Source organism: Hemiscyllium ocellatum, chromosome 8 (assembly GCF_020745735.1).
Source record: "Hemiscyllium ocellatum isolate sHemOce1 chromosome 8, sHemOce1.pat.X.cur, whole genome shotgun sequence".
Taxonomy (NCBI): domain Eukaryota; kingdom Metazoa; phylum Chordata; class Chondrichthyes; order Orectolobiformes; family Hemiscylliidae; genus Hemiscyllium; species Hemiscyllium ocellatum.
This window is the reverse complement of record NC_083408.1, coordinates 51685273-51829451: the sequence shown is the minus strand read 5'-3', so window position 1 is coordinate 51829451 and position 144179 is coordinate 51685273.

The following is a 144179-nucleotide window of genomic DNA, read 5'->3' as shown; positions in this document are numbered from 1 at the left end:
CTGAGACTGATAGTACAGCATTACAGTATTTGGTCGTCTATGTTCCTATAACTATTGCCCTCACTTCATTTTTAAATGAGTGTTCTCATGGTGAGCATGTTGAACATCTAAAAATAAGGTGCACTTTGATCCCAATTTAGTTTGTAATTTAAATTGCAAATAACTGCTTTACTGTAAATCACAGCAACTTCCTGTGTCTGTACAAGCTAATTGTTTTCCTATTGTGAAAATGTTATTTAACTGACAAATCTATTTTCTGCAGTCAGCTGGAAACAGCTCCCTAACCAGGTAACCTAGTCCTTAAATGTTTTAAAGGAATGAATAAGGTGGAGTCTGCCAATCCTACTTGAGTCAGTTCTGATGATATCTTGGTGTTCATGGTTCACACAAAGGCTTCTGTTAGGAATATTCGAGGCAAGGTGGATTTTCAAGAAAAGCATGCCCCTATCATTTACCTAAGTTTCAAAATATTGTCAGAAGAAACAGTATACTCAGCAATTGAGCAAGAATGTATCAGCATTACATAGATACTACAGAGGCCAATTATATTTGTATAATGTTCAAATTTAGCTAGAATAGAGTTTTGTAAAAAATGTAGAGTTGCTAAATTGGAGCTTTGTCCAGTGTATAATGTATGAATCACACTCTGGAGACAGATGATAATGTTGTAAATAGATTACCCCAACAACAATGATAGTATTGGCTCATACAGTAATACTTGTTAGTCGAATTTTGTTTTTCTGGAAAGTCAGTGGGAAGTTGCAGAAATTTCAGTTTGTAATTCAAGAGTCCAAAAAATTTGAAATAGACTTAAATGTGGTTGTAAATTTCAAAGGTCTGTTCCAATTTAAAATTCCGTGACTTCCAGTATCTTTGTTGAACTCTTAAGATAATCAAACATGCAACTAACTTGCTTGGATATCAGCAGCAAAAATACCACAAGGCAATGTTTGAAGGAGCATAAGAAAAGAACTGGGAAATAGAACTAATTGAATAGTTCTTTCAAAGATCCAAGACAGACAGAGGGCCTTTTGCGCTACATGATTCTATGACTATGCTGTACCAATGGTTCATTTTGCTCATTTGTCATATTGCATGCAATTTGACTCCAAAATGCCTTTCGCTATTTGATGTCTTTGAACTTTTAGAAATACTTGATTACCTTAACTTTATATTGTCAGCATATAAAATCAAAAGACACAAATTGCAAAGAATGTTGCACTTGTATTTAGAAGCATTTTGCAAGTGCATTCTTAATGTTAGCCAGGTCAAAATATTACAAAGCAACAGTTCATCGAATGCAGTTACAACCCTGCACATGGAAGAGTTCCAAGATCAACAGTAATTTTTCAGCAGGCTTTCCTTTCTTCAACTGCTATTCAATGTTGTCAATATACCAATTTGTGAACAGTGGGCTTCATTCCATTTTTGAGCAGTTTGTCTATCATTAGATCCAGCGCTTGAATAAAATCTATATACAAAGGAGGAACACAATTCATTCCCTTTGAAGAAACCAGAGAACATTTCTGGTACTGTACAGTCCTAAAAGGTGTAGTACGAAGATAATGGTGAGTTCCTATGGTACAGCTTTTCATAGTTTGATCATATCAATGTCACATAATGACAGACGTAGACCATTCAGCCCAAATCATCTACACCAATGGTATTCTCCATATGAGCTACTGATTCTCACAGTCACTGACTTCATATGAACCTTTTAAGGAAGAAGCAGGGAGAATATAATTACTATTTTGTATAATTAGATTTCCTCCTATGGTATGGGAGTAGAACATTGTCTTCTGTAAAGACAACATCAAAACCCATATGTGCAGTTCTTTCATAAGCCCAATTGCACAATATAATATTAATCAATTTGCTGAAATCTAGAATTTGGTTGAGCTGAGGGGATGAATTTCCCAAAGTCCAGCTCAGTGTCAATCAAGGGTAACCTCATGGAAGGTTCTGCTCAGTGAGCTCTAACAAGTTTTAACACAGTTCTCTGCTGCTCATCTCATTATGTATGCATACACACCTACTCTGTTCTCATATAAAAACCAAAATAACCGCAGATGTTGTAAATCAGAAACAAAAACAGAAGTTGCTGAAAAAGCTCAGCAGGTCTGGCAGCACCTGTGAAGAAAAATCAGAGCTAACATTTCAGGTTTGGTGACCCTTCCTCAGAACTGGAGTTGTCTTCACAGATGCTGCCAGGCCTGCTGAGTATACACTGTTCCCATGCTGTCTTGTGCAAACCAGCAAAGGGCGTACTCACCATTGCTGAGACTTGCTTTGTTTCCCACTACCAACACCAGGTCAGTCACTGCCAACCAGGAATAGCCTGGCACAGCAAGTATAGTACAAACAAAAAATGAAAAGCCTTACAAGCGCACATTAGTGGTATGGGTAACATGCCACCATAAACAGAATATCACACGTTGGGGAAGGCCAAGTCATCAATTGTCTGATCAACTGTCCTTGTAGCTGCAGCTACAGGAGTGAATTGACTGAGGCTGCTCATTCTTTGAACCATTGCTCTTTCCTCAAAGCCCTTTGTATCATAACATCACATCATTATTCAATGTGGGTGTCTTAAATGATGGAAGCCTTCAACCAGTTGTTAACATTAACCTTCATCAAACAAGTGAAAACTGAAGAAAGAGCAAATAAGCAGGCTGCCCTTGCTAAACATATTACACAGAGGCTACTTGCATTTGGAGTAACAACAAAAAAAATCCACAGTCACTGAATGCTGACTCCACCCAACTCAGATTGATTAGAGACGAATGTTAATTAAAGTGCTGTCTGGTATGTTGCACCCAATGCTGCATTGCTGTATTATGCTGGAGGTGATGTTCCTCCTACTCAATGTGAGGCTGTTGCTGTTCTACCCACTCTCCAACATCCATCAGATCCTCTCTCTGCCAGCTCCAGTTGTAGAAGACACAGTGCAAGGATTTTGCAGCACATTCTGACTGGAGTGATCTGCAAGAACACTCAGAACAATCCAAATATTGGAACCCCCTCCTGAGGAGGCCTATCATCTGCTCCATGATGGCCCTGATAGAAGAATGGGCAACACTCAGGAACTGTGTAATGGAGTCTTCAGCTATAGTTGTAGAGCATAGCTCTGGTCTCCCAGTAACCATTCATGTGCAATATGCAGGCCCTGAAATGAATCAGCAACATGAGAGTTCTTAGGGTACCTGCCAGTGAACTTTAAGTAGTACCAATGATCACAAATGACTTGGACGTTGAGTGAATGGAAACCATTTCTGTTGATGAAACCAGCTGCATTATAATATGGCCCTCTCCATGCAACGTGAGCACTGTCTGTAGCAAGTGGCAAGTCTATAGCCTGCCCCTGTGGCAAGACAGCCATGTTAGTAAAACCGACTGTCCAGGCTGCAGCACTGACCATGTCACAGGGGAAATGAGATGAAATGGTGTGATCTGGCACAGACTGCAACGGTAACAGACTTGATATATTTGTGTGTTGGGGACTGAGAGAGATCCCACACTGGGATGGGATGGGATGGTCATCCAACCCTGCAGGTCACAACTCCATTTCCAGCAGATGTCACAGTTCAGTGTAAGTGACCGAGGTTAGTCTTGGTCTGCAGTGTGACCGTGCCTCACTCATTGGAGGAAATGCTATTGAAGGAAATAGACTCTGGGCCTTCTGTACCTCCTCAGTATCCTGTGGTAAACTTCAGTTACAACTTTGTCATATAGATGCTGCTCGAACAGCCGCTGGGCAGGTTGGTTCTTTATTGTGCAGTGTCTGTAGTAACAATAGCACCTGCTGTGGATGAATCCATCACCAATGCATCCAATGAGCAAAACTGCTCTGAAATAATGTGAGCAGTCAGCAGTCACATCACACACAAACCACAATCACCATACAAAAAAAACAGGGTCACTGGATTCAAAATGTTAACTCTTGTTTCTCTCCCCACAGATGCTGCCAAACCTGCTGCGTCTCTGCTTTTGCTTCAGGTCTCCATCATCCACAGTTCGTTATTTTTACTTTACTATAGTCTTCAATACGGTAGAACATGGAGGACTCTGACAAGGAATGCTGTGGATTGCTTGTACACAAGCGTCTGACATAGGAGACCTTTTTCAGATCCAGGTAGCACAAGTTATGTCATGTGAACCTTGTCGGATCACTGACACCTAACTCCGGATGAAGGATGGAAAGCAACCCAGCCAGCATTTCACACAGCGAGCTGCAGGCGCAGTCTGTCAATCCAAGTGACCCGAAACATTCATGTTCCTTTCCGCTTTGCACTTCCTGTCAACTCCACTGGGTTTGAGAACCCCTCCACATTGCCAACCAGCTGACTTAATTAAGTCAGCTCTCCAATTTGTCCCATGCTTAGTTATGCAAAACATTATTGTGTGCTGTACACCCATCAAAACCAGGACGGTGGTGACTGTTGATTAACATCAAAGTACTCACAAAAGCTCAGAGCTGGTATCATTATTATTTCACCATTCCTTCCTTCTTTACTCAGCAAAGAACTGAAATGTTGTGTGCCTCCACACAACATACACCAGTCTTCATCTCCACATCTTCATCCTCAGCTTTCCTTGTGCTGTGTCTTGCCACGTGTCAGCATGTGTTCAACATTTCACCTGATGCTTCATTTCATTGACTTTGATATAACTAACTGTTGGGTGGAGAGTATAATGGGTGACCCATGTTATACGTCCCACTTTGCATTCATGATTTCTATCCCGCATTATTGAGCAGCTGCTGATCCACCCAGGTCGTGCCCTTATAATCCATCAGAATTCATAAAATAGATGGTAGTAATGAGAGTGTAATGAGATCGAGGAGCTAGAATAGGAAATTACAGAGTGGTAGATGCATTACACAATGTGAGATATTGACAAGAGAGCTGTAAAATGCCTTTGCTCAGAGAACAAGGTGTGTGGTGCTGATATCTGATACCACATTAAAATATTGCTTGCTTGTTACTCCAGGAGATATCTATTTGCTTCTCTGTAATTTTGTTATCCAACCTGTTAATCAGCTGAAAGAACTCACACCTTTGTTGACCTGGTGAGGTCACTGAAGTTTTGAGTGCAGCAAGAAGATCCATGGGCTGGATTTTGTTCCAGTGGCATTGGTTTCCTCCAACAGTTGGATAAACAGCAAGACATTATCACTTCTATGGGGAAGGTCCATCACAATTTATTGCCTAACAGGCATTTAACTGGCCAAGAAGGAGCCTCCCCTGTGGTTGAGAACTCCAATGGGTGGAAATACCAAAAGCCAGAGAGGTCAGGAGTTGTCTACTGCTGCAGTGTCACAGGGAGCAGTGGTTGCTGTCAGTAATGCACTTGATGCAGCTGCAGGATCAACACTAGAACGCAGGGCACAGGCAAACAAGGCCAGGCTGGGAGTCACAAAGAGAGCAAGGGGGCTAAGAGGAAAAGACTAAGGATTCACTTGTAAGTCTTTCCCCATCCCCTTTGCCATTTGGAATCAATTAGACACAAAGTGCCTTTGAGTCAGCAACAAGCCCCTACAGTGTCGGAGACAACCCTGAAGGATTTTCTCACTGACCTTTGGGAGGCTCAGGAAAGCTGCATTGGTTTTGGGAAAATCCCTGAACCACCAGTAAATCCTGGTGGGCTCAAGGATAGTTGTTCTCAAATGGCCCACTAATGAAACAAGAATGACTTCCTGCCACAAAAGCATGGGATACCACCTCAAGCCCTTCCTGGCTCCAACCTAATTGGGTCAGTTTTCCCCAAAGTCAGAAATCTGATTGAGGTCATCCTACCTGATTATCTTGCACCCAAATTCCACCAGCGTCCACCCCCACACTCACTTTGGTGCTCCACTAAATCCAGCCCACAGAGGTATTGAAGCACCACTAACAGCCTCAGCCATGCCTTTGATTATGTCTTCTGCCCCTCAGCAATAAACCTCTTTTCTCTCATTTGTTAGTTTCCCATTTTTTCCATTTTGTTGCTGCAGTCATTTCATCCTTTCAGCCAAAATTCAGAATAGACATTTAGAGTCATAGAGATGTACAACACAAAACAGACCTTTCAGTCCAACCTGTCCATGCCAACCAGACATTCTTCATTAGATTCAGATCTCCTACTTGCCAGCATTTGGCCCATATTCCTCTGAACTCTTCCTATTCATTGACCCATCCAAATGTCTTTTAAATGTTATAATTGTATCAACCTCCACCACCTCCTTTGGCAGCTCATTTCATACCTGTACCACCCTCAGCATGAAAATGTTACTCCTTAGGTCCCTTTTAAATCTTGACCCTCTCACCTTAAACCCGTGTCTTCTAGGAGTGGATTCCCTACCCCACAGTAAAGACTTTGACTATTCACCCTATCCATGCCCCTCATGATTTATAACTGAACACAGCCCTATAAACACAGGAAGATGACATTATTTTCTTCCTTAAAGTGACTTTGCTTATGTTCATTTTGATTCAATATTAGTTTTCCTATGACGTTTGACATACTGATCTCTTTCTTTCCTGTAACAACTCTTGAAAAATCATTAAATTAACATTTCCTTATTTTCATTTAAATTATCTTTATTTCCAGTTTTCAAGGAGTTCAATATTTTTCATCGTCACACTCTAATATAATAATTAGTATTGTGTTATTGTCATATCACTTAAGTTTTTTTCTGTTGCTCTATCACTTTTGTCACAATAAGGTTTGCATTGCATCAGAAACAATCCATGTTCATTTTCAGATCTCATCTATTTTCATGGCCTTGTAGTGGATTTACTTCTTAGAAAGCAAATATTATCTTAAAGCACAACGGATCAACATGAAGACTGCAAAATTAGTCTTGTGCCCCAGCCATTTCAACAGCTCAATCACAAAGTAAATTTGCATAATTTTTGTTTTCCAGCAGCACGTCACTTATGAAGTCCAAAGATAAAATTTATTGTGATCCATCTAGCTTATCACAAAATCCAAGAATGACCATAAAATAATTTATTTTAATTTTCAATCTTCAACTATTTTAAACAGAAATGTAATCTCTACGTGATCAAGCTTTGAGCAAACAAAATATTTTGTTTTACTTCATTTTGCTCCGGTGATTAACAAATAAGTTTAATAAACTGGGTTCAGTTGTTTGACTAATCTTATCATCATTTACAGATTTTGGTTCACACTTCTGCTTCAAGCCATTTTAGAACATTTGTATATTTGTGCAGTACAAAACATGCCACATTGTCAGTTTTCAAACTGGATTAATGAGATTTTAAGTTTATCCTGTGTTTTGCTATCTTGATGATAAAGCCATGATTGATGAGAACACCATCATAACCAACTTGCCCAACAGACATATCAGAAGGATAATAAGCAGAGCTTCCCTGACATTTACCATTGTGGAATTTGTTTCATCTTATATGTTTTTTGGCTGCAAAACTAATACCAGAAGACCTTCCCAAGGTGATTTTCATTCAACTGAAACTAACACTCATTAAGTAATGCAATGCAGAACCAAAACACTTTGGAGTCAAGTAGAACCTGAAATGATTGTTCTATTTAGAGTAACTGTGCTCTTCAGTTACAATTTCTAGCCTCAGGCTTTAAAAGTACCATGGAGGAGTGACCTTATTGTGAAAGTGCTGTCCATCTTCTAAATGTCTAAAGTCATTATCCCAGCTTATTTACTAAACTATCTTCAAGAAAAAGGTTGACATTTGACCAGGCCATTTCCTCAATCGTATAAAATGTGGTTGTCACTATTTTAAAAGCCACAGTAAAACGTATACAAACTTTGTAGCAGAAGTATAGTCATATATTTTTAAGGAGTTTGAATAAATATGTCCTGTTCAAGGCTCAAATGTGTTTTGCTTACTTGCCTCTTGATCTGAGCATCCTGCATACTTGCCATTTTTTTTTCAAAAGTCAGTGGTTCTGCTCTGTCAATAAGAACCATTATAGTAATGGTGATCACAGGTTGTTAATGCTAAATAACAATAGGGCAGTAATGGTGTACAATTTATGTTGCTGAAATAGCTTTGTTTATGAGGCAATACTTATTATAACTGAAATCAAAATTTTGATTTGGTTTTACATATGATTACCTCCAGGAAACATTGAATTTATTAGGTCACAAGTTTGCAAGATTCCACAGTAAATCTATTGAACTGGCTCTATATTCATGAGGTTTTCAAATGAATTACTGGCATTTGGAAGGTACTTGACAGAGCACTTCATTTTAATGCTAGCCTAGCCAGTGACACCCAGATCCCACGAGTGAATAAGAAGAAATCTTTCACACAATTTAAGAAAGAAATGGTGCTTTCCTTTAGTTAGTAAGCTATATTCCTAATTATCAAAAGTAAACCTAACATTTGATACACACTTGATATTAGTAGGCTGATTAATCTTCAATTTATCTTTGTAGAATTTATTTTTAGATTAGAGCGCGACTTACAAAGACTTATATATTCTCATCTCTATGTGCCCTGAATAAATAATGATGGATTTTTGATTATTGGTTGCAGTGCTAAAATCCAGACAGCGTGGAAACTGGCCATTCAGCCCATCGAGTCCACACTGACCTTCTGAAGCATGTCACACCCAGAACCCCCTCCTCTATCCTATCCTTGTAATCCTGCATTTACCATGGTTAACCCACCTGACCTGCACATCTTTGGACTGAGGGAGGAAACCAAAGCACCTGGAGGAAACCAACGCAGACACAGGGACAATGTGCAAACTCTGCACAGTCAGTTGCTCAAGTGGGGGGGGGGGAGCTAAGCCCAGGTACCTTGTACTACAACGCAGCAGTGCTAACCACTGCCCCTTGCTGCCCCTTTTAAAAATGGTACTAATTAATTGACTTGAAGTCAGAATATTCCAGAATTCCAGTGATGATGGAATATAAAGGCTGGAATTTACACTCCACCACTGGCAGGTGTTGAGGGCAAGCAAAGTCCAACAAGGGTCTTCCTGCCATCTGCCCTCAATTTGCCTGAAATATTACTGAGGATGGGAAAAGCATTCGGCAGCCCACTCTGTCTGCAGCCCTACTGAAGCCCCTAAGAAAAAAGTAATAATTATTTAAAAAGGTGACATTCCATTGCTGATACTTTACTCACTGGAGGGAGAAACCCACATCCGGACAGTTTGGAAGCCTTATCTGTGTGGGCGAGCAGAAGGAACTTTTGGGACTATTGGAATCACTTCCCAAAGGTGTTTCTGATGTGGAGATGCTGGGATGGACAAAGTTAAAAATCACACAGCACCAGGTTATCATCCAAAAGGTTTATTTGGAAGCTCTGGTATTCAGAATGCTACTGCATCGTGAAGGAGCAGCGCTTCAAAAGCTAGTGCTTCCAAATATAACCTGGTGTTGTGTGATTTTTAACAAGGACATTTAGGCATTTAATCCCCACCTCCCTGAGCCTTCTAATCATTGGTTTAAAATCCTGGAATACCTTCACAATAACACTGTCCAGTATTTTTACCACAAGGATTGCAGCAGTTGACAAGTTAGCTCCCCATCACCTTGCCAGTAATGCCAATGACTAACAATAAACAGAGATACCATTATCTGATAGCTATGCATTAAAGGACTCCAACTCCATCACCCGTTTGTACATTGCTGAAGAATTTGTACATTGCTGCAATGCATCCTATTGCTTGTGCATACTGCAGTCATGGTGCACTGGGGTGGATGGGGTGGATATCGAACCTGGTGATAAAGCAATTTAATGAACTGCTGTGTCCTGGTTGCCATATTGAGCTATCAGGTGAGTGCTCCATTCCTACTTCCACACCATAACGCCCTCCTGCTCACCTCACAAAATTAAATCTTACAGATGATTGTTCGGCTTCAAGATGTCAGGATGATCACCTCACACAGAAAGTCAGTCTTTGTGCTACTCTTGTACCGGCCCTGATATAGTTGGTGCAGTTACGCCTCGCGTCAATGGTGACCCCAAAGATATTCATAGCAGGAATTTGTTATTGCTGTGGGCTGGAATGGGCTGGAGGTATGACTGAAATCGAACATTGTGATATTGTCAGTAAATATCGCCATTACTGACCTTTTGAGAACTTGAAAGATTTTTGAAGAACCTAAGGATATCTGGACCAAGGACATCCATCTGAGGAACACACATGATGTCATATCCTGGATATGCTAATTGGTGTCAGAGGAAATAATCTTCCTTTGTGTCAAGCATCATCCCAGGTATTGGAGGGTGTCATGCTTACTCCCATTGACATCAGAATTTTAAATATCTCCTTTGTGACATACAGTTGTTGAATGTTGCATTTACTATAAATTATCCTCTGACATTCATCTTTAACGTCTCAATTTGGAACCAGGCTGGTATGAATTCTGGAACTATTTGGCATAACTGGAACCGCATGCTTATGACTAGTCCTTTAATGCATAGCTATCAGATAATGGTATTTCTGTTTATTGTTAGTCATTGCCATTACTGGCAAGGTGATGGGGAGTTAACTTGTAAACTGCTGCAATCCTTGTGGAGAAAATACTGTAGTGTTATTGTGAAGGTATTCCAGGATTTTAAACCAGTGATGAAGAAGAAAGAAAGATATACCTCTGAGTCAAGATGGTGTTGTGTACAGAGGGGAACTTGCAGGTAATGGTGGCTCCCAAGTGCTTACTGTAATTCTTTAGGTGGTGGAGGCTGTCAGTTTACTAGGTTTGGAGGAAGACTTGGTAAGTTATTGCATTGCATCTTGTGGTTTAAATACATTGGAGCCATAGTATCCAGCTAGTGTAAGTTTAATGTGGGCATCATTTAAGTGGACTGTTATTTCTTGTACGGCATTGAACATATTGTATGTTATTGGAGCTACACTCATTACTCAAATGCAATGAGCGAGCAACCTTCTGCCACACTATTTACATGACTGAGTTAATTAAGCTAGTTAGTATTTAGGTTAATCGTGATCCTCGTGAGGATAATGCTAATACTATTGATTTCTAAGGAAAGGTGGTTATACTTTTTCTTTTGGAAATGGTCATTGTCAGGCACTTGTGTGGCATGAACATTACAGGTAGGCAACCCTTTATCCAAAATCCCGGAATCCGAAAAGCTCCGAAATCTGAAGCCTTTTTCTTGTAAAGTGTTTTTCTCATTAACAAGGTTGATGATGTGCAAAGAGTGAACCCAACTCCACATCCACTCGATGTGTGTCATTCAGATACGATATGGGGAGTGCATGGTCCAGCACTGGCAGGCCTCAATTCTGTTTCAGGCCCGTTTTACTCACAATGAGTCTGCTGTTATGTAAGATTTTTAAAAATTTCGCCATTAAACTTTCACTTATTCTGAAATTTGAAAAATTTTGAATTCCGAAAACCAGCTGGTCCCGAGCTGGATTATTACTTGTCAGCCTAAGCCAGGACACTGTCTGGGTCTTGCTGTGTTAATGTTGATTGCTTCATTGTCTCAGAAGTTGGAACTGTAATGTAATACTCTGAATTTAGCATCTTCAATTGCTTCATCAATTGCTTTGTGATGGCAGTAAAATCTTTGGTGAATCACTTGAAGAAGTTTGGACATAGGACACTACCCTAAGAAACTTCTACAGTAACATTCTAGGACTGGTGTGATTGGTCTCCAGGACTAACAACCATCTTTCTTTAGACTAGGCATTATTCCAACCAGCCAAGAAATTTTTCCCAGATTCCCATGATTTCAATTTTACCAAGACTCCATGTTGCAGAAGATGATTTCAAGTTATAACTTCTGGGTTAATAGCCTAATATCATAATCCATAGCTACTGTATCTCAGATTGGTTTACTCAACCATGGCATGAGTGCATCATTAACTCGGCCAATACTTATTGTCCATCCCTAACTGCCCTTGACAAGATGGTGGTGATAAGCCATTGTGTTGAACCACTGCACACCACGATGATAGATGCACCCATAGCACTGTCACCATCTAATTACAGTGAACACACAGTGATATAGTTTCAAGTCAGTATGGTGTGTGACTTGGAGATGATGGTGTTCCACTTACCCTTCTTGTTAGAGGTTGTGGGTTTAGAAGGTGATGTTGTCGGTAAATAGTCCATTTTTTGGACAGTATAGACTGCTAACTGTGTATGTCAGTGAATTAGGGAATGAATATTGAAGATGGTGGATGGGGTGCCGATCAAGCAGGCTGCTCTGTAATAATATTGATTATGTTGAGCTTCTTGAGTGTTATTGGAGATGCACAGAGTAAGGTACGTGGAGACTATTCCATTAATCTTCTGACTTGTATTTTATAAATGGTGGTCAGGCTTTAAAGAGTCAGGGGATCACTCATCATATCCCTACTAGCCTACTTTTGTTGACACTGTACTTATATAAAATGTCTAGTTCAGTTTCTGGTCAATGGTAACACCCAGGATATGGATTGAGATGAAGGTGGTCATAATGTTGCTATTGAATGACAAGGAGAGATGCTTAGATTCTCCCTCGCTGCAGATGGCCATTGCTTGACATGTGTGTGGCATGAATGATTTCCAAACTACTCAGAGTAAAAGACTCCAACAGATGTTGGGCATTGCAAATTTTGACAAATATCCAAATAATCCTTATCCTGAGATGAAAAGAATTATTTGTTATCTTTAGTCAAATAGTGCCATCATGATTAGCAGGTGATTTCTCTATATTTATTAACCTAAATTTGATCGCCTACTGTTATAGAGCTATAACTATATCTACAACACTAGCATCTACTCACCAATACGGAAAAAATGTCTAGATATGACCAGTTCACAAAAGCCAATAACTCACATATAGTCCAGACCAGGTGAGGATGGCAGTTTCCTTCCCTAAAAGACATTAGTAAAGCAGATGGGGTTGTTTTTGCCAACAACCAGCAAGACTTTTAATTTCAGAATTTTATTGATTTCAAATTCCACCATCTACTGTGGCAGGATTCATACCCAGCTCTCCAGAACATTACCTGGCTCTTGGATTAATACTACAGTGATAATACCACTAGGCTGTTGCCTCCCCTGTGGTTATTATCTGCCTCTGCACATTTTCTGAAAGTGACATACTTTCTTACAATAAAAGCAGCTAAGTTTTAAAGCCGGGGCACTGTTTATGCCTTTTAGGTATCACAGCATTAGCAAGAACTTTCAATGTCTGGTGGCTGTCCCATTCACTGCATTGTTTTCCCTGGTATGTCGTTTTTGTTTTGTATCATTAATACATGAATAAATGCTTTGGATCTCCTGTACCAAGTTTTGCCTTCTCTTAGGATTGATTTGTTTTACTTCAGGGCCTCTGCTTCACTTACTATTAAATGGCTTTCTCTAGTGTTAGCTTTCTACTAAGCCTGTCTCCTGCACCAATTCTGTCAGGTGTGAATCACTTTGTGACACCATCCGAAGTATTCTTTTGTATCAAGTGTCATCACAACTTTTGTAGGTTTGCTGCCATCAGCCATATCTGTGCAGACAGAATTCTCGCAATTTCAGTTCGTGTTTTACAGAGTGACCTTCGTGGCACTCAGATTGCCAGGGCTTGCAGTCATATTCTCGCACAATCTTTCATTCTTCACCCAATTAATTATGTGACTACATGACTGGGCTCTTGTGTGGCTTTCTCACACAGAGAGGTGGAAGTGCTTGGCCTGCCGGGATCTCTGACACAGACAGTACTGGCACTACATCTAAAGGCCAGCTGCACACCACTGCTGTAAAGCAGGAACTGTGGTGCCTGACTGTATTAAGCAAGGGCATGGCCCAAACCTTCCCCACTTTGCAGACAGGGACCTGGAGCTGCTGCAATAGTGGAAGGTTGGGCGGTCCTTTTTCCTGCTATCCACAGGAGGAGGCCAGATACCAGACCAAACTAGCTTGGACACAAATTGAAACCTGGGTCAAGTGCTGTGTTCTGGCTGAAATGGGATACCAGCAATGTAGGAAGCCTTTTAATAATTTTCTCCACTCTGCATGGATAAATATCACAATCTTATGTCTGCTCCCTCTCTCTGACAGGACCACCACTCACTTTAACTCTGTCACTGCACATATCTCACCAAGCTGCACGGGCTACAATTCCGCCCATTGTATACAGCAGATTGTCCAATCAATACTGCTCATCCACCTTCCAAATGACGGACACTGCCTACACACTCCCTGGCGAAACCTCACCATCTCTCCTCTTCTGACATCCCCACTACCAGCTCTTCTATCCACTTCCATCATTCTCAATCCACTCATTTGTCTCGAGAAAGCATTTACCAGTCATACTGGAGCTCTATTACAAACCACACAAGATGAGTCAGACCAGTACACCTCATCCACCAGTTTTATTAGTTCTGTTCTCTCTCCAGACTGATGTCTGCACAGCATCATGACTGACCTACCCATAAGCCCCGGACTGATTACACTGATTGTGGCTCGATCCTGGGTCTGCAAGGGTATGGATCCTTGGACTTTTTTTTTTAGAATCAAGCCATTGACTGACCATAGCCAATCCCATGAACTGGATTTGAACAAGACCCTCGACAGAGTGTGGCAGGTCCCTCTGGATATTTGTAACCATTGCTCACCTCATTAAGGACTGCTCCCCTTTGCTTGAAGTACATACAATGAGGTTACTGAGTAAACAGCTGGCACATGCTATAGATTTGATGTTGATGTGGTGTAGAGCGTCAGTGCCAGCTGGCAGCTCACCGCTGTGGCAAACTGCCTACCTCACCCTCTGTGCTAAAAAAAATCAGAAGCCAGAGAGACTGGAAGTATGTAGCTGGGCACTGAAACCCCTGCACAGTAAGAAAGTAGTATGATTCAGACAGTAGCCGCAGCCTGAAAGTCAGTCCTGACATCAGTGAGTGCATACTAAGGAAGCAATGTGATGTGGACAGCAGCTAGCAGCCTCCAATTCAGCACAAAGTGAGTGAGTGATCAGAAAACACACTGTAAGTCTAATCTAATCTAATCTAATCTGACAGTCATGAAGTGCATCCTATGCAGGTGCACACACTGCACGTTTGTCTCTGTGCATAAAGCAACCTGGCAGAAGCATGCAGGTTGATGACGTCCCTGAAGTAAAATCCTAAAGAGCTGAAATGGTGAGAGAGTTGGTCCCAGGGCAGGCCTGGTAATGTGTTGAAGCTGGTAGTTAGCTGAAGTCTTGAGGAGGATGCTGGCGATGTTGGGCGGGGTTGGTGCAACACTCAGTGAACTTGGAGAATCAGAATTCTTCACTAAGTGAACCTGAATTTCACCACTGAGTGGCAACCAGCTTATTTCCATGTATTTGCATCTCATTAACTCACCTTATTTATACACCATTTCCAACTCTCATCTCCTTCCCCAAGAAACTAGGTGATGCAAAATCTCAATAGGTATATCAACGTGGGTACCCATTGATTGTAACTTGCTGTGTGCTTGTCCTGGCAATTATTCAACTGCCACTTCCTAACATCCCTGAATGACCTTCAGGCCAACAAACAACACCGCATGCTTGTACAAAGTTGCTCAAGCCATTTTCAATCTCTGTGTAGTTTCAGTTAAATATTTTTGCTGAAGTGCCAACTCTAGTATGCCACACTTGCAAATATTTCTACCCTGGGCATTCTCCTGGTTCACTTAACATTGCAACAGATATGGTCACCAACATCAGGGCTTGCCACTGAAGACAAACTGAACTTGAGCCCCATGCAGATACCTTGACTACAAGAGGAGGTCAGGGCTTGGGAACTCCATGTTGAGTCACTTGCCTTTTGGATCCTCAAAGCCTATTCACCATCTGCAAGGCAGAATTTATGAGTTTGATGAAATACTATGGAAGAGGACAGCTCTCACAACACTCAACACCATTCTGTAAAAAGCAGGCTGCTCGATTTGCATTGTATCCACCACCTTAAACAATCAGCACATGTACCATAGGCACTCAGTGGCAGTGTGTACCATCTACAACATTGACAGCAAGCAATGGGCCCAGACCTCTTTGTCAGCACCTTCAAACCTGATAGTATATGGATGGACAGACTACCCATCCAAGTTAAACACCAAATTGACTCAAATATATTGTTGTGTCTCACTGAAACTAGATCAAAATCCAGGAATTCAATCACTGTATATGCACCGCATGGACGATAACAGCTCAAGAAGGTGTCTCACCACCTACACAAAGGTAACTGGAACAGGCAATCACTGCTGGCTTTGCCGTCTTAATCACATCCTAGGAACGAACACAAAAATAACTGGGCACCAAGTGTAAAAATCAAAGTTTGAAAATTAAGCATGACAGTTTAAGTGATTGGAGCTAGGAAGCGTAAAGATTGGAAGCCCTTGTGGTTTGCTGAAAACAGAGGGATTGTTCTTGGTCATAGATTCTGCAAAAAATAAAGTTATAAAAAGGATGAGGGCTATGAAAAATATTTTTCTCCGTATGGGTTCAGAACCAACTGCATCATATCTCCCAGTCATTCAGTCAAACACAATATTCAAAACATCACCTGTGAAAGAACAACCCATTAACAGATTATGCAATAAAAAAGTAAAGACTTTATCTGTGCACATCACCAGCAATTCCATCATGAATGGTGATAATATCTTGTACATGCTGCAACTTATTTATTATCAATATAGACTACATGCTTCTTATATTCACTCCTTATTCCCACAAGATTTGAACATACATTTATGTAAATCATTAACATAGAAGAAAAGGAATTCAATATTTATAGTACATTCTTGCCAAGTTATATGACAATTATAGGTTCAGATCATAAGATGGATCTGAGGCTTATGTCTATGAACTACATTTTCTACTCTGCTTGCCTTCTTTATCTAGGGTAAGAATGTGTTGCAACTTGATATTTTTAAAAAATATTTTATCCCTTGTGAAATATATTTTTCCATTTCAAATAATTGCCTGGTCACTTCTCCTGTCTCTTCTTTTTTTTTAAATGGTGTCCATCTGGCCCTGATTTCAAAGCTCAGAAACAACTGCTGGCCCAGAATAATACCTTTAACAAAATAGCATCTTGTACACTTTGCATGTACAGCTAGAGTGCCCATGCTTTATGCATATGTATTTCTGGACTTGAATGAGCAACCATAATGCTGAGGACATGGGCTTTATGTACCCAAGTTTTACACCATTAGTCATCTCTCCTCACATCTATATAGCCTTGCACTCATCTCCAAGGAGGGAGAAGGTGAGGTACAGCTTCAAGAAAGAGGATTTTTAGCAGTATTGTTTCTGTGACTAAGAAGAAGGAAATGTGTAGCAGGTTTGGGAGAGAGGGAAAGACATATTGAGACAGTAAGAGTAATAAGTCCAAAACCTGGAAATGGTATACAATTTCATCCGAGTTTCCAAATTCCTTCCTGAACTTACCACCTTTCCATTTCTATAACTTCTTCCAATCGTACAAAGCTGCAAGAGCACTGCATTGCTCTATTTCCAGTATCTTGAGGATCCTTGATATTATTCACTGTTATTGAAGATCATTCCCTCAGTTGACTGGAACCTAATCTCAGGAACTCTATCGATAAACCTCTCTCATCTTTACTACTTTCTTTCTTATGACACTCCTTAAAACCTACCTCTTTAACCATCTGCCCTGACAGCGCTTCAAGTAAGTCGGTGTCAAATTTTGTTTGATAATCACTTCTTTGAAACATCTCGGGATATCTTACTGGTTTAAAGGTGTCTACCAAGTAAAGGTTTGTAACTGTTATTCTGGCTAAAATTCTGCATTAAATCAAGTAAAACAATGAAGTTTACCATCATATGCTACTGCTGAACTTGAGAGTTTAACTAAAACCAGTGCGCTGATTCGGTCATTGAATTAGAGAGCTATTTGCAGACCAGCGAGGAGAGAAAAAAAATCCAGCTGCAGGGAGAAGTCTTTCACATGGCACTAATGAATGAATCAGAACGCTATTCAATCATCAACACTGCCTTGGAGCATTCTGGATCTACTCAGCTCAGAGATCTCATTACCAAGGCTGCAAAGGAGATTTGACTTGGTTCCAAAGTTCCATCATCAGATGTGATATTTTAAAGCCACACAAATAACTGTTGACGAAAGCGAAACGTGGACCAGCATCCTCACTGGCAGACAACAGGTACTGGGAACAAAACAAATATAACAAAACAAAATAAAAACAGATATTTAACATTTTTTGTTTGCATCACAACTCACCAAAGAATGTTTAGACCAAGCATGAAATCTAATGAATCAAAGCTCCACAAAATATAGGTTTAAAATTTCATTAACACTTTTTACCTCTCATAATTGGTATTAAATATAATGACCTAAATAATCAAACTACAAAGATCCAATAATTCTGAACATCAGACAAATGCCCTAAAAACTCTTGGACTATCATGCATCCAAAAAGTGTAAAACTGTCTATTCAGTTCCCAATATAAAATTATCAATCAGCTTCAAGTTTAAATGGACACGCGTAACATTGTAAAACATTTTTATACACTACATGTATTAGAATTAAAGAGCACATTTAATAGATTTGTATTCAAGTTTCAACAAGCAAAAGAAATTTTAGGTGAAAAGCTGGACTAGAATTACAGCTATTTATACTTTAATCATGTGGAATGCTTGAGTAAGGTGACATGTATCGAAGAAACCTAATTTGATGCTGTATTTTTCCCTCAAGCATTTTGTCCGCTTGCCAGTTCTTCTGTAATAAAGAACATAATAGTTCATGTGTAATTTTAAGAAGGTGTGGGAAATGGTGATTATCAGTTGTGTAATATAGCATGTGGCTTCAGTTCAAGGAATACTGCATCTTCATAAATATAGAACAAAGAAGAAAGCAAATATTTGGTTTCACAGTCTAAAACAATACAGCAAAAATGTATATTATTCTCATATATTAAGATCATCGCAACCAAATCAGTGACTAATTAAATTTTCCTCCTAAGCTGTCAAGGATCCTTCATTATAAGTAGAATGTACCTTCAAACAGTTGAATTTTACTGTAAGTCCAAAGCATATTATGACTGAAAAAAAATCAGAAGCTTAGATTTGAAACACTGTAAACAGAGGAAAATATGATCTGCCAATTGCATCTCAACTTTGTTTGTTTGTGTTTTACAAGTTAGACAACATGCCAAATCCATATGCGCAGCTTGAGAACAGTATAATTAGTTTAGCAATTTCCATGATGTGATTTTAAAAATATTGTTCTTTATATATCCAATAACTCATCACACAGCTCACTGTGTACACGGTGCAGAAACTGTTGCACCTATTTTACAACTCTAAATGGGTGCAAGGACCAATTTCACTGTCAAACATCCTGCGTCTAAGGTTGCCTGATAAAAGACCAACTAACATTAGGTCAAGCCATTTTTCATTTGTCAAGGGTGGCTGCCAAAACAGACACTAGACCCCTTGCATATTCTGAGTAGAAGCCTAATTAACCTTTCCAGGGAAACTGGATTAACCTGACCAACACAAGCTTTGCACCTGTTCTACTCAGATTTTTCAATTGTGGTACTGCTACTCTAGTGCTAGTTACATAAAAAGTTGAATGTTTTAGAAAAATTGATGTGAAGCCAATAGGAGACCAAATGACACCCAAAAACTCAGTTTTGATTAGTCTCACCCTTCCTAATTCAGACAGCGACGCATCCATGCCTGAAAACAGGTCCAAATGAAAACCTACCCCCAACCTGTTTGAGTAGGCTCATCTGAACTTTTAATTTAGCATTCCTTTTTGACCAAGAGAGGTCAGGCTAACTTAAAAATATTTTGCTACATCACCTGTAAATGCTTTATGAATGCACAGACTTTATTAAGAATTGGCTTTAAAGACCACTGCGTCAAAAGACCTGTCAGATTAAATGCAAGGAAAGATGGATTTGCATTTATACTGCACCTAACATAAAAAGTCTATTCAACCTTTTGTGACTTAAGGATGTCCTATAATGCCATATAGCTTTTAAAATGTAACCATTGTTAAAATGTTGAAAATTCAATGGTTTGCACACAGCTGGGGATCACACAGCAATATGATAATGGCCATGCATTCTGCCTTTGTGGTGATGTTGGTTGAAGAATAAATATTAGTCGAGGGTCTGTGAAGGACTCACTGTTGTTAACTCTCACTGGGGTAGCATGCTGAAAATGGAGCCTTGCTATTCTCAGGGAATCATCATAAAAATATTGTGAAAAGTAAAAAAGATTCACCAATTTATCTGTCATTTAGTCCCAGGTTGACAGAAAGCCCCAAGAAGTTTCTGTACATAACAGATTTTATTTATTTATAATAAATGGTTATTTAACTACAGATAAACAATTATAAATTGCACTAGTTACAACTCACTTAAAAATTTATCCTCCACACACAAACACAGATAGACAGACATAAGATACACAGACATAAAATAACATGGTATTGTGGGTGGAGGGAAAGGCAATTCAGTTGTCCCTGTTCACAAGGTTTGATTCTTCTGCAGATCATTACTTCGCTATCTTCCCTTTCCAAATACTTTCACCTATTTGAAGGAGGCACAGGGTGACTGGTTTGACCTATCAATTAAAAGTCACAGTTTGCAGCACTGAGATGTTTTTTAATTGGAGAGGAAAGAGATGACTGAGACATATATCCAGGTGCCATCAGCAGTGAGGAGTGATAGCAAGGGATAAACTTGCCCTTGTGCCGGTCCATGGTCATCATTCCTGCCACTGACAAATTTCACCAGTGATGGAGAGTGCGGGGGGGAGGGGGGGGGGGTGTAGCAGTGGTAGAGTGGTAGGAGAACTCTCCAAACCCATCCAGATCCTTGAGGCAGGTTGTTAAAAATAGCTCATCAAAAGTTGATCAAGGAACAGAGATTTTGTTGGTGATACACAAGCTGGGGCAGTGATGAATTAAACACATGGATTCACTAGCTCAGAAGACTGGATAGCTAGTTTGCAGTGTAATACCAATAGTGTGGCTTTTATTCCTGCACCAGCTGAGGTTACCATGAAAGGACTCTCCTTCTCAATCTTTCCCCCTCACCAGAGGTGTGGTGACCTTCAGGTTAATGACAGAACAACCTTAATGTCCTGTAAGACTATGGTAACTTCCTCTTTACATGGAGATGAATATTCTGTAGGGAGCTAGTCATATCTCTCCAAACAGTTATGTTAATTACATAAACAAAAAGAGAAAGTGGAGAAAGTGAATTAATCATTGCAACGTATGTGTCATTGGATCAGTTCAGCTTGTGGTGGCAGTAGTCAGTGACATTAGGCAGTGCAGGAGTTGACAGCCTCTTTATTACAAGGACATTAAGGAGGCTTGCAGATAGAACTTCCACCTCATAGCATTGCTCATCATGTCCTGCCAGTCGTCAAAGCCACTGTGGCCTGGAGCCTCCTCACATCTGGCTTCTTAGAGATGTACAGCACAGAAACAGACCCTTCGGTCCAACTCGTTCATGGCGACCAGATATCTCAACCCAATCTAGTCCCACCTGCCAGCACCCAGCCCATATCCCTCCAAACCCTTCCTATTCATTTACACATTCAGATGTCTTTTAAATGTTGCAATTGTAAAACAGCCCTAGCCTATTCAGCATTTCCCTGTAGCTCAAATCCTCCAACCCTGGCAACATCCTTGTAAATCTTTTTTGAATCCTTTCAAGTTTCACAACATCTTTCCAATAGGAAGTAGACCAGAATTGCACACAATATTTCAACAATGGCCGAACCAATGTCCTGTACAGCTGCAACATGATCTGCCAAATCCTGTACCCAATACTCTGACCATAAGAGAAAGTATACCAAACGCCTTCTTCACTATGCTATCTACCTATGACTCCACTTTCAAGGAGCTATGAACCTGCACTCCAAGATCTCTTTGTTCAGCAATACTCCCTGGGACTTCACCATTAAGTGTGTAAATCCTGCTGAGATTTGCTTTCTAAAAAGGCAGTACCTCACATTTATGTAAAACTCCATCTGCCACTTTTCAGCCCATTGGCCCATCTGTTCAAGATCCCGTTGTAATCCAAGGTAACCTTCTTCGCTGTCCACTACACCTCTAATTCTGGTGTCATCTGCAAACTTACTAAATGTACCTCTTCTGTTTATCTCCAAATTATTTATATAAATGATGAAAAGTAGTGAAACCAGAACCGATCCTTGTGGTACTCCACTGGTCACAGACTTACGGTCTGAAAAACAACCCTCCGCCACCACCCTCTGTCTTCTACCTCTGAGCCAGTTCTGTATCCAAATGGCGAGTTCTCCCTGTATTCCATGAGATCTAACCTTGCTCAACAGTTTCCCATGGGGAACCTTGTCAAATGCCCCAGTGAAGTCCATGCTGATCACATCTACTGCTCTGCCCTCATCAATCCATTTTGTTACTTTTTCAAAAAATTCAATCAAGTTTGTGAGACATGATTTCCCATGCACAAAGCCATGTTGACTAACCCTTATCAGTCCTTGCCTTTCCAAATACATGTACATCATGTCCCTCAGGATTCCCTCTAACAACTTGCCCACCACTGACATCAGGCTCACTGGTCTATAGTTCCCTGGCTTGTCTTTACCGCCCTTCTTAAACAGTGGCACCACATTAGCGAACCTTCAATCTTCCAGCACCTCACCTGTGACTATCGATGATACAAATATCTCAGTTACAGGCCCAGCAATCACTTTCCTAGATTCCCACAGAGTTCTCTGGTACACCAGAACACTTTTATGCATTTCAAGACATTCAAAAGCACTTCCTCCTCTGTAATATGGACATTCTTCAAGATGTCACTATCTATTTCCCCGCGTTCAGCCATATTCTTTTCCACAGTAAATACTGATGCAAAATAATCACTTAGCACCTCGCCCATCTCCTGCAGCTCCCCACAAAGGCCGCCTTGCTGATCTTTGAGGGCCCCTATTCTCTCCCTCGTTACCCTTTAGTCCTTAATGTATTTGTAAAAACCCTTTGGATTCTCCTTAATTCTATTTACCAAAGCTATCTCATGACCCCTTTTTGCCCTCCTGATTTCCCTCTTAAGTTTACTCCTACTGCCTTTACACTCTTCTAAGTATTCATATGATCTATCTTGTCTATAAATGACATATGCATTCTTCTTTTTCTTAACTAATCTCTCAATTTCTTTTGTCATCCAGCATTCCCTATACTTACTAGCCTTCCTTGCACAGGATTATACCGTGTCTGGACTCTCGTTATCTTATTTCTCAAGGCTTCCTATTTTCCAGCCGTCCCTTTACCTGCAAACATCTGAGCCCAATCAGCTTTTGAAAGTTCTTGCTTAATACTGTCAATATTGGCCTTCCTCCAATTTAAAACTTCAACTTTTAGATCTGGTCTATCCTTTTCCATCACTATTTTAAAACTAATAGAATTATGATCGCTGGCCCCAAAGTGCCCTCCCACTGACACCTTTGTCACCTGCCCTGCTTTATTTCCCAAGAGTAGGTCAAGTTTTGCACCTTTTCTAGTAGGTACATTCACATACTGAATCAGAACATTTTCTTATACACACTTAACAAATTCCTCTCCATCTAAACCCTTAACACTATGGCAGTCCCTGTCTATGTTTGGAAAGTTAAAATCCCCTACCATTACCACCCTATTATTCTTACAGATAGCTGAGATCTCCTGACAAGTTTGTTTCTCAATTTCTCTCTGACTATTAGGGGGTCTATAATACAATCCCAATAAGGTAATCATCCCTTTCTTATTTCTCAATTCCACCCAAATAACTTCCCCAAATGTATTTCCAGGAATATCCTCCCTCAGCACAGCTGTAATGCTATCCCATATCAAAAACGCCACTCCCCCTCCTATGTTGCCTCCCTTTCTATCCTTCCTGTAGCATTTGTATCCTGGAACATTAAGCTGCCAGTCCTGTCTACACCTGAGCCATGTTTCTGTAATTGCTATGATATGCCAGTCCCAAGTTCCTAGCCATGCCCTGAGTTCATCTGCCTTCCCTGTTAGGCCCCTTGCATTGAAATAAATGCAGTTTAATTTATTAGTCCTACTTTATTCTCTGCTTTGTACCTGCCTGCCCTGACTGCTTGACTCACTTCTGTTCTCAACTGTACCAGTCTCACTATCTCCCTGGGTCCACCCCCCACCCCCACCAACCTTACTACTGTAAATCCTGCTGAGCAGCTCTAGCAAATTTCCCTGCCAGTATATTAGTCCCCTTCCAATTTAGGTGCAATCCGTCCTTCTTGTACAGGTCACTTCTACCCCAAAAGAGCTTCCAATGATCCAAAAATGTAAATCCTTCTCCCATACACCGGCTCCTCAGCCATGCATTCATCAGCTCTATCCTCCTATTCCTGCCCTCACTAGCTTGTAGCACCAGGAGTAATCCAGATATTACTCCCTCGAGGACCTCCTTTTTAAATTCCTACCTAACTGTCTGTAATCACTTTTCAGAATCTCAACATTTTCCCTTCCTATGTTGTTGTTTCCAATGTGGACAATGACCTCCTGATGTTCCCTCTCCCCTTTGAGAACATTCTGCACCCTCTGAGACATCCTTGATCCTGGCATCAGGGAAGCAACACACCATTCTGCTTTTTCGCTGCTGGCCACAGAAACATATTTCTGTACCTGGAACTAGAGAATACCCTAATACAGTCGATCTCTTGGAACCCGACGTACCCTTTGTTGCATTAGAGCTAGTCTCAATACCAGAAATTTGACTGTTTATGCTACATTCCCCTGAGAATCCATCACCTCTTACATTTTTCAAAACAGCATACTTGTTTAAAATGGGGATAGCCACAGGAGACTCCTGCACGAACCACCTCCTCCTTTCCTGGAGTTAACCCATTTATGTGACTGTATCTGTGACTTTTCTTCCTTCCTATACATCCCCTTGCTCTTGTCATTTCCTCATTGCCTCTAACTGTCTCTCCAATCGATCCATTTGATCTGGTAAGATTCACAACCAGCACCATTTATTGCAGCTATAATCCTCAGTAATCCGTAAATGCTCTCTAAACTCCCATATCCGACAAAAAGAGAATATCATTCTACCACAGGCCATTTTTGCTTCTTTCAATCTACAGACTCAGAAAATAGCACTGTCTTATTTGTCTACAAAGCACTGCTCTTATGTCTATTATTTTAAGTTTAATCACGAGACATATCTCAATAAAACATATAATCAAGAAAGAACCCACTCTGCTCACTACTGCAGACTTACTTAAAATCTTCACTTATTCACTGATCTGTCTCTGTGCTGTGACATCTCCCAAACAGGTTCCCCCAAGATCAATTGTGAATTTCACTGTTTGTTAATTTTCCCAGAATCACTTCGATGTCCAGCGATACATGAATTCTACAGCAAAGACAGTAACTGTGCAGGTTCACTGCTGTGTCAGTTAGCAGTGTGGATTTCTTTCTCTCTCTCTCTCTCTCGTGCACTGACCTCATCATGTGCTGCCTTTGTCTGTTCATCTCCCTTTTAAAAGTGCTGTTGTTTTGACTTTGTTTACCTCCAAAGTGCAAAAGCAATGCAACAGCATATAAAACATTAATTGCTGCTCCTGGAATTCAATGAAATCACCTCCAACACCTAAAGTACCTCAAAAAAGGAGTAGCTGCTACAAGCAGAATGTTTTTCCGTCCTCCATTTTGGATTACCCAGAATCCAAATTCCTTGGATCAGGTGCAGATCTTCCCGCAATTGCTGTACACTACTACACTCCTTAGGTCACTGATGCTTTCTTTGAAGCAACTGGACATCAACAGGAAAAGATTCACCGATTTGTGACACCAACATGAGCTTTCATTACGTCTGCAATTGTCTTGTCCGTTCCTATGATTCCTCATCCTCTACCAGTTGACACCGCTGCAGCTCTTCATTATCTTCCCCTGCTCCAGATTCTGTCTCACACACACACACACACACATACACACACACACACCTGTGGATAGGTGCTAGGTGACAAGTGACAACTTTGAAGAGAGGCTACCAACCCCTTTAGATAAACCCAAGACCAGTTACACAGAAATGCAAAAAGCAAGCCATTGGCTTACAATTGCCAACCCTAAACAGAGCATTGAGCTCATGTAGATGCTGTTCTAGTGTCAAGTGGCACAGCCCACTCCTGTAGGGATCTCACTCATTGTGGTGCTTGGCTCTGCTCTATCATGGGGGTGATCTCCCTGTAGATCTCCCTGTGGCCTTAACAACAATTCTAATTTACTGTTGTAACCTATACTTGTGCTTGAACCCAGGAAGAGGGGAAAATATTTCAAAATTGGTGGTTTCTAGGTTATAGCCTAAAGCATTATGTTCTTGTGTGAGAAGGGATGACTCATTACTCTTTATTCACCCATTCCCTTGATCATTCTAAACCAAGTTAATTTAAAAAGGATCCATCCTTCTGGATGCCTTGTTCCCAGATTAAGGACTTTATGTTTCAAAAGGAATGAAATGAAGCAGGCTTTGAGTTATCAAAAGAGTGAATTTATTCATTGCTAAATGCAAAAATAATCAATGCTGCAATACATCCACATAGCTTAGGAATAAGTCTAAAAAATTATAATATATATAGATCAGTTTGCCTATGTCACTTGTGAAGTATAAGTAATGGAACATTGATAGTTGAACAGTTGATTCCAGGATTCTTGGCTTTTGAAAGCAATTTAGAATCCTGTTGCCCTATTTTCTTTCTCAATGGTTGGTTGGTTTGTCAGCACTTAGAGTGAGAGAGTCTTTCTTGTCCCATTTCCTTCTGACTAGCCACTTGGCTAGTTTGCTTCTAGGACTCAGACTGAGAAAGTCATTTTACCTGCAACACAGGGGTGACTAGTGGATGGTTCTTCTACTATGACCTTCACAGCACACTAGCACATGAACCCAAGCTGGTACACACCTATGCTTCAGTCCACTAGCTCTAATAACTACAACATCAGATTGGAAAGTCTCACTTTATCTAGGACTGCCTCCTGATGAGCTCCACAAACATTAATGACTAAATCCTCAGGACTAACAGTGGCTCACCCCCAAGACTGATTTGCAAGGACAGCCCATGGGCTGATGTCACCATACCTCCTGACTGATGTCCCTATGATTGCCACACTGTTTGCATTTGACCTGTAGGCTGACCATGGCCCAATCGCAGACTGTAAGACACTGATCACTAGGCTTGGTTAGACCAAGAGCCTGACTATATGTGACCAATCTCCTGGACTGAGATTGGATGATAGCCTTGACCGGATGCGGCTGCACTCCCGAACTGACGATAGTTTCCCTCCATTCCACTCAGGACTGATGCCCTTTGACTTTCAGATATAGCTGTTTGGTTGATGCACATACAGCCTCACAAGCTGCTGGCATATACTGTAGGTATGAGATGGATATAGCTCAGTGCTGTACAGTATCATGGCTACCCTTTTGATTGTTCGGTGCACTGGTCAGTGACAAGCTGCCTGCTTGACCCTTCTGCTAAATGGCAATGCAAACTACAAAAGGCTGGCAGCCTCAAAGTCAGAAAAATGTGAGGGAGTGCTAGCAAGGCAAGATAAGAGGCATAAGAGACATCCTATGTAGATGTGTGTGTGCCTCCAGCTAAAACAGCCTGACAGAAGCATGCAGGGGATAATGCCCCTGAAGTGAAGGGCTGAGGCGGTGTGCGAGTTGGTCCTACGGTAGAAATGGTTATGCAGTGAAGCTAGTGGTTTGTCAATGCCTCATTGAGTGGAGGAAGGATAGAAAAGGAAAATGTCTATGGAGTTGTCAGGTAAATCGTGTAGACAGATAAATACCCAGAGAAGCACATAGCAAGCTGTTGGGTAACCACTTGAACCTTCAGGAATTGTTGCATTCTGGTTTCTCAGGGAAGGAGAAAATAATGGAGTGTTTCATTGAAATAAAGCAAGTTTAGCTATTAATGAGATACAAATGCATGGGACTGAGGTTTCATTTGTTGTTAATGAAATTCAGAACTCGCCACTGAAATTTTAAGAGGAAGATTGGAAACATATTTTTCTATATCAGGAAGCTAAATGTATTTTCCCAAATGTTTCTCTATTGCCTCTGCCTGGGAAAATTCCACCCTTACATTCTGTCAGGTTCTGACAACAGACTCATGGCTGTAACAATCAGGCATGTTCAAAAACTGCTGCAATTAGTAACTGCACATTCATATATAAACAAGTTTTTAAAACTAAAATTCTTTCATGAAATATGGACATTCAAGTGTTTGTTGCCCATCCCTAGCTGCCCTTGAACTGATGGCTTGTGATACCTTGCCAAAGGACAGTTAAGAATCAACCATGTTGCTGTGGGTCAGGACTCACATATAGGCGAGACTAGGTAAGGATGGCTGATTTCCTTCTCTAAAAGGAAATTATTGAATCAAGGGGACTTTTATGACAGTTGTTTTGAAACAATACATTTCACTTCCTGACATTACTGACTGAATTCCACTCATTCTCATAATGGGATTGAACGCCCAACCTAGAGCATTATCCTGAACTTCGAAAATACTCGCCCATTAACATCACCAGTAGGTCTCCAATATCCTTAGTGCAGAGTGGTTGACATACAAAAGGTGGAGTATAGAATGAAGAAGACAACAGAGATTACAACATTTACAGAAGTGAAATTGCTTCAGTCAACAACTTCCTGAGGAATGTAATGAACATTATAATAATACAGAACAACAAATATATGTATAACTGGAGAATATTATTCATTGAAGCTGTCTCAAACAAACTGACATGAACAATATTGCTTTTCATCCACAAAGATTAAAAAGAAAAAAACAGAACAAAGAGATTTCATGTAAATCTCATAATTCTTAATCTCAGGACACTCTAATACATTCTCCATCCAAAGCATGCCAAAGATACAGATTGAATACAATGCTTGTAGATAAAAGGAAAGACTGGCAGCTAACCTCTGAACTAGATACCTCATCACAAATCACAAATAGTTTGGCAAATGCACATGCATTTTATTTCTGACAAACAATTCCTCAACACATTGTAAATTACTGAAACTCAGTTTATCTGTTTGCAAGACTAAATTAATTTTGATTAGGTGCCATAATTCTTACCAGATTTAATAGTTTTTAATATGCCTCATGGGAATTTCCAACAGTGACACTCCCCTAAACAGCATCAGTGCAAGATGACTAACTATATTTCAGAATATTTGTTTTCATAAATATGTTTATAAATATATTCTGTAACAAATTCAGTTAGGCTGCCTTTGGATCCAAGTATTTTTGTGTGTTTGCACAGCATTATAATTCTGAGCGACTGATCTGGACAACTATGCAACATAACTCACAGCAACATATAGCAAGACACAACATTATCTTACTACCAGGGTATGAACAGCAGTGTTCAACAATAGACTCTATAATTACTTCAACAGAGGGACAATGCACCGATACAAATTTCAGACTGAAGCATGTAGTGGAGCCAAATGCTTTGATCGTTGGTCTATGTCAAGTTAGCTAATCTGAGCAGAGGCAGGAGAAAGGACACCACAACTGAGCTCTAGTTTGGAAAGAAGATTACTCAGGACTCGTGTGCCTGGTAAGTACCTCTGAATATGAGAACAGAATAATGCCCTTAGTTATAATGTGAATAGTCTGACAATCCTCGAGGATTGTACATGAATAATGGATTACTTATAAGGTAAGAGAGTGTGCGAGAAACCTTGAAGTTATATACCAGCAAGACATTAATGCCCTAGAAAGGAAGAAATTTTTAGCAGAGAAAAAAATCTGGGCTGAACTGACAATTTATAAAAATTGACCTCTGTATCATTTTAAGTAATCCAAAGTATAATGAAGAGGTAGAACATTTTTACAAATTGATGATTCAAGTTGAATCTTAAAATTTGCCTGATTTATGAAACACAAGACCAAGCCAGCTTACATATCTGGAATTCTAACATAATCATCAATATGAGGAGAACTGTTATAATCCAACAACCCATGAGCCATATAATGTGAATTAAGAACTTACTGCTTCACTATCATCTCTCATCAGTTATCATGAAACTTCCAAGTAAAGCTAATAATTCATTCTTTTGTTGATTCAACAGTAACACCTTGGTGCATTTTATAACCAGGTTTGGTATGTTGCCTCCCAGGTGCAAGGGTACGTGATGTCGCTGATCGTGTTTTCCGGGTCCTTAAGGGGGAGGGGGAGCAGCCCCAGATCGTGGTCCACGTTGGCACCAACGATATAGGTAGGAAGAGGGGTGAGGATGTCAGACAGGCTTTCAGGGAGCTAGGTTGGAAGCTCAGAGTTAGAACAAACAGAGTTGTAGTCTCTGGTTTGTTACCCGTGCCACGTGATAGAGAGTCGAGGAATAGGGAGAGAGAGCAGTTAAATGCGTGGCTACAGGGATGGTGCAGGAGGGAGGGATTCCGGTTTCTGGACAACTGGGGTTCTTTCTGGGGAAGGTGGGACCTCTATAAAAAGGATGGTCTACACCTGAACCTGAGGGGCACCAGTATCCTTGGGGGGAGGTTTGCTAGTGCTCTTTGGGAGGGTTTAAACTAACTCCGCCGGGGCATGGGAACCTGGACTGTAGCTTTAGGGTACAGGACCTTGAGTGTAGGGAGGTTATGAATAATGCAGCGATCTCGAAGGAGGGTGCCTGTAAACAGAAGGGTGGATTGAAGTGTGTATACTTCAATGCCAGAAGTATAAGAAATAAGGTAGGTGAACTTGCAGCGTGGGTTGGTACCTGGGACTTCGATGTTGTGGCCATTACAGAGACGTGGGTAGAACAGGGACAAGAATGGCTGTTGCAGGTTCCAGGGTTTAAATGTTTTAGTAGGATCAGACATGGGGGTAAAAAAGGGGGAGGTGTGGCATTACTTGTCAAAGATAGTGTTACAGCAGTGGAATGGACGATGGAAGAGGACTTGCCATCTGAGGTAGTTTGGGCTGAGGTTAGAAATAGGAAAGGTGAGGTCACCCTGTTAGGTGTTTTCTACAGGCCTCCTAATAGTCCTAGAGAAGTAGAGGATAATATTGTGAGGATGATTCAGGAAAAGAGTGAAGGTAGCAGGGTGGTTGTTATGGGGGACTTTAACTTCCCAGATATTGACTGGGAGAGCTATAGCTCGAGTTCATTAGATGGGTCGGTGTTTATCCAATGTGTGCAGGAGGGTTTCCTGACACAATATGTAGACAGGCCAACAAGAGGTGAGGCTATACTGCATTTGGTTCTAGGTAATGAACCAGGCCAGGTGTTAGACTTGGAGGTAGGTGAGCACTTCGGGGACAGTGACCACAACTCGGTGACTTTTACTTTAGTGATGGAGAGGGATAAGTGTGCGCTGCAGGGGAAGAGTTATAGCTGGGGGCAGGGAAATTATGATGCAGTGAGGCATGACTTAGGATGTGTGGATTGGAAAAACAGGCTTCAAGAGAAGAACACTAATGAGATGTGGAGATTGTTCAAGGAGCAGCTACTACGTGTCCTCGATAACTATGTACCAGTCAGGCATGGTGTAAAGGGCCTTGTGAGGCAGCCGTGGTTTAGTAAGGAATTGGAATCCCTTGTGAAAGGGAAGAAGGCGGCATATGTAAAGATGAGGCGTGAAGGTTCAGTTGGGGCGATAGAGAGTTATAAGGTAGCCAGGAAGGATCTAAAGAGAGAGCTAAGAGAAGCGAGAAGGGGACATGAAAAGTCTTTAGCTGGTAGGATTAGGGAAAACCCAAAGGCTTTCTATAGGTATGTCAGGAATAAAAGGATGACTAGGGTAGGTATCGGTCCAGTCAAGGATAGTAGTGGGAAGTTGTGTGTGGAGGCGGAGGAGATTGGAGAGACACTAAATCAATACTTTTCATCAGTATTCACTCAGGAACAGGACACTGTTGCTGATGTGAATATGGAGTCACAAATGATTAGAATGGATGGCCTGGAAATATGCAGGGAAGAGGTTCTGGGAATATTGGAAAGGATGAAAATAGATAAGTCTCCTGGGCCTGATGGCATTTACCCTAGGATCCTATGGGAAGCTAGGGAGGAGATAGCAGAGCCATTGGCCTGGATTTTTATGTCGTCATTGTCAACGGGAATAGTACCAGAGGACTGGAGGATAGCGAATGTGGTCCCCTTGTTCAAGAAAGGGAGTAGGGATAGCCCTAGTAACTATAGGCCAGTGAGTCTGACTTCAGTGGTGGGCAAAGTCTTAGAGAGAATGGTAAGGGATAAGATTTATGAACATCTGGATAGGAATAAAGTGATCAAGGATAGCCAGCATGGTTTTGTGAAGGGCAGGTCGTGCCTCACAAACCTTATTGAGTTCTTTGAGAAAGTGACTAAGGAAGTGGATGAGGGTAAAGCAGTAGATGTTGTGTATATGGATTTTAGTAAGGCGTTCGATAAGGTTCCCCATGGTAGGCTAATGCTAAAACTACGGAGGTATGGCATTGAGGATACATTAGAGGTTTGGATTAGGAATTGGCTGGCTGGAAGGAGACAGAGGGTAGTAGTTGATGGACTATGTTCATCTTGGAGTGCAGTTACTAGCGGTGTACCACAAGGATCTGTTTTGGGACCATTGCTTTTTGTTATCTTTATAAATGATCTAGAGGAAGGGCTTGAAAGCTGGGTAAGCAAGTTTGCGGATGACACAAAAGTCGGTGGAGTTGTGGATAGTGAGGAAGGAAGTGGTAGGTTACAGCGGGATAAAGATAAGTTGCAGAGCTGGGCAGAAATGTGGCAAATGGAATTCAATGTAGCTAAGTGTGAAGTCATTCACTTTGGTAGGAGTAACAAAAAGATGGATTACTGGGCTAATGGTAGGCTACTTGGTAGTGTGGATGAGCAGAGGGATCTTGGTGTCCATGTACACAGATCTCTGAAAGTTGCCACCCAGGTAAATAGTGCTGTGAGGAAGGCATATGGTGTACTGGGCTTTATTGGTAGAGGAATTGAGTTCCGGAGTCCTGAGGTCATGTTGCAACTGTATAAGACTCTGGTGCGGCCTCATCTGGAGTATTGTGTGCAGTTTTGGTCGCCATACTATAGGAAGGATGTGGAGGCATTGGAACGAGTGCAGAGGAGGTTTACCAGGATGTTGCCTGGAATGGTAGGAAAATCTTATGAGGAAAGGCTGAGGCACTTGGGGCTGTTCTCATTGGAGAAGAGAAGGTTTAGGGGAGATTTGATAGAGGTGTATAAGATGATTAGGGGTTTAGATAGGGTCGACACTGAGAACCTTTTACCGCTAATGGAGTCAGGTGTTACTAGGGGACACAGCTTTAAATTAAGGGGTGGTAGGTATAGGACAGATGTTAGGGGTAGATTCTTTACACAGCGGGTTGTGAGTTCATGGAATGCCCTGCCAGTAGCAGTGGTGAACTCTCCTTCTTTATGGTCATTTAAGCGGGCATTGGATAGGCATTTGGAAGTTATTGGGCTAGTGTAGGTTAGGTAGGATTCGGTCGGCGCAACATCGAGGGCCGAAGGGCCTGTACTGCGCTGTATCTTTCTATGTTCTATGTTCTATTAATCCATTAGATTCTCAGGATTACATTGAGCTTCACACCAAAGGTCTGCCAACCAAACAATTGGAAATTAGATTAAACATAATAAACAAAAGCTGCAGTTGTTTAATAAAATTTTTGTTGTCATACTTTTCTCATTTCCCAAACCCTCACGACCAAGCCCCCACTTTCTCTCCTGAAGACATTGCCTCCTACTTTGGTACTGTTCCTCAATTTCCATTGCCTTACCCAAGTATCTGTCTAACCTCATGACGTGGAGGTGCTGGTATTGGACTGGAGTGAACAAGGTCATAAGTCACATGACACCAGGTTATAGTCCAACAAGTTTATTTGAAATCATAAGTTTTTGAAGCACTGCCCCTTTGTCAGTTAAGTGAAGAAAAGTACACAGACACAGAATTTATAGGCAGAGAGATTAAAAAAATCATACATGGTTTATGTGGATTGTCGACTGGCTGAATAATAAGTTTCTGCAGGTGATCAAAACTGTCAGATGGTGTGAATAAAGTGAAGAATAGCAAGTGAAAGGATGACCTATAATCAAATTAGTTCAGGCAGAGAGAAAATTATAAAAAAAAGGTTTAAAAAGCTGGTGCTGGAGGGAAACCAAATTGCTGAAATAACATGACAGATTTAAAAGTTGCATGCTAAGGATCTAACCAAAGTAGCAAGTCATCACACTAACTAAAGAGGAAAGAAGGTGATAGTGTCAAAACAGGACAGTAAGGTAGATTTTACAGTTACAGAACAGCGTGGTGAGGTTTCATGTAATGCAACACGAACTCAAGATTACGATTAAGGCCATCTTCATGGGTATGGAGTTTGACTAGTCAATTTCTGCACAGCGATCCTGCATCATGTGTGTATCTCAAACACTGCCTTAGAGGGACTTCCAGACTTATTCAACCAGCCGACACTCCAATCACACCATTTGTATGATTTTTTCATCTCTCTGCCTATTGATCTCTCTGCCTATTGATCTCTCTGCCTATTGATCTCTCTGCCTATTGATCTCACTGTCTATTGATCTCACTGTCTATTGATCTCACTGCCTATTGATCTCTTTGTCTATTGATCTCACTGTCTATTGATCTCTCTGCCTATTGATCTCTTTGTCTATTGATCTCTCTGCCTATTGATCTCTCTGTCTATTGATCTCTCTGCCTATTGATCTCTCTGTCTATTGATCTCTCTGCCTATTGATCTCTCTGTATATTGATCTCACTGCCTATTTGATCTCACTGCCTATTGATCTCTCTGTCAATTGATCTCACTGTCTATTGATCTCTCTGCCTATTTGATCTCTCTGCCTATTTGATCTCTCTGCCTATTGATCTCTCTGCCTTTTGATCTCACTGCCTCTTGATCTATCTGCCTATTGATCTCTCTGTCTATTGATCTCTCTCTGCCTATTGATCTCACTGCCTATTGATCTCTCTGCCTATTGATCTCACTGTCTATTGATCTCTCTGCCTATTGATCTCTCTGCCTATTGATCTCACTGCCTCTTGATCTATCTGCCTATTGATCTCTCTGTCTATTGATCTCTCTGCCTATTGATCTCTCTGCCTATTGATCTCTCCGTCTATTGATCTCACTGCCTATTTGATCTCACTGCCTATTTGGTCTCTCTGCCTATTGATCTCTCTGCCTATTGATCTCTCTGTCTATTGATCTTTCTGTCTATTGATCTCTCTGCCTATTGATCTCTCTCTGCCTATTGATCTCACTGCCTATTGATCTCTCTCTGCCTATTGATCTCACTGCCTATTGATCTCTCTACCTATTGATCTCACTGCCTATTGATCTCTCTGCCTATTGATCTCTCTGCCTATTGATCTCACTGCCTATTGATCTCTCTGCCTATTGATCTCTCTCTGCCTATTGATCTCACTGTCTATTGATCTCTCTACCTATTGATCTCACTCTGCCTATTGATCTCTCTGTCTATTGATCTCACTGCCTATTGATCTCTCTGCCTATAATTTCTGTACCTATGTACTTTTCTTCACTTCACTTGATGAAGGAGCAGAGCTCCGAAAGCTTGTGATTTCAAATAAACCTGCTGGATGATAATCTGGTTCGCATGACTTTTGACTTCATCTAACTTCATGAACTGACATAATGAATAATAGCAAACTGTTTAATACTGGAGAGAATCACAGTGACTGTAATCTTTTCCTGGCCTGATTTTGCCTCTTCTTGCTAAGATTACTTGCCTTTCCAACAGAGATTACTTGATGATGAACAGGAATAAGAATCTTCTTCTAATGTTTACCAAAGTGACTAAAGCTAACATTAGGTAACTCAATGCAATTAAAGATTAACTTGGAATAATCAGACCTACGTAGATCATTCTCACATCTTTATCACTGCACAAGCTAAGTTGGTTGGTTTTCATTTCTTGACCATTGTTTTTTAGCCAATTTTGAAATTAGTATATGTTCCTTCATATCTATACAACACAGATTATGATGTAATGTGCACAAGAAACATTAAATGACCTGTGTCACGATGATATAAAATATGGACTACTGATTTTTGAATTCCATCATTAACACATGGGGTTTCCATGGACTGAAATTGTTTTTTAAAAAAGATGAAAAACACTGATTGAAAATGGCCAGTGATCATCTGACCACAAAGATCGGTCAAGTTTAATAAACCAGCGAAGATTAAATGAGACAACTCGAGATGCAATTAACATTTTGTCCGAGGGCAATGAAACCAGGGAGCAAAAAGCCTGGGACGTACGAAAAGACTCTCATCTCTGATGTAAATTTACAGTTTTGAGAGAATATTCACGTTTTAGAGAAGAAATCTTGGCTGCATTTAACAAACCTAAACATTTAGCTTATGCAGAAACAGAATTACACAAACAAGCTCCAATTTCAAGGCACTATTTTATGTAGGCCCCCATCTTATCCCCAGAACCTTGCATTTCCTAGGGCTAACCCATCTAGCCTGCATATCCCTGAGCACTAAGAGGCACTTTACCATGGCCAGTCCATCTAACCTGCCCAGTTTTGGACTGTGGGAGGAAGCTGGCATGAAGACACAGAGAGAAGGTGTAAACTCCACAAAGACAGTCACTCAAGCATTGTCTGTGATGGGAGGAGTGGGGAAAAACACTGAAAAGGTTCTGAATGCATAGTTTAGAGTCTTTTATGCTCCTTTTGTAGGACATGATCCCCTTTTAATTGCACGAGTGTGTGCGTATACATAAACATTGCATATATTTTTGGGAATATAAACTAGGAAAAAGTGGAAGTTTGTGCATTGTTGTTTTGCAGAGAATGCACTAGCTGTTGTTTTGGGATTTTTTTTACAATTCAATAGATTAATTAAGAGACTGTGTGGTGTTCACCTATTGGCCACAGAGGTTTCTGTAACTTTTAAAGAATGTAGAATTGATACTTTTGAGAGACAGTCTTTGGGTGTGAAAACCTGCCCAAATGCAACCTTATCACTTCTTAACTCTCAGTTTAGCCCATACCTGAAAAGGTAGTTACACCTGTATTGCCAGAAGATCTGCAAGCAGGGACAGGTCCCTTCCTGTCTCACCCTCAGTGATGAGGGAAAACACTTAACCAATTCTGAAAGAAGAACTTTTAACACCAGCAAAGACCTAGAGCCAACTGACCAACCACTAAAATGAGGATCTCCGGGCGACAACAAAATGATATCACCACCAGACACCAAAAGGGACTGAGAGGAAGTAACTTCACTGGAACTTTGATGTTTGAACCCTCGAAACCAATTTCTTTTCCCTTTAATTGCCTATGTTTCCTACCTGTGATATTTCTGCAGAGATGTCTGCCCTATTTGGGAATGCATGCGTGTCTGCTTGGACTTAAATCTAATATAGTTTAGATTTCCATTGTAGCAGCCAATAAACCATTTTGCCACTTGCTAATGCATAAGATTGCTTATAATAATTATTCTTTTTGTTGATTAGATTACTTACAATGTGGAAACACGCCCTTCGGCCCAACAAGTCCACACCGATGCGCACCCACCCAGACCCATTCCCCTAAATTTACCCCTTCACCTAACACTGCAGGAAATTTAGCATGGCCAATTCATCTAACCTGCACATTTTTAGACTGTGGGAGGAAACCGGAGCACCTGGAGGAAACCCACGCAGACACGGAGAGAATATGCAAACTCCACACAGTCAGTCACCTGAGGCGGGAATTGAACCCGGGTCTCTGGTGCTGTGAGGTAGCTGTGCGTGCCACTGTGCCGCCCAAACTGTGCCACCGTGCCGCCCATGAAGCGTAAAGCAAATTTATTTTGTCCTAGGTAACTCTCAAAGTCAGTCAAGTGAACTACCTTGGTGATTAAATTGGTCATTTGTATGTTGGTGATGTGTTGTCAAAGAGTGGGGCTTATTTACCAGTGTGCTCTTCCCATCGGAGTTGTTACAAGACGTGATTGTCCAAAGGCTAAAGGCTAAACATCATGTGTTTATTATTGTTTTACAGGGTTTTTTTTGTAATTCAAAAAAATCTGATGAATGACTGCTGCAGTCAATATTATTTAATAAAATATTAATTGAAGTAGGGAATGTTGGTTAGTTAAAATGATACTTCAATATTTGTTGTGGCTAACTAGACGGGTAAAAACAAGGGGTCTGATTCACCCCTCCTCATCTGGTTCTAATGCTCAAATTCAAGTCAAAAATAGATACATCAGCATTAACTTACAGAATCAAATATTTCTATGACAATAAATGTTTTAAAAATATTAATTTTTACTCATAATATTTTAATGTGGCTTGCTCTTTTGTTTCACCTTTTACTTTCTGAATTTGTCTAAACAGAGACAAAAATTTCTTATTGATATCTATTTGTGTGAGCAACAGATGTAAAGACTAGCTTCAATCTATTCCAAATCTTAATGGGACAAGAGGATGTGAACTGTGAAGCCAACTGCAAGTTAAAGCAGACTTATGCAGCTGAGATTAAAGCAGCTCTTGAATTGCCCTTGCACATGAGAAAAATGTAGGTTGGAAATAAAGAATGTGTTTCAATCAGATTAAGCAAATACTTATTTTAAAACAAAACAATTGTCATCTTCAGTGTCTTTTAATTCACACATGAGCTGCACAAGCCATGAGACAGGAGATTTGACTTGCACATTTTTCAGATATATCGAAATATTGGAGCATTTGTACTAATTGCAGTTAATTTAAGAACCATCATAACAGATTAAACGTACTGATATTTTTTGGGTAAAATCTGTTCTTACACCTTTATTTATCCCCTTCTTTATTAGCAATCCCCACCAACATGCATTCTGAACACAGTATCCTTCATCCTTTTGGGGTTTCTCTTCTCATTCCTTGATCCATAAATACCAGCCAACTCCAAATTCAAACTGGAACAGCGTCCTTTAGCAGCGTCATTTTGACATCTCCTTTGTTACACAAGCTTCCTTGAAATGCTATTTTTTAACAGTGCTTTTGTCTCCTTTCTAACCTCATCCCTCTTCCCTGTTGAGTATGCGCTGCCTTGTCAGGTACTCTGAGACATATTCTTCACACAGAATAAGCACAACAGAAAACAGCAACAAGGTAACTATTTTGAGAAATGAATCTCATGCATAGATACTAATTTACATATATGCTAGAGTTAGTCTCAGTAAGGGCATGCAATGATATATTTTATATATATATATATATATATATATATAAGAAGCAATAATACAAATGATTCCACCCTTTTTGAATGTAAATTGATTTTACAGGTTTCCACCTACACTTGTGTGGGTAACTAGGAAATTCTTATGCCCCTCAGTATGGGTTCTATACTGCAGTCTGGTACAGTTGTTTTGTTACTTGAAGAAGTGATGGATGTGCTTTTGCAACAGTACTTTACACAAGGTATCACGTGCATATAATGCCAGTAGCTGAGGTAAATGATGGCCTGGATTTTGCAGTTTTGATGAGTCTGAAATGGTCAGTTGCTGTGAATCGGAGGTCCTCAAAAGTGCAGTTAAACACTGAAATCCAGAAGCTTCTGAGAGCGATTCCCTGCTCCTCCATAGGTGATGCTGTTGAAGTTCCAATAAAAAGTTATCTTTTGGAAATTGCTGACTGACAAGAATGTCATCTTTTACACTGTAAATCAAAATTTATGGTGGCCTAGTGATTAGCACTGCTGCCTCACAGCACCAGGGACCTGGGTTCAATTCCTGCCTCAGGCGACTGTGTGGAGTTTGCACATTCTCCCTGTGTCTGCATGGATTTCCTCCGGGTGCTCCAGTTTCCTCCCCCAGTCTAAAAGTGTGTAGGTCAGGTGAATTGGCTGTGCTAAATTGCCCCTAGTGTTAGATGCATTAGTCAGGGGAGAATGGCTTTAGGCGGGTTGCTCTTCGGAGGGTCGGTGTGGACTTTTTGGACCAAAGAGCCTGTTTCCACACTGTAGGGAATCTAATCATATACTGCAGCCCCCACTCCCAATAATCTCTTGTTAAAGAGGCGTATGTGGATTTTTAATTGCACATTGAAGTATCACTGCTCTTAAAAATATCTTTATTGTATTGCTGTTTTGTTCCACAATATGGTAAGAATTCATTAACTTATTAATAATTTTAGAAGCTTGTTTTAATACAAGTAATATATATATACTTTATTTTCATTACAAAGGGTTCAATTAAAAGAGAATGATAATCATTACATTTTACTTCCTGTTTTATTGCCCAAGAATTCTACATTGGAAATGGCTTACATCCTGCTTGATGACTTTACTGTTGCTGATGCTTGGAGATCCCAAGACTTGGTGTCAGACTCAAATTAATGTTGGGAAAAAGACTGAGCCGAGACTGACTGTAAAATCTGGCTTTAAGTTATTTTAATTAGTTATATAAATTACGTTAGCCTGAAAAATCTACTTTTAAGTTTATTTTCGACATGTGTGCCAATACAAGTGACCTCCTTATCCTAAGAATTGCTGTTGTATGAAATAATGTTTGAAACATCTGGGTAGGTCTAAGCTGTTAACACTAATTTATATAATTACAGTCCATCAAATGTCAAATAATCCTTATATCAAGCAGATGAGAGGAAAACGTTATGAACATGACCCATTCAGAATTCTGACGAATGAATAAGGTGCACTTCAGAAAATAAGGCTTTTAAATATCTATCAGGTATCAAAACTACCTTATTTATAACCTGTGGCAAGAGACTCACTGCAAGAATTTGATCCTGAACCTTGTTGTGGCTATTGTTTCATTACCCCAACAAAGAAAGTTGACAAACCCTAGTTCAACTTCTCAGATATAATGTAAACAAATGACTGATGGGTTATAATAATGTATGTAAGGAACTATTGTTCCTTATGAGCTGTTTGAGCTCTGTGCATCATGTAAAGTTTTCAATGGTAACCTCCAGGCAAACTACCTAATGCTGGTCTCACCTTTCAAAAAACATCAAAGACGACCATTACTATGAAGTCACAATAAAACACACATAATCATCTCTAAAGTAGCTTTTGTGTACACTTTAAAATCAGGTAATATATTGACTTTGTAAAAGTTCTAAAGCCAATAGGCTGCTCTGTTGACCTTTAAATTCTCCACCCATGAAAACTGAACTCAGTCTTGCAAGTTTTGACAAAAAAAACTTTCACTCCACATTACAAATGTCAATTTATTGACAGTTTGATGAAAGATATAGAAGGAAGTATTATTGTCGTCAAAATGTACAAAGGAATTTACAGTATATCATTGGCGATCATATTTCTTCGAGCGCAGCCTCTCACTGGAACTTAATGTTTGAAAGAAATTCCAGAGTATGTATTTAATTTCAAAAAGTTCCTTGAATCAGTGAAAGGAAGATGACACTGAAAGACTTGTTTTAACAAATACAGTCAACGGTTTCAAAAAATATGCTATAAAAAGAGGATTCTACAAAAAGACCATCCAATGTTCAAGATATTCTGATGTATATTACAGGTTAAATTTAAGTTTTCTTCAGTAGTTATTTGAGCAGAGATGCTTTTGACAATGCTGATACAATTATCAATACAATGCATTTTGATGGCCACTGACTAGACTCATGCTATAGATCATTCACACAGGTAGCCATTCAACTTGCACCTCAACCAGTTGAAAGGAACAAAATTAAAATTTGCATTTAACGTTATTCTCCAACAGACTCCCTTGAAAGTCGAAATGACAGAGGTATTGCTCCTCAGTTATATGCCACAAAGATGGTCTTATTGCTGCAGGCTCAGTTGATATGAGCTTGCTTACACCCTGCCCTCCTTTGTTCATTTCCTCCAGCAGCTGAACATCTCTGCATGTGACTTAAAGGTCTCCTCCTCACCCTTCTGCACCAATGCTGGATATTCACAACTTAGAATTCAAAGCTTTTAATCCAAATTTACACCCAGGATGTGGCTAATATAAACTAAGTTTCTCTCCCTCAGAATTTTACCTTTCATATAAGTGTACTGATTACATGTTTTAAAAACACGCATCATCAAGTAAGATATCCACAATTCATAACTATTTCATTTTTGACATATTGCACTTGATAATGACCAAGGTAATATTTTCTCTTCTGCATCCCCGCTCTGAGGAGTTTTTTTATTGATTGCCTTGTGGGACATGAGCATCGTTGGCTGGCCAGCATTTATTGCCCATCCCCAGTTGCCCTTGAGCCAGTGGTGGCAACCAGCCTTCTTGAACTGCTATTGGCACATGCTGGAGGGAGGGAATTCCAGGATTTGAACCTGGTGACAATGAAGGAACAGCTAAAGATTTCCAAGTCAGAATGGTGAATGGCTTGGAGAGGAACTTGCGGGTGGTGGTGCTCTCATGTATCTGTGCCCTTGGCCTTCCAGCTGCAAGTGGTTATGGATTTGGAAGATGCTGTCTTAGGATCTTTGGTGAATTTCTGCAATGGCTCTTGTAGATAGTACACACTTCTGTGAATGAGTGTCAGTCAGGGAAGGAGTGGAAGCTTGTGGATGTGGTGTCAGTCAAACAGAATCCTTTGTCCAGGGTGTTGTCAAGCTTCTTAAGCGTTGTTAAAATCTTCGAGGAGAAAGTGAGGACTGCAGATGCTGGAGATCAGAGCTGAACATGTGTTGCTGGAAAAGCGCAGCAGGTCAGGCAGCATCCAAGGAACAGGAGAATTGACGTTTCGGGCATAAGCCTGAAGAAGGGCTTATGCCCGAAACGTTGATTCTCCTGTTCCTTGGATGCTGCCTGACCTGCTGTGCTTTTCCAGCAACACATTTTCAGTTCTTAAGCATTGTTGTCAGTCATAACAATAAAAGATGAAAAAAGTCAAGAGGTCAGGCAGCATCTAGGGAGTAAAACAGAGTTAATGCTTCTTATCAGTAACCTTACTCTGTTTCGTTTGACAGATGATGCGTGACCTACTGAGTTTTTACAGTTTTTGTTATGGCTCATTTCAGATTTACAGCATCTGCACTATTTTGCTTTTGTCTGAGGAATGAAGCTTTATTTTCTGAATGACAAAAGGCTTCCCCAAAAAGTCACTCTCCTCAGAGCTTTATTGAAAATAAATCGCTGGCACTGAAATTGAAAATGAATTGAATTTGATCACGAAGCCTCAAAAACATCCTGAGCACTTGTTTTTTTTTCTGTTTCTCTAATTATTAGAAAAAGTGGCTGCCGTGATATTCTGACCATTTATTCAGCCAAACATCACTGCAGTGAAAACTGCATCGCTCAGTCTGAAATTTGGATTTGAAATTTAATTTGAAGATGTATATTGATCTCTTCTAACAAAAAAAGAACCCATTATGACCTCTTCTCAATTGACTGTATCTATGTTCTTTTTTGCAGAAGCTGCAATATTAAAATTCCATTAATTGAGAGAAGGAGTAGAATCTTACTGGGGTCTGCGTGACATGGGCTATGCAAGTTGTGTGGCAGAATCAGGAAAGTGTGGGAAGTGCATCTTGATGCTGAGATCATCCTGCCACATCTTCAAAGCTTTGCACAAGGAGAGTGGCAACTTTCATGCCACTCCCGGTGAGTTGCCAACGGATGGTTCTTGTTGAGTACCCAACTCACCTCATTAATATTTCAGCTATAACCTTACTAGACTCACCCAACAATGCAGATATCATGTAAACCCAATATGGAAATCAGAGTGGGTGCTCGGCAAGTTGAACTCACCACTCACTCCAAATGACTTCCATGTTGGACGCTGGGCACCAGCATCTCAGAGAATACTCTGGGAAGATCAGCCTATTGATTAGCTCGTTGTCTGGGGCAGGGATCAGCAGCATGATAACAATTCTCAGATTGGATCCTGGATGGGTGGACAGCACATGAGTGAACAATACAACACAAAAATACCTCTATGATCTAAAAAGATGCTATCTATCTCTCCTTGCTGAGACATAACAACAAACTGAAAGAAGACTATCTATTCTTAGTCACTATTTACTTCAAAGCTGTGACTGATAGCCTGAACAATTAATGTGTCAACTGTCTTATGTACATAGCAAGGAACTGAAAAGAGTTGAAAAGATGATGCTGATCGAAGATCATAAAGACTCAGAAGAAACAAAAAGTATACCTTGTTGTACCCTGTAGACTGGTGCTATTGAACTGTTTCCCTTAATATTTTGTTCTACACTCATAACATTTACGTATTATCCTTTATGTCTGTTTGCATGGGTTTAAGAAGGTTTAGAATTATAAGCTGATTATTCACATATTTTGCCTGTAATTAGGATGGATTTATTTGTAATAAACAGTAGTTTGATGTTAAGTGTAGAAACCTGGACAGTTTTGTCTATTACCTGCATTTATCAGACAGAAGTCGCAGGCACTTTGAATAATTCAATTAAATCTTGAACTGTTGTGATGCCTCTGAGAACAGTGGAGCTCAAATAATACTAATTTCTTAATAAGTCATGATAATTATGAAAACTATCCAACAAGTTTTGTGATTTACACTAGAAATACAAAACTATGTTCTGCTGACTTTTTTTCTCATACCTGTGTCTTGTCTGTCTCTGTGTGTCTGTTGTACGTGTGTGGGAATTTATAAGAGATAAATTTTAAGGTATATCGTCATAACTTAAAAATTCCTTCTTTGCTTTCATTGCTATAGGTTAAAAAATTAGTTTGGTTACAACAAAAGAAGAATCACAAAAACCTAATACTTCTTTTAACCTGAATCAGACAGACAGGCAAATTGAACTTTAGTAATTTAATTAAATTTTCAACACTGCAGCAACTCAGATCAGGAGGACTCAACAGCAACATATTCTCCGAGGTGAGTCTTGACAGGGTATTTGGGCAAGTCTGAGAAAGACGGACTGAGGAAATTACAGTCTTAAAAGAGATATTGGAGTGCAGTGAAATCTAAATTAGTTGGATAGGACAGTCAGGACAGTTCTTGTTTGCTTTACAAGGCAAGGAATAATCTCTAAGAAACTACGAGAGACACTTCATAGGGTGTTTGGAATTTAAATTTGTACTTAAAATGTGTGTTCATTTTGTAATCATTCTGCACAATATGTTGTCATTTTGTATTCTTTGCTTTGTTTGTCTTTACACATATTTTATTGATTCTGGAGTTCAGTTTAGCTCAGTTATCTGGGGGTTCATTTGCAATACAAAGTTTGCCAATGCCATGGATTCAGTTCCCATTTCAGTTGAGGTTACCGTGAAGAATGTTCCTTCGTAACATACCCCTTTCCTGAGGTATGGTGACCCTCAGGTTAAACAATCACCAGTCAACTTTTTCTAATGAGAGTAGCAGCCGTATGGTCTGGTAAGACTATGGCAACTTTATCTTTCGTTATTTTGGAAAGAAACAATGGTATCTGTTATACGGTAGGATCCAGGGGAATGTTTGAGACCAAATGTATATTCGCGAAATGTATTAAGGGATAATCAGGAGAGACCTTGACTGTACATACAGATATATGTGTGTGAACAAGTAATCAATGGAGTTAGAGTTTGACAATATCACATAAGTTGAAGTAAAACTGACTAGAAAAATATACTCCTGGACTGTACCAAACCACCCTTTTGATACAGTCATAGAATCCTACAACACGGAGACAGGTCCTTTGGCCCAAACTGGTCCATGCTAACCAAAAATGTCAATCCACACTAACCCTATTTCCCTGCACTTGTCTCATGTCCTTCTAAACCTTTCCTATCCATGCATTGTCCAAATGTCTTTTAAATGTTGTTAATTTACCCATCTGAATCACTTCTGCTGGCAGCTCATTCCATATGCACACCACCCTCTGTATAAAAAAAGCTGCCCCTCAGGTTCCCTTTTATTCTTTCCCCTCTTGCCCTCTAGTCCTTGATTCTCCAAACCTGGGAAAAAGACTGAGTGCATTCGCCCTAACCATGCCTCTCATGATCTTATACACTTCTATAAGATCCCACCAAAATCCCCTATGCTCGAAAGAAAGAAATCCTAGTTTGTCCAATCTCTTCCTATAACTCAGTCCCTTGAGTCCTGACAACACCCTTGTCAATTTCTTCTGCACTCTTTCTAGTTTAATAACATCCATCCTATAAATAGGTGACCAAAACTGAACACAATTCTCCAAGTGCAGCCTAGCCCAGTACAACTGCAATATAACATCCTAACTTCTATACTCAGTGCCCTAACTGATGAAGGCCCGTGTGCCAAAAGCCTTCTTCACAGCCCGGTCTACCTGTGACTCCACTTTCAGAGAACCACGCACCAAACTCCAAGGTCCCTCTGTTCTATTACACTCCTTAAGGCTCTATTATTCACCATGAAACTCCTGCCTTGATTTGATTTTCCAAAATGCAAGACCTCACACTTATCTATACTCAACTCCATTTTCCATTCCTTGGCCCACTTCCCCAGCTGATCAAGGTTCTGCTGCAATTCCTGATAACCTTCCTCACTGTCCATGATACCACCTTTTTTAGTGTCATCAGCAAACTTATTAACCACGCTTTCTACATTCCCATCCAAATCACTGATATAGATAACAAACAGAAATGGGTCCTGCACCGATTCCTGAAGCACTCCACTAGTCATAGGCCTCCAGTCCAACAACCATCCTTCCACTCTGCTTCCTACAATCAAGCCAATTGTGTATCCAATTTGTCAGCTCTCCATGGATTCCATGTGATGTAACCTTCCACAGCAGCCTACCATGTGGAACCTTATCAAAGGCCTTATTCTAATCCATATAGACTATGTCTATCACCCTGCCCTCATCAACCTTCCTGGTCACTTCATCAAAGAACCTGAACAAATTTGTGAGGCATGATCTCCCACTCACAAAGTCATGCTGACTATTCTTAATCAAACCCTGTTTCTCCAAATGCATGTGTATCTGATCTCAGAACCTTCTCAAGTAACTTACCCACCACCGATGTTAGCCTTACTGGTATTTAGTTTGCGGGTTTTTCTTTGCAACCCTTCTTGAATAAAGGCACATGTGCCACCCTCCAAGCTTCTGAGTCCTCACCTGTGGCTCTGGTGATGCAAAAATATCAGCCAGGGCTCCCACAATTTCTTTTCCAGCCTATTGCAGTGTTCTTAGATATATCTGGTCAGGATCAGAAGACTTGGTATTTTAACCATTTTTAATTGCCAAGTTATTAATAGGGCACAGTAGCCTGTGAGCTTGATGTTCCTAGTTGTTTTGACCCTTATACATAGAAAAGGTTGAAATAAAGGCTTGTATTTATTTAATGATTTTCATGGCCACAGAATATCTCAAATCCTTCATAGCCAATGATGTACCTTTGAACTATAGTCACTGTTATAATACAGAATTTACTGTTGTCATGAAAGCTCTACAACACAACTAAGTGGAATCTTGCAAAAGTGCTGATGAACAAGAACAACAATTGGGTGGCACGGTGGCACAGTGGTTAGCACTGCTGCCTCACAGCGCTGGAGACCTGGGTTCAATTCCCACCTCAGGCAACTGACTGTGTGGAGTTTGCACATTCTCCCTGTGTCTGCGTGGGTTTCCTCCGGGTGCTCCGGTTTCCTCCCACAGTCCAAAGATGTGCGGGTCAGGTGAATTGGCCATGCTAAATTGCCCATAGTGTTAGGGGCAGGGGTAAATGTAGGGGTAGGGGTATGGGTGGGTTGCACTTCGGCGGGTCGGTGTGGACTTGTTGGGCCGAAGGGCCTGTTTCCACACTGTAAGTAATCTAATCTAATCTACTATTCATCAAGGCTAAAGGACAAGATGCTAAAACCCTGAAAATGGTTCAACAGATTCCTAATAAAGGGCTCTTGCCCGAAACATTGATTTTCCTGCTCCTCGGATGCTGCCTGACCTGCTGTGCTTTTCCAGAACCACTCTAATCCAGGGTCTTACAGTGGTCTACATGGTTACAAATAGTATGGAAAGTCTATTTAAAATTAAACCACATGCTAAATTTTGACATGCAGGCGCAGATGATTCAAATCACCGACTTCTATATTTTTACTAATGTGTTCAAAGCAGTATGTGAGCAGGAGAGATAGGTTATCAATTTTAATAGATTAATTGCTGAATTACAGTGATATTTACTTGGCATTTTATACAAGTCCATGAGTTTTCCAGGCTTCTTGATACTCACTTAAAAGAGCAAAGTGAGATCAGAACACAGCAGCAAATCGAGGAACTAAAGTAATGACAAGGAACCATGCCAATAAGTTTTAAAACCACACAACTTCTTTCCACTGACACCCCAGCCCCCTCCTTTGAAGCTCTGGAGGTTACTTTTGCAGTTTATGTTCTCTTCCTTTCAGTCTCAAAATGATGACCAAGGTGATGAATAGCTGGAGCAGCAGCAACGTCCTGCTCTTCCCAGATCTGAGGCAGCATAGGAAAGAGGGGACCTGCAGCAAGATTCTCACCTTCTATCTGTAGGAGGGAAAGGAGAAACACACAAATGGTTGGATAAATGCTTGAAGGGAAATAATTTATAGGTGTATGGGGAAAGTTCAGAGAAGTGGATATTAGTTGGATTATTTTAGCCCCAGCCATCGTCATTGTTGTCTCATTCCATGAATGAGAGTACTGCAGAACAAGTTGTGCAGAATGACTAGGAGAGGGAGGCATCATATTGCACAACCTGATGTGAGAGCGATGGATGGACAGATAGGAATTGCACACACAAAATGGATTAAATGTACTTGGAAGGTAGGTTTATGTGAGGATAGATGTACCAGAGAGAGGTTGAAAAGGTCAGAGTAAGGGGGTAGAAGTGATCGACTCATCAGAATGTAGGAGAAAATGCTGCTATATTCACCTTTCTTGCCCAAATAATTCAAACACTTTTAGTATTGAAACTATGGGCATGCACCACACTCCTATTTCCCAACACATGGGCAACCTCCAGGGTCACCTTCTTTGTTTAACCAGCAAATGTCTTCATCCTGCGTGGGGAAGCAGATCTCCCAGCAGCATCTAGAATCACCTTCAGCAAGACAACACAAATGTCAGAACTCTGCTCTGCCTATTGCTTATGTTCTGTTCCAACTACAAAATTCACATTGTATACCTAGAATTTTCCTTAAAATTTGGGGCTGAAATCAGTTCACATAGGTGATCATCACACCATGTTAACAAACTTGAAAAAAGCTTAAATAATTTGGTATTGTAAGGCAGTAGCATTGCTGTCAGGAATGTTGCATCTACTTTCAGATTTACTACCTGCCAAACCAAAGATGGCTAACGTGTGACAAAATTCAGGTGGCTTTCTCCACGCGAATAATAACAAAAACATTCATATGGTGCCTTTATCATAAAGTACAGAAGCACTATTAAACAAAATTTGACACTAAACTGTTTTAAGGAAGTATACGGAGAGTTGACCAAAAGTTTGAATAAATAGCTACATTTTAAGGAGCATCTGAAAGGAGGGCATAGAGAGGGATAGAGATATGTGGTGACTTAGGAAGCTGAGTTCAGAGTTTTGGACCTTAGGATCTGATGCTAATTATGAAGCAATTAAAATCAGGCATGTTCAAACAGAGAATTGAAGGAGTATGTAGAGCAGCCAACACTTAGAATGGGAGAAGAGTTGGAATGAAATCTTTGAGTCACTTAATTAGATAGTGATGAGAACTCTTTGGGATGATTAGGGATGCGTGACCAATATGAATCAGATAACCTCCTGAACTCGTATCTATCTTGTCATCTGAAAAATGTGTTGCTGGAAAAGCGCAGCAGGTCTGGCAGCATCCAAGGAGCAAGAGAATCAATGTTTCGGGCATAAGCCCTTCTTCAGGAAACATTTTTCAGCTCTGATCTCCAGTATCTGCAGTCCTCACTTTCTCCTAATCAATCTTGTCATCTACTTTGAATGAGAACTTGATGGAATCTAAAAGCAATATCAGAAGTTCATACAAAGACACATGCTTCCAAGTCTGAAATCTGGCCCAGAAATTTTGTTTGGGATTTAGATATTGATTTGAGATTTCTCATGATATAATATATTGATAGCTTTAAAAGGTATAGGCAATGACCCTGCTCAGATCTACAGGAGGATTTCATACAGATGCAAATGTTGTAATCCTGGCAAAACTGGATAGAAATTTTGTGTTTTGTTTTCAATTCCAGAGGCTGAGGGGTGACCTTATAGAGGTTTACAAAATTATGAGGGGCATGGATAGGGTAAATAGACAAAGTCTTTTCCCTGGGGTCAAGGAGTCCAAAACTAGAGTGCATAGGTTTAGGGTGAGAGGGGAAAGATATAAAAGAGACCTACGGGGCAACGTTTTCACGCAGAGGGTGGTACGTGTATGGAATAAGCTGCCAGAGGATGTGGTGGAGGCTGGTACAATTGCAACATTTAAGAGGCATTTGGATGGGTATATGAATAGGAAGGGTTTGGAGGGATATGGGCCGGGTGCTGGCAGGTGGGACTAGATTGGGATGGGATATCTGCTCAGCATGGATGGTGGACTGAAGGTTCTGTTTCATCTCTATGCTGTACATTTCTGTGACTCTCTGACTCTAAGTTGTCCTGTAGCTGGGAAGTGTAAAATCTTCTGGAGTAACAGCTCTTAAATAGCTATGGACTACAGTAAAATAGGCAGTTTTGAAGACAGGAGTGATGAAAAGTAACTATTCATTATGATATAGAGATAAGTAGATAAAACTACTTCCTTTGATATAGAGAGTTGTACCGGAGTTGATCCCATTTAGACTGAATGTCAGAAGCCAGCCAAATACCAGTTTCAACTTCTGAGTCAATAGAGCCTATAAAGTTACAGCTGCCAAGGAAATAAAAACATGGCAGTACCAGGTTCAGATTGGTATATCCTCACTTTTGCACTTCTATTTGAGAGGCACATAAACCACTGTACAAACTTAAAGTTTAAAGGCTCCACTTCAGTGTTTTGGAGGTGTGTTGAAACATCATGTTTCCCCCTTTTTAAGAGTCTGTTTTTGACCAAAGGTGCTTCTAACCTGTTTAGAAACATTAGGCATAGCTACAGAGGGAAGCTCTGAAAGCCATCTGACTTTTTCTTCTCCTTCAAATAGTAAATCAACCATGTAAACATCAAAATAAAGGCATCAGAAGACTATGTAAATAATGGTCACTGGCATACTGTTGCTGTCATCCAACACAACAACAGCGCTCCTCAACCGCAAATTCTTTATGAAAGTCATGGGGTCAAAATGAATAGTCTTGTGCCAGCAATGGTACGACTTATAGTCAATGGCTCATGCACAGGGAAAATGCTGAAGATGCTGCCTTTGCAAACCTAGTGTCTGTAATTCCCTGAATCATTTGTGGATTGGAGATTGTTATTTCAAAAGATGTGGGAGCATGAAAGTTTCATTGCAACTTTTATGTCTAAGTGAGGAACTGATTCAAAAATCAGATTGTGTACACAAATTATTATGCAACAGATGGTATCATTTCAGGTGATGGCACGATTTCTGATTAAGGGCTTATGATTTCTGATTAAGGAAACATCAAATTTCCTGCTCCTCGGATGCTGCCTGGCCTGCTCTGCTTTTCAAGTGCCATACTTTTTGACCTTAATTTCTTTATCAGCATGCCCTGTGAAGCAAAGTTGACAAATCTGAATCTGTCCTGCAAGTCTGGACAAGTAATATTTGGTTTGGTTTCAAGATTTCTCCACTTGAACTCTATTGGTGTCTTGTGATATCCTCTTCCACAGCATCACTTTGCAACACATTTAGAACAGCATTGAATACTCAAATCACTTGACATCAAAGAAACAGTAAAAATGTTGATACAGTAAACCTAATATTGCAGATGACTTTCACCTCGGTAAGTAGGTTTGTGAGATGTTCCAAATCTTGTAAGACAGCCTTTAAAAAAGGATGTAAAGTTTCATCCGCAAAATTAGTACAATTGTATACCCAATTCTACAACTGTTGCGTGTAGAGTATCCATCAAGTGGTACAGACTATTGCAAATTTCACCCCGAACTTTTCATATCTTAGTTCAATGGTGGGGCTGTGAGAAAAGAAAGAGAAGTTAAGCCTCAACTACAGAAACATTCCTGAAATAGCTGATAAAGCAGAATAAATAAACCCAAGACAACAACTGTAATAGTCATTTACTTTATATTAGATTACTTTTTTTTTAGATTAGGTTACTTACAGTGTGGAAACAGGCCCTTCGGCCCAACAGGTCCACACCGACCCCCCACCTACCCAGACCCCTACATTTACCCCTTCACCTAACACTACAGGCAGTTTAGCATGGCCAATTCACCTGACCTGCAATCTTTGGACTGTGGGAGGAAACCCACGCAGACACGGGGAGAATGTCGCCTGAGGCAGGAATTGAACCTGGGTCTCTGGCGCTGTGAGGCAGCCGTGCTAACCGCTGTGCCATCGTGCCACCCACAAAATTTACTTAACAGGTGTCAGCCTCTATCACATTAATGAACATAATTAATGGTCATAAATTTCCACCTTTACATTTAATCTAAAATTTCATATGATTTTAGGTTTTTCATATTCTATTTATTATGTCCAGCTGCTATCAAAAAATATTAAAGTTATTAGCACAATTCTGGGAAAGCCACTAGGGCCACACTAAAGATGCTGAAGTAATTGATTATTTGAAATTCTAAATTACCTAATGGCTCATAGGAAATTCCCTTAAAAGTGCATGAACGCCATGAACAGGTGTGCCATAGGGAATATACATTGCTTTAATATTTACTTTTAATTTAGAATTTGGAAATGACAGATAAGGACAGACAATACGAGGCAAGGACTGATTAGGAGTAGTCAGCATGGTTTTGTGAGAGGGAAAATGTTTCGCACAAAGTTAATTGATTTTTTTTGAGGATGTGATCAAGATGATAGAGAAGGGCAGAGCATTGAATGCTGTCTTTCTGGACTTAAGAAGGTCTTTGACAAAGTTCCACATGACAGACTGGTTAGTAAAGTCAGATCACATCGGATTAAGCGAGAGCTTGCCAACTGAATACAAATTGGATTGATGATTGGAGACAATATATTGGTGGTGTAGGGTTGTTTCTTTCGGACTGGAGGCCTATGACTTGTGGCGTTCTGTAGGGATTGGGTCCACTTTTGTTTGCCATTTATATCAATAATTTGGATAGTAATATAGGAAGCATGGTTAGTAAGTTTGCGAATGACACCAAAATTGGTCATATAATAGACCATGTGGAAGGTTATCGAAGATTACAAAGGGGTCTTGATCAGTTGGGCCATGGAGGTTTAATTTAGATAAATGTGAAGTGATGTGTTTTGGTAAGATGAACGAGGACAGGACTTAAACTGTAAATGGCAAGGCCCTGGGGAATGTTATTGAACAGAGAGACCTAGGGGTTCGGGGGCATTGTTCCTTGAAAGTTGCATCACAGATAGTCAGGGTGGTAACAAAGGCATTTAGTGACGGCATGCAGTGATACAGGACATTGATAATGCCACTTTATGAGGAGTACTGTGTACAGTCTGGTCACCCTGCTTTAGCAAGGATATTCTTTGATTTGAAAGAGTGCAGAAAAGATTACAAGGATGTTACGGGGACTGGAGGATTTGAGTTAAAAGGTGAGGCTGGACAGGCTGGGACTGTTTCAGTTGAGCGTAGAAGATTCAGGGGTAACCTTATAGAGGTTTGTAAAATCACAAGGGTCATAGATAATGCGAGAAACCAAAGTCTTTTCTCAAAAGTGGGGCCGAGTTCAAAATTGGAGGGCATAATTTTAAAGGTGACAGGAAAAAGATTTAAACGAGACCTGAACAGCAGCTTTTTCATGCAGAGGGTAGTTTGTGTGTGGAATGAACTGTCAGAGGAAATGGTAAATGAAAGTACAGTTACACCATTTAAAAGATATTTAGAAAGGCTTAGAGCGATATGGGCCAAATGCAGGGAAATGGGACTAGTTTAGTTTGGAAAACATGGTTGGCATGGACAAGGTTAGACTGAAGGGTCTGTTTCTGTGTTGTATGGTTCTATGACTCTATAACTCAATGACAAACCTTACATTGGCTTGCTGCTGCAAACACTTGGAATAAATAGCCAACAGAAGTTCTGCATTCTCTCCCCACCCTTCCTGTCCTTAACAATACAGATTTTAAAATGTCCCTTCTAATCTTTACCATTTACAGGTCACACTGTCTTTAACGATTCATGTTCACATTAGTTAACGGCAAGTAATTAACAATGAACAGCTTTTCAGACAAAAAAAACTTATTTGATCATATTAGAAAGCTGCATAACTGTGCACAAAAAGTAGCTTTTGTTTTACTCACACAATGGATGATCTGTTATTTTGCAAAGGCAAAGAAGAATTCATTCTAGATAGATGGTTTGAAATTGATTTGATGCTAACCTATTTCTTCCCACTCTCCTGTTGTTTATTTGCTAAACAGAGATGACTGCGTCATGTTTGTTTGAGAGAGAAGGGAAGCATTTCTACTGAACAAGGGGAGGTGATGGCCTAGTGGTATTATCACTGCACTGTTAATCCAAAGATCCACGTAATGGTCCAGGAACCCTGGTTCAAATCCTGCCATGGCAGATGGTGGCATTTGAATTCAATAAAAATCTAGAATTACGATTCTCTTGATGACCACAAAACCGCTGTCGCTTGTCAGAAAAGCCTATCTGGTTCACTAATGTCCTGCTGCCTTTACCAGGTCTGACCTATATACGTGACTCTAGACTCACAGCAATTGCCCTCTGGAAAATAAGGGAGGGCAATAAATGTTGGCCAAGCCAAGGATGCCCTCTTGAATTAATAAAAAAATTAATCTCATGAATTAAAAAAATTCAAAGAAATAAATCACTTGTATTGACATCATTCAAACAAGTTAGACACCGATGTTCCATACATCAACTTACCTCACTGTAAATTGTAACATTTTATTGATTTTTAAATTCAAGCTTGTGAGGACTTATTAAAATTATGGACCTGCCAACTTCTGTATTAAGATGAACTTGATGATATGCCACCAATATAAGCAGCATTTACTTTTGTTTAACCTTGCATTGAATTTCATTTGACTTTGACTTTATTCCCACTGACAAAATATATTTTTGAATTTCAATAGCTTGTACTATTTTACATATTACCATATAATTGTTTCAATTATTTGGGACATGGGGGAAACACAAAAATTAACTTGAGGAATTCTGTATTTTCTGAACAATCCAAAGCACAGGAACTATAAATTACAAGAAGATCAGGGTTAAAGTTTATGTAAAGAATAAAAGCTAATGAGCCAAAATTTGAATTGAGTCATTATGAATTATAAACCATGTAACAAGTTATTATATTTCAATGACGAAAAAGGGCAATAAATGAACATATTGGTCTGATGTTTGTGGTAATAATAACCATGAGATTAATAAGGAATAAATTGATAATAATTTCAGGCATCTGCACATGAACAGTTAAATGTTGGAAATCCCAATTCTGTCGTCTTCAGATGATACGCTATACCAATGTCTCAGCAAGAGATTCAGCATCCACATATATAGAACTTATGCTGTTAATTGATGAGAGATCAGCAAAAATGGGGAAAAAAATTAATCTTCAAAGCTTGATGCAAGTATTTGTTTTTGATACCTACCCCTTGATGGAGAGTCTAAATTGCTCACAACATCATTTCAATATTTGGAGGGTTTTATTTCACCAGATTACTCTTTGGCATCGTGTTCAATGCCAGGAATCACCTAAACAAGAATGTTAAGCATCCTAGGAGAACTGAGTATCATCATATGTCACATGGAGGGTGTGCTGATTCAGGGATTCACACAGACAGAACATGATGCCAGAGGGTGAGCTGTGCAGTAAAACCTTCAGGAAGAAGGACACTCACCCAAAAAGAAAGGAATTCTCACAGCCAATTGTCAAGCTCCTTGACCTTTTCTGAATGCACTGGCGTCAGAGTTGATCCCTGGAAGACAAGAATCGCTAAAGAGTTAACAGTTTGTCAGAATATGTGGGAGCTCAAGAAATTCAGAATAAACCAAGTAAACTCAGATATTCATCGTCTAACCTAGTTGTCATCAATGAGCTATTTTGTCAATTGTTATAGCAAGACAATATATGTTGCTGGGAGGAACCACAACAAATCTTTTGAGAAAAATCTATAAGATTTTGATATCATTTGATACTTTAGCTAACTTTGACATAGAGCTACCCATTATCATTTTTGCAGATGCAGCTTCAACAGACTAGGAGTTGTATTCTTTCAAATTGAGATGGATGGAAAGCATGGACCAGTTACAATGCATTTATTCACTGACAAAGACTAAGCAGAAATATGTTGTGATAGAAAAAGAAGAATTAGCTGCTACAAAGGCTTGTTAAAAGTTTGTACTCTGTGCTCATGGTCTTCACTTCAAGAAAGACAGACCACAAAACTTTAATTTTAATTCTTTAATTCTAAGATGTCCGCAAGGAAGCCTCCCAGAGTACAATGATTCAGCTGAAGAATGATGTGGTTTGATGCAAAGACACAATACATCCTGGCAAAGCAGGTCACAAATGATTTATCCCATAACTCAGTAAAGGATCCTGCTTGAATAAGGAAAAGATTTGGAAACTTCTACCTTGATAACAGCCACAAATGTACCAGACCTCAAACCAAGAGATCTAGTTTGGTTTTAATACTAAGCTCATTATGAGCAAACAGTGGATTATGCACTGTATCCATATTTCTATCTTATTTAAACAGAAAGTGGTACTGTGCAGCACACATACATACGTTAATTTCTGCACAGAAGAAACCTCTATACAGCCAAAATAGTTGTTGCGACCAGAGATGCTGCATTCTTCAAGCGATCCAGATGATGGTTTGATTGCTGACTTTGAATTATCTGTCAATTCTCACTTCATTCAGGAGACCACACATGACTGAAATTCCCAACACCACAGAAGAAACAGAAAATATGTTCAGGTAGTCCAGAGAAACAGCTACAGCAAATGCACCTTTAAAAAGGAAAACAGGTAGAATTCATGATTCAGGGGAGAGGGGCAGATGCAATGGAGAGAATTCAGTCAGACTGTGTGACAGATCTAAAACGTTATCACAGAAAGTGATATAATGCCATGCCATATGATTTTGAGCTCTTGCATTCTTGTGGTCAGCTGAAACTACAGAAAGGTATTTCTTAAATCAAATTCATGTTTGCCTTACCCCATCAAACATCACATGTATTCTTTAGCAGTGCAATGAGGCTAAGAATATGATAGATCACAGAGTAACTTGATTTTCTAAATTTTCACATTTAACTGCAAGTTGCTTTGTGTTGTCGAGAAACATGAGAACCAAGAGCAGCAGCAGAAAACTCCACTTGTCAAGCACTGTTCTGCCATTAAATACAATCATGGATTTTCTGCTATAGAATCATAGAGATGTACAGCACAGCAACTGGAGATGGGACAATTTTAGATCTAGCATTGGAAGATGAGAAAAAGGTTAATTAATATTTCTGTGATAAAGGGAACATAACAAGAAATAATGTTGTGTTGAGTATGCGATGATATCGGTAAGCCCAAAGCTAAAGTTTGATTAATGACTTAATGCAGGTTGGAGAATGCAAATTGGCTAAGGAAGATTGAAATTCCAGATTAAAAGGAATGGTAATTGAAGATCAGTGTTAGATCAGAGTGGTGCTGGAAAAGCACAGCAGGTCAAACAGCATCTGAGGAGCAGGAAACTCGACGGTTTGGGCAAAAGCTTTCATCAGGAAGGGCTTTTGCCTGAAACGTCGATTTTCCTGCTCCTCGAATGCTGCCTGACCTGCTGTGCTTTTCCAGCATCACTCTGATCTAAACACTGGTTTCCAGCATCTGCAGTCCTCACTTTTGCCTAATTGAAGATCAGTGGCCTTTAAAAAAAATGTATAGAAGCAAAATATTGTGAATGGAAACTTGACACTAGAACAGATAATGCTAGATATTCTAACTAGGTCTGGCATACTAAGACCAAGAAAACAACAATAATGTTTCAGGTCTGTGACTTTTCACCAGAAATCAGAATACTTTACAATGTCATAGTTTTGAGCAAGTGAAAGTGGGGAGTATGGCAAATAATACAAAACAGTACAGTGAAGGCCAGGAAAAAGCAGTGCACGATCAAAGGAAGAATAATGAAACTTGAACAAGTAAAGAAAAAAGAAGGCATGTCTGAAAGTGGTGTGAATGCCAGAATCTTGAAGGTCTTCCATTCAAAAGCAAAGAAAATAAAATAAGAAAGGAATAAGAGAAAATTTAAAAAAGCAAAGGTAAGTGGAACAATCGAGGGCAGTGGTTGCAATCCCCATTAGACACCATTGACTGGCTTCCTGCACTTAATTAAAATAACTATTTATTACAAATAAATTTATTACAAGTAAACTCAAACTATCAAGATACAACTCTAATAATTAAACCTCAACCTCATTCTTTAAAATACACATGCATACCCCATCACCATCACCATCCCCACCTCCCCAAAATGAATGGATGAGAAAAAGTGGGAAAATACATAATTCAATAGCACATTCTACAGGCTTAGGTGAGGTGCCCATTTTTCCTCTCAAGATCTACTGTTTTTTAAAAGTCCTTCCTTCCAGATTCATTCTTTGTTGAAGGGGGCACAGGGATTTTTCACATTAATTGTTTAGTTTCACAATCACTGGTTCAAGGCACCAGCTTACAGTAGAAGGTGGAGGACAATACTTCACCAGGCTTGGTGCAGAGTGGTAGAAACTCTGTTTCTTCCAGTCTGAAAACCTTTCTGTGGCTGTATGATTCGCACAAGAACCAATCAGAGACTTGTCACTAGGCTGATGAACTTTGTCATCTACTAGTAACAACAGCACAAACCAATCAACTACCTGATGTCAGTTGAATTTCACTCTGCACATACAACATACCTCTTTATCTCACCTCCTACACTTGCTGGCAAAGCAACAGTGTAAGCACTACTCACAAAGATTCCCATGGATTTGTTTTAAAAAGTGTCAAAATTCCATCCCTAGTCCTTGGTTGTCAAAACAGTCCACAGCCAAAAATAATTAAAACTAAAATGATGCGGTCTTCACAAGCTTTTCCCTGATATCATTGAAAACTTTAGTTAAAATCACAGTATAGTAAGCAGACACACAGTTCTCCATAATCTTACTTAAGACATTATGCATTTATGATTCCCATTGTCTAACATTCTAGAAATACTTTCCTCATTATATTGTAAGTCAGAGATCCTATATTTTTCATATTTTTGTTGAAAGTGATTTATTCCAAATTATACAATTGTTCATTAAACTTTGCATTGATTTAACCTAACAAATTTGGACTTGCAAGATAGCATACCCAATACTGAATCGTATCTGTAGTTCACCATATTTATTTAAACTTCTATGGTATTTCAACAAGAGGTGTTAAAAGATAAACCTCTGTGAAAAATGTGCATAATTACTTATAATGTGAAGCATCATTATTGCTATCTGTTTACCCAAAGCAATCACTAGTGAATTTACCACTGTCTCTGCTGTGTTATTACATCTATTTCCACCTGTAGCTGAGAAGCTAATCTATGTAAATTTTCTGCTCCGATCTCCCTGCCTGTATCAGCACACAGATGAGTGCCAAAGTTGAGATAAACTAATAGCTGCAATGTTTTCTCTTTCATATTGATGTATTGAAATAAATTGAATAATAATTTTTAAAATATCAAAATAAAATTATAAAACACAGTGCATAGCTAGTTGCACGGCAGTTTTACAAAGTAGACAACATAAATACCACCATTCACTGGAGAATAAAATAGTAATTTTCTGGAACAGGTTGTTCTTTCACAATCCCAGTCTAAATCTCTCCAGGATCATTTTATAATGATAGCCTCAGGTAAGCTAAGACCACCTAGATTCATAGTAACAGGGGAAGCAAATATGACTGTCATTTTTGCGCTAAACAGTTAGCTTAAAAGGTGGCTGTACTTCCTAGCATTAGTCACTCAAAAGTTGATTCCTAAACATTTGCTATTATTTTGAGGATAGTTCATTATCTATTAGTCACACTAAGATTGGCATTACCACACATTAAGGCAGGTCCTCTAACATCTAACACTTCTCAGCTGAAGTTGTGTTTCATTGCAATATCACTCATCATGATCATACTGTCAATCAAAATGTTCAGAAAGGTATGCAAGTTCTTAAAATGATATTTAGATTTAAAGAGATGTGAAAATTAAAACTAAATACAATTATTTCAAATCAACATTAACGCTCATTTTATGATTGTGCATTTTGTTGAAACTGTCAAAATAATGATTCTCCTTAACTCAATCTGGCTTTGATGTTATCACAGAATCCCTACAGTGTGGAATCAGGCCATTTGGCCCAACAAGTCTACACCAACTCTCTGAAGGGTAACCCACCCAGACCCATTCCCCTACTACTCGACATTCCCCCTGACTAATACACCTAACCTACACATCCCTGAACACTATGGGCAATTTAGCACAGCCAATTCACCTAACCTGCATATCTTTGGATCATGAGAGGAAACTGGACGAAACCCACAGGTAAGTTTAAAACACCATTTCTAAAATCCCATATTGGGATTTTGGAATAATGGGGAATTAACATTCTTTTGGAACACCAGGGGGTTGTCTCGATGACATATTGACTATTCTTGGCTGTTGAGTATAATTCCAAATTTGGTGCATCAATCAGAATTTGGAGCACATCTTCCCCTTTCCCAGTAAGAGTCCAAGTTGAAGAATCTTTGGCAAGGAATTATTTTCTGAAATACCTTCCAAAGCATACCTGAATAAGCCATCTTTTCAAACAAAACGTCAGCCACACTGGAAAAGTGGAAACTTAGATTTACCAACCTGAGGGATCGTGTTGAGGGAGCATTTGCTTAAGTTAAGGACATTCCAGTACACGTAAGAATATGGAAAAACTCTCAATCTTTTCATATATGTTGTCCATGTATACATAGAAGTGTGTCAGTACATGAGGTGAACTATTTAAAATGCCAAACTTTTGATCCCATACCTTACTCTAGGTCACAGCCAAGGATTGAAAAGCACAAAGTCATTCTGGGTAAAATTTATATGCAGGAACTTTACCCTGTGTTCTTGGTATACCATTCTGGAGGGGCAAGAGGACAATGCAGCTGTTTCAATTCTCAGCTGTTTCAGACTGGCTTACTTCTCAGTTGTAACAAGTCAAGTTTCCTCTTTTCTTGTATGTACTGAACTTCCTGTTCTGTTGACTATCACATCCTTAAATTATATGAAACCTGCTCACTCTAGTTTAATGTTACAAAACTTTTCAACATTAAAAGCCATAAAAAGTCTAATTACAACAAGTAAAATGGTCTCATGGCTGGAGGTGAGAACGGGAGAAGACAGCCGAGGGAGGGCTGACAGGAGCAGGAGCAGGCTGCAAGGTGGTAAGAGCAAGCAGCCTGGATCAGTACGGGACTGAGGTCGAGCCCTTGTGAGCAGTGAGAGACTATCATGGCTTGGCACTTATGGACCGTGGTTGTCAAATTGTTAAATGTGTTTTCCTTATTTGTCCACTTTGTAACTAAGATTCTGTATCGAGGTACTTTTGTATCCATGATAGCACTGTAAGTGGCAGCTTGTAAACTTTGTGAGTACAAGACAATAAACAGAATTTAATTCAAAACATACTTCAATACCAATTGAATCAATTTGACATAGTTGTACAATAAGTTACAAACTTGTATAGCACCAGTAATGTAAAAAATTTCCAAAGTGCTTTACAGTAGTGTTATAAAGAAGATGATTGGAATCAGGAGGGGCAACTAAAAGAGCAAAGAGCTAGGTTCCAAGGAGAGTCTTAAAGAAATAAAGGGAGTTGGAGAGGGCTTACAATGGGAATTTTACAGCATGAGGAATAAGTGGCTGAAGGCAGCCTGACAGTGTTGCAGAAAAACACTGTGGGCAGCACGGTGGCACAGTGGTTAGCACTGCTGTCTCACAGCGCCTGAGACCCGGCTTCAATTCCCGACTCAGGCGACTGACTGTGTGGAGTTTGCACGTTCTCCCCGTGTCTGTGTGGGTTTCCTCCGGGTGCTCCAGTTTCCTCCCACAGTCCAAAGATGTGCGGGTCAGGTGAATTGGCCATGCTAAATTGCCCGTAGTGTTAGGTAAGGGGTAAATGTAAAGGTATGGGTGGGTTGCGCTTCAGCGGGTCGGTGTGGACTTGTTGGGCCGAAGGGCCTGTTTCCACACTGTAAGTAATCTAATCTATAAAAAAAAGTGTAGGGGCGAGGATGTGCAAGAAACAAGGAACTGCATAATTTGGGAGGGTGGAGGGAGGCTCTTAAAACAGGAGAAAATTAGAAAAATGGGAGAAGCAAAAGAATATAAACTACAGACACGGGGGAGTAGATGTCAATGATGTAATAAGGAGAGTATGGGTTAGCTGGAGATGATGCAGGATGGCACAGTGGAGCATGGTGGCTCAGTGGTTAGCACAGCTGCCTCACAGCACCAGGGACCCAGGTTTGATTCCATCCTAGGGCGACTGTCCGTGTGGAGTTTGAAAATTCTCCCCGTGTCTCTGTGGGTTTTCTCTGGGCGCTCTGGTTTCCTCACATAATCCAAAGATGTGCAGGTCAGGTGAATTGGCCATGCTAAATTGCCCATAGTGTTAGATGCATTAGTCAGAGGGAGATGGGTCTGGGAGGGTCAGTGTGGACTTGTTGGGCCGAACAGCCTATTTCCACATTGTAGGGAATCTAATCATCAGGTATTAGCAGCACAAGGCTGAATTTTGCAGAGGACTGGATTATTGACATCAGGTACATTTGAAGAACCCAAACTTACTGTTTTCATTACCCCATACACTGACACATCCTCTAAGAGATAGCACGTAAATTTGAGATTCTATTAAGAATGGTGGAAAGCCTTGTTAGAAAGCCAGAAGCAGTGTCTGAAGAGGTGGTGTTGCGAACCTGGAAAGAAGTTAGAAATTACAGATGAAAGGGGAAATTTTGCTCTAGGACTGCAACTGTGTATCACCGCAGCCCTACCCTTGGAGTGTGGAGATACTGACTCCAATAGATACCTGCCTGTTACTGGGAGGCTGTCTCAATGAATGTGATAGTCTCTGTGTCTGTTGAGTAGCCATTCAGAAATTGATAAAACAGTAGTGCCTTAACTGGACTATTCAGTTTTTGGCTCCCTTGTGGTAAGTCCCCAGGAAGCAGGAATGTGTCTGGAAGCCCCACTCTGAAGTAGGTGCTCCTTACTGGCTCGCACCACACCCTGCAATCCCACTTTCATAGAGGCAGGAAGTAGATGTGACCACAGCAGCTTTGAAAGGGAAAGATGGAACCATATAAAACCATATAGAATGGGGATCATAAAAGGAAAGATTAGCAGAGAATACCTCAAAAATGTCTAAAATAGAAAACATCTCATACATTTAACTTATTATCTTTTTATTCAGATTTATAGCAGCAGTAAAGCTAACAACAGGTAGCAGTGTTACTCAATCTTGCATCATTACTGCATTTTAAAGCATGCACCAACAATCCTTTTCCAATTAACATGGGTGTCCAATACAGATATTGATCAACTGCTATCGAAGGTTTAACTTTTAAAGATCTCATTTTACAAACTGAAGAAAACATTGCTAACACTATGCATCATGTCAGATCATTGTGACAAGAAAATAAAGACCATTATCAGTGTTAGCAACAATGATGAATAACATCACGTGGCAGTTAATAGAGTGAAAAAGGGTCATTTTTTTTTGACAGTACGATTCCAGGGCTTTCATTCTATAGGATAATAATGGAAACCTAGGAAATGTTACAAAGCAGTAGTCTAATCAAAGAGTTCAGATGACATCAAAGACACAGATCAAAACCAAAAGAAATTTAAAACTGTAATTTAAACCTTTATAATAAATCTTCTTTGAAAAAAAACTTGTTCTTCATAGTCATGCATATTGCAAAAATATTAGCAAATATCATTGTATTTTGTCTTCAAAGTTACAAATAAGTAATTTAGAGTTGCTTGGTCAGCGTATGCTAGGATATATTTCAGCTATATTGTAAAGGTTCACTTGATGAAAAATAATTAATTGAATCTGAAAATGTTATATGATCCAATGACATACCATAAGTTGGATCAAGAAGCTGCTAGACCTTGAACTTCAGTAATGTTCTGTCCAGTTGATTTTTTAAAAAGAAAATTTTCATCTCACTTCAAGAAATTTGAGCATCACTGGCTCAGCTAGCATTTATGGCCCATTCCCAATTGTACTTAGAAGGTGGCAGTAAACTGCCTTCCTGAACCATTGCAATCCTGGAGTGTAGGGATATCCACAGGAAGGAAATGACATCATTTTAACCCAGAGACAGTGAAGTAATGGTGATATAGCACCATGTTAGAAGAGTGTGGGGCTGTATTGAAGAAGACAGGGATTTTAAATATTCTGAGGAAGAGTGAAATGTTAACTCTGACTTCTGTTCACAGATGCTGCCAGATCTGTTGAGCTTTTCCTGTAATTTCTATTTCTGCCTTCACAATATTAAAAACATATAGAGTACAAAACTTTAATTTTATACAGACCTAACTGAGATCCAGCAATGGAGGCAAGCATATTAACTGTATCTTGAAGGAAAACTCAAACTACCAAGCTGAAAATACTTTGGTTGAGATAGATCAACATATTTTCGCAGCTTTCATGCAACAAAAGTCATATTTATTAAGTTTCCTGAGAAACTGAATGATGTTATAGAATTGGACATAAATACCAGACACTTCAATACATTACTCCTGGAATGTTGTATTACCAGAGATGGTAGCTGCTAAATGAGATATTAAATGTGATCTTGTCTGCCTACTTGGGTTATTATAAGAAGATCCTGAGACACTACTCAAGAAGGGTATGGATGTTCCCCCAGCAGCATGGTGAATATTTATTCTTAAACTAACATCATCAAAAATTAAAGGTAAAATAAAAGCAAAATACTGTGGATGTTGGAAAACTGAGAAAAAAAAACAGAAAAAGTTTTTTAGAAACCCATAGAGCTGGCAACATCCATGCGGAGGGAAACAGAGTTAACATTTTAAATTACATTCAGAATCATAGGTATTGATTTCATTTGTTAAAGTCAGAACTTTTTGTGGGTCTTTAGAATGTTGTGTCTTCTGATGTAAAAACAGCAACTATCCTTTATAAATAACTAATTTCCTGTAAAGCCCCTTTGAGCATTTCTTTTCTCCTCCTTTTAGACTAGATTTGTTGAGGGCATGAGGATATTGCAATCTATTCTGAAAATGTTGCAATTTGCAGCAACAAACTTTGTATGGAAAACATGTTGCTACAGTTGTGGGCAAGACCCAAGCCTTTTATCACCATGTGGAATCAAATAGAAGAGACAAGGCTTAGCAACTAAACCCTTGCAATGTTATTCTTTCTTCTTTATTCACTTGTTGAATATGGACATTTTTGGTTGGCTCTGCATTTTTCTCTTGTCTCTAGTCACTTTTGAGAAGGCGATAGTGAGCTGCTTTCTTGAATCACTGCAGCCCATGCACTGTAGGTTGAGCCACAATGCCATTAGGGAAAGAATTCCAGGATTTTGATCCAACAACAGTGAAGGAGCAGTGATACATTTCCAAATCAGAATGGTGAGGCGATTGTAGGGAAGTTTGCAGCTGGTGGTAGTTCCATGTAGCTGCTGTTCTTCTCCTTCCAGGATGGAAGTAGTCATGGGTTTAGTAGGTGATATCTAAGGATCTTTCATGAGTTTCTGCAGTGCATCTTGACAGTGGTACAAACTCTTCCTGCTGAGTGTCGGCGGCAGCATGACTGAATATCTGTGAATGTGGAGCTAATTAAGGGGGCTGCTTTGTTCTGCTTCAGAAGTGTTTCTGGATCTACATTTGTCCAGGCAAGTGGGGAGTATTCCATCACACTCCTGACTTATACCTTGTAGATGGTGAACAATCTTTTAGGAGTCATGAGGTGGGTTACTCATTGCAGGATTCCTAACCTCTGATTTATTCTTGTATCCAATTCACACTTGTGGTGAGTCCAGTTGATTTTCTGATCAATGGTAAACTCCACAATGTTGATAGCAAGGGATTCAGTGATGGTAACAACACTGAATTTTGAGGGGCAGTGATTATGTTCTCTCCTATTGGAGATGGTTACTATTTGATATTGTGTGGCGTGAATGTTACTTGACACTGGTCAGCCCAAACCCAGATACTGTCCAGATCTTATTGCATTTAGACATGAACATGAACTGATTCAGTGTCTGAGAAGTCACAAGTGCTGCTGTTAATGGCCCACAGTGCCTCATGGATGCCTAATTTAAGTTGCTAGATCTGTTTGAAATCTGTCCCATTTAGCATGGTGATTGTACCACACAACATGATTCAAGATAATTTTACTGTGAAGGCAGGATTTAGTCCTTGAGGAGACAGTATGGTTGTCACTCTTACCAATACTGTCATGAACAGATACATCTGCAGAAAGATTGGTGAGGATGCAGTCAAGTATGTTTTCCCTCTGGTTGGTTCCCTTGACCAGTAAAGCTGCTGCCAAGCCATTCTGGGTAGACATTGAAATCCATTACCCAGACTTCATTTTGCACCCTTGCCACCCTCAGTGCTTCCTCCAAGTGTTTGTCAACATGAAGGAGTACTGATTTATTGGCCAAGGGAAGGCAGTATGTGGTAATCAGCAGGAGGTGGTATTCTTGCCCATGTTTGACCTGATGCCATTGGACTTCATAAAGTCCAGAGTCAATATTGAGGGCTCCAAAGGCAACTCCCTCTTGACTGTATACCACTGCCTCCATGTCTCAACGGTCTGTCCCAGTAGTGGGACAGGACATATCCCGGGATGGTGATGATAAGGTAAGATTTTGAGAATCTGACTATGTCAAGATTGTTGCTTGACCAATCTGTAAGATAGCTCTTCCAATTTTGGTACTAGCATTTATATGGTTGTAAGATTGACTTTGCAGGGTTAACAATGACTCTGCCATTGTTTCTAATATGTAGGTTGATGCCAGGTCATCCAACCAGTTTCATTCCTTTTTTTTGAGACTTCATAGCAATTGATATAACTCAGTAAGTAGCCAGGCCATTTCAGAAGGCATTTCAGAGTCAACCACTTTACTGTGGGTCTGGAATTACACGTAGGCCAGATCAGTTATGGATGGCAGATTTCCTTTCCTCAAGTACATTTGTGATCGAGATGAGATTATGAAAAATTGGATATGGCTTTATGATTATCTTTAAACTGTTAATTCCAGATATTTATTGAATTCAAATTTGGATTCAAACCCAGGTCCTCAGCACATTACCTGAGTTTCTCACTTAATAGTCTAGTAATAATACCACTAGATCGTCACCATCCCACAGAGATAAAATCCTATGGTATCTTGCTCTTGAAGTCAAATCAAAGAGATAATTCAAGAATGTTTATCTTACAATGGTCCTGGGATTGCTTATAGACCAGAGAAGAGGTTCACCTGCGTGAATGATTCAGAGGGGTGATTGCCCAGAACAATACGATTCGAGAAGCCTGATATGTGCAAGGAATGCCTGAACAATTAAAACTGGCATCAACCCCCAAGTCAATGTCAGCATACAATGCAAGGATTACAAAATGCTAATAGAGAGATTCAATGAATGTTGCTTGGCCATAAAACACTCTGTCATGTACTATCATCGGAAAAACTTTCTTTGCAAAATGCCCAAAAACAGAATTAACCATTAATTAATGACCAGTAATTGCTCAAGCTTAGACTACATCTTGGCCCTGGAAAATCTGTTTTCTCTAGTAGTGACTTAGTACAATTTCTGTAAGTTTTCTATGCTTTCTGCATATACTAGGATCAAATATGTGAGACATCAGCCACCATTACATTTATTCCTGATCATAGTCTAATATTATGCCATTTACCCTAGGAAAGTACTGTGGCAGTAATGATAGACTGCTGCATTATTGGATGCATTGCTTTGCAGATTCATATTCAACAGTGACATAAAAGGTACCATAGCACTATTCAATGTAAAACAGAGGTCTCCTGCTGCCTTACCAGCTTTTTCTCCAACCAATGTCACTAATAGATTAACTGATGCCTTATTTCATTTGTTGTTCATGGACTGCTATCGTATTCAAAGTAACAATTCTGACCATTGTTAGTTTGATGGATCCTGAAACTCTAGTCATGGCAAAGGAAGTAACCAAGACAAGTTCTGATTTTGAATACAAAATGGGCTGGTCTTACAAGCAGCTTCCCGAAACAAAAGAGTATTATTAGGAATGAAGGGAAGTTAGGAGAAAATGCTGAATTGGCTGGAGTCAAACCTGGCATAAAGGAAATGGTTGTGGTTTTTACAGACCAATCATCTCAGGACTAGAATGTCAATGCAGAGGTTCCTCAGTTAGAGTCTTCAGTCAAATATTGTCTGTTGCTTCATCAATAATCTTTCCTTCAACATTGAGGATATTTGCTGATTGTGCAAAATAATTCACAACTTCTCAAAATACAATAACCTTTCCTTCAACACTGAGGATGTTTGCTGATTTTTAGAATCACTCAACTTCTCAAAATACTGAAGCAGTGTGTCAAAATTACAAAGACCTGGCCAACATGCAGACTTAGGGTTGTTAAGCAGCAAGAACATTCTGATCAATTGCCAGGCAATGACCATTTGTAACAGTCTAACAATCTCTCGTTAACATTCAATTGCATTACCATCACCAATTCCCCAAACAGATGCTAAACTAGGTGTCAGCGTGTGTCTAAACGGAGCAAGGGATATGAAGAAAAAGAGGGAATGGGATTTTGGGATTGCATGGCATACTGAATGGTGGTGCATTCTCAAAGGGCTGAATGGCCTACTCCTGCAGCAATTTTCTGTGTTTCTATGGTTCTATCCTAGGGATTACAAACTGACCCAAAGCTGAACCAATAAGCTGCAATATAAATACTGTAGCTTCAAGGACAGGTCAGACACTGGGAATTCTAAGACAAGTAACTCAGCCCCAAATTCCCTAAAGCTTGTCCATCATTTCTAAAAGGCTCAAGTTAAAATTGTGATGGACTATTTTTCACTTGCCAAGGTGCAAGCAGCTCCAACAACATTCAAAATCCAACATCTTTCAGGACAAAGCAGTCTGCTTGACAGGCACTGAAATTTCTGTTTTAAAAATTCACTGTGTCTACCACCGACACAGTGGCAACAGCATGTACCATCTACAAGATGCACTGCAGTGACTCAACAAGGTGTCTTCAATAGCTCCTTCTAAACCTATATCTTCAGCCATTTAGAAAAACAAGAACAGCAGATACATGGAAATATCACTCCCTGCGAGTTCCCCTCCAAGCATCACATAATCCTGACTTGGAATTATATCACTGCTTTGTCACGACCTCTAGTCAAATTTGTGGAATTCCCTATCAGAATTTTGAATGTATTTACACCATAAGCAGTCCGTGAAAGCTGCTCACTACCACCTCCCAAGGAAAACTAGGGATGGACATTAAATGCTGGACCATGAACACTTAATAAACAAACGCTTTTCAGAACGATGAAGACAGACTATTGCCATTTGCAGTAATATCAGAAATACACTTTCTATTTCTTCAATAAAGAGAATAGAGCACCTGTTTCCTTCTCAATTATGTTTTCTAGTTTTCAGTGAAACATAAGGATAATTTCATGTTATTTACACATAAAACTGTGTAAAAATTTGTTGATGTAAAATTGCAGATGCTCAAGCATGTCACTGCATTCATTGACCTGCATCGAGTAACAACAGAATTTTGCATTATCCTAATTGGATATATTTGTAATTTTCTGCATACATTACATTGATAAAACAAAATGAGCATCATGTACTTATTGGTTTACTTTAAAAATTAAAACAAAAATGCTTCATCTTTTACTGTTAGAATTACTGTATTCAACAGTGTGCCTCATAATACAGTTTATTCCTTTAAACATGGTAGAAAAAAATTATTGAAAAAGGTTAATATTTGCATTCTCTCTGCCTGTTGTGGAGCCATCTCCATTCCACAAAGCATTACATTTTACTAACATGGGTGCAAAAATAGCAGTTTTATTCAGACATACAGCACAGGGAATAGTCCCTCAATGCTAGATGTCCTGAAATTATATTCATCCATCAAGCATAAATGATTTCAGAGCACTTTAGAAATCCACAGCGTGACATGTACCTACATTGCATTGACAATATTCTAGTTCTTTCAGAATCGCTATTGTCCTAATATTCATAAGCCAGTCGTAGCATGCTCAACATTACAGTAAAATGAGTAATTTCAGAAATGCTAAAGAATGACAAAAATTACACAATGCCGACTAAGTGATTTCTGTAGCAATCCCAATTTGTGTGACAGTTTCTGAAATTTAGACCATTCAAATTCTCTGTTCCATTTGACTTATAGATTGAGTAATGCTTTTGTAAAGTGAATAATATTAAATAAATGTATTTTACAAAAAAAAATTAAAAGCAAAATATTTAACATCTTCACAAAGAACTCCATTTCATTATTTGTTTAATTCATTGGAAGGAACAAGACCAGCATTCAAATTTATAAATAAACTCTCTACGTTAAAGATCGTAATTCAGAGGGAGCAGATATGATGTTAGAACGCAAACTTCTAACCTGTTTGACCAGAGATTTTTTCCCCCAGGCCAGGATTGACTGGTATAAGGAGTCATAGTTTGAAGATATTAGGAGGAAGGTATAAAGGAAACATCAGAGGTAGGTTCTTTACGCAGAGAGTTGTGAATGCATGGAATGTGTTGTCAGCGGTGGTGGTGGAAGCAGAGTCATTGGGGACATTTAAGCGACTGCTGGACATGCACATGGATAGCAGTGAGTTGAGGGGTGTGTAGGTTAAATAACTATATTTTACATTAGGATTAAACCTGGGCACAACATCGTGGGCCAAAGGGCCTGTTCTGTGCTGTACTTTTCTATGTTCTATGTTCTATGTTTTGAATACAGACTTAACTCATTACATATAGCGCACTCCATTTTAGACCGCCAGGGTTTTATTTGAAGCAGGCATGGACACAATGGGCAAACACTTCTTTATAACTCTTCACTAAAGTTTCCAATTTAGGACATTTAATCAGGGGTACCATTGGGTGCACATGGGGAAAGTAACACCAATAAAGCAAATGCAAGATGCTGAATCTAGCTGTATTGTTGAGACAAATTAGATTACTTACAGTGTGGAAACAGGCCCTTCGGCCCAACAAGTCCACACCAACCCGCAACCCACCCATACCCCTACATTTACCCCTTACCTAACACTACAGGCAATTTAGCATGGCCAATTCACCTGACCCGCACATCTTTGGACTGTGGGAGGAAACCGGAGTACCCGGAGGAAACCCACGCAGACATGGGGAGAACGTGCAAACTCCACACAGACAGTCGCCTGAGGCGGGAATTGAACCCGGGTCTCTGGTGCTGTGAGGCAGCAGTGCTAACCACTGTGCCACCATGCCGCCCAAATGTGCAGTGAATTTTATGGTGTGGCTTTCCTGTGCAAATCCTTGATGGACAAATAGACATTCTTCAATTTATTCAACAAAAAAATCCATAAGCTTTTACTTGTAGAACTGTAACATGAATCTTTGATATAGCTATCAACTTGTATCATGTGGTGAAGACCTATTAAGACTGTAAAGAACTTACATTTTTGCCAACTATTATTTAAAATTATAATCAAAAATAGAAATGCTGGAAAAGCTTAGCAGGGCTGGTAGCATTTATTGCGACAGATCAGAATTAACATTTCGGGTCAAGTGACCTGAGAATGTTCTGAGGAATGGTCACTCAACGGGAAACATTAACTCTGATTTCTGTCAACAAATGCTGCCAGCCCTGCTGAGCTTTTCCAGCAATTTCTATATTTGATTCTGATTTAGAGTCTTTATTTTGTTTTAAATTATTTCAGTTATAAATTAAATCACTGGTCAAAACTATGGCAAATAATTTTCAATGCAGGCAATGTAGTTAACCATCTTGGACTTCAAACTGATGGACAAGGGACTTTCTAATTGGTGAACGATGACAAACAGGGAACATCCAAAAGGGAATGTCAAACTTGAGGTACATTAGAAAGTCACAAACAGGTATGAAAATGGTGTAACAGCCTTCATTCCAAGGGGCTTTGTGTTCAGATTAGTGATGTCTGACTGCAGGCAGGGTGTTGGTAAGACCACATGTCTCAGAATTGTTATGGTGTCCCAGGAGATAATAAGACCCATTCTGCCTGCACCAACACGCTTTTCTACTGCCAATCACCTGCCTTTTCCCCAAATCCTTGTTCACCATTCCTCTGTAAATATTATTCAATGCCCTGTTGATGCCTCAGCGGAATCTGCTCCTCCCTGCCCTTAACCTGGAGCATTGTGTGCAGTTCTGGTCTCCCTAAGAAACGATATATCCAGCAGTGGTTCACTAGGCTGAGACTGGGCTTGACAGAACTGTCCAATGAGGAAAAATAGTTTTGAATGGTCCTGTATTCACTAAAGTTGAGAAGGATGAGGGCGATCCGACTGAAACACGTATTTATAACAGGTCTAGGTCAACTGAATGTCGGGAGGATGTTCTACTTGCTTGGGCGGGCTTCAGTCAGATTCATGATCTCAGGGCACAGGGTATTCACCATTTAGGACTGAAATGTGGTGGGGAGGAGTGAGGAGAAAGCTTTGTTCATAGAAAGGGAATTCTGCAGGATCACGACCCTATCACAGAAGGCTATGGAAGCCAAGTCAATGAATATATTCAAGAAAGATAAAGATAATGTTTTAGAGTTTAAAGGCATCAGAGTGTGGAGACAAAGCAGAAACATGGCATTGAGATAGAGAATCAGTCAATGTCACATTGAATGGTAGAGCAAGCTTGAAGGGCTGAATAGCCTGCTCTTGCTCCCAGTTTCTACGGTCAGCTATAGGAAGTAATAAAAGATAACACTGGCCTATATTGCTGCTAGAGTATTTGGGGTGGGAGGCAATGGTGGTGGTGGTGGTAATAACAGGCATGTTACAACGCCTTTGAGTACCTCTGAGCATCACACCTCAGGGACAGTATGCTGGTCTTCGAAGTGGTGCAGTGCAGGTTTCCAACAATTGTCAGTTCAAGGAAAGATAACACAAATGAGGGTTAAATTCTCTGGAATTTTTATGATTACTTGGTAAGTTTTATCAACAATTAAGGTCTTAAGGAAAATGGAGTAGATCAACACAAATTATTTCTGAGAACAATGCATTCTGGAACTAACCAGGGAATGGGCTCTTTTAGACCTGCTACTTTGTAATGAGCCAGTTAAGCATTTGCAGCCAAGAGTGAATATAAAATTACAGAATTTCATATTCAGTTTCAGCGATAAATGTGGGTCTAAAACTAGGGACAAACTATCAAAATAGATTTGGCTAAGGTGAACTTGGAAAATAGTGAAAAGGGCAAGATAAATGGACAAGCAGTAGCAGACACTGAAGGAAATATTTCATCACTCTCAACAGAGAGGTATCCAATTGAGGAAAATAAGACTACATGAAGCACCCACAAACTATTTGAATTAATGATTTGGAGATGCCGGTGTTGGACTGGGGTGTACAAAGTTAAAAATCACACAACACCAGGTTATAGTCCAACAGGTTTAATTGGAAGCACACTAGCTTTCGGAGTGACGCTCCTTCATCAGGTGATTGTGGGAAGTGAAAGCTGGCATCAAACTGAAATATTTTTTAAAAACTGCAAAGCTTAGTGGTAGAACAGAAATGTGATTGTTTTTGAATAAATTATCAAAATTGACCTTAAAAATATGACAAATTAACCTTACCACCTACTTCATCTTCAACAACAAAACCTAGAGACAAACCAATGGAACACTCCTGGGATCTCCGATATCAGGGTTCTTAGCACAGACAGTAATGCAGTGACTTGAGCAAACAGCTCTGCCGACCATCCAACCCAAACTTTGGGTCCACTACATGGATGACACCTTTGTCATTACTAAACAAAACAAATGAGAGAAAACCTTCAAGACCATCAATAATACCCTTACTGGCATAAAATTCACTAAAGAGGAGGAAAACAACTGATGTCACAGTAGAGCGAACAGCCAATGGGGAACTTCAAACCAGCGTCTACAGGAAAACAACACATAGGGTACAAATATTGAACTACAGAAGCAATCACCCCAACATCCACAAAAGAAGCTGCATCAGAACATTATTTCAACAAGCCACCACACACTGAAGCACAGAGGAACTACGCAGAGCAGAGGAAAATCACCTATACCGTGTATTCAAAAAGAATGGGTACCCAATGAACACAGTCCACAGATTTCTCAGCAACAAACTCAAACAAACAGACAAAACACGTCCAGAAACCCTAGCTACTCTCCCTTACATCAAAGGCATCTTGGAAATGACTGTTAGACTACTCAGATCCCTTGGCAGCATGGTAGCCCACAAACCCACCAGCACACTAAAATAGCAGCTAAGGAATTTAAAAGACCCGATATAGACATCAAGCAAAATTAATGTCATTTACAAAATACCGTGCAAGGACTGTAACAAACACTACATTGGACAAACAGACAGAAAACTAGCCACCAGGATACATGAACATCAACTAGCCACAAAACGACATGACCCTCTTTCACTTTACATATGGATGAGGAAGGACACCACTTCAAGTGGGACAACATAGCCATCCTAGGACAAACCAAACAGAGACACACCGAGAATTCCTAGCAGCATGGCATTCCAACCGGAACTCTTATCAACAAACACAATGACTTGGATCTGATTTACCACACCCTGAGAAAAAGAGCAGGAAATGACATCAACACAGGAAATGACATCACTAACTGAAGGAAACCCAAACATATAAATAGAAAGCAGGAATCATCAACAGTGCTTCATCTGGAGGCTCACTGAAGGTGTTACCTGGTAGGGTGACAAAACATCTAAAATGAACTTTCCAGCTCTGTGAGCAAACCCACATCCAGAACCTCAACCATGCTACAAATCTTCTCAAAACTCACTATGACAAATTACAGCATGAAAGAAAACTTGCAAGAGATATGAAAACAAACAGCAAAAAACTTTTACTGTATATAAGTCATAAAGAATGGCTTAAGTGACCATCAGTCACTGAGCAGATGAGAGCAGGAAATTAAAATGAAAAACAAAGACATAGCAGAGACTTTGAACAAGTATTTTATATCTGTCCACACAGTAGAAATCACAGCAAGTACCTTAAGAATCGTAGAAAATCCAGAGGGAAAATGGAAGCAGGAACTTAAATCAATTATGATCACGATAGTGAGAGCCCAGCAGATGAGTGATGAGACAGGCAGCAGGAGTAGGATTGAACCAAGAACAGCTTGCAGTTGCAAGTTCATGAGGTAAGCTATAGGGGCAGGGTTTGGCAACAAGGAACCTCAAAAAGCAGGAGGCTAGGGAATGGAAGAGGCCAATTCAAAAATGGCACCAATTAGGTCATGTGACCCTACATCAAGGCCATGCAAAATAATATCAAGACAAAACAACGAACGCTAAACGTAAATATGAGCACCTTACCGTGACTGATATTAAATTGAGTTAGAAATCGTGTGACTTAAAGTGAGGACTTGTATGTTTAGTCATTATTTCTGTACATTTGAAAAGGATATGAAAGACTATAAGGACAGAGGATACTTGAGAACAGGTCAGAAGAACATTTTACCCCTCAGCAGTCTTTAAGATGTTGGAGGATGTTGATCAGTTCTGTGTAGAAAAGGTATTTTAAATTGTTGCAGAAAGAAAATCTGAGGGCCATAGACCTAAGAATGTCACTAATCAATCGAGGAATGAATTCAAAAGATTGCTATCTAGAGAATGAGTAGCTCACTATCACAAGAACGAAATGAGGTATGGCAAATAAGGTAATTAGATAAACAGAAGAGGTCAACTATTTACAATAATAACCAGAAGCATATTAGTGAATTTCATCCAATTTGCTCATTACCATACATGCAGTCCTGAATGTCAATCAGAATATTTTTTTCTTAGTGGGGGATTTGGATATAAACTCGCAATGCAATATTGATTGAATTGCATTAAAATGAATTGAATTGAATTGAATTTATTGTTACATGTACCGAGACACAGTGAATAGCTTTATCTTGCGAGAAATATAGGTAGATCAGAGAGTTAAGTAGCATAGATAAGCAAATAATGGGTAAACAGCAGCAAAAACAAAACAAAGGAACTGCCGAATGTTAAGAGTTAGTGAGTCTATTCAGTATTCTAACAACAGTAAGGTTGAAATGGTTTTGGAACCAGCTGGTGTGTGTGTTCAGGCTTCTGTACCTTCTCCTCTGTAGTAGAGATTGAGGAAAAACATTTCCAGGGTGGGATGGATCTTTGAGAATGCTGGCGCCTTTCCTTGACAGCGGGCCTGGTAGATGGATTCTATAAATGGGAGGTTGGCCTTTGTGGTTGTCCGGATCAAATCCATCACTCTGTGTAACCGTTTCTGATCTTGAATGTACAGTTGCCATACCAGGTAGTGATACGTCCAGACAGAATGCTCTCGTTGGCGTACCTACAAAAGTTGGCAAGGGTATTCATCACCATGCCAAATTTCCTCAGCTGCCTGAGGAATAAGAGACGTTGTTGGACCTTTGTAACCAGTGTGTTCACATGAAGAGTCCAAGAAAGCTTGTTGTGGATGATCACTCCCAGGAGCTTGACACTCTCCAATCGTTCCACCTCTGTGCTGTTAATTGTAGGGGGGCATGAGTAACACCCTGCCGAAAGTCAATAATGAGTTATTTGGTTTTGCCAGCATTGAGAGCTAGGTTGTTCTCAGAGCACCATTTTTTCAGGTCTTCCACCTCCAACTATAGTCTGTTTCATTGCCATCTGAGATTCAACTGACTATGGTGGTGTTACTAGCGAACTTGTAAATGGCATTTGGCGACACAGTCATGATTATACAATGAGTACAGTAGGGGGCTGAGTACACACCCCTGGGGGGGCTCAAGTGTTGAGTGTTAGTGAGGATGAAATATTGTCCCTAATCGTCACTGATTGTGGCCTGTGGGTCAGGAAACTGAGGATCCAGTTGTAGAGAGTGGGGCTTAGTCCGAGATCACAAAGTTTAGTAATCAGTCTCAAGGGGATAATAGTGTTGAAGGCTGAACTGTAGTCAATGATTAGGATTCTTAAGTAGCTGTTGTTGGTGTCAAGATGTTCTAGGGAGGAGTGAAGGGCAAGTGATATGGCATCTGACATGGATCATTTGGTCTGATAGGAAAATTGAAATGGGTCAAGAGTAGTGGGGAGGCTGGAGTTGATTAACACCATATCAGCCTTTCAAAGCACCTCAAGAACACCCAAGTTAGGGCCACTGAGCAGTTGTCATTGAGACATGCTACATGAGACTTCTTAGGCATAGGGATGATGCTGGACCTTTGAAACACACAGGGACATTAATTAAGGAAAATGGAATTCTATTAACAATAACTCTACATTTGCATATCTCTCAAATGTTTCTCCAAGGAGTCCGTGAAACTAATGGTGGACAATCAGGATCAGCTCTACATGTTGAGGTCTTGGCTGCAGACATTAGCATCTCAACATGAAATTGAGCAGTCAAGTGCTGCTGTTTAGATAGACCTAATGCAGCTCATGGCAGGGCAGCAAATAGGAGCACAAGCATGCTGTCTTTTTGAAGTACTCATGATTTGGAGATACTGGTGTTGGACTGGGGTGTACAAAATTAAAAATCACACAACACCAGGTTATAGTCCAACAGGTTTAATTGGAAGCACACTAGCTTTTGGAGTGCTGCTCCTTCATCAGGTGATAGTGGCTATCATCCAATGAAGGAGCATCGCTCCGAAAGCTAGTGTGCTTCCAATTAAACCTGTTGGACTATAACCTGGTGTTGTGTGATTTTCAACTTTTTGAAGTACTATAGTATAAAGTGGCACAGATGTTAACAACCTGGGTGTATGCTTCATCATTCATTCAGTTATGGAGAAGAGTTGGCTATTTAAATTATGTGATATCTCATAATAACCTGTTAATGTTGGCTCCTGAATCAAGGTGGCAGATCATTCAATTTGTTGCAGCAGCAATAGGCAGTCCCAGTAAGGCAAAGTATTCACTGGAGACTTAATTGCTGGAAGAAACAGAAAATATTGTAAAATTGTCATGAGTGTTGCGTATAAGCCTCCTGGTAGCAATTGTGAAGTACTTGAATGTAGAGAGTAGACAAGCATGTAGTAAAGGCAGAGTATTTTAACTTACATATACATTGGGATAAGCTCATGTTATAAAAGCATTGATGTCTTTTTGACTGCGTCCCTGGTAGTTTTCTACAATAAGATGACATGCTATATTTTGTTTAGTTGCAAGTATGCAAGAGCCAGATTTGGTCAGCAGCCTGACAGTACATGAACACTTAACTAACAGCAATCATAACATACTTGTGTTCAGCAAATTATTTGATAGGAAGAAATGCAAATCAGCTACTGAATATGCAGGAATTTTAAAAAACTAGCATAGATTCAGATTAAGAGAGATATAGAGAACAGCAAAGGGAAACAAAGCAGCTAACAAAAACTAACAAAAAGAATTATCATAAGAAGCCTATCAAAATTAACACAAAATATTTAAGTAACTTACAAAGAAATGGCAGTCAGGAGTAGTATGAGTTCTTGAAAAGTAATTAACAGAGATTTTGTCAATTAAAAGTAAGGAAGTGATGGGTGTGTTCGAGAATTACTTTGCATCAACACATACAATAGTGGAAAAGAGCAGAATGTAGACATTGCATGGAAACTAAAAGTGAATCAGAGTCAGGAGCTTACCAAAATAGCACTTAAGAAAATCAAACACACAGAACCAGATGGTTTCCACCACAGGATTTTAAAGGTCATAATTGAGAACACTGCAGAGTATAAGTATAATCAGTGAAAGTTCTTTAGATTTGTGAACTATTCCTTAGATTGGAAATGTTGTATCTCGACCTTCATTGTACAAGAAAGTTGAAGTGAGAAGGGAGACAAGGCCTCAATAGACCAGTTATTACAACATCACTAGCATCTGTACACTTTGAAAATGTTCAGCTGAACAGAGAAACATTGAGTTTTTAAGAGAAAGACAGAAGTGGCAAACCTAACTGACGTTTCTGAAAGGGTGATGGAAGTGATGGACAGAGAGGTAACTGTATCTTACTTTTAGGGAATTCAAGAATGCACTTGATAAAGCTCCTCCAAATAGACTGGTAACTAAATCTGAAGTTCAAAGAGTCAAAGGCAAATTACTGACCTGGTTTGAAAGTTGGCTGAGTGACAGGAAGCAGAATAGTGATAATCAGCATTCTACTGGCAGAGAGTAGTGATAATTGGCATTCTGCTAACAGACAGTAGTGATAATGGGCAGAATGTGACCAATGTTGTCCTGAAAGAGATTGTGGTCGGGCCCTAACTAATTGGACACATTGATCAATGACGTAGGTGATGGAATAGAAAGCTACCTACACATATGTGCTGTTGAGATAAAAATACCTGACATTTTAAGCAGTATAAATGGAAAAGTTAAAATTGCTACAAGAAAAATATAAGTTTGTTAATTGGTAAGAAACTGCTGTTAGGTACTGTCAGCAAATTGCTGTAAATTAGGAAAGAGCATATTTTTAAAATGAGTGGCTAGGTTTGGATTGAACTGATGAAGATAGGACCAAAATTATACGGTAATAGAAGTTAAGACTTAAAATACAGCTTCCAGAGACTCATTGCTTTGCAATGAGAATATTCTGAATGAAATAAGGAATAATTAGCATTTTTTAACAAGCTTAATCAGAAAAGAAGTCAAGCAGCAGACCTTGCTCCCATGACATACACCTCCTGCGCTGTGTGGGAGGTCACGGACATTTCTAATGTCCCTGATGGGCATGTGTGCAGGAAATGTGTCCAGTTGCAGCTACTGGATACTTGCATTTTAGAACTGAGGCCCAGGTAGACTCTGTGGAGCATCACCATGCTGTGTGATTACTGTGGACAGCACATTCATTGAGGTGGTCACATTACAGTTAAAGACGAAACGGGCAAATAGGAGATGATGACCAACAGGTAGGGTAAAGGTAGCACAGGACTACCCAGTGGCTGTTGCCTGCTTAAACAGATTTATCATTTGGATACTGCTGGGGGATATGACTTCTCAGGGGATAATAGCTGGATCCATGGCACCGAGGGTGGCTGTGGTGCACAAGAGGGAAGGAAGAAAATTCGCAGGACTATCATGATCAGGGATTCTTCAATAAGAATCTGCAGGCACAAAAGGATACTATACAGGGGGTATTGCCTTCTTGGTGCTAGGGTCAAGGATGTCTCAAAGCTGCTGCAGAACATTCCACAAAACTAATAACTGATTAAATATTAGCAGTCACAAAAGATTAAAGGACGCATGCATGATTTACAAGAATTATTCATTACTGGCACAAAAATAAGTTATGAAGGTGACTCAACCATGGCTTACAAAAAAAAGGGATGGTATTGGATCTAAAGAGGAGAAATAAATTAACTTGCCAGATAAAACAGTAAGCCTGAGCTTTGGGAGCATTTTAGAATTCAGCAAATGAGGACGAAAAGTTTTACAAACGGGAAAAAAATAGAGTATGAGAGGGATCATAAAAACTGACTGTAAAGAAGAGAAGGTGATAATCAATAAAGACAAACATAGTTCCTTTATAGCTTAAATAACAATGGGCAACAAAGAAACAGCAGAAGAATTGAACAGATACTTTGATACTTTCTACAGAAAATAAGGCATAATTAATCCTCCAGATAAGTTAAGGAATCAAGGGTCTTCAGAAAAGGAGGAATTGAAGGAAGTCAGCATTAGTTTAAAAAAAATTGCTAAGGACATTAATGAAGTTAAAATTGACAAATTACTAAGGCCTATTAGTGTACAACCCACAGTCCTGAAGGGAGTGTCCCTGGAAATATTGGGTGGTCATCTTCGAAAATGAAGGGAGATGATGATATTAATCCAATGACCCATGACATTTCCTGGGGACCCGGGTTCAAATCTCAACATAGCAGGCAGTGGAATTTACATCAATTTTTAAAAAAAATCTAAAGTAATGATTGTTGATTGCCAGAAAAATACTTTAGGGAAGGAAACTTATCTGGGCAGTCGAAAAGTGTGGTGCTGGAAAAGCACAGCAGGTCAGGCAGCATCCAAGGAACAGGATGGTTGACATTTTGGAAATAAACCCTTCATCAGGAATGTGATGAACTAACCTGGGCTGGCCTCCATATGACTCCAGATCTACAGCAATATGGTTGTCCCTCTGGACAATCAGGGATGTGCAAGAAATGCTAGCCTAGCCAGCAAGACCCACATCCCATGAACAAATAAAAACAACTATTTGAGTCTAGAATAGTTCCTACAGATTGGAAAGTTGCAAATGTAACCCACTATTTAAAAATGAAGACAGGAGCAAAACCAGAATTACGGACCAGTTAGCTTAACATCTGTCATGGGAAAGTGTTTATAAAAGATCATTATAAAAGCATGATAACAGAACACTTGGAAAGCATGAATGATATTAGACAAAGCCGGCATGGGTTTATAAGACCATAAGACATTGGTATAATTTCTGCTCTTTTCAGTCCATTGAGTCTGCTCTGCCATTTAATCATGGCTGATACATTTCTCAATCCCATTCTTCCACTTTCTCGCCGTAACCCTTGATCTCCTTGACAAACAAGAACCTAATTATCTCAGCCTTAAATATACTCAATGACCTGGTCTGCACAGCCTCCTGTGGCAGTGGATTCTATAGATTCACCACTCTCTGGATGAAGAAGTTTCTCCTTATCACAGTTCTAAAAAGGTCTTCCATTTACTCTAAGGCTGTGCCCTTGAGTCCTCGTCTCTCCTAGCAATGGAAATATCTTCCCAACATTCATTTTGCCCAGGCCATCCAGTATTCTTTAAATTTACATTACTCCCCCCCTCATCCTTCTAAATGCCATCGAGTATAAACCCAGGGTCCTCAAACGTTCCTCATATGTTAAACTTTTTATTCCTGGAACCATTCTAATGAAGCTCCTCTGACCACACTCCAGGGCCAGCACATCCTTCCTGAGATATGCAGCTCAAAACTGTGCACAGTACTCCTAATGTGGTCTGACCAGAGTCTTATGGAACCTCAGAAGTACATCCCAGTTTTTATACTCAAGTCCTCGCAAAATAAAGACCAACATTGCATTTGTTTTCCTAACTACTGACTCAACCTGCAAGTTCACCTTGAGAGAATTCTGAACTAGAACACTCAAGTCTCTTTGCATTTCAGACTTTTGGATTTTCTCCCCATTTAGAAAATAGTCCATGCTTCTATTCTTCTTACCCAAGTGCATGACCTCACACTTTCCCACGTCATACTCTATCTGCCACTTTTTTGCCCACTCTCCTAACCTGTCCAAATCTATCTGCTGCCTCCCTGCCTCCTCAATACTAACTGTCCCTCTATTATCTTTGTATCATCTGCAAACTTAGCAGAATGCCCTCTGTTCCTTCATCTAGAAGATTGTATAAAGTGAAAAGTTGTCGTTCCAACACTGAGCCTTGCGAAACACCATTTTTCACCTGCTGCCATCTTGAGAAAGACTCTTTTATTCCCTCTCTCTGCTTTCTGCTAGACAGCCAGGCTTCCATCCATGGTCATACCTTGCATCCAACACCATGGGCCCTTATCTTACTCAGCAGCCTCCTGAGCAGCACCTTGTCAAAGGCCTTCTTGAATTGCCCACAATAACATCCATTAGCTCTGCTTGGTTTAACCTGCTCATTACTTCCTCAAAGAGTTCTAGCACAGTTGTCAGGCATGACCGCCCCTTGTTGAAACCATGATGACTTTGCCTGATTTTACCATACCCTTTCCATATACACTTACCATACACCATATCATTCAGAAATCTCATCCTTCAAAATGGACTCCAAAATTGTACCCATGACTAAGGTAATTTTCTGTTTTACCTTATACCCTTTTTAAGCAGGGTTGTCACGTTAGCAATTTTCTTGTCCTCTGGGACCCTGCCTGACTCTAGAAATTCCTGTTAGATAACCACTAAGGACCCCACTATCTCCTCAGCTGTTTCCTTTAGAACTCTGTAGTGTAGTCCATCTGGTCCAGGTGATTTATCCACCTTATGAAAGGTACATTATGCTTACCAAACTTACAGGAGATTTTTGAGGATGTAGTTAATAAAATAGATAAGGGACAAACAATAGATATGACATATTTAGATTTTTGGAAGACTTTTGACAAGATCCCATATAAGAAGTTAGTGTGGAAAATTACAGCAGATGGACTTGGAGGTAACATATTGTCATGGACTGAGAATTAGTTGACAGATGGGAAACTAGGGTAAGAATAAATAGGTCTTTTTCAAGGTGGCAGCCAGTGTCTAGTGGGACACAAGAATCATTGCTTGGGCCCAGATATTTGCAAAATACACAAATGACCTGAATGAGGGAACCAAATAAAATATTTCCAAGTTTGCTGACAACACATCTGGTTGGGTTGAGTTGACGGGAAGGTACAAAGATACTTCAAAATGATTTAGAGAAGTTGAATGTGTGGGAAAACACATGGCAAATGCAGTACAAAGTGGCTTAATGTGAAGTTATGCATTGCAATGTAAAAAACAAAAAGGAAGAATATTATTTAAATAAATAATGATATATTGGGAAGTGTGAATGTACAAAGGGATCTGGGTGTTGTATACCAGTCAATTAAAGTAGATAGGGAGGTGCAGTAAACAACAAGGAAGGCAAAAGGTATATTGGCCTTCAATATGAGGGATTTGAATTTAGAAATATGGATGTCTTAATTCAGTTATATAGAGCCTTGGTGAGACCACACCAGGAGTATTGCACACTGTTTTGATCTCCCTACCTAAGAAGGAAAATACTTTCAATTCACGACTGCAACACAGGTTCACTAAACTGAAACCAAGGATGACTCTCCTATGAGGAGAGATTTGTTGGACTGGGGCCCATGTTCACTTGAACTTTGAAGGATAAGAGGAGATATGATTGAAATGGTAAAATTCAAACAGGGCTAGACAATCAAGATTAGGGTGGGGAATTGGGGAATCCAGAACCAGGGGACAGTTTCATAATCCAAGGTTCTTTAGGGCTGAGATGAGGAAACATTTCTTCATTCAAAAGGGTAGTGAATGTATGGAATTCTCTAACACAGAAGGCTGTGGAAGCCAAGTTACTGACTATGTTCAAAACATATATAGATTCATTTTTAGATTTTAAAGGCATTATGGGGTATGGGGAAAAAGAGGCATTGAGATAATGGATCAACCATGATCATATTGAATGGTGAAGCAGGTTTTAAGATCTAAGTGGCATACTCTTGCTCATAATTTCTACATTAATACATTAAATGAATTAAATTATTTGCCAAAGTTTTGACCGATGTAGGAAACTGTAAAGATTTCCTACAAACTGATTACTTTTCAAATATTTAATTCCACGGAGTATTACACAAACAAATTGTTTTCTTGGAATTTAGAAAGTTGTGGGGAAGGCAGTTATCATGTTGCCCATAATTGCAATTAGACAAAGTCTCAGGGAAACCAAACCTCAAACATCAAACATAGTTTTGGTCTCCCAAACAGCACACCTACATTATAAATTTAGTTCAATTGTTTGAGTGGCTGGTTTGTGATGTAGTGACACCAACAGCATGGGTTCACTTCCCACACCAGCTGAGGTTATGATGAAGGACCTTCTTTCTCAAACTTTCCCCCTCACCAGAGATATGGTGCCTCAGGTTAAACCATCAACCAGTCACCTCTCTCTAATGAGACTGCAGACCTATGGTCTGGTAACAGCTTTACCCTTTACCTGCATTAGAAGCATCATTATGAAGTTTCACTAAACTTGCTGCTTGAATTGTCCTATAATTAGAAGGTAGATAAATCTATAGTGTCTGGAATTTGAAGATAGATGATGATTCAATTGCCTCATAGAATCCCTATACTGCAGAAGCAGGCCTTTTGGCCCATCAACTTTGAAGAGTATCCCACCCAGAGCCACACCCTTACCCTATCTCTGCATTTCCCATGGCTAACCCACATGGTCTGTGCATCTCCATGGGCAACTTAACAGGGTCAATCCATCTAATTTGCACATCTTTGGATGGTGGGAGGAAACTGGAACACCCGGAGGAAACCCATTCAGACATGGGAAAATGGGTAAACTTCACACTGACAGTTGGCTGAGGGTGGAATTGAACCCATGCCTCTGCCACTGTGAGGGAGCTGTGCTAACCACTGAGCCACCATGCCACCCATGTGTATAACTCTGAGCAGCACAAATAAGATTGACATTGAGAAATTATGTCTGAAAACTGGAACAGTCTCAAGAAAAGAAACTGATGGTTTGGAACTGGAATTTCTTTACTCAAACGGTTGTGAGTCTTTGGAACTCCCTACCCTAGAGAGCTGGGGATGCTCCCTCATTGTTTATATTTAAAGATGGGCTGGACAGAATGGTTAACAGATGGGTAAGTGGAGTTAAAGCTCAAGATCCATGATGGTATTGAATAGTGGTATATTCCAGTCAAGCTCCTATATCTCATGTTTACTTTTTGAGACATTCTGATGAGCCAAAGCTACTTAGAGCAAAATAAGTAGCACTTATTTTGCTCTAAGTACACTTAACACTGTAAACCTACATGGATAGGGAATATCCTTGATACAAGCAGGAGGTAACAGTTTCTGATTTACAAAATAGTGCAGAGGTATCCATGGTTTTCAATCCATTATAATGGAGTAAACTAAATCCACTTCTGCTGTGTCAGCCATAGCTTTGTTAATGAGGCTGAATGCCTGCCTCAAAAGATGCAAGGTTTAGGGCTTATGACCTGCGCCAAGCCTTGAAAAAAAAATTCCTAGCTGACAATCTACTGCACTGTCAGAACTTTCTTTCTTTCAGGTAGCCACTAGTTAAGATTCCATAATTTAATTTTGAAGAAGTGCAGAGGAAGTGTGGCATCAAGACTTATTCTCACACCAACATTTCAAAAACAGACCATTGTCACATTGCTGTTTGTGGTGCTTTGCTGTCCGCACATTCTTGTGTAGAAAACACAACCAACAATAGTGATTATTCTTCAACAGTACTTAATTAAGCTTTAACGACTGACTATCATGAAAATGTGCATGCAAGGCTTTCTTTTCACCAACTATACGAAACTTGGCAAAAAGTTGCGACTCTTGTGACAGACCTAATTATCCTGAAGATCATTATCAAACATAAAGCCAAAACCTCTAAAAATAAATTTTCCTTGGCCAGAATACTAAGACAAGGATGACCACTATCTCTTGATTCTGTGAAAATACAAAGAATGAAGGGGGAAAATATCTAACAGAATCGCCTTTTTGGAGGGAATAACAAACCGTTCACAGGATTACTGTATGAGCAACCATTCTTCTTTGTTCTGAAATGTGATGAGATATTTTTCTAGATAGTTTTCTCATTTGGAAATCATCTGAGCAGTGGTCAAATGGAAAGGTCACTTATAAGAACCGATTTTGCTCTCGCATGTTGTACAAGCTGACACATCCACAGTATTGAATGTGCACCACTGACAAATTTCTAATTCAACATAAGTAAAGAACCAAGACAGTGAGTCATATGATAGTCAAAAAGTGTGGTGCTGGAAAAGCACAGCCAGTCAGGCAACATCCGAGGAGCAGGATGCATGAGCTTTTCATCAGGAATGAAACTGATGAAGACTTTATGTTTGAAATGTCGACTGTCCTGATCCTCAGATTCGGCTTGACCAGCTATGTTTGTCCAGCACCACACCTTTTGACTCTAATTCCCAGCATCTGCAGTCCTCACTTTCTCCAGACCTATTGACTGGGGACAAGGTTTATGCTGCTCTACCAAACCTTGGCATTATAGTAGCTTAAAATCTGTAACACTGCTTTCAAAAAGCATTAGTGAATATGCCACACATCACAAAACCCACACTTTTTAAACTCAAGTAGCTTCAGCATTGCTGTCTTGCACATGGCCTTCACAGGAATAAACACTCCTCCGGCCCCCTCAAATCTTGGCCTAAGACATTTCCATTACTCAAACAGAGTGAGACTTATATTTTCTCTGCTTCAATCCAATCACATCCCTGTAATCACTGGCCACTAGTGGAAAGTGGTTGTAGCTTCAGACGAACCAGAATGTTTCTCCTTTTTGTAGTGGTAGGGCACATCAGCTACAATGATGCTTGGAAATATCACTGAAGGCAGAACATTAGACAAGGGTATGGTATTTGGATAATATGAATTTTTAAAATTTTAAGAGGACGAAATACTGAAGTGTATGAAAATTTGGCTTTTCAATAATCTGAGTAGCTACACAACAGCACATTCAGAAACAAACTTCATAAAACTACATTATGAAAAATATTATGTAAGCACCAATATGTTTTGTAAACCAATAAACATTATGAAGGGAAGAAAATAGGCACTAATAAAATTTGCGAGCAATGCCAACTGAGAAATTCTGTTCATACACATTTTGTTTCTCCACAGATATTCTTAGAACTGTGGAGTCTTTCCAGCATTCTTTTTTGGTTGAGAAATAATATTGAATATTTTCAAAGGGAGATGATTGAATAGAAGCCATGATTTAATTTTAATGTTGAATTCAATTTTCAAATATCCAGTCTATAATGCAATAGTTCCATAATGCAGTAGTTGCATTCTTGTGCAGCCCCGTGTTCTCGAAAAGTCACGCTTTACAAACAGCGCTTATCGTGTTGGTGATGTAATCACGTTATAGCCAACACATGCTTTAAAAGTTCACACTTTAAAAACAGCACCCCCAATTCATCAATTGCGTTACAGCAAATTAGTGTTGACCGAACGTGCGTAAAAAGATAACAACCTGTATTTCAAAATTTTAAATGTTTGTGTTAGTAGATTATCTTACTATTCCAGGACTCAATGATTAAAGATCAGGAACTGAAAAGTCATGATGGCTGAGAATGTTGAATACTGCTTTAAAAAATCTCGAAATAACTAGCTGGTATTGATGAAAGTGACCATGACGATACTGGATTGTTGTAAAATCCTTCCATTTTACTCATGTCGTTTACGGAAATAATCATCATCTTTTCGTTACCAGTCTGACCAACATCCAAGTCTACTCTCAGACCAAAGTCAGTGATTCTCAACCAACCTTTAAAGTGAACGAGCAAAAATATCAGTTGCACAGACTGAATCTTGCTGAAAAAATACGTTATCATTTTCATCTTGCAGGACAAATATAACAATCTCAAATTTCCAAGAACAACATTTTATACTAGAGGGGGAAGAGGATGCTGATTGGTTGGTAAATTGACAGGGACTGGCCTAGCAATTGCCTGATTGAGTCAAACAGCACGTTCTCTGGTTATTTGTAATGATGAATCCATAATTGGCAGCACTTGCTGAATAATCCTAGCAGCATCAATAGTAAAATAAACAGGCTGTTTAATATTAGGCTGCATTGGCTGACACCAAATGCATACTCTGCACTGCAAACAAAAATCACATATGCGTGTACAAGTAGTGGGGAAGTGGCCGGAGACAGAACCTGAGAGATGGGAGTAGTGGGTAAGAGAGCTGGAGGGAGCACAAAAAAAGGGAGAGAGAGAGAGGGAAAAGGGCACAAAGGAAAAAGGGCTTCCTTGTCACCACTCATTCCTATCTTCCATCCTCACTCCAGGGGATTCCCCTCCGTCCTGATGTCGCTCTCCCCACCTCTGAATCCCACCTGCTTCCCTGTATATGCACAGTACTACATTTGCACATGATGTCAAATGTAAAATCTATGTGATTATAAAGTGCATTTGGAACCACATGCATGTGCTTCCCTGAATAAACGCACATGCATGTGCCTGCAGTTGTGGGTATCTGAAAATACTGTCTTAATACAATTAGTCAAGCTTGTAAAGTGCCTAAATTGCACTTTCTAGAAGCAACATGTCATCATATGCAGGGACTTGTACTCCGCACAGAAATGCACTTACTCGGTCAGATGGCAAGTTGTCAACCAATCAGCATTCAATCCAAATATGAATTGTTGCATTTATTTGAACTTCAGCATTCTTGCATTTGTCCTGATGAGTGCAAAATTTAAAAAACGCCTGTCTCTCTTTACAGCCACAAGTTTCAATATAGGAAACAGAAGATCTATCACACTTTCTTATGTCATGTAAAGATGGATAGCAAATCCTAAGAATGAATATAATGAGCATATTTTCTTTTCACCCAGTTCCTAACTTTTACATTGGTTTCAACTCTGGTCCAGACTGATAGAAGTGGCAACAGATCAATAACATCTGTCCATTTGAAGTTCTACCTTAAAATTAGAACCAGATTGTAGGAAGCCTTGAATGTAGCAAGTTACAAACATTTCAAATTGACTGGAGTAACAATGATCCACTAGCAGTATTAGCAACTTTTTAATATTTCTGAAAAACTTTTATAATCATGATATAATCAAAAACAGCCATAGATTTATATTGGTGATGAAACCAAAACATTCAGCTCGTACTGATTTGGAGATACTGCACAACTAAAACAAATATTAGAATAACAAATGTCAGCATATGATGTATATTTCAAAACAGAAACATAAAAATACAAAACTTACTATGCAAATTCTATAGTGTAATACATTATTATTTTAAAGCTAAATGTTAAAATTGGGGATGGTTGTTGCAGCCACTGCAAATAGCACTGTGCTTAAATTAAATTATATTTAGATAAATTAAATTATTACAGTAATAATAGTTAGAAACTTAGAAGGTGCAAGCAAATTGTGGTGACTTGCAGCAAATAGGTTTCCAAATAGCCAGCAAGTAATGATCATCTTGCATATGGTGTTTGAGGGTCTGGATTCTGTTTTATTCCTCATGAAGCAAAAGCAATATAAGAACCAAAGAACTCCTATCAAGAAGGCTTGTTAACTGCTTAGTCTGTTAAGCTCCAGTCACCATGGTTACCAATGTTGAAAAAAGCTACAGATAGGTACGAGAAAGCATGTCGACAATTGCCCTGTCACAGCATGCAAGCAGCTCTGTTCTAAAGCAGCACACCAAGAGCTTTTCTTCCCAGTTTGCACTACCCCATGTTGTTTAATAATATCCATTTACTGGTTGTGGGATTGATCTAGTGTAGTATAGAAACCCATATCTAGTCAAGCTCCACTCTTTAGTTCCAGCAATGCTGCAATAATCGACATTGTGGAATTTCATTCATAAAAGCTAAATTTAATAGCAGCTTTATTTTTCTAATCATACGTAATTTGATTAATGTTCAATTTGTTAAAATATTATGATCCTTTAAAAACCTGTATGATTAACAGCTTGCATTTGGCTGTTTAAGTGAAAATTAGATTAAACAGAATTAAGATTAAGGTGGTATGTCCTTTTGCAAAGTGAATCATAGTATCAAGTTCATATCCATTACTGCCTTTGGCTGTAGAATATTTCAAGTTTGTACAGATAACAAGCTGCAAGTCCCTTTCGTGCAATTGTTTTTCTCCCCTTCTCAACATCTGAAGACACGTACCTGGTTTAATTATTACCCTCTGATAACTTGGCCAAATGGCCAATGTTCCACTCTAAGCCTTGATTGTGAAGGCTGACAAATTTACACAGAAGCAAAGACAAGTGACAACTTCATCCACTGTCTGCATGTGTGCTACCAGCAGAGGGCACTGGGAAACAATCCCGAGCTGAACTTTGGCTAATTTTGACTTCCCTGACCTAGGGCTACTAATGGTAATAGTCCCTGTAAAATTAACACAGACTGAAATTTAATATTGTCTGCACGGCTCAGATCCACACTGAACCATGCAATAATTGCAAGAATATTATCAATTCCTCAAGCTTGTTACAATGATGGACACATTTTTATAATATCCTTCAGTTTCAAGTATCTCAGTTTTTCGTAATAGGTGCTTCAAGAGATATTTCTGCTTCTAAGTCAAAGATGGCAGAGACCAGTTATAGAATCTAATCATTAGGTTGCTACCTAATAACAGTGAACGTGACCCACATCAGGAAGTGTGAATACTCAAGAGTCAAAGGAATCATTGCTAAGTGTAAGTAAGCTAGATACAAGAACTTATAATTGTCACAATTGCAAGGCTGAATGGATATATGCAATGATCAAGAAAAAAATCTGCTCATTACCATTGTTATTGTTGAAACTAAAATTGATAGCTGTTTAAGAGCTATGGATTGATGCCATATTGGAACCAAAATGTCATTCATTACAACAGCATCCACTGGATTATGTTGGAGTCATTCCTAAGCCTCATTGATAGGGCACTAACGACTTTGCAGTGAATGGCCAAAGGCTGTGTGGATGAAGATTCCAGTAAAATATAAAATGCTGTTCTTTCAATAATGTCATTTTGGAGTTCAAAACTTGAGTAAATGATATTTCTTACCCTCATAAAGGGGAACACATATTTAACACTAGACGGGATACCCAAGCAGTCCTATCAAACTAAATCGTCAGCGACCTTCAAATCAGTTGCAGATTGACTCCTTCTGGTCGATTGTATAAGTCCACATATTCTAGATTTTTTTGAATGACTGTTTCAAATTGGAAATTAGTGTTGCAGATGATTTTGCTGTCTTCAAGGCTTCTGCACAAGCTAGTTGCTCCCAAGCATGGTGCAAAGGTAAATGTTCCCCTTAGATACAGCATAGTTTCAAGAATGAACAGAGGTCAAGCTGATGAAAGGAAGAGGAGAAACAGAGAGAAGGGGTCTCAACTGGACACCATCGGTCTCCAGGGCATTCAGGAAGCAATTATCCAAACTGAACCCCAGCAACGAATTACGTACAAATCAAGAACATGTCATAGAATGATGGGTTTCACCATGTTCAATTCTGTCTTCATTCTGCAATAATCTGCTGAGGAGCTGCATTGGAACCAACACAACCAAGACAACAGTGACTTCTACTAGATAACATGGCTAATGTTGCTAGTACACCACCCATGCAAATATGAGCAGTGTGTAAAGAGTAAAAGTCAGGCTGCGACATCAAATATGATGAAGCAGATTACAGACAGGATGAAATTCAAACTCAGATATTCAATCTACTCAGGACAAAACCTACAGCATTTAGTAGAGCAGGGGGCCCTGCTTCAAGCTGCAGGAGAGAAGCAGCACAAGGGACAACTCTTGATGCCAACCAATGCAGTAGTGATCAGCTCAGGACCAGGAGTGAAGAGAAACAGGAGGAACATGTTAACAGTTTTCATTATGTGTATCATTTTCAAAAGTCAACTTTTATAATTACCTCTTCTTCCTAACTTGTATTTCTCTTGTGAAGAAATGGAGATTTAATGGATAATTAAAGACCCAGTTTTCCAAGAACAGATCTTTTTTGGAACCTGTAATAGGTTGAAAGCTTTTTTAAAAAAAATCCTTTGTGCTTGTATATCTGTTTTTATCTCGCATTAAACATGACATAAATTATCTCAAAGCTAAATTAAGAAATTTACTTTAAAAATTGATGTAGTTTTTGTGATTGCTTTCAATCTTTCTTCAAACACATCTCAAATGAAAACAGTCTCTACATCATGGTGATCTGATTTCTTAGGCCTGAGTGGAGACTTGGGGTCAGGGGGGAAGCAGAGAAATAAGGGATAGCTGGTGATAGACAGAGGTATTCATGCCCTAAAGTTGGAGTTGCTTATTGAAAAGGTTGCACTAACCTCCACCAGGAGAGTTTCCTCTCTGCTCTGAAAGATCTATTTAAAATGAGACCTCTATGTTGAGGGAAGGCCCCCACCCCTCTTCCCCACCCCTCTCCCCCGCCATTGCCTTGGGCCTGCTTCAGCATTGTGCACATCTCCTGCTGGCACTGCCAAGCTCTCTGATGGGACCAGTGGCATCAGGGTCCTCCTAACGTTGGTGAGCACTCAAGTTGCCAATTAGGAGGCTACCCTTGGGAAGACTAATCCACTGGTCTCCTTTCCTAAAGGTCCAGGCTGGAATTCACATTATGAGGTCCTGAAGTACATGAGAAAATCCATCCATGGTCCAAGCAATTCCGTTCTGCAGTCTGGCATTGTTGCAGCAGCACATTCTTCTGGGAATGGAACCTTTAGTCTTGTGTCAGGTCTTCCAATACAGCTGGTGGCATCAACATGCGACAGACAGCCACACCACGTTTGGCAAAATGCCAGAATGCCACCTTACCTTCACCGCAGAGGGTTGCTGTGGTTGGGTACTTAAGCATATTAAAAGCTGAGAGAGAGACAGAATTTTGATTAGTAAGGGGATCAAGGGTAATGGGGATAAGTCAGGAAAGTGGAGAGAAGAATTATCAGATCAGCCATGATGTCACTGAATTGCAAAGCAGCCTCGATGGACCAAGTGTCTGTTCCTACGTCACATGGTCTAACATTACCTCTATTATTTTGAGCCTCATTTATGTGTATTGTCCGCAAAAACGTCATGATTCATGCACGATGGGATTGATTCAGCAAATCAACCTGAACTGACTTCCCTTGACATCTTGCATCCAGCCCCATCTCCAATTCCTAGGAATTCATTTCCATACAGTGATACTTACGTCACTATTTTTAACAAAACTAAATTGAAAATGTTTCCTGATAGCCATGCTTCAAGCTTCACTCAAACATATTGTGGTTGTAGAATGGGCACAAGCTTCCTGAATACTGGCAAGAATGCTAAATGTTTCAATATTCTATCAGGCCTTAACATTCTTCCTCAAATTATAAGACTTCTGCTGTCACAAAGTGTAAAGCTATTTGGAAGAGAAAGTGTATAAGTCAATGAATTGTTGTATTTTTATCTGCATAAAGATAAAGCAGCATGGTAATAGCATATTGAAATCAGATACAAAGGTACAATTGACCACCATTGGTCAATCTCATCTGGTTTTGTCTTGTGCTCACTGTAATCAGTTCTCTGGTACAGTTTGACATGGAAAATTTCCCATTGGAGGATCTGCATTGGGAGTTATCCCAACACTACTTCCTATTATTTTCCATTTCAGTGAGTCTAGGACCTAGGTCCTTCTGATGTTACTGGCTCCTGAAGTAGCAGGAGCTGGAGTAGATCAAGCAGACACTAACAATTTCAATGGCATTTACCAGGATTCTTCAACTGAGCCACAGCATTAGCATCCCACCTACCAAGTACCCTAGTCATTCAGAAGGGTGAGTGAGATGACAGAATGAATCTGTAAAAGGAATATTTTTGAATTGAAGAGATCCCAGCAAGGTTCACAAAGACAGAGTGTAGCGATTGGAACCAGGTGGATTTCATTCACTAGACGGTACTTGATTGGTCTAGGTTAACAACCCCAATCAAGAAGCCCTGGCTGAGCAATATAAACAGGAGGTTAGAATCGCCTCAATTGAGGACTGACCCTAAGCTGGTTGGCTACAACCAGTGTACTGCACATAGTAAATAATGGGTGACTTGGAGACGGGGTATTGGCCTCTGTGCAGTTATTTCAGTGGCAATGGATGAAAACAGTACGTGCCTGAAAAACATTCACTTGCAACAATCATCTTGGAGCTGGGGTGAGCATTTCTGACATCATTTGAAGCTTGACTCATTTGACCCTGCTGTTGAAGACTGGGCCCAGAATATGGAAAGAATGCATTATTTTTTCTGGGCTATTGACATTGGGACAGATGAAAAGCAATGAGTAATCATTCTGACTGCTTATGGACCCGCAGCATTTTCTGTTATAAGGGGCCTAACTTTCCCAGAGGGACCAGACACTAAAATCTTCCAAGAGTTGGTAGAGTTTGTTAAGGAATATTATGATCCCAAACCTCCTCTAATCCTGAGATGCTGTCAGTTTTTAAATGGCTGTTAGAGAACCGGGGGAATCCATATTGGGATTTTTTAATGAGATTGTGACAACTGGCAGAGGCATGGGATTCTGGGTTAAACTTGAATGAGATGCCAAGAGACCATTTGATATGTGAGATTAATGATGTTTCCATACAGAAGAGCCTACTAGCTGAAGCCCAACTGGACTTCAAACAGGCACTGCAGCTGGTTTTGTCATCAGAAAATGCAGCAAGTGGAGCATGGGAGCTACAGGGCATTTCAATGGACACCCTCACCTGTCTGACTGAGCTTGGGGAACACCATGTGAGTGTAGGCAATCATAGGGCCTCACACAGGGCACATCCTGAGCAGAGGGACCAAAGCCCAGCTCACTGCGAACCTCATAATTAAAACTGAGCCTTGGCCGATTAGCTAAAAAGTTCTCCAGGATCTGGGCCAGATAGAAATTGCCACCAGCAACACCTTCACATTCATAAGAATGGTCAGGTAAGCCATGGACTTACTTACAAGTTGACTGTGCTGGTTCATTCATGGGCTCAATGTTCTTGGTCATATGGATGCCCATCCAAAGTGGTTGGACATGAATAAGGTTCATTTGGCAAACTGAGGGATGACAATTGAGAAGTGGCAAGCATCATTTGTGATACACAGACTCCTGGAAGTATTGGTCACTGACAATGGAACCTCATTTATTAGCAGGGAATGCAAATATTTCCTAAAGTCAAATGGCATTCAGTGTATAAGGACAGCTCAATATAATCTATTGTCTAATGGTCTAGCAGAGCCATCCAAACATTGAAGGCAAGCTTAAAGAAGCAGCCTACAGCGTCACTTAATACCAAACTGTCCTTGTTTCTGTTCAATTATTGTACCATCCAACATGGAACAAAAGGGATAGCTCCAGCAGAGTTACTGATGGGGAGAAGATTCAGCACTATGTTAAACCTGATCTTCCTGGACCTGAGGGAGGATGAAAAGGCAGTAGGAACACCAATGCCAGCCATGTGCCTCCTCTAAGCGAGAGAGACAATTTACTCAGGGAATGAAGTTTGGTGCAGGAACCATGGGAATGGTTCTCTATGAGTACAGGGTGAGGATGGCTTGAGGTCAGGTCCCTGAAGTTAAAAGTTCAGGTCGGTGAAGTGCTCCTGAACAAACATCTGGATCACCTGAAAGATGCTATCTTGCAAACGGGGCAGGAGCAAAATAAACCTGATCCCTCAGAAGACCTGTCAGAAAATGTAGGTGCTTGGACAGAATTTCAGAATTTCACCAAGGTCCCATACTTCCAATGGAAGCTTGTTCCCCCAATCTGAGCTGCCTTCAGATTTTAGTTTTGTCCCTTTTAGGGCCCTGTATCAACTGCTGCTGCACACTGTCCAGCTCTTCTCCCTCATCCACTGCCCAGACATGCCTTGGCATGCCCATTTGCCACCAGGCGGTGGGGATCCTCAGTGGAGGGCTCTCTACATGGGAGTCCTCCCCCTTTCTCTCAGGGATCTGGGGTGGAGGGTGCTGCACGCAGCGGTCCACTGCAAACGCAGATCGCGGTGGTTCACAGACTCCCAGCCCAACTGCTTGTTCTGTGGTGCTGTGGGGTCCGTGGACCATGTATATATTGGATATGGGCACTTGCACTCCCTTGTTGATTTTCTTAAAAATCTCCTTCCCTGTTTTTGGCTGCACTTCAGTCCCACGCTCCTGATCTTCAGGCATCCAGTACGGAGGAGGAGGGCAGGTCTGAGGACCTCTTTATGGATCTACTCCTGGGCCTGGCCAAATTGGCCATAAACAGGTCCAGGTAGCGGGCGTGGAGGAGGTTGTTAGGGCCAACTGTCTGCCCCTCTTCCGCCGTTATGTTAGAGCCCGCGTGTCTCTGGAGAAGGAGCATGCGGTATCCACCAATACCCTTGAGCTGTTCAGGGAGAGCTGGGTGGAGTGGAGTGCATTATTTCCCCTTCCAATTCAATTTTGATTTAATCCCTGCCCTTTCCTTCACTGTTTGATCACGCAGCATTGCCCTTTGATGTGAAGGACACTGCTTGTCACTGACCACTCGGGTGTTTCCTTTCTTCCTGGTGGTGGAAACTGAATGAAGATTTGTACACCTGTTGTCTATCACTGTGTCTCACACCTGCACACACACAACAAACAAAGAAAAAAACACACAGGAGTGTCAGGGGTTCTGTTCACTCTGAGAGGTGGCTCTGAGAGGGCTGGATCAGTGTCAAGGCCTCTCCAATGTAAGTAAAGAGAAAAAAAAAATCACCAGGAGATTCAGTTGGAGGATGCTCAGGTGTGTGGTAGAATCCAGTCTGCGTTTATCTCTGCCCAGGCAGAATTTCACATTAGCCCCATGGTCCCATACTTTCCACTGAAGCCTGTGCCCCCAACCTGAGCTGCCTCGGGAATTTTAATTTTACCTCTTTTAGGTACATATAAATGGTGAGCCCTGTATCGGCTGCTGATGCACACCCTCCACCTCTTCTCCCTGGTTCACCGCCCGGACACACCTTGGCATGCCCATTTGCCACCGGGTGGTGGAGATCCCCAGTGGAGGTCTCGCTATGTGGGAGTCCTCTCTCTTTCTCTCAGGGATCTGGGGTGGAGGGTGCTGCACGCACCGGTCCCCTGCAACCTTCTGCTCTATTTTTGGTTGCACTTCAGACCCACGCTCCTGATCTTCGGGCACTAGATGCGGAGGGGGGAGGGTAGGTCTGAGGTCATCCTCATGGGTCTGCAGATGTGTGGTTTCTTCAGCATGAGGAGTCAAAAGTGAAGGACAGCTGCAGTGCCCAAACAGTTTCAGATGCCAAGTCCCCAAATCTGACTTTTCCAACGCCCTCCAGCACAGCACTCCTCAGGACAACACACCTTGCAACTCCACCTATTCCTCTCTCTGGATACCTCACATCTCTACTTGAACAGCCAATATTCACACTCCCCTCAATTGCACGGAAGTTCCTTTATCACGTTCAAACACACCCACTTAAATCCAGATTTAATGCATTGTTTGGACTGAAATCCCCTTGCCCTTGGTGTCAAAATACCATCAATATCCTCAATGGAAAAGAAAAGTATGAATGGACAGAGAACATGGGAATGTCTGAATTTGCAAGTAGGGCATAAAGTTAAGGAGGCAATGATTATTTGCATAGGGTAATGATTAAAATACAGGTAAGAAGCTTTATAGAGTACAAAACCATCAGAATCATACCAGATACTTTAAACAAAGTGCATTATGAGGATTTACTCAAGCTCCAGAGTCAATTTCCATTGGAACAGAGAAGGCACAACATGGTTAGATGAAATATTGATATCTCATCGCAAAAAATAATCTGAGGTTCTGTGAAATGGCTCCACAGTATATTACAGGCCACTGTGCTGTGTAATAATGATATTCAGATATAAAAATTTTTGTCAAAGGAATATTATCAGATTGGTCTATTTATTTCAGTTATGGTAACTATGAGATATACAACCAAGTTAACTCAGAAAATAGCAAGACAGATAGAACAGAGATAACTTAACAGCTAAGGCATCAAATCTATTGCAAACTCCCAATATCCAAGACATATTTCACTTAGCTGATTCCCACAGCTAGGGCACATTTCCCTCCTGATTATGTTAATACAACAGAGAAGGCTGAGATTAGGATTTCAAAGAACAAGCTCATCAAATACAGTCACTCCTTCAGTCAGAGCAGCATCTCTGCTGGAGATCTCATCAGTCTACATAAAAAAAATCTATGCATTATATCATAGGTCACATAGCAAATGGAAAAAAAAAGCTACAGAGCCAATCCATGCCACTGCAAAGAACTGTCTGCATAAACATAATCGCTGCTGGAAGTGGAAAATCTAAAAAGATTTTATTAAGATAAGCAAGGGTCCATTTTCCTTTCAGAATGCCTGGGAAGATTCAAGAAATAGACTGAGTCAATCAAAGCTGTCAGGAGTCAAAATACAAGGAAAAAGAAAATCAGGTAGCCAACTAGAAACACAGCATAATACAGTACAGGTCACCAACTGCTTAGTCACCACATCCTGATGGGAAAGCACCCATAGCAATCTGATCAACCAAAATCCAATGCAGAAACTGACATCATCAGTAGTGGGAAGAGAAACAGATGTGGACTCATATTAATCACAACTGAAGTCATCACGTGAACCAGTTACCAGCAAATGTTGCCATCAGTAAATAAGTTGATAAATCGACTTATTTCAATCTTTTAAATATCCAACTCTGAAATACAATTAATAACCTTTTTTTAATAAAACATAAAACACAAGTTGCATTTAAACCATTAACAGGTTCTACTCTTTAAAGGAATATTCATAAGTCAGACTGCATTTCCAGATCAAGCCTTTTTCAATACTAGTCTCTACCTATTGGAGCAAATTCACTTTAAATGCCGCAATCTGTTTAATCAGAAGTACATTGATCTCTCTCAGTGTATCTTCATCTTGGACACAATAAGCAGCTTCTGCAATTTATTTCAGCAAAAGTGTAACCAAACTGTATTAAGTGCTGTTGATTGACATGAAAAAAGTAATGGGGTGAAATGAAATAAGTAAGCATTAAACATTCCATAAGCAGAAAGTCAATAAAAGGTAGGTTGGCTTCACAAAAATGATTGAAGCAGATTATTAATGTAGTCATCTGAAGTTAATATTGTGTTCAAAATTATTTTGATAGATTTATCATTATGAATTGATTTGCCTGGAAGGTATTGATGCACAATGATTGTAAGCTGCTCGTTTGAAATAGCCCAGCAGGTACTCATGTTTGTTTGCTAAACTCCCATGATTCAGAGTAGATAATTGGTCTGTGAAGTTTACAGTAAAAGCTGAATCTGTTGCTTTGTATCCCAGCTGTCTGAAAACAGGTTTACAAACCACAGTGTAAATTTCTTGCCAGCAGCAAGGCCTCACGATTCTCTTAAAAATGTGTTTTATTATATGTTACAGGTGTCCTATGGAAAAGCCATTCTCCAGTAGCTCATTAAAAGGATGAAGTTACAGTATAGGTTTGTTTGAATCATAGCAATTCTGACAACAGTGACGGGGCTTAATATATTGCACTGGGTATTGAGAACAGTCTGACTAAATCCCCTGTGAATTTGATCATCTGCTTCTTTCCCCCCATAAGTTTCAATCACCTATTAAACCTTTGAGATCCAGCTGCAAGTTGAAATATTTAAACAATTCTTAAAGAGTCAAGAACACACTAATTGTTCTATTAAACAAGTCCATTATTTTTGGTTAATTTCCAAATTTATTTTGCTGTAATGATCTCAAAGCTTAGCTTTCTGTGAAAAAGCTAGAATGCTCTCTTTTAGAAAATACTTTGCTCTTCAATAGTGACAATCTAAAGCTAGCAGAAAAGTAAAACTGGAAATTAATTAAAAATTTGGAAAATATTTCAGATTAATGTACTTTGCTACTGATTAGTAAAGAAATAGAGTTTCCAAGCAACTTAATGGTTTGAAAAAAAACAATTATTTCTCTCAACCTTAATTCATAAGACAACTATTTAATCATTTTAAAAACAAAGCATTTTATAATAATTCTTGCATTTTCACTAAGGAATTTCAAACAGGAAATTATTCTAACCTCTGTTTGATATGTGTCATCTAATTATAAAATAAATAGTTCTCCAATTAGTAGTCTCTCCAAATTAAACTCTGACTGGCCTGTTGAAAGATAAAGATAGAGGCATGAATGTGTTTGGTGGCTCCAAACAAGAGAGCTCCAGGCAGGTGGGTTTGGATTGCTGCCTACAGTGGAGATGGAAAACAGGTGTTAATTCCAACCTCACTGCATTTCTTGTTATTGGTAAATAATAGATTAAATAGCATCAATCAGCTTACTCTAAAATCTCATGCAGATTTTTTAAACAACTTCAGACTCCAATTTTCAGTTACAGATAACTATGCACACATCATCCTTGCAGCTTACTTCTGCTGGACTGCACATGCCAGTTGGTCATGTGGTTTCATCCTGGTCGTTGGTTCATTAGCATATCTATCTCAAACAAAACAGCTCTGAAAGTAGTAGTGCAACTTTTCCTTCACCACTCCCCTCCCATCTCCAAGTTAAAAACAAATACATACACTAAGAGTGACAAAATCTATATATTAGGGTGATTGAAACTATTTACACACAAAACAAGAATTGAAAATTTAAGATAAGTGTTGGCAAAATGACAATCCTTCCAGACCTTGTGATTATATAATCTTCACACTTGGGATGTTCTCGCCTTAGAGTCATAGAGTCATAGAGCTGTACAGCATGAAAACAGACCCTTCAGTCCAACTTGTCTGGGATGACCAGATGTTCTAACCTAACCTAGTTCTATTTGTCAGCACATGCCTCATATCCTTCCAATTCCTTGCTATTCATATACCCAACCTCCAGATGCCTTTTAAATGTTGCAATTGTACCAGCCTCAACCACTTCCCCTGCTGGCAGTTCATTCCATACAAGCAACTTGTAGATCACTTGGAATCTTGATTGATTATTGTTTTGGTGGGTTTTCACACCTTCATCATCCAAACTTATTTTCAAATGTGGTTTATGCACAACTGGAGTATTGTGCAGTTCCCCGAGTTGATTTCTGTCCTGCATGACTTTTCTCCATTCAGTGTTGTGACTTCATAGTATCTATGCTTCATGCAAACTTTGGAACTCTGTCTAAATTATGTAGGATTGAGCGAAAATCCCCTCATTCTACCATATTGGACCAAGATCCAGAGCTTTTCTAACATCTAAGATATTGGACAAAATCCTGAGCTCAGGCTGCAATAAACACACACAGAGCCAGAATGATTTTGGTCTCGGACCATTGTTCAGTCCAAAAATCCAATTACTCTAACAAAACAACCAACCAGACCTAACACTTTAGATTGAAACTAACACTTACACCTCGAACTATCCAACCCAGACATTATGGAACCTGTACAGACAACAGACATTCAACTTCAATATTCATTCAGAGATATTGGGCATTCAACATCAATCAAAATACATTTACTCATACTCATTAAATATCGGGAAGCCAATTGACTTCACCAGTAACACAATGGCAAGTGCAGATTTGGTGTGAAGATAAGAGGTCCACAATTAGTACAATTGCAGACCCCAATCTCACTAAAAGAGCTATCTCCCTGAGAGCTATCCTCACAGCTTATCTCCAGATGAGGGATCCCAAGCAACTATAGTCCCGCCAGCTGATCCCCCAGCAACTATTCCCCAGGAGGCGTTCTGAACAGTGATCCCCAGATGAAGAGTTCCAATTGCTAATTCCAGCTGCTATTTCCAAGAGCTATCTCTGGAAGAGGGATCCCAACAGCAATTCAAACACCTACTGACACAGGCCTGGCCCGCGCTAGGGGAACCAACAGCAATCAACCATGACCAGCCCGCCTCAGAACCAGCAACCTCCAAAGACCACTGACCCAACTGACACCACAAGGCCTCAGACACATCTTGAGGTGAGAACTACCCACAAAAACACCAGAAAGCATAGAAAATCAAGTGCTTACCTGATAAGTCCAAAATGCATTTGACCATCCAAAGTCTTCATCAAGGCACTGGGTGCAGCAAACGGGAACAGTTAGGTGTACTTCAAAATCACATTTTCCCCAGTGATGAGCTTAAACTCCTGAGGCACCAAAGTTTCCAACCTAGCTAGCAGGGAGGGGAAGGTGGATGCTGACAGTGCAAGAAACCCAAAAGTAGGAAATCTGATTAAAGTTTCTATGATTAACCTGCTGTTTAACTTCTCATAGTGTTTAATTTGTGTTTAATTTAATAGTGTATTTAATTATTGTCTTCTGTACAATTAATTGTGACAATTTCAATGTTTATTACATTGAATTTCTTGTATTATATTTAGCTTTAGTATTCAATAAACACAGAGATTCTTTTGCCCTGAAACACCTGTCTACCGCCTTCTACAGTTAACCGTCCTAAATAAATTCAGTGTCAGAACTAGAGCTGGGTGTGATTCAAAACATCTAAAACATCAGCAAATTATTGATTGCAAACAGTTAGCGGATTGCCTGTATCATCTGACCTTCTGTCCTAAATGCAAGTTAGTTAGTTCTGCAACTGTGTGTCAACCATGCACCATCTCCATTCCTTCTTGTTTCTTTTGAGAATTCTGTCCTGTATTTCTGAGAATTTGATGGCTTGGTCAGACCTAACTTGTCTTCCAAACATGATTTCTTTTGGTGATGGTAAGCCCACATTCAGAGGTGTAGCTCTTCGTCGTAAAATGAAAGAACAGAAATCTTGTTTCAGCATCCTACATCCAACAAGAGACAGTGTGAACTGTTGTATCAAGAATTATGTAGTGAGGCTGTCACAAGATATATTCACTATTTGGCAAACATGTTTCTAAAGGGCTGCCTGCATATCGTGGTGCATTTTCAGATATGATCTCTTCAGTATGTGGATATTATTCTATGTGGGCTGAATCTTATGAACGTTTGGCAGTGTCAATTTCAAGTTTTATGGAGGATGTTTCACATGAGGCTTATCAAATTTTCTCACACTGTTGTCCCAAACTTGCTTTATTGACTACTGATCTTGTCTCTATGCTGTCCATCTTGTCTGATGCCTAATTCTCCCATTTGTCGTATTGGGAAGAACTTGGCACTGCCCAGATATCTAAAAATGGACCAGCTTCTTGTCACCAGTGCCATCTTGAAAGGTCATTGAGTGAGCAGACAGGAACTGTCAGTACAGAATACCTTGCATGATTCATGATCTTGTCCCCAGAGATTGCACGTAAGGAGACTTTTGTGCCCCACTTTTCAGACAGGGGTCTGAAGGTCCTTGTGGATGCAGTGGTGCAGTGGAGGGACAGTCACAGTCAGATTCCTCCCTCAGGACTGGCAGGAGAGGCCTTGACACTAGTCCATGCCAACCTGGTCTGAAGTTACCATATAGGTTGGATTGCTCTCAGCTGTCTGGAAGAATGCCCATCACTATGGGAAGAAGGTCAATGACCTTCTCTTAGCCAATGGTGTAAATGCCATCATCTTCTCTCTGATACCGTACACTCACACTATGTCTGTCACTGCACACACCTCCACCACCCTCCCCAGCACTAATACTCCACCACTCTCAGTGTCCTGTATCACCCACACTCATCACCCACCTAACCCCATACTGTAAACCCTGCATTGCCTCTTTGCTGCCTGCTCACTCATTCACTCAGGAGGCCCCTTCGTCTTTTCCCTACCTGTCTCACAATAACGGTTGTACAACACTTTTTGTTTTTTATTCATCCATGGGACGTTGACATTGCTTGCCAGGCCAGTATTTACTGCCCCTTACTATATGGCATGGAGAAAGTAGTACTGAGCTACCTTTTTGAACCATATCAGACCCTTTACTATAGGGAGACCTGCAATGCCATAAGGAAGGGAATTCCAGGATTTGGACTCAGCAACAGCAAAGGAAGAACAATATACTTCCAAGTCAGGACGATGGAGTGGCTTGGAGGGGAACTTGCAATTCATAGTGTCCCCATGTATCTGCTGGAAGGTAGTGGTCATAGGTTTAAAAGACTTGCCTTGGTAAATTTGTGCTCTATATCTCATAGATGGCATACACAGCTGTTAGTGTGTGTCAGCGATGGAGGTATTGGATATTTGTGCATGAGGTGCCTATTGAGTAGGTTACTTAGTCCTGTATCAGGCTTGCTGAATGTTGTTGGAGATGCATTTATTGAAGTAATTGGGAAATATTCCATCACACTCCTGACTTTCTCTTGTAGCCACAATATTTATATAGTTAGTCCAGTTCAGTTTCTGGTACAAGGACTTGGTTCCCTTTCAATATTACATCTCTTGGAATACCTAACTCACCTCTGTATGGTCAAAAACATATGAGTGTGGCTGGAATGTCTTGTGTTGGATCAGGCCATTCTTTAATGATAACTTTCCCCTACTGCCTTCAGTTGTGGAACATTACTTGTTTCTTCCTAAAGATGATTTTAATTATGCTGACTAAGATTCATCTTTCACCCTGAAGTTCATACAATCTACTAACAAATTATGAAATATCTGCATTCTTATTCAGACTTAGTTATCTGCTCAGTGTGTTTGATGTAATCATTTGTAGCAGACATCTAAATCCTGTCACTGTACTTTTACCAGAAGTTGTTGTAGTCAGAGAGTCATTGTCATAGAGGTATAGAGCACAGGAAAGGTCCTTTGACCCATTAATTCTGAGCCTGTCAAAAACAACCACTTTACTATTCTAATCCCAGTCTTGATGATGTATTTGTTAATGATTTGTAATAAACTATTTCCAATGATTTGTATTCAATTTCCAATGAATCACTGATCAAAAAAGTAAGTATGGAGTCTTGTGATAGATCAGAGAAAGTGTATTGTGCTTTAATTTGGAATAAGAAGATCATATTTGTGATAAAGTTTTTAATCCAAACGCAGTTGGTTTGCCATCTTTCACGGTGCATGCTTCTAGCCTTTTCTGAGATGTATCACCTTCCAGGATTTCCTCAGGTTGTGTTAATGTAGACTGTATGTTTCAGGTCTCATTGTTAGTTTAAGTGATTCTATCATGGTCCTTCTGTCATGCATACATTACCTCTTTCATTCAGAATTCTACTCAAGGTGATGATTGGTCAGAAATGTTGGGATACTTAGTGCTAGGAATTTACAAGTCTAGAAATTTACATTTTTGTGGGTCTTCTTTATTTTAGGAAGCAGGTATATATACATTTTTAACAATGCCTGTGTTAGAATCGATCTTATAATCTTGGTTGGTACACCGAAAAGGTTGACATAATCTACATTCATCTGGCGCATCTTGCTGTTGAAAGCAAATCCTTTTCAATAGCTTGCTGCCATTGATGACAGTAAATTTCATTTGTGCTCTTCTTTGGTTTTGTCCATCATCCCAATATCAGCACATATACACACATCTACAAATATTTTCCATAACCCTGTCCATACTCTGCTGGGGCAGATCTTGATTGGCAGGTACACTGAATAGTGATACCTTTGCCAATTGAACCATAACATATAATGAATAGAAGCAGTAGTGGGCAATTCAACCCCACAAGCCTGCCCCACCATTCTGTAAGATTATAGCTGTCTGTCCCAGGCTTCAATTCCTCATTCAAGGCAACTCCTCATAGCCATCAACTCCATGATATTCCAAAAGTTGAGCTACCTCTTCTTTAAGTATTTTCAGTGATCAAGCCTCCACAACTCTCTTAATAAAACATTTTTAAAAAACAAAACCATGCAACTTTCATTTTGTTAAATTCATTCCAAAGTACTTATATTGGAAATTCTTAAGAATTTAGACAGATACTGATAATTCTGCATGTTAAGAAACATTTTGTACCACAATGTCAATTAGTTACTTTTCAATTGCATGATGCAGTTATTGTAATCTAAAGCACTAGTTAAGTGTTTTGCCATGTTAGATAAATGATAATAAGGACATAATAAATTATTTTAATTATTGTTTCCTGAGACACATTCCAAAGATTGGCAGTTCCATCTTTTGAAAACAGGGAAGGGCTATTTAAATGACCCAAGCTAATAATCACATACATTTGATTTTAGTCAACATCCTGCTTACAGTTGAGTATTAATTGGAAGAAGCCAGAAATTTATTGAAAATATCAATCAATTTTGTCTCGATCGACTCTTTGACTGACAAACCTCCATCCTATCAGATCTACGTTGTAATGAAATTTAATAGAATCTAGTCCTCTCCCAATTATCATGCAGAGTTTTTGTGGGATAAATCATCTTTTATATTAACAGTGCATAGCCTGTAGTGTTTATTTTATTGTATACTGTAAGTCTCACCTTCTTGTCTCAATGAATCAGGACTTGCCATTACTACGTTGCATTCAATTTTGATTGTCATATGAGTGGAAGGACATGGACCTATTGGAGGGAGTCCATAGAAAGGCTACTTAGCTGATTCCTCAACTGAAAGGGAAGTGATGAGCACAAAGAGATCAATAGAAGTTTTTACATTTATCATCTATGGATAATTATGATACTGAAGTGTTCTTCTTTCAGACACAGTACTTATGGCTTAAGGGATATCTTTGTAAGTCAAAGAATTTTTTTAAAAACCTTTGTAAAAGGGTGCTAGAATACTGGAACAGATTACCAGTAGGTTGCCGGAACAGAATGCAGCAATTTTATAAAGGAATAGATGAATTTCAATTCAGAAAAGATGTAGTTGACTTAGAATTATGATTTACGGTTTGATAGGCAATTTGGAAGGCAAGGCGAGATGAACCAGTGGTCTTCTTCTGCCTAAAAACATTGCTGTTTGATTTTATAAAATTCACCAAAAAAAACAACTAAAATTAATATTGTAACAATTTCCATCAGGTTCTTTTCCTTAGAATTCTAATAAAAAGTTTACAGTTGACGGAAAATAGAACTACATGCTTTCAAGTAAGAATCCTTGGGGTACCTAGTCTATTTTATGCTCATAATTTGCAAATTAGAATGTCTGTCACCATGATAAACCTTAAATTAGTTCCACTACCATCCTCAGGTGAATATCTTTGTTACAGATTGTTGGATATTGTCTATTTTATCTCTTTATTGTTGGTTTTCTCAAATAGGATTGTAAATATGTTACAGCACCCATTCAAGAACACTCTAAATGTATAATCAGGGCCGTGAGAAGAATAGTTAGCACAACCTTTGAAAATTTCAGTTTCATATTAAATTCTTTGACAAATATTGTGTGGAACTAAGCTTACTGTTACCACACTTAACATTGAACATGACATGAACATCTAGAAGCACTCCAAATATAAAGCAAAATTAAAATCGTAGGTATTCTGTGGCTGGGAATGTGCTGGTAAGTTCATTTGACACAAATAGTGTTTTAGAGAGATTACACTTAAAAGGAAGATATTGCCTTTGCAACAGATGAAAAATGCCATGAACAAAACATTTAGCTCCATTATGCTGGGGAGTCTCTATGAGTGGCAAAATGGTTGAAAATGGAAGGCATACTGGATCAGCACCATGCTGGAGGTGCCATAAGCAGGTCAGAAACTTCCATAGTGGAGAGACTGGAACACCAAACAAATCTTGAAACTGATCAGATGCTTGATCTACCAGCTTCAACCACACAAGTCCAGTTTTGTTTTTATATCCAGAAGTGCTCTGCGCACAACTGAACATTTTTGTTCCCCACCAAGTTACTTGTGAGTTTTTTTCATCTACTAACCACCACCAAAGCACAAGTCCACCTTGTCCTAAACATTTCTATCTCAACAGTATAAGGGCCCTCCCCTGAGTGTTGTTCAAAGGACCAAACATCCAAAATTGTAGGTAAGGTGCTTTTGACTTACTTTTGCTTTTGCAAATTTAGTTGACTTTATTCTTGCGCAGTGCGGTTACTATTCCCCAGTTCACTGCCCAAAGCTGCTTCAGGGAAATGATATAAGCCATCCACACCAAGAGCAAAAACATCATACTCTTTTTACTGGAGAGGAGCAGGAGGGATGAGAAAGTGGTTCTCCCGAGGGGGCACAGTTCTTAATAGCACAGAATGCTATCAACTGCACTTACATGGCTTTGCAAACCCATGTTTAAACAAGGTGCGATGCAGAAACTCCAAAGCATGCCACTTCATTAACAGATCATCATGTCGGTATATATCCTGGCAGCAGCTGCAACAGAATCATTCTGAGGCAGACAAATGTTCCCACTATCTTTGGGCAATGAAAGTGAACAAGAGACTGTCCACTTGGAAACATGTGATACCTTTTTCATGCTTAGTCCATAACCCCTCTGCCTGACTACTAAAGCATACAAGGACAACATACAGGAAGTAATGCACAATGGAATTGTCACTGCACTAGTAATCAAAAAGCCCACGGTAATGTGCTGTGGACATGGGTTGAAATTGAACCACACAGAGTTGGTGAAATCTAAATTAACTTTTAAAAAGTAGGATTAAACATCAGCTCTCAGTAACAGCAGCTACTGTCTTTGTCAGAAAATAACCCACCTAGTTCATTAATATCCACTAAGAGACCAAATTTACCCTTCCTACCCAGGATGGTCTAGCCAACTTAACTCTCTCTGAAATTGCCTAGTAGGTCATTCAGTCAAATGAAAACAGCTGGAAGAAAACTGCTGAATGAAATTGGACAGACTACTGCCACTAACCTCAGAACTGGCAGCAACAATGACACACTGTGCCCTGATAACCCTGCACATTTTTCATTCCTGTGGATCTTGTACCAAAATGTATAGAGTGCTTGCCCACAGTCTGGTGAATCAGCAGCCAAGTAGCCATACTGTCAGAATTGTATCTAACAGATAATGTTCCAGAATCACCAACACCATCATCAGCCATTTCTATGTCCTATCCTACCAGTTGAGCACACCTAGCAGGGGTGACAGCACAGTATTACACAGTTGGGAAGGGGTTTTTCTGAGAGTTCCAACATTGACTCCAGACTGCATGGTAGAAGGTCAAATATTGGTTACCCCTTACTGATGTCCATGAAGTGATGAATCGTGTCATCAATGTTGATTTCCAGTTGCAAGTACTGTTGAGAAAAAAAACAAAACATGTGGTGGGAACCAACAAGAGGGGATAAACCTACTTGACATAGTTTTGACTAATCTACCCATTGCATCTGTATCCATCGAAGGCAGTCCTTATTGGACAAAGTTCCAACTTCACATCACCCATGGCCCAGCATTTTCCCTGCTCTACCATTATCATCAAGCCAAGATATCAAACTTGATTCAGTGAAGAGTTCAGGAAGGCAAGCCAGAAACAGTCTTCACTTTAGAAGATTCCTGGTGCTGTTCCTCACATGCCCTCCTGCACTCTTCATTGAAACAAGTAATAGCATGCCAAGTAATTGAAAGCAGCATGCAAGATAAATGATCCCACAACCAATAGGTAAGAGCTAACCTTTGCAGTCCTGCAAAATCCAGTTCATGAACAGGAAAGGACAATTAAATAGGATGAAGTTTCATAAATACGTCAATAATGAACATAGTACATCAGTGCAGAATTTAAGTCTGAAGCAAATTAACTATATTCAGTTGGAAGTACTGAGTGGGAGTGCTCAGTTTTAGCCTCCTCCTGAGATCTCAAGAATCACAGATGCTATCTTCAAGAAATGGTTGAAGATGTTAGACACTGTAAAGAATATAATGTTGTCAGGTTCTGAGACTGGTCTTACTGAACTCTAAATGTTATCTCTGTTTCTCTCTCCACTCATGCTGTCAGTCTTGCTGAGTTTCTCCTACATTCTCTATATTTGTTTCAGATTGCCAGCATACAAAATATTTTGCCTTTGTATCATTCTGGCAAAAATACTAAGGACCTGTGCTTCAGAATTAACCACACCCTTAGTAAAGTTGTTCCAGTACCATTTTAACACTGGCATCCATCCAGCAACATGGAAATCTTCCCAGGTATGTCCTGTTCACAAAAAACAGGGCAATTCCAATTTGACCAGTTACTTCCCCATGAAACTGAGGTGGAGTTCAGGTAGTTCTGTTGTGATAATGTCACTGGACTGGTATCCTGAACCTCAGACAAATGTTCTGGGAACATCGATTCAAACCCAACATCATGAAGAACATGGATAGGATGAATAGCCAAGTTTGTTTCACATGCTAAGTAAGTCTAAAACTAGAGAGCAAGGTTTACGCTGAGAGGGGAAAGAGTTAAAAAGAACCTGAGGGGCAAATTCTCACCAGAGGGTGGTGCATGTATAGAATGAGCTGCCGGGGGAAGTAGTAGAGTTTGGTACAATTTTGACATTTAAAACACATCTGGATGGGTAAATGAATTGGAAAGGTTTAGAGTGATATGGGCCAAAAGCTGGCAAACAGTACTAGAACAATTTAAGATATCTGGTCGGCATAGACGAGTTGGACTGAACCGTCTGTTTCTGTGTTGTACAGCTCTATGATTCTATGGTAACTCATTAAATTCAAAGTTAGTAATAAATTTATAATTAAAGTTAGTCTAACCACGTAACCATTGTCAATTTTTGTAATAACCCATTTGGTTCATTAAAATCCTTTTGGGAAGGAAATCTACCATTCTTACTTGGTCTCACCTGCATGTCACTTCAATGCGGATGATGAATGATTCTTAAGCACCCTCTGAAAATGGCTTAGTAAGCCTCTCAGTTCTGTCAAATTGCTACAGAGTTGAAAGAAGAGAAAGAAACTGATGATAACCTGTTATTGACCTAAGCACTGAAATGACAATGGCAAACTCAGCTCTGTAGATTTTGCAAATTCTTCCAATATCTGGGGACTTGTGTTAGAATTGGGAGAATTGAGTCACTTAACCATCAGCAACAAACTGACACTGTCATGCTCACAGAATCATATTATTGCAGAAAATGTCCTGGTCACTGTCACGATCTCTAGGTATGTCCTGACCCACAGTCAGAACAGATCCAGCAGAAATGGCAGGATAGAAATCAGACACATACACCATTGACAGCTCAAATTCAATGCATGCACATTGAAACAGGTTCATACTTAAATTTGGCGCAGCTGTGAATTGGGGAGAGGGTGGTATGAAGAAGTGGGAGATAGGGCAGAGAGGCCTATTTCCCATTCACACACTCCCCTTGCTTTCATTGACCCCCTGTCTTCACTCCCACCAGTTGTCACTCCTTCCCTCCTCACTGCCCCATCTCCATCTCCAGCCTGCCATAGTGAACTTCAGTTCAATATATTGTGTTCATTTTCTGCACAAGTGCAATGCCTTTGTATATGAGGTCATTGCAATTCTATATCAAGATGTAATGTTTCTGGGTAAGGTACAAACAAGGACTGCAGATGCTGGAGATCAGAGTCAAAACATGTGGTGCTGAAAAAGCACAGCAGGTCAGGCAGCAACTGAGGATCCAGAAAATCGACCTTTCGGCCAGTCATGATGAAGGGCTTTTGCCTGAAACATCAATTTTCCTGCTCCTCGGATGCTGCCTGACCTGCTGCGCTTTTCCAGCACGTTTCTGGATTAGTTGCGTGTGAAATTCCACAATTGCCAGGTTTCAGCACACATTGCCAGGGGGATAATGGTGGGCATTCAGCATAAATTTGCCACAGGAGTCCTCAACATCGACCCTGGACCATGTGGTGTCTCATAGCATCAGGTTAAACATGGGCAAAGAAACCTCCCGCTGATGACCACCTATGTCTATTGTAACCCTCCAAAATACACTCGTCCTGACCTCATTACTGCCTAGTAGCTTGATGCACCATCAAAAGAGCTGAATTCCAAAGGTCAGAGTGATTGCCCTTGAGTTCTAGACAGCATTTCACTGAGTACGGTATCAAGAAGCTGCAGAACAAATTGCATCAATGGAAGTCAATGGGAGAGTCTCTCTGCTTGTTGAAGTCATATTTTGTTGAATGAAACAAAGAGGTCACAATCTGTCTTGACAGACTGTCCATCAATGGCTCATCAACATCATTCCTTAGCTCACCACCTTTTAATCCAGCTGCTCTTTAATGACATGGGTTTTTTTGACTAAAATTCTCAAATAGAAACCACCATCAAGCCACCTTTTCATAATGACTTTATCGATCAAAACCTCCACTAATCCAGGCAAAACTGAACTCGTCATTCTTGTAAAAGTGTCTTCATCTGATCCAGGTTGCCTACCTGGCTGCTGGAAAGCTGCTGACTTTCACTAGCCAAGCTGACACACAACACTGCAGGTGACCTTCAATGCACCATGTCAACATAGGCCAAAGTGTGGGCTGTAGTGGTAAGGTTGTTGGGAGCAGGAACACTATTGTGCTACAGGCACTCCTCTGTTCATTTTGCTTGACAAATCCTCAAAGAAATCTAATAAATTTGCCAAACATGATTTCCCTTTCAGAAAACCATGATTTTGATGACTTTGCCTCATTGATTTATGACATCCTAATTATTCTGCACTATTTTCTAGATACTGGACTTGACATTTTCCAATGATAGATGTTAGCCTGACTGGCCTGTGGTTTCCTCCCGTTTGTCTCCCTCCTTTATCAAACACTGGCGTTGCATTGTCGTTTTCCAATATTAAGGGATCTTATACAAATATGTTTTTATTATTAATTCAAGGGATGCGGGCATCACTGGCTGAGCCATCATTGATTGCTTATCTCTGGTTACCATTGACAAGGTGGTGGTGAGCTGCTTTCTTGAACCACTGCAGTCCATTTGGTGTAGGTACACCCACAATGCTGTAAGTAGTTCCAGGATTCTGACCCAGCAACACTGGTGATATATTTCCAAGTCAGGATGGTGGGTGGTTCAGATGGCAATTTGCAGGTGATGGTGTTCCCATGTATCTGCTGCCCTTGTCTTTCGAGGTGGAAGTGGTCATGGTTTTGGAAGGTGCTTTCTAAAGTTAATTGGTGAGTTTCTGCAGTGTATCTTGCAGCTGGTACAAACAACTGTTACTGAATGTTGGTATGGAGGAAGTGAATGTTTATATATGTGGTATCAATCAAGTGGCCTGCTTTTTCCTGGATGACGTTAAACTTCTTAAGTATTATTTGAGCAGCAATCATCCAGGCAAGTGTGGCATATTCAATTGCACTCATGACTTATGCCTTGTAATAGACAAGCTTTAAGGAGGAGGATGTGAGTTACTTGTTACAGGATTTCTCGCCTCTGACTTGCTATTGTATCACTGTACTTATATAGCTACTCCAGTTCAGTTTCTGGTCAATGCTAACCCTAAGAATGTTGATAGTCAAGGATTCGATGATGGCAATGTCATTGAATATCAAGGAGTGATGGTTAGTTTCTTTTTCCTGGAGAATCTGGGAATTTTGGAAGATTGCATCAAGTATATCCACTATCTCTCCATCCATCTTTTTTTAAGACTCTAGGATGAGAGCCATGAGGTCTAGCATACTTGTCATCCACTGGGTCTCTCAGCATTTATTTTCTTTGAGCATGGTTGTTTTAAGTTCTACCTTCTATTTGCCCTCTTGACTTGGTATCAATCTTGGGATTGTTTGTTCCTTATTTCAAAACATTAAATTCATATGATACAACAACGCAAAGTGCTATTTATGTCAGAGCAATTCATCTGTAGCTTTAGAAATTTCAAACTTCTCCTTTTGAAAACCAGACATACCTCATTAGAGATGTCTGTTGCCAGCCTAAGAAGCAGCTCCTGGGGCAACTGTTCTTCAAGACCTATGCCATTCTTTCCTTCTTGCCTCATTCACCAAAGAAGCACTCACTGTATCCAATACACTGAAATTTTCTCTAGTACAATTTACATAATCACACTCTGCTGCATTACCCCAGACAGATTTGAATCACAGACTCTCCAGTACAATTTACATCAATCAGTTTCAGCAGTATATTTACCCAGAAAGTTTGAAGTACTTACACACAACTGGATGCCCATTCATCACGAGCCAGCATAAAAGTCCCCTGATTGCACACGATCTGAAGGCCTTCGTACAACATTCTGGGACAAACTCAAGGCAGCAACAGATCATCTATGCAGGATATGCTTTTCTCAGTAAATATTTACAAGTGGACAATGCAAAAAGATGTTCATTTCAACTTTAAACTTCAATTTTACACCTGGTTTTTAATCTTCTCATTTTTTTTTAACAGACATGCATTTTTTTGGCTCTATTAGTTGAAAAGTTACATTAAATATTTCCATAAAATATCAATCACTTGCTATGTTTAAAGCTGTGCGGTATAGTGCAAGAACCAGTCAGGTTCACTTCATATTGTTATGATTTCTAAATACTTTGCTTCATGGTTGAGCACATCAGCTTTGGAAATTAGTGCATCTTGAAAATAAACTAATTTATGTGCCCAGGAAGAAACATCTGAAAGATTCATGAAGTAAAAGAATGTTGTTGCAATTTTAATTTTCACAACGTGCTGTTAAATATTTAGTCATGAGTTAGAAACTGCAATGACAAAGAACCAGCATGTGTCAGTGCCCCTCATCTTGCTGAGGCTTACCAAGTATCAAACAGTAAGAGGATGACTACCAAAGTCATCCGAGGAGACAGGGCAGTAACATCTTCAGCTTGCTGCCACTCAGCTACAAGCAGAGGTGGAGTAGCTCAGAGGAACAACCCAACCAGAGTTGATAAGAATGTTTATCCACATTCGGGGCTCACGGCTGAGTAGAATTGGAGTATGTTAAGCCCCTTTAGTGTTGTGTGGCTCAAATTCTTTTCTTTCACTGGTGCTGTTTCTTTACCCAGTTCTTGCTGCTCTGTGAGTTCTCATCTATAGATTTGCTCCTTCAATGGAAACTTGAATTGTTGGACTGAGCCATGAATTGGTTAGCTTCTCAGCCTTGCCATTGTGTGCTGGGCATTTGGATGGTGGGTGCTGAATTGTTGACAACATGAGGAAGGAATGCCTGTGAACAGCAAGACTAAGATCATGAGGAATCTTGGCACCTGTCAATGAAATTGTATTATTAACTATTCTTTTAGTTGTAATTTTTACTTCGTGGGTTTCCTTTTTAACAATGGATTGACATTGCTTAGAGTAATTGTTTTAACCAGCAACAAAATCACTTACAGAGACTAACTGGACTGAAGAATGCAGCAAAACCTGTCTCAATAAGAAGGAATGTTTCTGGTTCTATCTAGTCCATTATGTGCAGATAAAAATATATCTGTCAGAATTATCAGTTTTATGGCTCTATTAATCTAATAAACATGATTTATTTCTGTTCAACTTGAGAAAAGCTTGAAATTAATTCAACTTGTATTTTTTCCTCCATTATTCATTTTGAAGATGGTCTGCAAGATTCCTGTTACTATTTTTAGTAGATAATCTCTGCCAGCCCCCAGAATAGATATAACAGCTGATAGAGCCCTGGAGGTTCTGGGCATATCCAGAGCCCCCTCTACAAGTGCAAAAGGTTCCCCTCTCAATTAAGCCTATGTCACATACTAGTATGTCTAACAGAGGGGCAGAGGAGCCATTATCTACTTTAAAAGCACATTGAGAGGAGCCTCAGGTGCCACAGGGAGCCATTCCTTTACCTTACAAAAAAAGTTCCTGGATCTTGATTTACCACAGAGTCAGGGGGCATTGTCTTTAAATCAGGCACCAAACACCACACCTAACCACCACCTGCCTCTGATAGGATATGCTGCTGTCTGGCCCCAATACTAGTGATTACGTGAGTGTGGCCTTGCTACCAATCTCACACCAAGGCTGAGGGTCAGCAATATGCGATGAACTCACCTTGATAGAATGCATCAGGTCATTAGTCCTCTTGCGAGATGCAGTCAATTTGGAGGATGATCTCCAATGACAAGGCTATTGACCTCCTGTTCTCTGCTTTATCCACCTGGCTGAAGACTCACCTGTGGAAGAGAACCTGCAGTGAGGTATCAGCAAACCACAAGGGCCAACCTGAATCTTCCTTCATGTATTGTCTTGTCCTCCAGGGTATGCTGCCACTGAGGATGGATCAAAGTGACAGCAAAGTGACAAGTGTGCCCTGACGTCCATCTCAGCCTCCCTTCCCCACTAGCTGGTGAGCCATCTCCTTCACCCCGGATGGGAAATGGGCCAGCAGCAATGGATTTCAAAATGTCAGCCTGATGGCTGTGCACACGCCAATTGCTCCCAATTCCAGAAACAAGACTCTGGGCCTGTCTTTCAAATTCAGTCCAATGATTCTATACATATAGTAGTGAAAATGCTTTCATAAAAAACCATAATCCTGCCATTTATTATGTTAAAGTGCAGTGTCTGTGCAATTCTATCACCATAAAGATTCTGCTCAGATCAGCATTACCAACACAGTGAACCTGAGGTGAACAGCAGGATAAATCCCTGAGGAGCGGGGTCAGTCAGAGTGAACCTGAGGTGAACAGCAGGATAAATCCCTGAGGAGGGGGGTCAGTCAGAGTGAACCTGGGGGTGAACAGCAGGATAAATCCCTGAGGAGGGGGGTCAGTCAGAGTGAACCTGGGGGTGAACAGTAGGATAAATACCTGAGAAGTGGGGTCAGTCAGAGCGACCCTGGGGGTGAACAGCAGGATAAATACCTGAGGAGTGGGGTCAGTCAGAGCGACCCTGGGGGTGAACAGTAGGATAAATACCTGAGAAGTGGGGTCAGTCAGAGTGAACCTAGGGGTGAACAGCAGGATAAATACCTGAGGAGCAGGGTCAATCAGAGTGAACCTGGGGGTGAACAGTAGGATAAATACCTGAGGAGCGGGGTCAGTCAGAGCGACCCTGGGGGTGAACAGCAGGATAAATACCTGAGGTGCGGGGTCAGTCAGAGCGACCCTGGGGGTGAACAGCAGGATAAATACCTGAGGTGCGGGGTCAGTCAGAGTGAACCTGGGGGTGAACAGCAGGATAAATCCCTGAGGAGCGGGGTCAGTCAGAATGACCCTGGGGGTGAACAGTAGGATAAATACCTGAGGACCAGGGTAAATCTGGAGGCAAACCCTCTGGGTAAATCTCAGGGTGGAATCTTGGAGGTGTTTTCACAACCCAAGAGGTGACCTAGGCATGACTGCTCAGAAAGCAGGTTTGCAGACTGAGTGAGTGGTGTCTGCAGACAGAGAAAGTGCTTACTGTTTGTGGTTGTAGTCTGCTGGAGTAGGGAGCGGGTGTGACAAAGCTGAGTTTGGTGACACTTGGGTATATTTGTGAAATTAGTTCCTGGATTATTGTCTGCAGTTGATAAGGTTGATTTTGTTGATAAGGATCAAAGTGACCAGGGAACTCAGCCCCATGGAATGCTCCACTCTGAATATGTAGGAAATCAGGGACACCTTCAGTGTCCAGGGTGACCATGTATACATGGAAGTGTGTTCTGCTGTTGTTCGTGATATGTCACATTGGCACCCAGATCTGTGGCTGGACTGTTCTACAGCAGGGAGCGTTGAAGTAGAGGTGAGCAGCAGTGATGAGGGACTCGACAGTCTGGGGCACAGATAGGCATTTCTATGGCTGCAAGCAAGACTGCAGGATGGTGTTTTGTCTCCTTGGTGCTAGCTTAAAGGATGTCTCTGAGTAGGCACAGGGTATTTTGAAAGGGGAGGGTGCGCAACGAGACGTTGTCCATATTGGTACTAATGAAAATAGGCAGAAAGAGAGATGGGGTCCTTGAAAGAGAGTCCAATGAGTTAGGTAGGAAGTTGAACAGCAGTGTCACTAGGCTACTAGGCTTCACAAGATTATTCAGGATTCACCCTCCAACAGTTGGTCCCAATCTACACTCCCCAGTTCCTCCCTGATCTTGTAGTAGTTAGCCTTCTCCCAATTTAATACTTTCACCCAAGGATTACTCTTATCTTTATTGATAAATAGCATTTAATGTGCAGAATTATGGTCACTGTTCCCAAAGTGCTCCAAACTAAAACTTTAATCACTTGGCGAGGCTCTTCTCTGAAATAACATCTAGTATGGCCTCTTCTTTCTTTGCACGATGTACATATTACATCATAAAATCTGTCCTGCGCACACCTAACAAATTCCAGCCCCCACCCCACCCAACAACCTAGCCCCTGGCACTGAGTCCCAGTCAATATAGAGGAAGTCAAAATCACTACCACAATGATCATGGTGTTCCTACATTTCCAATAATTTGTCCACATATCTGCTCCTCTATCACCTGCTGGATATCGGGAGACCTGTAATACAATCCCATCAATGTGATTGCACCCTGCCTATTCCTGAGTTCAATCTATAATGCCTCATTGGATGAGCCCTCCAAGGTGTCCTCCCTCAGTATAGCTGTGATATTCTCCCTAATCAGTAACGTAACCCCCACCTCTTTTACACCCCCCTCTATCTCACCTGAAGCACCTAAATACCAGAATGTTAAGCTGCCAGACCTTTCACTCTTTCAATGCAATCTCTGCAATAGTTCCAACATCATAATTATATGTAGTAATCCATGCTCTACTGTCATCTGCCTTATTTGTCATACTCATATTAAAACAAATACACTTCAGACTGCCAGTCATGCTGTGTTCAGTTACCTCTCCCCATCTATTCTTTTTCTTGGTTTACTGGCTTTTGGTCTCTGATTCCTCCTCAGTCATTTTGCTTGCTGTCCTACCCCTGCCACATTAGTTTGAACCCGAGTACAGTTAGCAAACCTACTTGCCAGGATTTTGGTGCCCCTCAAGTATAGGTCCCAGCTTCCCTGAAGATATTCCAATGATCCACAATTTTGAAGTCCGCCCTGCTACACCAGTTCAAATTTAACTTCTTATTAGTTTTCCTAATTCTAGCCTCATTGGCACATGGCACAGAAGTAATCCTGAAAACACTCTGGGAGGACTGGAACCCTAGAGATGCTGCTATTCAACTTCCTACCTAACTCACTGACCTCCCTTTCAAGAACCCCATCTCTTTTTCTGCCTTTGTCATTAGTACTTGCTGGCAAGTGGGAATCTTTTAAATGCCAGTTGATTAGAGTTCAGGACCAGCATGTTCCTGTGAAAATGAAGGATAAGGATGGTAAGATTCAAGAATGTTGGCTGACAAGAGAAACTGAGAGCTTAAGTAAAAAGAAAAAGGAAGCAAATGTAAGGTTTAGGAAAGTGAAGACAGACAGCCCCTCAAAGAATACAAAGATAGCAGGAAAGAACTCAAACAAGGAATAAGTAGGGCTAAAAGGTGCCATGAAAATGTCATTGACAAACAGGATTAAGGAAATGCACAAGCCGTTTTATACAAATAACTGAAGAAAGTGGGTAGTAAGGGAAAGGGTAGGTTTTCTCAAAGACAAAGAAGAGAACTTATGTGTGGAGGCAGGGGATGTGGGCGAGGTCCTTAATGAATACTTTGTACCAGTATTCACAAAGAAGAAGGAAATAATGGATGGTGAGTGTAGAGAAGGGATGTTCATATTCTCAGGCAAATTGATACAAAAAAGAAGGGGGTATTGGGTGTTTTAACAAGCATTAGGCTAGACAAGTCCCCAGGATCAGATGGAGTCTATTCCAGAATGTTAAGGGATGCAGGTGAGGAAAATGCTGGAGCCTTGTACAAAATCTTTGTACCCTCTTTAGTCATAGGAGAGGTCCCAGAAGTCTGGCTCAATATTGTTCCTTTGTTAGGGAACAGGGATAATCTGGGAAATTACAAAGCAGTGAGTCTCGCATCAGTGGGAGGAAAATTATTGGAGAAGATTATTAGGGATAGGATCTACTCACATTTGGAAAAATATGAGCTGAAATGTAGCATGGTTTTCTGTAGGTTTGGTTGTATCTCACAAACTTGATTGAATATTTTGAGGAAGTCATATAGATGATGACCAAGGGTAGGGCAATGAATATTGTCAATATGGACTTCAGTGAGGCCTTTAACAAGGTCCCAAATGGCAGGCTGATACAAAAGAAGGGACCCATGGTGAGCTGCTAAGATGGATACAGAACTGGCTTAGTCATAGAAGACAAACAGGAGTGGTAGGTTGTTTTTCTGACTAGATATCTGTGACCAGTAGTATTCTGCAGAGATCATTGCTGGGTCCCTTGTTGATTCTAATATATATATAAATAATTTGGAGGAGAATATAGATCAACTAGTAAGCTTGATTAACATGTTTGTGGATTACACAAAGAATTGGGGAGCTGCCGATAGTGAGAAGGATTGCTAGAGGATACAGAAGATGTAGACAGACTAGCGATTTGGACAAAGAAATGGCAGATGGAATTTAATCTAAACAAATGTGAAGTGCCGGAGTTTAGATTATCTAATGTAGGAGGGATATATACAATAAATGGCAGAACCCTTAGTAGCATCAACACACAGAGGGATCTAGGGCAACAAGTCCATAATTCTCTAAAAGTGGCAACACAAGTGGATAAGGTGGTCAAGAAGGCATATGGCATGCTTGCCTTCATCGGTTAGGGCACAGAGTATAATACTTGGCTGGTCATGTTGCAGCTGTATTGTATTTTAGTAGGGCCACATTTGGAATATTGTGTTCAGTTCTTGTCACGACCCTGCAGAAGGATGTGGAGGCTATGGAGCTGAGACAGAAATGGTTTACCATGTTGTTTGGTTTGGAGGGTATTGGACATGAGGAGAGATTGGACAAACTTGATTTATTTCCACTTGAAGGATAAGGGGCGATCTAATAGATTAGATTCCCTACAGTGTGGGAACAGGTCCTTTGGCCCAACCAGTCCACACCAACCATCTGAAGAGTAACCCACCAAGACCCATTTTCCTCTGACTAATGCACCTAACACTATGGGCAATTTAGCACAGCCAATTTGCCTGACCTGCACGTCTTTAGATTGTGGGAGGAAACCGGAGCATCTGGAGCAAACTCCACACAGACAGTCACCCAAGGCTGAAATTGAACCTGGGATCCTAGTGCTGTGAGGCAGCAGTGCTAGCCACTGTGTACTCAGTTACAAAATTATGTGCAGCATAGGTAGAATGGATAGTCCTTTTCCCATGGTAGAAATGTCATTTACTAGAGGAGAGAGGTTTAACATAAAAAGGGTTGGTTTGAAAGAGAGGTGAGAGGCAAGTTTTATTACACAGAGGGTGTCAAGTGCCTGGAATGTACTGCCAGAGGAAGTGGTGTTGATGGATACAATAGCAATGTCTAAGAGGCATCTTAAAAATACATAAATAACCAGAGAACAGAGGGGTATGGAATGCATAGAGGCAAAAGAGTTTTAGCTTAGAAAGGCATCGTGTGCCCAGCACAGTCTTTGTGGGCTGATGGGCCTGTTCCTGTGCTTTATTGTTCCTTGTTCCAAACCAAATAAATGTTGAAATCAACAGTATTTGCCAGAAAACCTCCCCACACTATAAACAGAAATGTACCTCATTATTAAAGACAAATAAATATAACCACTAATAGCTTTGCAAAGAACTCCAATAGAAAATTTCAAAATTAAAGTAGAATAATGTGCACTATTTATGATTATGACTTTCAGATACTTAAGTGTCAAAGCAATAAATATTTGTAGATGTATCTGGAATATCACATATGTCATGTTAACAATAGTAACCATTATAACCAAAAACTTTCAAACACTTAATGAAAAAGAAAAGGTATTAAGTACATAAAAGTATTGAAAGTCACTTTAGATAAGGAATACCTTTAAATGACATTGTGCATTCAGTACAAATATCTTGTCTGTCATTGTTCTACACACTCATTTCTCCCATAAAACATACTTTTGTTTGTGAATTAATTATTGGCTGTTCATTGTATCTGGTGTAATAGTACATTCTCTGTGCAGGGAGGAGGTGGTCTTGAACCACCAAAGGATTTTAAAAGGAGGAGGATGTTCAAGTACATCACTATGTTTATGTACTCCCAAAAGTGTATCAAAGCTCAGATCCACAGAAATAAAAGAAAAGCCAAACAAAACAAGCATTAGACTGCATAAAATAAAATATGGACAAGGCGAACAGGTGAGGCATTGTTTAGATGCCTAAGGTAGATCAATATCTATGCTTGCAAGCCAGAATCCTGCCTACTTTCCCCTGATGCTGCGAGGATCATCTTACGGACTGCAGACAGACTGTCGCCAATACTCAACTGACAGACAACCTATTCCACCTTTGCAAAAATCATATACATCTTCATTCTTTGAGGTTCACTAAGAAAGGTTGAAGAATCTGCACCTAATTTTTCAGCACCTTTGCGTTGTTCCAAATGTTCATTTGACAAACTGCTTACGGTTTGTTTTATATGTTTGTGCACTTAGTAACAACAAAACTATAGTTTGGCTATCATCACTTGACTATCAGTTTCCATCTGTGGTAAGTTATAATCCAGTTGAAATTTCTTTTTAATCACAATGATTAATTTTGTAGCATTCAATTCAGATATGTTAGTGCACTGAGAAAAAGTCCTACTCAGCTCCAGTGGATTCATGTGATGTAAAACTTTTCAGCAAATCGCGTTGGCATTTAACAAATTATTTGGGCCTGTGAAGATGCCTTGAATGTATTAACAACAAAAGAAAATTCTGTACAATTACTATATTCTCAAAACCACCTGAGGTCTTACAGATCAGTGAGCAAGCAAAATTGTCCAAAGATGAAACTTCCCACGCAGGAAAAGGGGTTATCAACATTTCCTCTCAATAACATATGTTTTATGAGTCTTAGAGTTGGAACAAAACTATAATGATTCCATTGACAATTAACAATTGAATCACATTATAATTTACAAAAATAAAGAAAAATAGTTGTATTAAAGATTTTATAATGCAGAAACGTAATTGGGGTACGATGAGACATCAACAGTCCTCACTATACAACAGAGGACCTCTTAATAACATTACAAATTTTAATACAACAGCTAGTTTATCAGTCATATTGGTCACTTACTGCTATGTCTTCCAATCCCTGTACCTACCCGCCCCCACAGCCACATGAGCATGATATTTGCTGCTTGCTGTTTGGAATTATATGAAGTGTTCTAATTGTCAATCCTGAAGACTGAAGCTGGATGCATCCTCAGGCAGATGAACACAAGTGTGGGTTTTCTGCATTTGACAGACCATGTCAAACTCAGATTGTGACCAGTCTTTTCTGCTGATTACCCCTTTGTAATGGCGGAAGTGCAATTTTCTTGTCAGATGCAAATCTTTGACATCATTCCCTTCTTAAAAACTCAGTAATGTGGAATGTACAAAATATTCAAAAGACACCAAAACCGTATTTTGTTTATATTTAAACTTGCAAAATTGCCTAACTATTTCAAATGATGATAGTGAGTGTTGGAGATGAGTAGTCAGTATGTTTCCACTTTACAGTCAATGATTTTCACAGAAAATTACATATGTATAGCATTTTTACCATAATTAAGGGATAACTTAAAAATTTACAAGTTCAGTCATTCAGTTTGTCATAAATGTGAAAAACTGTTGTGAAAAAATGGCATTGTGTATGGACTCAATTATTTGTTATATTTATTTACTTGCATAAACTGGGAATTCTGAATAGCAAATCATCCACATGTTGCAAACTTCAGTGCTCTCAGTTTATCTTTGAAAGAATATGGGATTTTCTGCCATATTTTTGTGTTGCATTCCCCAGAGCTTCTTAATGTTTTCACCATAAAGCAGTAATTGAGAAAACATGCCAGAAGATAACTTCCAAATCTGACAAAAACAGCAGCAATATTTTACCAGCCACTTCAACAGACATCTCTCCCCACTACTGCATAAAACTACACACAAGTTTAATATCAAAAATCATTCCTTTTATAAGGTATATCATATAATTACCGACATAATGCCATGATGCTAATAGTGAACCACAAAAGAGCCGCTATTCCCCAATTTGTAAATGATTATATCAAATCAAAATATATTATTATGCATAAAGGTGGTGACATTTAAAAAATTAATACACAGTTTCAAGATGTTTTTTTTCTTTCTTGAGACATGTAAAAGGCAAATTTGACCAGAACTTACTTAACACTTATAGAATGACTGAACTAAATATCACTAATATTTAATTTACATTATTATGCTATTTTGTGCTTGCTGAATGCAGAAGTAGTCTTACCAAGGTTGTAAGTTCTCAAGTTACTTTTCGTGTTAATGAGCTTTCGCTATGTGAAAAAAATGTAGGATTACATATATAAAATCAGATATGATTAAAAGCTACATCAGTTGGAGCGTGCTTGAAAGTGTCAGTTCACAGAAAACTAATTAGAGCCTGATAAAGTAAGCATCTACATCAGACAGAAATCCTTGTAAAATGAGAACATTACTTTGAACAAATGAATAAACCTTGGATAGGACAAATTCCCTGATCTATCTAGGCCATAATGACACACAGTTCACAGCTAAAAAATTCAAAAGCCAAGTGGAATACAGTTACTAATTCCAAAGCTATTAAAACTGCAGTCCAAAGATTTACCCAGCTTTCAGCAACAATGGCAGTACGTGAATTGTTACCAAATGAGATTTAGTTCAAATGGACTTTTGTCATTTCCATCTCATAACAAAATATACTTGCATTTGTATAGCTCTTTTCACCAGATGTCTCAAAGTACTTTAATTCAAGAAGGACCTCTGAAGTGTAATTACTGCTATAATCATATGCCATAGGAACAAAGCATTCAACCCATCATGCCTATGTCAGTTCTTTGAGAAAGCTATCCAATTATTCCCACATCACAACTATTCCTATTGAGAGATTCTGTTCCCTATCCAATGCCTTCTTATCTTGATGCCATATTGCATTTCTCACAGCTCTGTCTCCTATACTATTTCCTTCCAATACACTTCTAGACCCCATTCCATATCCTAAACCAATCACAGACTTTTGTAACTCAGGAGACTGGCAGGTTGTTATTCCATGCTTGCTCTTTGAAAGAGGCATCCAATTATTCCTACTGCCCTTATGTTCCCCATAGCACTATAGGAAATGCAACAATCAATTGTAACACAGGAGGGTCTCACAATCTTCATTGTGATAGTGACCAGAAAATCTGTTTTGCTGTTTGTTGATTGGGGGAAAAATATTGGACAAGACACCACTGATAACTCATCTCCTCTCCTTGAAAGATTGTCATGAGATCTTTTATGTCCAACTGAAAAGACAGATAGGGCCTTGTTTAACATATGATTTATGACACAGCATTTCCAATAGTCCTATACACCACCAGTATTCCACTGAAGTAATAGCTTTGATTTTGTTCTCAAATTCTGAACTAGAACTTGAAACCAGAATTTTAAACTCAGAACATTATCAAATGAGGCGTAGCTGATACATTTGAATATATTTATGCCTTATGCACAAGAAAAATGCACTTTTTAAAGTATAACGCATTCTTATGAATAAGACATAGTCCACCCAGGAGATGTCTGCAAGAGTTGCTCAGGGTAGTGTCCTAGGCCCAATCATCTTCAGCTGCTTCTTCCCCCCACCATGAAGTCAGAAGTGGAGAGGTTCACTGATATTCACACAACGTTCAGTACATTTGTGACTCCTAGGATACTGAAGCAGTCCGTGCTCATATTGAGTAAGACTTGGACAATATTGAGGTTTGAGCTGAGAAGTGATAAGTAACATTCACACCACATACACACACCAGGCAATGATAATCTCCAACAAGAGATAATCAAATTATCGTTCCTTCACATTAAATGGTATTATCGTTACTGAATCCTATATTGTCACCATCCTGGGGGTTACCATTGATCAGAAGTTAATCTGGATCATCAAAACATATAATGGCTACAATAGCAAGTCTGAGGTTGGGAATTCTATGATGAATAACTCACCTCTTCACTTCCTAATGCCTGTTCACCATGTACAAGGCACAATTGGGAGGGTGGTAAAATATTTTCCATTTGCCTAGATGAGTGCAGCTTGACACCACCAGAACAAATCAACCCATTTGATTGGCACCACATCCACAACTTTCAATATTTATTCAATTATCACTAACACTCAGTATCAGCAGTATGTACCATCTACAAGATGCACTGTAGTAACACACCAAGGCTTCTTCAACCGTACCTTCCAAATTCATGACAATAACTATCTAGAAGAGCAAAGGAAGCAGAGACATGGGATGACCACCAGCAGCAAGTTCCCATCCAACCCAGACACCATCAAGAACTGGAAATATATTGCCATTCCTTCACCATTGTTGGGTCAAATCCTGGAACTCCCTTCTTATTAGCACTCCAAGCACTGCAATGGTTCAAGAAGGAGTTCACCACGACCTTCTCCAGGGCAATTAGTGATGAACATAAATGCTGGCCAGCAGCACCCACAGCTCATGAACAAATAAAAAGAAAATTGTACATTTATCACTTGTGTGTCACCTTGTTCATCACTTGGGGTATTTGGAATTGCTCCAGTTGATGTGTAGGTGACTCCTAAGCATGATCTGTGCCTGAAAGGTTCGGCTACAAACAGGAAAGGATATTGCAAACAATAGAGATTTGGATCATTTCAGATCGCCATTTGATTTCCTCTCCTTGTGTTGTTTTCGCTGCCTCTGAAATCGATTTGGTTTCAAAGAAAGTTGCACTTTTTAAAATTTGGTTACAGCGATTGCAGTGATCCTGAGTACACTTCTCCTAGGATTTAAAGTCAAACCTTCAGACCGTTCTTGTAGCTCTTCGTTTGACTGTCTTGAAATCATACCCCAGACACACAAACTCTGCATAGAAGATTCAGTCTTGTAAGCAAGTGTCGGACATTCTAGCACAATGGCCAGCTAACTCTGTTGTCAATACCTCACTATGGTGTGGGCATTTGGCTTAACAATTCAGTGGATCACCTCAGTGCCAGGTAATTGGCTGGCCACCTAATCTTCTGAAGTCTCCGAAGGCAGTTCAAGTGAAAGTGATTGAGCTTCTTAGAATGATGTTCGTCCAGAATTCAAGCATTACATCTGAAGAACAGAGTGATCAGGATGATCGGTTAATAGATTTTTAATTTGGTAGACGGACTTATTCCTCTTCGTTCCTCGACTGATGTTTAAAACTGTCAAAGGTTACACATGCTTTGACAAGTTTTGCATATGTCTTATCATCGATATAGGCAGCTTGAGAGAATGTGCTTTGAGATAAATGAATTTATCTGTGACTAATAGGTTAGGCATTCAGATATTGGGCTTGAGTTAAGTCTTTCTGGAACAGGGTGGCACATTATCTCAGTTTTCTTCATGTTGATTGTGAGGTCAAAATTGTTGCAAACATTGGATAGTAAGTCCATATTGTATTGCACATTTAGCTCTGTATCAGCATCTAGTGCACAGTATCGTCAAAATAGAAAATTGTAAATTGTCTCCATGGAGATTTTGGTGTTTTCCCAGGGTCATTTTAGTTTGAGCAGCTTCCTGTCCATCTGATATTTTATTTTGATGCCTGGATGCCTATCACAGAGCAAAGCAATCTAAAGATACTTGACCCTGGTACAACATCACTCTTTACTCTCTTAGTGGTAAGTTATAATTCAGTCACCAGCATCCAGGAAAAGACATCACAAGACTGGAATGAGTTTCTGAGATTAATTAATCTCTCTGATGGTTTCCAACGGGCCTCACAAATGACTGTGTCAAAACACAGTGTAGCGGTCCACATTATGTTCTTGGCATTTCACCTGGAGCTATCCAACAGCAATCAATGGTTCCTTACCCTTTTTTGAAACTACATTGACTCTGCATCCAGGTGCTGGTCAAGATATTGGACTTAAAGATTCAATTGGATTGTGGTGAAGCTTTTGCTGCTGATGGAGAGAAGTGAGCTTCCTCTATAATTATCACAATTTTGGTGAGTTTTATCCCTCTTCAATAGATGGACAATGGAGGGAACTTTGTTTTTTTTTGCGGCTTACTTCTTTTCTTCCACTTAGATTGAAAGAGTTTGGCAAACCTTAAAGTTAGGCAATGGCCTCCAGACTTGTAAACCTCTGCTGAGGTAATATCAGCTCCTGGAGCTTTGCCACTAGATCAGAGTTTGATTACATTTGTTGTGTCTAACTATCTGGGAGGTATGTCAACAGAGCAGCTGATAGAAACCTATGGCAGCTTTTCATTGCTTTTTCACTGATGGTTCAGAGCTGATGGAGAAGGTGCTTAAAGTGCTTTTTACACCTTAACTGAACTTAGACTTTAACTGCAAACAGTCAACACTGAAGATTGGCAATGAACCAAGGGCCTGTAGATAAAGATAAAGTAAAATGCAAAGTGTCTTCCAATCTTCATTGGCTGAAGTTCATCGGATTAGCCATCCATTTTATGTCTATTGGAGCTTACACTGAACAGTTTTATAGATGTTTCTGGCTGCACCACTACTCAGGTAAAATCCTGTCAACGTGGCATTCTTTTTTGAATTGCTTTTCATGTTATTGAATGAATCTTGATGCTGGCCAGAGGTAGGGCCAAAGGCCATAGGAACACTAAAGTGTACTACATCCCTGAAGTTTGCCCAATTGTTCTCAGTGCAGTGAGTGTCCATTTTCATTGTACACCAGAGACTCTCAAGTTTATCTGAGAGAGATTCCTTCATGACCTCCTGTTAGAACTTTGAGAGATTGAGTCAGTTCTGGATCTTCAAGCAATACATTCATTGATTTTAATATTTATTCCGTCAAGCTCCTTAAGAATCCTATAAGTTTCAATGAGATCATCTCTCATTCTTCTAAACTCCAGTGAGTCAAATCCCAACCTGTTTAACCATTGCGCATAAGACAATCCCTCCATACAGGGGATTATCTTAGTGAACCTTCTCTGAACTGCCTCCAATTAACTGAAATCTTTCCCTAAAAACTGCTCACCATACTCCAGATATGGTCTCACCAGTATCTTGTACAGTTGTAGTAAGACTTCTCTACTCTTATACTCCAATGCCATTGAAATAAGAAGTAAACATTCCATTAGCCTTCCTGCTGCACTTGTATGCTAGCTTTCTGTGTTTCATATATAAATACCTGCAAGTCTCTTTGAGTTAATGACACAAAACTGGGTGGAACAATAGTTGTGAGGACAATGCAAGAGGGCTTCATGACACTAGAACATTGAAGATGCAATATATAATGTGAATAAATGTGAAGTTATTCACTTTGGGAGAAAAAAAGACTTAAATGGTGAGATGTTGGAAGTGCAGGTGTCCAAAGAGACTTGGGTATTGTGGTTCATGAGGCACTAAAAGTTAGCTTGCAGGTCCAGTAAGTGATTGGGCAAGTGGTATATTGGTCGTCACTACAATGTAATTTGAGTTCAGAAGTAAAGGTGTCCTGCTACGATTCTGTATAGCATTGGTGAGACCGTTCCTGGAGTATTGTGTAAAGTTTTGGATCCCTATCAAAGGAAAGATATATTCATCAGAGAGGGAATGCAATAAAGGTTCACCAGATTAATCTCTGGGATGTTAGGATTGTATCATGCAGAGAGATTGAGGGAATTTGGTCTGTTTTCTCTAGAATTTGGAAGATTATGGGGTGACCTGATTTAAATTGACAAGCTTTTTACAGTTCGTGACAAGGTGGATATTTCTTCTCATTGGTGAGAATAAAACTGACGATAAGGTGTGGCCACTCCAATGGGGAGGAAATTTTTCATTCACAATGTTTTGAACTTTCCAGCTCTCACAGCCTTCTGATATTGAGTAAGTTGAAGATAGAAATCAATACATTTCTAGAGACTAATATCATCAAGGGATATAGGGATGGCTTAGGAGACTGGTATTGAGGTAAATGATCAGCCAAGATCGAAGTGAATGGCAGAGTAAGCTAGATAGGTTTAATGGTCTACTCTTCTTTCTGTATGCCTATATTCTATACCAATAGCAATATTGTTTTCAAATAACTCCACAGAGGCCATATCCCTCACCAAGTCACTCTTTATTTACCCTTGTAGATCCCTTGACTATAGTAATGCCTCATACAGAGTAAGGCATCAGAATGTCAGTATCCCTGATAATCAACCTTTTTATGTCAGCCAGCGTTTTCTGATTGCATCAGATTAACAGCCTCAATCAGGGAATTCATATTCTGAGGTCCAGCTGGCTTATTACAATCACCATGGTTGACTCCTAAAAGCCCTCGTAACTATTCAATTGTTTCAAACTCTTAGAAAGAAATTAAACCAGATGAACCTGTTAACTTTATACCAAAATGACAATGGCAAACTCAGCCTTGTCGATTCTGAAAAATCTCACCTTAATGACATCTAGGGATAGTGCCAAAATTGGGACAGATATCCCACAGACTAACCAAGCAACTGCCTGACAGAGGTATATTAACAGAATCATACGTTACAATGTCTAAAACACCATCACCATTCCTGAATATACCATGCCCCATTGGCATATTAGCATAAAGTATTGCTAATGTATTTTCTAATATTTCACGTCTGTTGTTATAGCATCAGTTGTTTCTCAATAAATTGTTGTATTTCAATTGTACTGTTTCGTCAAAATCTGAAATTTTAGGCAATGACCGGGAATCATGTTCCAAGTGTTTTAGACAGTATATAGTTTAATATTTCAGCGGCGTTGTACAGAAGACAATTACTCAAGTTTCCGCAGTATTCAATATTAACCATACTCCCCGACATCTAGTCGAAATATGTGGAAGAAGGAGTGATGTTGGAGGGCTACACTGCATTCCCAAGGTGTTTGCAACTTCAATCCTGTCTTAACTTAGATTGGACTAGCGAGCTCTGCAGCTCCCATGCAGCCAGAGGTCTACTTTATGAAAATAAGGGTGGCTCAGTTGCATTATTAGCCCCAAAAATCCATCTAAAGGTGAAATCATAGGTTACCCACATGGAGCCAAGATCTTCTGCAAGAAGTTGTATGAAACAACAGAGTCACCCAAAATTGTCCCTTTGTTGTTAACTGTGATCGCTAATGGGCTAACAGGAACAAAATTGTTCTTCAGGAACAATTAAAGGAATCCTTGGACATTTCCCGCCTCAGCCTTCCGATAACATACCCTTTGCAGACTGATCCATTTCATCTATTCTTATGCCAGGGAATATCCCTTTGGGTCTCGATGACATCACCCCCCCCACCACCACCATCCACCTAACCTCACTCCTACCTCACTCCCACAAACTGACTTTGACATTCTGGGCAGTGTGCAGAGCAGGATTTTGGGCAGTACCTGTAACCATTATTAAAAGTCAATATTTTATCATGAAAACCACATCCCAAGCAAACTGATTGAAATTAATTTATTAAAATCTGCCAACTTTAAACAGTAAAACAAGCCACACATGGAGTATAATACAAGAATGGGGAGAAAAAATAAATGTATGGAGAATGTATTTTCGTTATCTCTACGTATTCAACAAGGCTAGTACCTCAGTTTTCCAAATGTGGATCTTATATGTCCATGTTGAGCAATGTTTAAAGTCAGAACTCTCATATCCTTTGTATTCAAATTTATTTTTCTGTGCACAAAAGCAATATGTGACAGCATTTTAATAAAAGACATGTTGCAATATATTAAAACTTAGTGATGATGTGATAAGGGACCGACTTGTCCTTGTTTTTAAATCAGTGAAATCTGAAATGCAGGTGTAGAAAACAGTTTATCACAAGACAATTTGAGCCCAGGAACAAAAATGACTTGCTTCAATTGTATCGATCACTGATGAGGCAGCAAATGGAGTAAATATTGTGTGTAGCTCTGGTCCCCTTGCCTGAGGTAAGATGTACTCACCCTAGAAAGAGTGTAGTGGAGTTTCAGCAGACTAATTCCTAGGAATGGTGAGACTGAGTCATAAAGACAGATTGAGGAGACTTTGTATTCTCTGCAGTTTAAAAGAATGAAAGATGATCTCATAGAAACTTACAAAATGGTTAAATGGATAGACAAAGTAGATGCAGAGTGGTTCTTTCCCCTGGCTGTGAGGTCAAGAACAAGGGGACACAGGCTTAGACTTAAAGAAAACCCATTTAATCCTGAAATGAGGAGCAAGTTGTTTAAAGAGCAGTGAACATTGGAAGCGCAGTCATTAAGTTTGAGACAGAGACTGAGATATTTCAAGTTATGAATGGCATCGAGGAATATTGGGATGAAGCAGTAATACGGCATCGAGGAATATTGGGATGAAGCAGTAATGTGGCATTGAGGTGGTTCATCAACTACATCTTTAAGGTTGAGCAGCTTTTAGTGGCTGAATGGCCTATTCCTGCTCCTATCTCCAATAGCAGAATTAGTTTCTCACTGAAACCTACATCTTAAAGAAGGTGATATTATTAGATATTAGCAGTAAAGCAAAACAAACAAAAGGTTTTAAAAATATTTCCCTATTTTAAGCTATGGATTTCACTTCACAAGATTTTGTGACAATGACAAAGAATTCACATGTCAATGCCCGCATAATTTTGCCATAACTGTTACAATACTGGAATTTATGCTGCTGAATACAGAATGTCATAACGTCTGTATGATATCACTTGCTTATTGACTGAGATGCAATATATTGTAAAAACAAAAGTCCAAGGCAAACTGCTATACTTACGTTACAAGTTACTATCTTGATATCATTCCAATCACTTTGGTCTATAACACAGGAAATGCATTTTGCAATGATAAGAAATATTTTTTCATGTGCAAGTTGGTAACCTATATGTTACATTATTGTACGCAAGCTACAGATTTTTTCTTCCTAGTCAAAATAGCTGAATCCCATATCCATGTCTTATTGTCAACTTACCAAAAACAGATGCATTTTCTTACACTTTTGCCTGGTTTGTCTGAAATAATTGTATCAGCTTTACCAAGATGAGCACAAAGCACAAGGGATTCTGTAAAAGCAAAAAGGCAATTTTACTGGGGTGAACACAATTTAAAAATATCAACCAGCTATTATCCATGTAAAATGGTTGCTGCATAAATATTTATAAAATTAAACATTGATACAATGGAGAAGTAAGTATGTTGAACTTAGATCTCCTCCATATTTGCATTCATAGGTATATATATATTAATAATGAAGCCTAAATGCTTGCAGAATTCTGCGTTGCACATCTAAGTAAAAGGCACAATCTCCTTAATTACTTTCTGTTGTCTTTCAAACCCTCCGATCATGTGCATCTCCAAACATGAACCAGCTTCCCTGCTCTGCCCTCCACACCAAAGCTACGGAGCTTCATGTATGAGCTTCCACAATGTTTTTTTTAATTCATTCATGGGATGTGGGTGTTTCTAGCTGAGGGGGTCAGCATCTGTTGCTCATCCCTTGATCTGTATTCCCATTTCAGAGGGTAATTAAGAATCAACCACATTGCTGTCAGCCTGAAATCATATTGGGGGGAGAGTGGGGTGGGGAAAAACCAGGTAAGGACAAGATTTATTTCCCTAAAGGGCATTAGGGAACCAGAAGAGGGTTTTTTTTTCTCCAACATTGGTCTTCATTCAACTTTCAATCCCAGATTTTTATTAAATTCAAATTTCACTATCTGCCATGCTAAGTTTCAAACCCTTGTCCCAAACAGCCTGAGGTTCTGGAATACTTCTCCAGTTCCTGGTGGCTCAGTGGTTAGCACTGCTGCCTGACAGCACCAGGGTCCCAGGTTTGATTCCAGCTTCGAGTGACTGTCTGTGTGGGTTTTCTCCGGGTGCTCCTGTTTCCTCCCACAGTCCAAAGCTGTGCAGGTCAGGTGAATTGGCCATGCTAAATTGCCCATAGTGTTAGGTGCATTAGTCAGAGGGAAGTGAGTCTGGGCGGGTTACTCTTCGGAGGGTCAGTGTGGATTGGTTGGGCCAAAGGGCCTGTTTCCACACTGTAAGTAATCTAATATAAACCTTAGTGCGCGGCACGGTGGCTAAGTGGTGAGCACTGCTGCCTCACAGCACCAGGGTCCCAGGCTGGATTCCAGCCTCTGGTGACTATCTGTGTGGAGTTTGCACATTCTCCCCGTGTCTGTGTGGGTTTCCTCTGGGTGCTCTAGTTTCCTCCTACAATCCAAAGATGTGCAGATTAGGTGAATTGGCCATGCTAAATTGCCTGTGGTGTTAGGTACACTATTCGGGGTAAATGGGTCTGGCTGGGTTGCTCTTCAGAGTGGATTTATTGGGTCGAAGGGCCTGTTTCCACACTGTCGGGAATCTAATATTATCATTATGTCATTGTCTCCTTGCTGTGCTTGCTAAGAAGCTGAATCTTACAGTACTTTAGTTTTGTTTTTATTTTTACTCATGCTCATTGAGACCTGCACTTTATTTACTTTGTTTTATTTAAGTGTATTTTAAGGTATTTGAAACATGAATTGAAGAACTCACCTGATGCATAGGTATTATTGGCAAGATCAGTGATTGGCATCCATCTCTAATTGATTGAAGAGGTAGTGATCAGCTATGTTCTTGAACCATGTGGTGTAAGTACATCTACGATAGTGTTAGAGGGGAATTCCACAATTTTAATTCTGTGACAGTGAGGGAAGAGTGATGTAATAGGAGAAAGTGAGGACTGCAGATGCTGGGGACTTGTAGAGAGAGGAAGAGAGCTTCTTCAAGTCCGAAACATTGATTCTCCTGCTCCTTGGATGCTGCTTGACCTGCTGAGCTTTTCCAGCAACACGTTTTCAGCTTTGAAAAGTGATATAGTTCCAATTAAGGCTGATGTGTGACTTGGAGAAAAGCATGCAGATACTTGTGTTCACATGCATACTGCTTTGTGGTTGAGATCACAGGAAGGGGCTGTGAAATGAGCCCTGTTGAGTTGTTGCTTTGCATCTTGTAGGTAGTACACACTGTTGCCACAATGCACTGTTGATATACGGTGTGAACGTTTAAAATGGTGTGCCAATTAAACAGCAGGCTTTGTCCTGACTGATACTGAGCTTCTTACAGCTACAATCATGCAAGAATGTTAGCAATATGCTAACATACTCTTTATTTGGGCCATGTAGACAGCAGAATTTGGAGGTAGATTTCCAGCTTCCGATTTGAAGCTTTTAAAGAACAACAGAGGATTACTAAGAAGGAAATATGCAGAGAAAAATGAGGTACGAAGGTAAACTGGCCAAAAATATAAAGAAGGATAGTAAAAGATTTTTTAGGTATGTGAAAGACAAAAAAATGATTAAGTCTAAAATTGGGTCCTTGAAGATAGAAACAGGGGAATATATTATGGGGAATAAAGAAATGGCAGAAGAATTGAATTGGTACTTCAGATCTGTGTTCACTGGGGAAGACACAAGCAATCTCCCTGAGGTAACAGTGGCTGAAGGACCTGAACTGAAGGGAATTTATATTTGCCAGGAATTGGTGTTGGAGAGACTGTTAGGTCTGAAGGTTGATAAGTCCCCGGGGCCTGATGGTTTACATCCCAGGGTACTGAAGGAGGTGGCTCGAGAAATCGTGGATGCGTTGGTGATTATTTTCCAGAGTTCGATAGATTCGGAATCAGTTCCTGCGGATTGGAGGGTGGCTAATGTTGTACCACTTTTTAAGAAAGGTGGGAGAGAGAAAGCAGGAAATTATAGACCAGTTAGTCTGACTTCAGTGGTGGGAAAGATGCTGGAGTCTATTATAAAGGATGAAATTATGACACATCTGGATAGTCACAACAGGATAGGTCAGAGTCAGCATGGATTTATGAAGGTAAAATCATGATTGACTAATCTTCTGGAATTTTTTGAGGATGTAACTCTGAAGATGGACGAGGGAGATCCAGTAGATGTAGTGTACATGGACTTTCAGAAAGCTTTTAATAAAGTCCCACATAGGAGATTAGTGAGCAAAATTAGGACGCATGGTATTGGGGGCAAAGCACTAACTTAGAGTGAAAGTTGGTTGGCTGACAGGAAACAAAGAGTAGTGATAAACGGCTCCATTTCAGAATGGCAGGCAGTGACCAGTGGGGTACTGCAGGGATCAGTGTTGGGACCGCAGCTTTTTACAATATATGTTAATGATATAGAAGATGGTATTAGTAATAACATTAGCAAATTTGCTGATGATACAAAGCTGGGTGGCAGAGTGAAATGTGAGGAGGATGTTAGGAGATTACAGGGTGACCTGGACAGGATAGGTGAGTGGTCAGATGCATGGCAGATGCAGTTTAATGTGGATAAATGTATGGTTATCCACTTTGGTGGCAAGAACAGGAAGGCAGATTACTACTTAAATGTAATCAATTTAGGTAAAGGGGCAGTACAGATCTGGGTGTTCTTGTACACCAGTCAATGAAGGTAAGCATGCAGGTACAGCAGGTAGAGAAGAAGGCTAATAGCATGCTGGCCTTCATAACAAGAGGAATTGAGTATAGAAGCAAAGAGGTTCTTCTGCAGCTGTACAGGGCCCTGGTGAGACCACACCTGGAGTATTATGTGCAGTTCTGGTCTCCAAATTTCAGGGAAGACATTCTGGCTATTGAGAGAGTGCGGCGTAGGTTCACGTTGTCAATTCCTGGAATGGCAGGATTACCTTACACTGAAAGACTGGAGTGACTGGGTTTGTATACCCTTGAGTTTAGAAGACTGAGAGGGGATCTGATTGAGACATATAAGATTATTAAAGGATTGGACACTCTGGAGGCAGGAAACATGTTTCCGCTGATGGGTGAGTGCCGAACCAGAGGACACAGCTTAAAAATATGGGGTAGACCATTTAGGTCAGAGATGAGGAGAAACTTCTTCACCCAGAGAGTGGTGGTTGTGTAGAATGCTGTGCCCCAGAGGGCAGTGGAAGCCCAGTCTCTGGGTTCATTTAAGAAAGAGTTGGATAGAGCTCTCAAGGAGAGTGGAATCAAGGGTTATGGAGATAAGGCAAGAACAGGATACTGATTAAGTATGATCAGCCATGATTATATTGAATGGTGGTGCAGGCTCGAAGGGCAGAATGGCCTACTCCTGCACCTATTGTCTATTATCTATTGTCTATTGTCTACACTTGGAGCTACTCTGTCTATTTGGCTGGTCCAGTTAATTTGTTTTGTAACCCCCAGAAGCTTGACGTTGAGTGAATTTTGCAATATCCATTCCATTTAAGGTCAGGGGAAGCTGGTTAGATTCCCTTTTGCCTTTGTTCATTCTCTGGCATTTATGTAATATGTCACTTGCCTCTTATCAGCCCAAGTATGAATGTTGTCCAGGTCTTGCTGTATGTGGGCAGGGATTGTTTCAGCATCTGCGGGGTGACAAATGGTATTTACACAATACATTCATTGGCAAACATCCTTACTTCTGAATTTAGAAAGGCTATTGCAAACTTTTAAATGTGTTGTACTTAAAATATATTATGATGACTGAGTAAATTAGAAATTGAATTCAGATTTTTAACAGAATTGAATTAAGCAAGGAAATTTATGCGTTCAATAATTTACTGAGGCTTCAAACCTTTGTGATGATTTGTAACAATTGCTCCCATTTCACATCTATGTACTTGTGTATTCAAAACAAAATTCACAGGATGTTTAAATGCAACTTGACTCGAGAGGAGGTCCCCACTGTGGAAGATTCTGGTCCTCAGTGGAATTTGGAATTCTAAGTTATGAATTACACACAGATGATGTTTTCAAAAGTTAAGGCCAAATTCAAACTATCAGAATCCATTGTCATTCTGATTTCAAATAGAAACAAAATGCTTGAGTGAAAAGCTTTGTTTTTCTATAAGACTGTCTGACTGTTGCTGCATGAAAACCTTTACTAACAGATGAAGGCTACCTCACTCACAGTGCTGCAACTTTCCATCAACTATCTTGAATTATAGCTGTTTCAAGACAGAAGTTATACATTTTAAAAGTTTGTACCTTTTTCTAAGGTTTCACATATTTTCTATTTTGCTCTTTTTTTCCCAGGTTGTGGGTATCCATTGAGGGGAATAATTCAGATGAATTTACTGACCGAATGAGGAAAACTATACTAATGTCAATCATCGTTAAAGGTGCAATCTCACAGCTAAATTCAATTTTTGAACAACATAGCTAATATTTAACAATGAAGAAGCTGAATAAGTTTCCCATTAAAGAGGTTTGCATACTAGAGTCTTAGCCGGGGTGCAAGGTTTGGGCAGGAGGATGATGGTGAGGATGATGTGTGTGAGGCTGACATAGTTACCAGACAGCAGATTTCAAATTCAATATTCATAACTATGGACTTGAGGACTAAGCATTTCATGCCTCAGTCTGAACTATGAGGTCCAAAAGCTTTCTATTCACACTGCATGACATTTAGCCTGCCTGACCCAACAGTGGTGTTGAGTCTGATGAAGTAAGCTAGTGTTGTCAGCTCACTGTTTAAAAGCAGAAAACCAGACTAAAAATTAAAATGCAATGCTGAGACAGTCCTGCATTGTTGAAGACATTACTATCCAATCCTCTAAAGACACTGTCCTGTTGTAGTCCTTGGCTTGAGCTCGTCCTCAGTGAGACCATGATCATCCTCCATGCCTGTCTTAGACTCTACAAAGGTCAGATTGAGATGTTAGACACTGCATACTATATCAGCAGCAATCCATCCTCTTTTCTAGTCTTCTGGTCCAGCTGTTAATATTGCAACAGACCTTTGCATGTCACTCACCCCACACGCAACTGCCTTTTGGTTTCCGGCAGTGATCAAACACAATCTCTGTCTACATTTCTCCACAGCCTGTCCATTCACTCTTATGTAAGAGCTTTGCCTTCCACAGTTTTATTCTGGGAATGACTGTACTTATATCTTGATTTTTGATAGAAACATGGTTCAAAGGTGGCATCTTTTTGCCTTTTCCTGAAGCTGCCCTGCCTCGATAAACTTTCCAGCATCTGAACTGCCTAAAGTACTCGTGAAATGCCATATAATACTTTGTGTGGGAAATGTTATTTAAATGCAAATTGTTTTGTTGTATTGATTCAAGTGGATGTAAAAACAATTCTGGTAATATTCAAAGAAGTGGGCAGCACAGTGGCACAGTGGTTAGCACTACTGCCTTACAGTGCCAGAGACCCGGGTTCAGTTCCCGCCTCAGACGACTGACTGTCTGTGTGGAGTTTGCACATTCTCCCCGTGTCTGCGTGGGTTTCCTCCGGATACTCCGGTTTCCTCCCACAGTCCAAAAATGTGCAGATTAGGTGAATTGGCCATGCTAAATTGCCCGTAATGTTAGGTGAAGGGGTCAATGTGGGTGGCGGGTCGGTGTGGACTTGTTGTGCCGAAGGGCCTGTTTCCACACTGTAACTAATCTGAGAGTTCCATCAATATCTTGCTTAAATTCGACCATCAAGCAATTCAAACAGAGTTACCTGGTAATTTGTTTTCTTGCTGTTTGTGAGCTGCTGCTTAGTGCAGATTAGTAGCTCTTTTCTTCTGCATAACAATGACATTCATTTAAAACACACCTGAAGATTTTTAAGAAATGTAATAAATTGCTGCTTTTACAGTTTTCAAATTAGTAGAGTTAATTTAAACCAAATCTATAACTTCAAATATTATTGAAATCATTTATTGAATTGTTTGATTCCCTTTTAAAATTAGCTAAGATCTTAATGAATGCTTGATTCCTTTCTATCATTGGAAGCTTAAATATTTCATCATCATCTGGAGAGTGAGTAAAATGTGCACATGCACTTAAGTGTAACTGCTCAGTTCTGATTCAGCTGATTAAATTACAATGGAAATGAACAATGTAACTTTACCATCACCACTTGTACCAGCATTGCAATTGTGTTAAAAAAGAATTTGGTACATCATGCGCTGTTTTCTTGAGGCCATTGCTCTACACAAAGAAAGGATGGAATAGATGAACTCTTTCAAAATGATACAGGCGCAAAGAAATATGACAGAGAAGTAAAGTTTTTTTACTCTTTGAAACATTCTATTCTTTATTGTTCAACTCAATAATGAAAACTATTTTGTATTTCCTCATGTGTAAGAGATGAGTCAGCAGGACTACTAATTAATTGGGATAAAGTTACAAAAATGAAATAAGGTCAGCCACCTACTACTTGGCCCTTGCTCCCACATCAGCTGATTACTTTTCTTTGATGCTTCATGTGACCAATTAACCTGTTGAAGTTCACTGCAAAGACTCACACGTGAATAAAAGCCCACTTTGGGGAGCAATACCAGCACGCAATCATACTCCAACGACGTATAAGTGAGTTGAAAAGCAAATTGGTGGAGGAGAAAACTGACACCCAAAATCGAAAAATAAGGGACCTATTTTTCTCACAAGACTTTGAGAGGTCTTTGAGTTTTATAGGTATTATGGTTACCATTAAGGAAGTTTTAACTGCGATATGATTGGGAAGACAAAAACAGCTTGGAAATCTAATTCTTCATTTAGAACTCCATTTTTATAGAAAAAAATCAATTACTAATTGCTGCTCAAAAATAACTGACACATGCCAGTTCTGAAGAAATTTGACAGATTTGGCATGAACAACTTCAGAATTAGTGAGGACATGTCGGCAGTGATTGTGAAAAATTTGGGGAGGTGAACAATGCAATCAACTGTACATCCAATGACAACTATTTGAACCTTGTTAAAAAAAAATGTATTATAAATTCCGACAGAAACTTATTTGTAGCTGGCAAAAAATTATTTGGTCAACCACAAGTATTGCATGGTCATGATACTTTCCTAGTACATGATTAGATTTAATTTGGGTTACTTCATGGGATGAAATCAGTTTCCACTTCTTCAACCACAATAATTAAACCTCTGATAGTTGAAAAACTTCCCTTTCACTTCTTTCATGAACCCAGTTCAATCAACATTGACTCAAATCTGCTCCTGGCTATTGTTTCAAGTTGAACTAGAACATTTGTAATTTCATGTTTGCACATTCTTCCTGTATCTGCATGCATTTCCACTGGGTGTTCCAGTTTCTTCCCACAGTCCAAGGATGTGCAGGCTAGGTGGATTAGCGATGATAAATGTGGGGTTATGGGGATAGGGTGGGCTAGTGGGTTGGGTGATATGCTCTCCACATGGCTGATGCAGACTCAATGGGCCAAATGGACTCTAACTATACTGTAGGAATTCTATGATTCTTGTGTTATTCCAGGCAAAGAGAGTTCTTATTCCACATTGACTCCATCATGCACCATCATACAACTCTGTAGCATTCTTATCCCTGCCTGTACCTTACTGATCTGCTCATTTACACCTTTCCAGTTCTGGACTCAGCTATTCCCAAGTTCACTTGGCTTGCCTCTTAGCCTTCAGCTCATCCAAAACTCTGTTGCCCATTTCCAATCCCACAACAAGTTTGTCACAGCTCACATTTTAAAATTCTCATTCTGATTCCTAAACCTCTTCAAAGCTTTCCAAATTCTGAGGCCGCTTCCAGTTTCTTGTCCAAAAAAAAACCCTCTTTGGCTTTGCTTTCTGATGGATCTTGTCTTCATGCTGCTCAACAATTACCTCGACCATCTGGGTTCCATGGTCTGGTCTTTCCTTCATCATTTCCTTGTTTTGAAATACGTAAAGCCCTTTTGGATGAAACTTCTGGTCAGCCCTTGTTACATCTTCTTATTTGATACAGTCTCATTTACAACCAGCAGATCATATCACACAGCACACCCAATCAACCATTTGCAACAGGCAAGGGGCTAATTGTACTCATCCAATCCATGTGGGCAAAACTCAGAACATAGTGATAACATGATATGTCCTTCCACAATTCAACAACATTTTCTGAACAATCTTGAGTGTGCTAAGAATTGCACTAAAGACCAAATTAAGATTGTCTGCCTGGCATGCAATATTTACTAATTACTGTGCACATATTACTATGTAGAGACCTGTGCTGAAGGAAAAAGGAACATGTCAAAGCATTGAGCAAGAGCTTGATGCATTATCTAAGGCAAAGCCTCGTTCAATCAGAGTCATCTGACCAATTGATCAACACCTTTTTTCTCATTCAATACAAATTGTTGCCCCTTTGTAATTTAGTAGTCTTGCATCTGTATCTTTTTCCAACAAACAGTCTTGTTTCTCTTCAGCCTCAGTGTAGCAGCTTAGAACATTTATAGTCAGAGAGTCATAGAGATGTATAGCACGGAAATAGACCCTTTGGTCCAACCTGTCCATGCCGACCAGATATCCCAGCCCAATCTAGTCCCAACTGCCAGCACCCGGCCCATATCCCTCCAAACCCTTCCTTTTTATATACCCAACCATATGCCTTTTAAATGTTGCGATTGTACCAGTCTCCACCACTTCCTCTGGCAGCTCATTCCATACACGTAACACCCTCTGCATGAAAATGTTGCTCCTTATGTTTCTTTAATATCTTTCCCCTCTCACCCTAAACCTATGCCCTCTAGTTCTGGACTCCCTCACCCCAGAGAAAAGACTTTGTCTATTTATCCTATCTATACCCTTCACAACTATATTGCTATCAAATGCATATTGTAAATAAAATAAAGGCCTATGTCTGGATTTATGTATGCTCTGAATTAATCAGTTTCAAATGATATTTAACATAAGTAAGGCACCAATTAACTGCAGTTATGAGTAAGCAAGTTCCTCAATTGACCTAAAAAGCATGACATTTTTTATTAGAAAATGTTGATTCAGAGTTCTCAATTATACTCTAACCTAATTTTAGGTAACTCACCAAGGTACTGAAGAAAGCTAAAGGATACATTTTTATCCTATGAGCGAAATAGCCTGATAGTTCATTTATAATAGTCATCTTTAAGTTATGGGTGTTACAAGATCTATAATAGCATAGATCTTCATTATGTATTTAGCTCATATACTCTTCACATAATTGTATGCTTTAGTTTTCAATATTAATTCAAAATATGAAATATATTGAATTGTAAATTACAGTTGAGTTTTGGTGATATCATTTTGTACTTTATATGCTTAACATGTCTTTTATTCTTGGTAAAGATGTGATTTCTTTTAAATCTTCAATTATGAAGATTGCATCAATATATGTAGAACAAACAACTTCCCTTTGTTTCTTATTTAAAGAGTCAGAGCTCAACAGCAACTGGGGTAGCAACTGAAAGGAAACAAAATCACAGGTAGGAGATGTTTTAAAAGCTTCTCATGGGGAATCTAAAGGAAGAAGTAATTTAAACTGAAAATATTGTGTTCTGCAGTATCACACAATCAACAGAAACTACATTTTTCTCAACATGTAAGTCTTCAATTGTTACCAGGTATTACTAAAAGCTGTACTCTGCAACACAATCTCTCAACTGGAGAACCAGCTAGTGAGGGTGTGTCAAGTCTATCATGATATAATCACCTTTCTCCTGATAGCAATGCACTGGAGGCAGTTCACAGTAGGTTTGTGAGATTGATACTTGGATTGTCATCAGAGGATGCAATATTGATTGAAGTGTACAAGATTCTGAATGGTCTTAACAAAGCGAATGTGGAAAAAATTGTTTGTTCAGTCCAGTGTTTGCAGGATGGCTTCCTGACACAGTATGTAGACAGGCCAACAAGGGGCGAAGCCACATTAGATTTGGTACAGGGTAATGAGCCCGGTCAGGTGTTAGACTTGGAAGTAGGTGAGCACTTTGGTGATAGTGATCACAATTCTGTTATGTTTACTTTAGTGACAGAAAGGGATAGGTGTATACCATTGGGCAAGAGTTACAGCTGGGGGAAAGGCAATTACAATGCGATTAGGCAAGATTTAGGAAGCATAGCATGGGGAAGGAAACTGCAGGGGATGGGCACATTAAAAATGTGGAGCTTATTCAAGGAAAAGCTCCTGTGTGTCCTAGATATGGGTGTACCTGGCAGGCAGGGAGGAAGCTGAAGAGTGCAGAAGCCGTGGTTTATGAAGAAAGTGGAATCTCTGGTCAAGAGGAAGAAGAAGGCTTATGTTAGGATGAGATGTGAAGGCTCAGTTAGGGTGCTTG